Source organism: Rana temporaria, chromosome 10, assembly GCF_905171775.1.
Source record: "Rana temporaria chromosome 10, aRanTem1.1, whole genome shotgun sequence".
Lineage (NCBI taxonomy): Eukaryota > Metazoa > Chordata > Amphibia > Anura > Ranidae > Rana > Rana temporaria.
In genome coordinates, this window is record NC_053498.1 from 142987277 (window position 1) to 143131455 (window position 144179).

Sequence of the window (144179 nt, forward strand, 5' to 3'; positions counted from 1 at the left end):
CATCTTCACTGCAGCTCAGTAACATTGCCCTTGTACAGTATATGCAGTGAAGCATTGCTAAGCTGGTCGCTAGGATGCAGCAGGCCTCTAGCATTCTAGTAGCCAATGATGATGTGTGGCTGTGCATCACTGGTTGCTAGGATGCATGTTATTGGGTGGTGCAGCATCATTGGTTGTCCACGGGGGAATGTCTGCACCATAACAACTAATGATGCTGTAGGACTCAACCACATGCATCCTAGCAACCAATGATGCATAGCCACACAACGTCATTGGTTTCCAACAAGCTGGAGGCAGCCAGCGTCCTAGTAACCAGTTAGCAATGCTTCACTGCATATGCAGGGCAATGTTATTGAGCTGCAGTGAGCAACTGATGACATTTTGGCCTGGCCTCCAATATCCTATCAACCAATGATGACGTGTGTCTATGCATCATTGGTTGCTAGGATGCATGTGGTTAGGTGGTACAGCATCATTGGTTGTGCACAGGTGGATGCCTGCTCCATAATAACTATTAAAGCTGTATAACCCGACCACATGCATCCTTGCAACCAGTGATGCAAAGCCACATGTCATCATTGGTTGCTAGGATCCTGGAGGGCACCAGCATCCTAGTAACCAGCTTAGCAATGCCTCCAACGTCCTAGCAACCAATGACGATGTGTGGCTATGCATCATTGGTTGCTAGGATGCATGTCGTTGGGTGGTACAGCATCATTGGTTGTGCACAGGTGGATGTCTGCTCCATAACAACCAATGAAGCTGTAGGATCCAACCACATGCATTCTTGACACCAATGATGCAATGCCACATGACATCATTGGTTGCTAGGATGCTGGAGGCCACCAGCATCCTAGTAACCAGCCTAGCAATACCTCACTGCGTTCCTGAGCTGCAGTGAAGATGGAGTGTACATTATGCACACCCCAACCTCAGTGCCATCCTCCCCCCCCATCAATTACCACCCGAGACAGTTCCTTTAACTTGCCTTGTTGGTGGCATGCTCCTGTACAGACCCGGGGGATGGGGGTAAGCAATGCAAAGCCTGTACATTGCACCTACAATGCCCTGATCGCAGTTGCAATGCTCTGCAGACCTGAATGCAAAAATGTAATAAATTCACTTTTTTTTAACATTGTTGGGGCATTTTTGAATTATTTTCTAGAAGGCAGACCGAGCCTTTAACCCTTCTTCTTCATGTCTCAAACTTCACGTCTGTTGTTTTTTTTTCTTTCGACGCTCTGAGCATCTCATCCAAGCCTGCAACAGACTAATGTAGCAAAAAGAAGAAAAAAAGAAAGATTTTTTTTTTTTTTTTTTAGTTTTCTCTTCCTCAGTATGGCTGAGAGCGGCGGGGCTGTCAGGGCCTTTCAGCGGTGGTCTCCCTGGGATTCTGCTATGTTACAGACTTCACCATTGTGTGCCGGTGGCCGGCATCCACTCCTGTGCAAACCGCAAACCTGATACTCCGACCACACTCTAAAAAGAGGCTTTGTAACGGGGAGACTTATCAGACGACCGTCTTCTGTGTTATTTTTTTTTTTTTTATATATATATATTATTTTTATTATTATTATGGCGTGCCTCCCTTTTACATAGACGTTTTACGACTTTGATAGGAAATATATGGCCTGCGTCTGGAAGGAGGAAGGCACGTCCTGAAAACTTTCAAGAAAACCGACTTCTTCTGCTGCTTCCATCGTTAATGATGCACGAGCGGATTTTTCAGTAATAAAAGCTCATATGTATCGTTTTTTTAAACAACAGAGGGCGCCGCCATGCAGGCCCGAGCGCCCGCGTGGAAGAGGGTGGTACAGAGGGCTGAGACACACAGCAGATTTACAGCCTGCAATCACTGGGGGGGGGGGGGTCTTATAAATTTTCCTGAAAGCTAAACTGTCTGTGCTGCCCACAGCAAGCAGGTTTTATCTGTATGCACATCTCAGAAGCAGATTGGTTGCTGTCCGCGCAGAATCTGGGTGTAAAGAGAATCAGAAGTGGCAGGGCTTTGTCTTAACCACTTGCCGACCGTCGCATGTATATATATATACGTCGGCAGAACGGCACGGCTGAGCAAAGGGACGTAGCTGTACATATCTTTGAATTTGCAGCTGTGTGGGCGTGCGCGCCACCCGCTGCGTGCTCGGTAAGCGTGCCCGTGGACTCAGTGTCCGCCGGGTGCCCGCGATCGTCTCACAAGGCATTTCCCTGTTCTGCCTAGTGACAGGACAGTGATCTACTGCTCACTGTCATCTTGAGCAGTGATCAGTGTCGTGTCACTCGTAGCCACGCCCCCCACACCGTTAGAATCACTCCCTAGGGCACACTTAAAGCGGGGGTTCACCCAAAAAACAAGTATAGAACATTAGATTCAGTATACCTCAAACATGTACAGTATGCCGTTTTTTTGGGGGGGAGGGGAGGTGTACATACGGTATTATCTGTATTTTCCTCCCGGCTTCCGGGTACTCGCTCCCACGGGAGTGGGCGTTCCTGTGCAGTGCGGCAATGTCATCTGGGACTTCGCCAATATGATTGACGTGCCTGAGAAAAACTCCCAGCGGCGGATAAGGCGCGTCATGACTTTCCGAAAATAGCCGAACTGCGAGTCGGCTCTATACGGCGCCTGCGCACCGACTAGGAGCCGTGTAGCGCTGACTGCGCAGGTGCCGTATAGACCCGACTCGCAGTTCGGCTATTTTTGGAAAGTCATGACGCGCCTGATCCGCCGGTGGGAGTTTTTCTCAGGCATGTCAATCATATGGGCGAAGTCCCAGATGACATTGCGGCACTGCACAGGAACGCCCAGTCCCGCGGGAGTGAGTACCCGGAAGACGGGAGGGAAATACCGATAATACCGTATGTACCCCCCCAATAAATAAAAAGGCCATACTGTACATGTTTCAGGTATACTGAATCTAATGTTATATACTTGTTTTTTGGGTGAACCCCCGCTTTAACCACTTCCTCGCCCCCCTAGTGGTTAACCCCATTCCCTGCCAGTGTCATTTACACAGTAATCAGTGCATTTTTATAGCACTGATCGCTGTATAAATGTGTAGGGTCCCTAAATGGCGCCAAAAGTGTCCAATGTGTCCGCCATAATGTCGCAGCCGCGATAAAAAAAGCGAATAGCCGCCATTACTAGAAAAAAAAAAATCTTAATAAAAATGCCATAAAACTATCCCCTATTTTGTAGACGCTATAACTTTTGCGCAAACCAATCAATAAACGCTTATTGCGATTTTTTTTTAACGAAAAATATGTAGACTACGTATCAGCGTAAACTGAGGGAAAAAAACGTTTTTATATATATTTTTTGGGAGATATTTATTATAGCAAAAAGGAAAAAATATTGCTTTTTATTCAAAATTGTCGCTCTATTTTTGTTTATAGCGCAAAAAATAAAAACCGCAGAGGTAATCAAATACCACCAAAACAAAGCTCTATTTGTGGGGAAAAAAGGACGTCAATTTTGTTTGGGTGCCACGTCGCACGACCGCGCAATTGTTAGTTAAAGCGACGCAGTGCCGAATCGCAAAAAGTGGCCCCGGTCGTTGGGCAGCCAAATCCTCCGGGGGCTGAAGTGGTTTAAAGGTTAACTCCACTTTATACGCCACATACCTAAAGCTGAACTCCGGTCGCAAAAAAAACTTTCACTGAAATATACATTTCAAAAGCCAAAAAAGGAAATAAAACCACTTTGTGTGCGCCAAACCCAAGATGAAAAATGAAGTTCAATGATTCAGAGCATGCGTCAAATTGATTCCCTGCATGCGTAGGATTTGTGTGCGTCGGAATTGGCTACAGACGATCGGAATTTCCGACAAGAACTTTTGTTGTCGGAAAAATTGAGAAACAGCTCTCGAACACCTGTTGTCGGAAATTCCAACAGGAAATATCCGATGGAGCCTACACACAGTCAGATTTTCGGACAGCAAGCTCACATCGAACATTTGTTGTCGGAAATTCAGACCGCGTGTACTCGGCAACTGAGGGCCAGATTCAGAAAGACTTACGATGGGCGTATCTGTAGATACGCCGTCGTAAGTCCGAATCCACGCCGTCGCAACTTTAAGCGTATGCTCAAACTGAGATACGCTTAAATGTTGCTAAGATACGACTGGCGTAAGTCTCCTACGCAGTCGTATCTTAACTGCATATTTACGCTGGTCGCTAGGGGCGTGTACGCTGGTTTACGCCGAGAATATGTAAATCAGCTAGATACGCCTATTCACGAACGTACGCCCGGCTGTCGCAGTACAGATACGCCGTTTACGTTAGGCTTTTTCCGGCGTAAAGTTACCCCTGCTATATGATGCGCAGCCAATGTTAAGTATGGACGTCGGGCCAGCGTCAAATTTTCCGTCGATTACGTCGTTTGCGTAAGTCGTTCGCGAATAGGGCTGGACGTCATTTACGTTCACATCGAAAGCATTGGCTTTTTGCGGGTTAATTTGGAGCATGCGCACTGGAATACTTTCACGGACGGCGCATGCGCCGTTCGGAGAAAGCGTTATTTACGTGGGGTCACAACACATTTACATAAAACACGCCTACATCTTCCACAATTGAATTAGGCGGGCTTACTCCGGCCTATTTACGATACGCCGCCGCAACTTTGCTTGGTGAATATTGCACTTGCCTGTCAAAGTTGCGGAGGCGTAACGTAAATAGGATACGTTACGCCTGCACAAAGATACGTGGTGCCTACCTGAATCTACCTCAGAGTTTTTTTTTTTTGCTGTCGTAGTGAGTGACAGGTACACTTTAGGCCGCCCTCACCCTTTCCCACGATAGATAAAAAAGGAAGGTGTCAGAGACGGCACATTACATCTCCTGGTCACGGATGATGTTCACGTGGGGGAACATTCCTCCCATTGAACGCCACCACTTGCACCTGTGTTTTATTTATTCAGAGAGCGGGCGCTGTGACAATGGCGTTTCTACAGAGACGTGCGCTGGTGAAGATGTTACGCCGTCATGTGACCCGCTCAACAACTTTCTCTTGTTTGCAAGAATGTAAAGTATTTGTTTATTTCGTTCCACTTTCAGAAATCCAACACCACCACCACTCACAGCCTGACTTGTGCTACTCAGGAGAGGTAAAGTGGACCTGTCATCAGATGGGGTTGTCATGTTTTCAGGTTCATGCATGTGTCAGGCATTTATTACTAGCACTCCCCCCCCCCCCTGACAATGCCTTCTTCTGATTTTCTCTCCTGAAGGACGGCCCCCATCTTTGTTACGGCAACATCCAAGGTCAGATTCTACTCACAAGCAGACCGAGATGCCAGCTCAAAGACGCCACACCGTGTAAATCTTGGTGGCCATGCAGTTTTTGGTTTGTGTTCACCCAGAGGCGGCTCTTCAATTAGGCAAATTAGGCGGTCGCCTAAGGCCTCGCTCTCACAGGGGCCTCGCGGCTGCCTAACTTGCCCAATGCATTAACCCAGTTTTGAGGGACAGGGGACCTTAATGCTGCTTTGCTCAGGCCATGACTCAGGAGCGGGGGGCCGCCAGTGTCCCTAAAATCCAGTAAATATCGGTGACACCACGCCTTGTGACGTCAATGACCCTGCATGCCCTCAGTCAATGATGTCACAAAGGACGGGTTCACCGGGTGGCATCACACCGGGTGGCCTCCGCCCCTTAGTTATTAAGGAGCAGGATCTGGGGGCTGCCTTATTAAAGTGCACAGCTCTTGCTGTAATGTTCACCTTCAATCCAGAGCTTTCCCCTGCAGTATTTTTTTTTATGCAGTAATTGCAGAAAGATGTCCTCGGTCTGATGGGCAGAATCATTCAACCCACTTCTTTTGAGCCCAGGTCATCCCGGACGAGCCCCCAGCCTGTGACTGGAGCCCAGGTCATCCCGGACGAGCCCCCAGCCTGTGACTGGAGCCCAGGTCATCCCGGGAAGAGCCCCCAGCCTGTGACTGGAGCCCAGGTCATCCCGGACGAGCCCCCAGCCTGTGACTGGAGCCCAGGTCATCCCGGGAAGAGCCCCCAGCCTGTGAATGGAGCCCAGGTCATCCCGGGAAGAGCCCCCAGCCTGTGACTGGAGCCCAGGTCATCCCGGACGAGTCCCCAGGCTGTGACTGGAGCCCAGGTCATCCCGGACGAGCCCCCAGCCTGTGACTGGAGCCCAGGTCATCCCGGACGAGCCCCCAGCCTGTGACTGGAGCCCAGGTCATCCCGGACGAGTCCCCAGCCTGTGACTGGAGCCCAGGTCATCCCGGACGAGCCCCCAGCCTGTGACTGGAGCCCAGGTCATCCCGGATGAGCCCCCAGCCTGTGACTGAAGCCCAGGTCATCCCGGACGAGCCCCCAGCCTGTGACTGGAGCCCAGGTCATCCCGGACGAGCCCCCAGCCTGTGACTGGAGCCCAGGTCATCCCGGATGAGTCCCCAGCCTGTGACTGGAGCCCAGGTCATCCCGGACGAGCCCCCAGCCTGTGACTGGAGCCCAGGTCATCCCGGACAAGTCCCCAGCCTGTGACTGGAGCCCAGGTCATCCCGGACGAGCCCCCAGCCTGTGACTGGAGCCCAGGTCATCCCGGACGAGCCCCCAGCCTGTGACTGGAGCCCAGGTCATCCCGGACGAGCCCCCAGTCTGTGACTGGATAGTGAAAGGAGAAGCAGCACAGTGGTGAACACATCTCTCTGTCACTTTGTCAGCATGTGATCTGATTGGCTCCCTGTGCTGCTTCTTCCTTTGGCACTCCAGCCCTGCTGTGCAGGGACTTCAAAAGTCTGAAAACAGGTCACATTCAGATTCCTTACACTGTGTTTGCTAAAATATTAACACCAGCTCTTGCTGTAATGTTCACCTTCAATCCAGAGCTTTCCCCTGCAGTTGCTGTAAGATGTCCTCGGTCTGATGGGCAGAATCATTCAACCCACTTCTTCTGAGCCCAGGTCATCCCGGACGAGTCCCCAGCCTGTGACTGGAGCCCAGGTCATCCCGGACGAGCCCCCAGCCTGTGACTGGAGCCCAGGTCATCCCGGGAAGAGCCCCCAGCCTGTGACTGGAGCCCAGGTCATCCCGGACGAGCCCCCAGCCTGTGACTGGAGCCCAGGTCATCCCGGACAAGCCCCCAGTCTGTGACTGGAGCCCAGGTCATCCCGGACGAGCCCCCAGTCTGTGACTGGAGCCCAGGTCACCCCGGACGAGCCCCCAGTCTGTGACTGGATAGTGAAAGGAGAAGCAGCACAGTGGTGAACACATCTCTCTGTCACTTTGTCAGCATATGATCTGATTGGCTCCCTGTGCTGCTTCTTCCTTTGGCACTCCAGCCCTGCTGTATGGGCACTGCAATAGGTGGATACCAGGTCAAACGCGCTGCTTGTATTCAAAGGATGCATCTACTGATGTAATAATGAATACAGAGCTGTGTCTTTTATATGCGCCCGGAGTTGGCCTTTAAATGGTCAGCCTATCCCGGGTTGAGGAATTTTCCGCGGTGACACAATCCTGGCTCCCGGCTCCGTCTCCGGTGCCAATCTTATAAAAGGAATCCTATGGATTCGGAGCAGAAAGCAATCTAAATGAGGTTAATATAAAAGGTCAGCTGAGATTGTTATTTTCCAGTGACGGCTGACGCTGGGAAAACAAAGGAGAGCCGCCGGCGGCGGGGGGGTTCTGTACGACGCGCGCGGCTCCTATTCACGGCGAGTTTGCCCAGGTGTGAAGTGACATCACGCCGCACAACATCATTTGTGTACACAGCCCCCGTGTCGGAGGGGTCGTCCACTGGCGCTGGAAGCGCTCTGTCATCTCCGACGCTGCGCCTTCTCACCTGAGCAAACGTTCAGCTGGGGGGCAGCGTGTGAAAGGACAGACCTCCGGAGACATTTGACGTACCGCGCCGTTCTGACACTTCTTTACAATCACACATGCTTCACATTCCGAGGACCCAAACCCAACCGCGTAAAGATGGAGGCAATCTGATGGGAATTTTACTTCCCTGGTTCACCCCTCCCCCCCCCCCCCCACCAACATGATAATGACATTACTGTATATAACCCTATTGGTTTTTGTTATTGCCATCACTGGGTCTCTGTGCTTCTCTATGCTTTGTTAGGGGTGACTCAGCTCAGTAAGGTCAGATAGGACTGGTTGCCATGGGTTACTCTTTTCAGCAAGGTACTTTATGGCTGGTTGCCATAGGCTACTCAGCCGAGTAAGGTCAATTATGACTGGTTGCCATGGGTGAGTCAGCTCAGTAAGGTCAGATAGGACTGGTTGCCATGGGTTACTCTTTTCAGCAAGGTACTTTATGGCTGGTTGCCATAGGCTACTCAGCCGAGTAAGGTCAATTATGACTGGTTGCCATGGGTGAGTCAGCTCAGTAAGGTCAGATATGACTGGTTGCTATGGGTTACTCTTTTCAGCAAGGTCATTTATGACTGGTTGCCATGGGTTACTCAGCCCAGTAAGGTCAGATTTGGCTGATTGCAAAGCGTAACTCTGCTCAGTAAGGTCAGAATTGACTGGTTGCCATGGGTTACTCAACCCAGTAAGGTCAGATAGGACTGTTTTCCATGGGCTACTCAGCCCAGTAAGGTCAGACATGACTGGTTGCCATGGGTTACTCAGCATAGTAAGGTTAGCTATAGCTGGTTGCCATGGGTTACTCAGGTCAGTAAGATCAGCTATGACTGGTTGCCATGGGTAACTCAGTTCAGTAAGGTCAGATATGGCTGATTGCTAGGTGTGACTCAGCTCAGTAAGGTCAGTTATGACTGGTTGCCATGGGTGACTCAGCTCAGTAACATAAGTTATGATTGGTTGCTATGGGATGCTCAGGTTAGTAAGGTCAAGCATGACTGGTAGCCATGGGTTACTGGTAGCCTAGGTATGAGCTCATAGGCATGTGCAGCCTATTGCATTAGGGAGTGCGCCCCTCAACTCATGTGTGTGGGTATGTGTGTGTATATATACTCTATAGTCAGACACAAACACACACACTCTTGTAAAGAGTTTACATCTTATGGTAGAATTGGTCAGAGTGAGAGAGAGGGGGTGAGATAGAGAGAAGAGGTGAGAGAAAAATAAGGGGGGGTGAGAGAGAGAGAGGGGGGTAAGGGGGTGAGAGAGATGGAGGGTTGAAGGGAGGTAAAAGAGAGGGGTGAGAGAGAGGGAGGGTTGAGGGGAGGTAAGAGAGATGACAGGATGAGAGAGAGGGGAGGTAAGAGAGAGGGGGGCTTAGGGGGGTGAGAGAGAGGGAGGGTTGAGGGGAAGTAAGAGAGAGGGGGGTAAGGGGGGTGAGAGAGAGGGAGGGTTGAGGGGAGGTAAGAGAGATGGCAGGATGAGAGAGAGGGGAGGTAAGAGAGAGGGGGTAAGGAGGGTGAGAGAGGGGAAGGGTTGATGGGAGGTAAGAGACATGGGAGAGTGAGCGAGAGGGTGAGGAGAGGTAAGAGAGAGGGGGTTAAGGGGGGTGAGAGAGAGAGATGGTTGAGGGGAGGTAAGAGACATGGGAGAGTGAGGGGGTGAGAGAGAGAGGGTGAGGGGAGGGAAGAGAGAGGCGGGGTAAGGTGGGTGAGAGAGAGGAATGGTTGAGGGGAGGTAAGAGAGATGGGAGGGTGAGAGAGAGGGTGAGGGTAGGTAAGAGAGAGGGGGGCTAAGGGGGATGGGAGAGAGGGAGGGTTGAGGGGAGGTAAGAGAGATGGGAGGTTGAGAGAGAGGGTGAGGGAAGGTAAGAGAGAGGGGGCTAAGGGGGGTGGGAGAGAGGGAGGGTTGAGGGGAGGTAAGAGAGATGGGAGAGTGAGGGGGTGAGAGAGAGACTGATAGAGGGTGAGGGGAGGTAAGAGAGAGGGGAGAGTGAGGGGGGTGAGAGAGAGAGAATAATAGAGGGTGATGGGAGGTAAGAGAGAGGGGAGAGTGAGGGGTGAGAGAGAGGGATGGTTGAGGGGAGGTAAGAGAGGGGCGGGGTAAGGGGGGGTGAGAGAGAGGGATGGTTGAGGGGAGGTAAGAGAGATGGGAGGGTGAGAGAGAGGGTGAGGGGAGGTAAGAGAGAGGGGGGCTAAGGGGGGTGGGATAGAGGGAGGGTTGAGGGGAGGTAAGAGAGGTGGGAGGATGAGAGAGAGAGGAGGTAAGAGAGTGGGGGTAAGGAGGGTGAGAGAGGGGAAGGGTTGACGGGAGGTAAGAGATATAGGAGAGTGAGGAGGGTGAGAGAGAGAGAATGATAGAGGGTGAGGGGAGGTAAGAGAGATGGGAGAGTGAGGGGGTGAGAGAAAGATAGAGGGTGAGGGGAGGTAAGAGAGAGGGGAGAGTGAGGTGGGTGAGAGAGAGAATGATAGAGGGTGAGGGGGGGTAAGAGAGAGGGGAGAGTGAGGGGGGTGGGAGAGAGAGTATGATAGAGGGGGCGAGAGAAAGATAGAGGGTGAGGGGGGGTAAGAGAGAGGGGAGAGTGAGGGGGTGAGAGAGAGAGAGAGAGAATGATAGAGGGTGAGGGGAGGTAAGAGAGAGGGGAGAGTGAGGGGGGTGAGAGAGAGAGAATGATAGAGGGCGTGGGGAGGTAAGAGAAATGGGAGAGTGAGGGGGTGAGAGAAAGATAGAGGGTGAGGGGAGGTAAGAGAGAGGGGAGAGTGAGGGGGGTGAGAGAGAGAATAATAGAGAGTGAGGGGGGTAAGAGAGAGGGGAGAGTGAGGGGGTGAGAGAGATATGGATTACTCTGGGTGTGTAGTGTGTGACAGGGCACAGTGGGCCCCCCTTCCCTCGGGTCCCATTTGCCCTGCACAGTTCTGTACAGTCAGAAGCGTCCATTTTTTTTTCCTTTGGGATCGGCCGCCTTTAAACGTTGAATATGAAGGTACGATCTCACCCTCCCACAAGTCACATTAGTCTCCGTGTCTGAGAAGAGTGGTGTTCACTATATAATAAGGAGTGAATGGAACAGATCCCACAGCTAACATTACAATACTCTAATGAATGGTCTTACATTGGAAGGGATTAAAGGGGGTCACAGTACATTAAGGTCCCAGTGCTACCAAAAAAAAAAAAAACAACAAAAAAACTAAAAATAATAAAAAAATAACATGATATTAATAACAACATTTTAGCTCATGCAAATGGCTCAGACCGGGGGAGTTGCTCGGGTTTTTGTAATGCAATTCCCAAATGATTGTGATTCAATTATACTGAATGGAAACAAGTTTATTTCACACAATGGCGCAGGCACTTAGCGAATACACAAGCGCCAAGCAGGTGACTTATAGTCTAAATTTCACCGGTATACTTTTTTATTTTAATTCGGCTATTGAGCCGTTGTGTGATCTAATGGCGTCTTTTATCGCCGTATCTCAGGGGAGAAGAATTGTACCTTTTTTTGAACAAAATGCTGCACGCCGCCATAGTCAGCCCTGTCCTGCTTGTGAAGGGCAAGGGGTTGCTCGGGTCTGTATTTTACAGAAAGGTATAAGCGCTACTAACTACCACTAACTTTCTCCTTCCATTGCCCATCTGCTTCCATGGCACGTGCCCGTGCACGCCCCAGGTGTTGCCTAAAGTGTCGCAGCAATGTCCAATGGGCGTGGCTTACACCTAATGACTGGACCATCACATCCAATCAGGGCAGGACATCCCTTATCCTATCTTTAAAACTGTCACCTTATTAACCTATCAGAGACACTTCCTTCCTCTGCCCGCTTTTTTTGAACCTTGTGCAGCTTTTGGTTCGCTGCCAGAGCAATGCTTTGCTAGCAGAAAAACTAGCTATGCTTTCTAGCCTGTATCCACCATTTGATTCCTGTGTACCGTTTTCTGGCTTGTTCCTGGTTATCCATGTCTGCTGCCTGTCCTGACCTTCAGCTGGTACCTGGTTATCTAGGTCTGGTGCCCATCCTAACCTCTGGCTTGTTGTTGGTTATCTATGTCCATTGCCAATCCTGACCCTTGGCTTGTTCTTGGTTATCCATGTCTGCTGCCTGTCCTGACCTTCAGCTGGTACCTGGTTATCTGTGTCTGCTACCCGTTCTGACCTCTGACTTGTTGTTGGTTATCTATGTCCATTGCCAACCCTGACCCTTGGCTTGTTCTTGGTTATCCATGTCTGCACCCTTTCCTGACCTTCAGCTTGTACCTGGTTATCTATGTCTGCTGCCCGTTTTGACCTCTCACTTATTCATTATATAAGTCTGTTGGTCTGTTGCCTATCCTGACCTCTGGCTTGTTGTTAGATATCCTGTCCTGACCTCTGGCTTGTTGTTAGATATCCTGTCCTGACCTCTGGCTTGTTGTTATTGTTGTTGTTATCTATGTCCATTGCCTACCCTGACCTCTGGCTCGTTGTTAGTTATCTATGTCTGCTGCCAATCCTGACCCTTGGCTTGTTCTTATTTATCTGTGTCTGCTGGCTGTCCTGAACTTCAACGTGTACCTTGTCATCTATGTCTGCTGCCAATCCTGACCCTTGGCTTGTTCTTGGTTATCCATATCTGCACCCTTTCCTGACCTTCCACTTGTACCTGGTTATCTATGTCTGCTACCCGTTCTGACCTCTGGCTTGTTGTCGATTATCTAAGTCTGTTGCTTATCCTGACCTCTGGCTTGTTGTTAGTTATCCTGTCCTGACTTCTGGCTTGTTGTTGGTTATCTATGTCCATTGCCACTCCTGACCCTTGGCTTGTTCTTGGTTATCCATGTCTGCACTCTTTCCTGACCTTCAGCTTGTACCTGGTTTTCTATGGCTGCTGCCCGTTCTGATCTCTGGCTTGTTGATTATATAAGTCGGTTGCTTATCCTGACCTCTGGCTTGTTTTTAGTTATCCGGTCCTGACCTCTGGCTTGTTGTTGGTTATCTATGTCCAATCCATTGCCTATCCTGACCTCTGGCTTGTTGTTGGTTATCTATGTCCAATCCATTGCCTATCCTGATCTCTGGCTTGTTGTTGGTTATCTATGTCCAATCCATTGCCTATCCTGACCTCTGGCTTGTTGTTGGTTATCTATGTCCAATCCATTGCCTATCCTGATCTCTGGCTTGTTGTTGGTTATCTATGTCCAATCCATTGCCTATCCTGACCTCTGGCTTGTTGTTAGTTATTCATGTCTGCTGCCAATCCTGACCCTTGACTTGTTCTTCAGTATCCATGTCTGCTCGCTGTCCTGAACTTCAACTTTTACCTGGTCATCTATGTCTGCTGTCTGTCCTGACCTCTGGCTTGTTGTTGCTTATCTATGTCCATTGCCTGTGCTGACCTCTGGCTTGTTGTTAGTTATCTATGTCTCTTACCAATCCTGACCCATGGCTTGTTCTTGGCCTTCGGCTTGCACCTGGATATCTATATCTGCTGCCTGTCCTGACCTCTGGCTTGTTGTTGGTTATCTATGTCTTCTGCCAATCCAGAGAAGAAGAGAGGGGAGAGGACAAAGAGAGCAGAGGAGAGGGGAAAGGAGAGGAGAAGGAAGAGAGAGGAGAGGAGATGAGAGGATAGAGGAGAGGAGGGAGTGAGTGAGTGAGAAACTTATATAGCGCAACACATGCAAACTGAATCGCCTCTGGGCGCTTGGTATCCCTTCCCTGGGCCCTCAGAAGAGATGGGTCTTAATCTTTCTCCTGAAGGCCAGGTGGTTTATCTGCTTTCAGGAAGGAAAGGAGAAGAGAGAGGAGAGGAGAAGAGAGGATAGAGGAGAGGAGGAAGGAATGGAGAAGAGAGAGGAGACGATAGGGGAGGGGAGAGGAGAGAGAGAGGAGAGAGAGGGGAGGGGAGAGAGAGAGAGGAGCAAGAGGAGAGGAGAAAGAGGAGAGGAAAAGTGAGAGGAGAGGAGAAGAAGAGAGGATAGAGGAGAGGAGGGAGGAAAGGAGAAGAGAGAGGAGAAAGACGAGAGAGGAGAGAAGAAGAGAGGAGAGGAGAGAGAAGAGATGAGAGGAGAAGAGGAGAGGAGGGAGGAAATGAGAAGAGAGAGGAGAAGTGAGAGGAGAGGAGAGGGGAGGGGAGAGGAGAGAGAGAGGAGGGGAGAGAGAGCAGAGAGAGAGGAGAGGAGAGGAGAAGAGAGGAGAAGAGAGGATAGAGGAGAGGAGGGAGGAAAGGAGAAGAATGAGGAGAGGGAAGATAGAGGAAATGAGAAGAGAGAGGAGAAGTGAGAGGAGAGGATGGGGAGGGGAGAGGAGAGAGAGAGAGAGGAGAGAGAGGGGAGGGGAGAGGAGAGAGAGAGAGGAGCAAGAGGAGAGGAGACAGAGGAGAGGTGAAGAGAGAGGAGAGAAGAAGAGAGGATAGAGGAGAGAAGGAGGGAAAGGAGAAGAGAGAGGAGAAAGAAGAGAGAGAAGAGAAGAAGAGAGAGGAGAGGAAGGGAGAGGAGAAAGAAGAGATGAGAGGAGAAGAGGAGACGATAGAGGAGAGGAGAGGAGAAGAGAGGATAAAGGAGAGGAGGGAGGAAAGGAGAAGAGAGAGGGGAGGAGAGGATAGAGGAAAGGAGAAGAGAGAGGAGAAGTGAGAGGAGAGGATGGGGAGGGGAGAGGAGAGAGAGAGGAGAGAGAGGGACGGGAGAGGAGAGAGAGAGGAGCAAGTGGAGAAGAGAAAGAGGAGAGGTGAAGAGAGAGGAGAGAAGAAGAGAGGATAGAGGAGAGGAGGAGGGAAAGGAGAAGAGAGAGGAGAAAGAAGAGAGAGGAGAGAAGAAGAGAGAGGAGAGAAGAAGAGAGGAGAGGAGAAAGAAGAGATGAGAGGAGAAGAGGAGAGAGAGAGAGAAGAGGAGACGATAGAGGAGAGGAGAAGAGAGGATAGAGGAGAGGAGGGAGAAAAGGAGAAGAGAGAGGAGAAGTGAGAGGGGAGGGGAGAGGAGAGAGAGAGAGAGGAGAGAGAGAGGAGAGGAGAAGAGAGAGGAGAAGAGAGGAGAGAGAAGAGAGGAGAGGAGAAGGGAGGATAGAGGAGATGAGGGAGGAAAGGAGAAGAGAGAGGAGAAGTGAGAGGGGAGGAGAGAGAGAGGAGAGGAGAAGAGAGAGGAGAAGAGAGGAGAGAGAAGAGAGGAGAGGAGAAGGGAGGATAGAGGAGAGGAGGGAGGAAAGGAGAAGAGAGAGGAGAAGTGAGAGGGGAGGGGAGAGGAGAGAGAGAGAGGAGAGAGAGAGGAGAGGAGAAGAGAGAGGAGAAGAGAGGAGAGAGAAGAGAAGTGAGAGGAGAGGATGGGGAGGGGAGAGGAGAGAGAGAGGAGAGAGAGGGACGGGAGAGGAGAGAGAGAGGAGCAAGTGGAGAAGAGAAAGAGGAGAGGTGAAGAGAGAGGAGAGAAGAAGAGAGGATAGAGGAGAGGAGGAGGGAAAGGAGAAGAGAGAGGAGAAAGAAGAGAGAGGAGAGAAGAAGAGAGAGGAGAGAAGAAGAGAGGAGAGGAGAAAGAAGAGATGAGAGGAGAAGAGGAGAGAGAGAGAGAAGAGGAGACGAGAGAGGAGAGGAGAAGAGAGGATAGAGGAGAGGAGGGAGAAAAGGAGAAGAGAGAGGAGAAGTGAGAGGGGAGGGGAGAGGAGAGAGAGAGAGGAGAGAGAGAGGAGAGGAGAAGAGAGAGGAGAAGAGAGGAGAGAGAAGAGAGGAGAGGAGAAGGGAGGATAGAGGAGATGAGGGAGGAAAGGAGAAGAGAGAGGAGAAGTGAGAGGGGAGAGGAGAGAGAGAGGAGAGGAGAAGAGAGAGGAGAAGAGAGGAGAGAGAAGAGAGGAGAGGAGAAGGGAGGATAGAGGAGAGGAGGGAGGAAAGGAGAAGAGAGAGGAGAAGTGAGAGGGGAGGGGAGAGGAGAGAGAGAGAGGAGAGAGAGAGGAGAGGAGAAGAGAGAGGAGAAGAGAGGAGAGAGAAGAGAGGAGAGGAGAAGGGAGGATAGAGGAGAGGAGGGAGGAAAGGAGAAGAGAGAGAAGTGAGAGGGGAGGGGAGAGGAGAGAGAGAGAGAGGAGAGAGAGAGGAAAGGATAAGAGAGAGGAGAAGAGAGGAGAAGAGAGGAGAGGAGAAAGGAGAAGAGAGGAGAGGAGAAGTGAGGAGAGGAGAAACGAGAAGAGAGGGAGAGGAACTGTTTCCAACAGTAGATAAATAGTTCTAATGATATTATTATATGTTTATAATGGAAGAAGAAGAATGTATGGGGGGAAAGGAGGAAAAGTAAAAAAGCAATTAGATAAGAACAGGAAGAAAGACCACCTAATGTACCAAAGTTCCGTAAGGGTTAAAAACAGAAAGTGATAAGTAGAAAAACAAAGAGACTGCCTGGTAGATAAAAAAGAGACAAAAAAAAACTGAGGAAAGGGGAAATAACAGTAAAATGCACCTTTGAAAAAGAAATGACAAAACAGGAAATAAAACATAATCAGCAAATAAAGAAAAGGGTCTGCGGAGTCGGAGGAGGGGAAGGCCGGTGATTCTGAACAATACGTGACGTTTGCTTACTGTAAGCAGCCGGGTCTGAAGAGTCAGCTAAACATTTTTGCAGCGGTAACCCCGCGGGCCAGCCTCGGCTCGGTGTGAGACAGGACTGACCACCAGGGACCCCGGGTGATAAATGGCCAGTTTATAAGTCTGTCATGCCACTGACATCCCCGGGGACACGGGGGACTCTCTGAAAAGAACATATTACCAACCTGTGGCTACGGCCATGATCAATCACACTGATCAGATATGGCAACCGTGAAGCATGGCGAGGCCTGGCAGAGCTCACAGGCCAGCATGACAAATGAGAGGGCCAGAGGAAGGAAGTGAGCGAGAGAGATGCTGATGGCGGGTCAACCTAGGTAATGTAGAGGCACCGCAGTGTATAGCAGAGGGGTCCCGCGGGACGTGTCGCCGGCATAACCGGACTTTTAATGTTTTGCTGATTTTTACAGAAAGAAGCAGATTTATCTACCAACGTGGTGACGACTTCTGATGGGCAATTCTGAAATAGACGCTTTTTCAGCCAATCGCCTGTATAGTACCTGCATGCCCCAACGTTGTCAGTTGTAGCTGAGAGGATGTCTGGTCACCAATGACTGTATGGCCCTCACACAGAGCCGTCTTAATAGCATTATGGGCCCCTGGGCAAAGTAATGCTCTGGGGCCCCTACAATGATGACAGCGCAAGTAAACAGACATCATGTAGGTAGGAGGCAGACCCTCCCCTGTGTATCTATCACTCTCAGTGCCATCATGGGGGGGCCCCCAATTCCTCCAGAACCAGCTGCTTTGGGGAAAGTGCAGGGCCCCCCCCATGCAGCAGTGCCCAGGTGTGCCCTCTCATTAAGACAGCCCTGCCCTCACAGCCAACATAACCCCCTGGAGGCTGTTCCCCAGTTAATCTTGGTAGTACCGTATTTATCTGCGTATACCGCGCACTTTTTTGCCCTGAAAATCAGGGCAAAATCGTGGGTGCGCGATATACGCCGATACCCCCGCTTTCCCGCGCCGAGTTTGAATACTGCGCCGACATATACCGAGCTCAGTACACTCGCGTATCTTCGGGCAGTCTCGGCTCCTCTCGCACTGACGTCCTGGACGTACAGGACGTCAGCGCGAGAGTAGCCGAGCCTGCCCGACCATACACGAGTGTACTGCGCTCTGTATATGTCGGCGCAGTATTCAAACTTGGCGCGGGGGAGGAAGCGAGGATGCCGGACCCGGCGAAGAGGACACCCGAAGCCGCAGACGGACGCCGGACCCGACGAGGCCGCCGATGGACGCTGTGCAAGACACCAAAACTGTAAGTACAAAAAATATTTTTTCCACAGGAATTTCGGGGCAACTTTAGGGGTGCGCGCTATACGCGGGAGCGCGCTATACCCCAATAAATACGGTAATTTACAATGATACCCCTCTTACACACGATCGGATATTCCGACAACAAAACCGTGGATTTTTTCTGACAGTATGTTGGCTCAAACTTGTGAAACTCCAACCGTCAAGAACGCGGTGACGTACGAGACGTACGACGAGCCAAGATCAATGAAGTTCAATAGTCAGTTCGGCTCTTCTGCTTGATTCTGAGCATGCGTGTTTTTTTTTATGCGGCTGAATTGCATACAGACGATCGGAATTTCCGACAAGAACCTTTTTGTGCACCAGAGCAAGTATGATAACCCAATGCTTAGTCCAGGCATCAAGATGGCAGAGAAAGTTAGCCATCTTCAGACATACCGTATATACTCGAGTATAAGCCGACCCGAAAATAAGCCGAGGCACCTAATTTTACCACAAAAAAAACTGGGAAAACGTATTGACTCGAGTATAAGCCTAAGGTGTCCATCTGTATGCCTCACTGTGCCCCACTTTGCCTCACTGTGTCCATGTGCATGCCTCACTGTGTCCATGCCTCACTGTGCCCATGTGCATGCCTCACTGTGCCTAAGCCTCACTGTGTCCATGCCCATGCCTCACTGTGCCCATGTGCATGCCTCACTGTGCCCATGTGCATGCCTCACTGTGCCCAAGCCTCACTGTGTCCATGTCCATGCCTCACTGTGCCCATGACTAGACTTATGTTTAACATGGGAGTACGGTATATAGAAGGGGTGCCCGGCTTTTAAAAATCGGTGCTCCCCGACAGAAAACTTTTCACACTTGTAGGGGACCAGTGTGCCAAGTTTAGGGTCCAGGGGACCTACGGCCAGCCGGTAGCGGGTCCCCAACATTACCAGAGAAATTACCGTTTAACATGGGAGTCTATGGAAGGGGTGGCCGACTTTGAAAAATCGGTGCTCCCCGGCCGTAGGTCCCCCGGACAGCAAACTTTGCATACTTGTAGAGGAAGAGTGGGGCTACATGTGTGCCGGTACCGGGTCCCCAAAGTCCGGGAGATCAGGTGCAAAAAGGTGACTTGAGTATAAGCCGAGGGGGGCCTTTTCAGCACCAAAAAAATGCGCTGAAAAACTCGGCTTATACTCGAGTATATATGGTCAGGGCCGGACTTACCATTGGGCTTGACCCGGGCCCAAACGCGGCAACCCCCCACTCAACAATTTCGACAGGTCGATCGGCTGATCCAGCACCTCCACCCCCCCAACAACTATGATCGGTCGGCGGTAACAACCCAAACCCCCCCTGCTTCTCTGCTTCAGGGCGCCCCTTCGATTATTAAGCCAAGAAAGCCCCCACCACCCTAAGTCCCGCCCTGTATATGGTACATGGATGTATATGTCATCAAGCCTTCTTGAGAACCCTGAGTGGCTCTGCACCAAAGCAGTTATGACCGCCCAATGCTTGGTCCAGGCATCAAGATGGTGGGGTGAGGTCATCTTCCGATACTGATTTATATTTCATCAAGCTCAGGGCAGCCATAAGACATTTTTGGGCCCCTTACACATCTTTAGGCCCCCCAATGATAACCGGGGGGGGGGGGGTGCTGACAAAAAAGGGAAAATCTTATGTCATCTCTTCTCTCCTCTCTCCAGCCGCAAGCTGGTCGGGCCCCTGGGGACATTCAGGGCCCCTTACATGTGTAATGCCTGTACCCCCCTGATGGCGGCCCTGATCCAGCTTTATTGACAAGCCCAAGAGGCTGTGCACCGGAGCAGGTATGATAGCCGAATGCTTGTTCTAAGTATCAAGATGACAGAGTGAGGTAGCCATCTTCAGACACTGATTTACATTTCATCGAGTGTTATTGGCATTGATACACAGCGATGGCCACCTCCAGTACAAGGCACTGACAGACATCGTTATAATCGGGGGAGGGGGGGCAATTAAAACATAATGCTTTCATATATATAATTATGTCTTTGTTCCTTTTTTTATCCCATGTCAAGTGTAAGAAACACGTTAATTGATAATCTTTTGACACATCCTTGTCATCTCCAGAGGAAGTATTTGATATGAAATAAAAGAAATAAAAAAATCATCTTGGATATAACGGGTTCTTATGAAGCCGCGGTGACTTTCTATCGCGATCCGAGCCGTCGAGATGTGTCTATAAGATTAAAGGTCTTGAATATATAATGTGTGGTATATATTGGCCCGGATTCACAGACAGCGGCGCACATTTATGCCGCCGTAGCGTATATCCTTTACGCTACGCCGACGCAGCGCAGAGAGGCAAGCACTGAATTCACAAAGCACTTCCACCCAAATCTGCGCTGGGTTTCCTAGGCGTAAGCCGGCGTAGGTGGAAGTGGGCGTGAGCCATGCAAATGAGGCGTGACCCCATTCAAATGATGGGCTGAGCGCCAGACAGATACGTATAACGAACGGCGCATGCGCCGTCCCATGGACACATCCCAGTGCGCATTCTCAGAATCACATCGGAACTACTCCCTAAGATACGTCGGATCACTGCCTACGGCGTGAACATAACCTACGCCTAGTCATATTAACGTCCTACGTAAAATACGCCGGCTTGTGTTCCCTGGTGCAGCCCTTTGCATGGATGCTGCTGAGTTACACCTCCTTTATGGGGCATAACTTTACGCCGGACGTATGACTTTACGCGCACTGCGTCGGGGCGCACGTACGTTCGTGAATCGGCGTATCTCCCTCATTTGTATACGTGAATAGAAATTCAATGGGAGCGCCAAATGCGTCCAGCGTAAATATGCGCCCACTCTACGCCGGCGTAGGCAAGTTACATCGGTCGGATGAAGCCTATTTTCAGGCGTATCTTAGTCAGAGTCAGGCGCACAGATACGACGGCGCATATTTGTACTTACGCGGCGTATCTCGAGATACGTCGGCGCAAGTGCTTTGTGAATCCGGACCAATGTGAATATATAATATATAATGCGTGACGTGATTTCTATGAAAGAGCGATTCATATCAAATCCAGAGGAAGACAGAGACGTAACGTCGGGTATTTAAGGACTGCATAGGGTATTTTTTTATTGGGGTGAACGAACCCTTTAGGCAGGAGCCCCAACCTTATTGTAAGGACACGTCTTCATTGGCTCCTTTAACCCCTTGCTTACTGGGCACTTAAACCCCCCCTCCCGACCAGACCAATTTTCAGCTTTCAGCGCTGACGCACTTTGAATGACAATTGCGCGGTCATACAACACTGTACTCAAATGAAAATGTTATCACTTTTTTCACACAAATAGAGCTTTCTATTGGTGGTATTTAATCACTGCTGGGGTTTTTATTTTTTGCTAAACAAAACCCAGCGGGGACAGCAGATGACCTTTCCAGAAAAAGTAAGGCCCCGTACACACGAGAGGATCGATCCGCTGGAATTGATCCGCGGACCGGCTCCAGCGGATAGATCCCCTGGTGTGTACGATCCAGCGGATCTGTTTCCGCTTATTTTTTTTCCCCGGGGATGGATTTCCAGCGGATCAAAATTTCTTGACATGCTAAGAAATCGATCCGCTGGAATCCAGTCCAACGGATTGATCCGCTGGTCTGTACAGACTCACCGGATCAATCCGTCCGAATCCATCCCCCCGCATGCGTCGTAATGATTCGACGCATGCGTGGAATTCCTTATATGACAGCGTCGCGCATGTCGCCGCGTCATCATCGCGGTCGACGGCGCGACACGTCACCGCGGACGGAATTCCGCAGGGATTTTGATCTCATGGTTAGTACAACCATGAGATCAAAATCCGCCAGAGGATTTATCCGCGGAAACGGTCCGTGTGTACTAGGCCTAACACTTGCCTGGAGCCAAGCTTTAAAGCGGGAGTTCACCCAATTCGTTTTTTTTTTTCTATTTTCCCCTTAGATTCCTGCTCGTTTTGTCTAGGGGAATCGGCTATTTGTTTTAAAATATGATCCGTACTTACCCGTTTTCGAGATGCATCTTCTCCGTCGCTTCCGGGTATGGGTCTTCGGGAGCGGGCGTTCCTTCTTGATTGACAGTCTTCCGACGGTCGCATCCATCGCGTCACATGTAGCCTAAAGAAGCCGAACGTCGGTGCGGCTCTATACTGCGCCTGCGCACCGACGTTCGGCTTCTTTTGGAAAATCGTGACGCGATGGATGCGACCGTCGGAAGCCTCTCGGAAGACTGTCAATCAAGAAGGAACGCCCAGTCCCGCAGCCCATACCCGGAAGCGGCGGAGAAGATGCATCTCGTAAACGGTAAGTACGGATCATATTTTAAAACAAATAGCCGATTCCCCTAGATAAAACGAGCATGAAGCGAAGGGGAAAAGGTGTAAGCTATGGGTGAACCTCCGCTTTAAATATTAATATTTTAATTTTCAAAATAAGAAAATAAAAGAACTGTCCGGTCCGTGTGTTCCTTACACAAATCATAGGCCTGCATGGCGTAGTAATGGTTCCAAATACACATCTATGGATCCTGTCCTTACCCACAGTCCCCAGAGCACTGAAAAAAAATGTTTTGTCCACATCTTTTGACAGTTGACAAATACGGAGTGTAGCCATGGAAAGGGTAACATCTCCGTACCGGCAAATGATTCGCCGAGGGAATTGGCACAGATGGCCCTCAATGTTAAGTTGTAAGTGTTGAGGAGGTCTTGTCTCAAGGCGCTCTTTTGTCTCACGTTGTCAGTCGGCCTACGGAGCCGCCGCATCCATCATTTTATCATTACCAACATCTGTGTTGATTCTGGGCAAATTGCGAGGGCCTGTCCCGTGCCAGCGGCTAACAACTAACCTTCTCCACTCGACTGAACACGCAGACAACACAAATTTGTCTGCTGCAAGATGAATGACAAAGAAAAGAGACTTCAACAAGACATTTATGTATGGCTTCTGCAGGTTACAGAAGATCAGAACATGTCTTAGAATCGCGGCGAATCATATGAGTTGAGAGGTATCTTAATATAGTGCGGTCTTACCCCAAAGGGTCCCAATCAGTGGCGGCTGGTGCTCACAATTTTTTTTTTTGGGGGGGGGGGGGGGCGCAAACGTAAAAGAAAAAAAAAAGAAAGAAATTGCAGCCTCACTGTGCCCATCAAATGCAGCCACTGTGCCATACCATCAAATGCAGTCACTGTGCCATGCCATCAAACGCAGCCACTGTGGCATCAATTGTCACCACTGTCCCATTCCATCAAACGCAGCCACTGTGCCATCAATTGTCACCACTGTGCCATACCATCAAACGCAGTCACTGTGCCATGCCATCAAACGCAGCCACTGTGGCATCAATTGTCACCACTGTCCCATGCCATCAAACGCAGCCACTATGGCATCAATTGTCACCACTGTGCCATGCCATCAAACGCAGCCACTGTGACATCAATTGTCACCACTGTGCCATGCCATCAAACGCAGCCACTGTGCCATCAATTATCACCACTGTGCCATGCCATCAAACGCAGTCACTATGCCATCCCATCAAACGCAGTCCCTGTGCCATGCCATCAAACGCAGTCACTGTGCCAAGCCATCAAATGCAGTCACTGTGCCAAGCCATCAAATGCAGTCACTGTGCCATGCCAAACGCAGTCGCTGTGCCATGCCAAACGCAATCACTGTGCCATGCCATCAAACGCAGTCACTGTGCCATGCCATCAAACACAGCCACTGTGCCATCAATTGTCACCACTGTGCCATGCCATCAAACGCAGCCACTGTGCCCCTGTAAGGTTTTTCCAACAGAAAATCCATCCAAGGGTTTTCCGACGGAAAATCCATCCAAGGTTTTTCCGACGGAAAATCCATCCAAGGTTTTTCCGACGGAAAATCCGGTCATGTGTACGCGGCATTAGTTGACTAAAATAGTATTCATTTAGTCGACTAAAAATGTTTTAGTCGAATAAATTAACACTGAAGGAAAGGAAGGGAGTGGGGGGGGGGGGGAGTTGGTCCCACTGCAAAGGTATTTTTTTTGTTGTTGTTGTGCCTGGAATTGGGCTTTAAACCCTTACTATACGGTTGGCCACCGAAAAATTTCCTTACAAGAGTTCAGCTTTAAGACTGGAAGGGCTTTAAATCCTTACTATACGGTAGGCCACCGAAAAATTTCCTTACTAGAGTTCAGCTTTAAGATTAGAAGGGCTTTAAACCCTTACTATACAGTAGGCCACCACAAAATTTCCTTACAAGAGTTCAGCTTTAAGACTGGAAGGGCTTTAAACCCTTACTATACGGTAGGCCACCGAAAAATGTCCTTACTTGAGTTCAGCTTTAAGACTGGAAGAGCTTTAAACCCTTACTATATGGTAGGGCACCGAAAGATTTCCATACTAGAGTTGAGCTTTAAGACTGGAAGGGCTTTAAACCCTTACTATACGGTAGGCCACCAAAAAATGTCCTTACTAGAGTTCAGCTTTAAGATTAGAAGGGCTTTAAACCCTTAGGCCCCGTACACACGACCGAGTTTCTCGGCAGAATTCAGCCAGAAACTCGATCGGAGCCGTATTCTGCCGAGAAACCCGTTCGTGTGTACACTTTTGGCCGAGGAAACCGACGAGGATCTCGTCGGGCCAAATAGAGAACGTGTCCTCTATTTCCTCGTTAGTCAATGAGGAAACTTGGCTCGCCGAGATCCTCGGCGGCTTCACAAGGAACTCGACGAGCAAAACGATGTGTTTTGCTCGTCAAGTTTCTCGGACGTGTGAAGGAAAGGAAGGGATTGGGGGGAGGGGGTTGGTCCCACTGCAAAGGTATTTTTTTTGTTGTTGTTGTGCCTGGAATTGGGCTTTAAACCCTTACTATACGGTTGGCCACCAAAAAAATTCCTTACTAGAGTTCAGCTTTAAGACTGGAAGGGCTTTAAACCCTTACTATACGGTAGGGCACAGAAAAAATTCCTTACAAGAGTTCAGCTTTAAGACTGGAAGGGCTTTAAAACCTTACTATACGGTAGGCCACCGAAAAATGTCCTTACTAGAGTTTAGCTTTAGGACTGGAAGGGCTTTAAACCCTTACTATACGGTAGGCCACCAAAACATTTCCTTACTAGAGTTCAGCTTTAAAACTTGTAGGGCTTTAAACCCTTACTATACGGTAGGCCACCGAAAAATTTCCTTACTAGAGTTCAGCTTAAAGACTGGAAGGGCTTTAAATCCTTACTATACGGTAGGCCACCAAAAAATTTCCTTACCAGAGTTCAGCTTTAAGACTAGAAGAGCTTTAAACCCTTACTATACGGTAGGCCACCAAAAAATGTCCTTACAAGTTCAGCTTTAAGACTGGAAGGGCTTTAAATCCTTACTATACGGTAGGCCACCAAAAAATTTCCATACTAGAGTTCAGCTTTAAGACTGGAAGGGTTTTAAACCCTTACTATACGGTAGGCCACCAAAAAAATTCCTTACTAGAGTTCAGCTTTAAGACTGGAAGGGCTTTAAACCCTTAGTGTACGGTAGGCACCAAAAGATTTCCTTACTAGAGTTCAGCTTTAAGACTGGAAGGGTTTTAAACCCTTACTATACGGTAGGCTACCAAAAGATTTCCTTACTAGAGTTCAGCTTTTAGACTGGAAGGGTTTTAAACCCTTAGTATACGGTAGGCCACCAAAAGATTTCCTTACTAGAGTTCAGCTTTTAGACTGGAAGGGTTTTAAACCCTTACTATACGGTAGGCCACCGAAACATTTCCTTACCAGAGTTCAGCTTTAAGACTAGAAATATCCCAATTCCATTTTTACGCATTTTATGTACGTTCGGTAACAAACACGTTATGTTAAAAGTTACTCATGCAAATCCATACCAACATTTATACAAACTCCCCCCATGAAGCATCAAAATATTTGACTCCTCGGAAGGAGACCAAGGTCTTGAAATATTGATGTTTCTGTATTTTAGAAGGAACAAAAATGACTAATTGTCCCCGGTATACCAGAATAAAATAAAAATAAAAAATCAGTCCTATAGAATGGGGGGGGGGGGATGCTTTTAACAGGCCCCAAAGTTCCAGAATGTCAGCTAGATGTACTTTCCTCTCCATCCATTTCTCAGTCTGTAATAACCGTGCCGCCAAGATGGAAAGACCTCTCATCGTCAAGTCACCTCCATGGCGTTCCCTTTTCGCAAGGCAGGTGTTACTGTAATTAGCTATTGTTTGACTATCAAAAGTCTGAGCTGATTAAATCCACTAAGCACAAGTGCACTTTTTTTATTTCAAAGAATATTATGAACGACACGCTGAGCCCCTTTCAATGTGGACCTTCCTTCCGGAGACTGCGAGGAGAACCCATGCCAAGAGTAATCAAAACGTAAATCTGCATAAACCTTCGGGGTTTTTAATTCAAGCAGAGCCCTTTCATGGCAAATATGTTACTTTATGAGACGCGGTCGTAGGCAAGGCGAGAAAAATGTGACTTCTTAAGAAAAATGACTGGCATCTCTTTAGTGATTAACGCAAGATTAATGGAGGCCCCCACTGCTCGGTCTAAGTCCATTCTATCGCTAATTCATTTAGGTACCATTACAGATGCACTCGACAAAAAGCACCTGCTAGGAAGTCATGTTTTGGCAAGCAGCGATAGCCATTATGGTCAGACCCTAAATACATTTTTTATTAGTGAAGCCTCGGTAAGTGCGTTACTATTTGACAGCGCTTTCAGGTCCTTTGCGCTATTTAATGTATTCAATTAGTAAAAAAAAAAAAAAAACGGATGGCTTCTATTTTAATACAGCATTGTGCCCAATTTATCTATGATATATTTAAACTAAAGATTGGTTTCGAACCTACCACAAAAAAATAAAAAATAAATAAATAAAAAAAGACTAGGCGCGGTTTTATATAGGGTATTTAAAATGAATTTAAAATTTGTTATCCAATTTTTCTATTGTAGTCGCCACTTAGGGCTGGGTTCACACTATTGTGCTGCAGTAGCGCACATGCCTGACGGTGTGAAAAAGGCAACCTATCCATTCTAATGCCAAACACACAAAAAAAAAAATGTGACGTAATGTACTGCAAATAGCGCTATTGGTTTTCCATTTTTTTGTGGTGTGCTGCAATATAATATGCATTGGGGTTCCATTCAGAAAGAATACCGTGCATTGCGGTACTGCAGCGCAATACAAAGACTCAAAGTGGTATGAAAGGCAGAAGGTTTATCAGTTTTATGCTCAAATTTTTTTGGGGGGGCGCACACAAACTGAAAAAAAAAAAACATCAATTTCCGCCACTGTTCCCATTAAACGCAGCCACTGTGCCCATCAAACGCCGCCAGTTTGCCACCTCAAATGCAGTAAGCCCCCCCCCCCCCAAATGCAGACAGTTTCCCTTCAAATGCAGTCAGTCTGTCCCCAAATGCAGCCAGTTTCCCCTCAAATGCATCCAGTTTCCACCCAAATGCAGCCAGTTTCACCAAAAATACAGCCAGTTTGTCCCCAAATGCAGCCAGTTTCCCTCAAATGCAGCCAGTTTCCCCTCAAATGCAGCCAGTTTCCCCTCAAATGCAGCCAGTTTCCCCCCAAATGCAGCCAGTTTTTCCTCAAATTAAGCCAGTTTGTCCCAAAATTAAGCCAGTTTGTCCCCAAATGAAGCCAGTTTCCCCTCAAATGCAGCCAGTTTCCCCTCAAATGCAGCCAGTTTGTCCACAAATGCAGCCAGTTTGTCCACAAATTAAGCCAGTTTGTCCCAAAATGCAGCCAGTTTGTCCCCAAATTAAGCCAGTTTCCCCTCAAATGCAGCCAGTTTCCCCCCGAATGCAGCCAGTTTCCCCCCAAATGCAGCCAGTTTCCCCCCAGATGCAGCCAGTTTCCCCCCAGATGCAGCCAGTTTCCCCCCAAATGCAGCCAGTTTGCTCCCTTACATGCAGCCAGTTTCCCCTCAAATGTCTAAATGGACACACAGAGCTGCTTGCTGTGGGGGGCAGTCGGCAGGAGGGAGGGGCCCGAGTGCCGGCGAAGAACCAGAGAAGAGGAGGATCGGGGGCTGCCCTGTGCAAAATCATCACACAGAGCAGGTAAGCAAAACCCCCAAAAAAACAAGATTATAATATCACTTTATGCAGCCAGTTTGATCCATCAAATGCAGCCAGTGGGTCCCCTCAAATGCAGCCAGTTTCCCCCCAAATGCAGCCAGTTTCCCCCCAAATGCAGCCAGTTAGATCCATGAAATGCAGCCAGTTTCCCCCCAAATGCAGCCAGTTTCCCCCGAAATGCAGCCAGTTAGATCCATGAAATGCAGCCAGTTTCCCCCCAAATGCAGCCAGTTTCCCCCCAAATGCAGCCAGTTAGATCCATGAAATGCAGCCAGTTTCCCCCCAAATGCAGCCAGTTTGTCCCCAAATGCAGCCAGTTTGCCCCCAGTCCGGCACTTACCTTCCTCGGGTCAGCGCCGTCCTCCTCCAGGCTCCCTCCACTCCCTTAATGTCTTTTCCCACCCTCGATGTCACTTCAGCCAATCAGGTGACCAGTAACCAGACCTGATGCACCTGATTGGCTGAGAGGCGGGTCAGTGTTAGGGAAGTGATTCCCCTTCCTCAAATATAATAATTGAGGATTTTCTTTACAAGCAGTGGGGTAATTTCACTCACATATCTATTTATGTATTTTGTACGATAAAAGATTGGGAATTATAGTCAGCGCAAACCACAACTGGTTACATTACATCTATCCCACTCTAGGGTGGCATACATCTGATTGCAGCAGACTTAATTAACAGAGATCTATTTGTTTCCTCTGAGCCGGTAGCATTTCCTTTCACATTTAATAAGGTTTGTTTGGTCTAGGGAACATATAATGGATAGAGCTACCTACCTAAGTCTTAGTTTCCACCAGTGGTGGAGGGGCTTGCTTGGTCTAGGGAACATGTAATGGATAGAGCTACCTACCTAAGACTTAGTTTCCACTAGTGGTGGAGGGGCTTGCTTAGTCTAGGGAACATGTACAGTAATGGATCAAACTACCTAGCTAAAATGTATTTTCCACTGGTGGCGGAGGGGCTTGCTTGGTCTACAAAACATATAATAGATAGAGCTACCTACCTAAGACTTACCGTATTTATCAGCGTATGGCTGCAGAAGGACGCCGGACCGGACAAGGCCTCCGATGGATGGCGAGCAAGACACCGACGAGGGGCATCCAAACTGTAAGTATTTTTTTTTTTTTCCAGGAATTTTCCTTCTAGGTTGGGGGTGCGCGCTATACGCCAGGGCGCGTTATAGCAAGAAAAATGTGGTAGTTTCTACTAGTGGTGGAGGGGCTTACTTAGTCTAGGGAGCATTAAATTGTTAGAACTACTTAGCTAAAATGTATTTTCCATGGGTGGTGGAGGAGCTTGCTTGGTCTAGGGAACATATAATAAATAGAGCTACCTACCTAAGACTTTGTTTCCACTAGTGATGGAGGGGCTTGCTTGATCTAGTGAGCATGTAATGGATAGAAATATGCACCTAAGACTTAGTTTCCACTAGTGGCGGAGGTGTTTGCTTGATCTAGTGAGCATGTAATGGATAGAGCTACCTACCTAAGACTTATAGCTAGATTCAGGTAGTCGGGCGCATCTTTGAGGCGGCGCAGCGTATCGTATTTACGCTACGCCGCCGTAAGTCAGAGAGGCAAGTGCTGTATTCACAAAGCACTTGCCTCCTAAGTTAGGGCCGGCGTAAGCGCGCCTAATTCAAATGAGGATGAGGGGGCGTGTTTTATGTAAATGATTTGTGACCAGACGTGATTGACGTTTTTTACGAACGGCGCATGCGCCGTCCGTGTACATATCCCAGTGTGCATTGCTCCAAAGTACGCCGCAAGGACGTATTGGTTTAGACGTGAACGTAAATTACGTCCAGCCCCATTCACGGACGACTTACGCAAACGACGTAAAGTTTTCAAATTTCGACGCGGGAACCACAGCCATACTTAACATCGACTAGGCCAGCTATTTGTTCGACTAACTTTACGCCGGAAAAAGCCGTACGTAAACGACTTAGCTAAAATGTATTTTCCACGGGTGGCGGAGGGGCTTGCTTGGTGTAGGGAACATATAATGGATAGCGCTACCTACCTAAGACTTTGTTTCCACTAGTGGTGGAGGGGCTTGCTTGATCTAGTGAGCATGTAATGGATAAAGCTACCTACCTAAGACTTAGTTTGCACTAGTGGCAGAGGGGCTTGCTTGGTCTAGGGAGCATGTAATTGATAGAACTACCTATCTAAGACTTATTTTCCAATGGTGGCAGAGGGGCTTGCTTGGTCTAGGGAGCATGCAATGGATAGAGCTACCTACCTAGGACTTTGTTTCCACTAGTGGTGGAGGGGCTTGCTTATTCTAGGGAGCATGCAATGGATAGAGCTACCTACCTAAGACTTAGTTTTCACTAGAGGTGGAGGGGGTTGCTTATTCTATGCAATGGATAGAGCTACCTACCTAAGACTTAGTTTTCACTAGAGGTGAGGGGACTTGCTAAGTCTTGGGAGCATTAAATGGATAGAACTACTTAGCTAAAATGTATTTTCCACAGGTTGCGGAGGGGCTTGCTTGGTCTAGGGAGCATGCAATGGATAGAGCTACCAACTTAAGACTTATGCCGCGTACACACGATCGGAAATTCCGACAAGAAAACCGTGGATTTTTTTACGATAGAACTTTGGCTCAAACTCGTTGTTGCATACACACGGTCAACACAAAATTCCGACCGTCAAGAACGCGGTGACGTACAACACTACAACGAGCCGAGAAAAATAAAGTTCAATGATTCCGAGCATGCATGTTTTTTTTGAGCGTCGAAAGAACTTTTCTTGTCGGAAAAATTAAGAACTAGCTCTCAAATTTTTGCTGCCAGAAGTTCTGACAGAAAAAGTCCGATGGAGCCTACACACGGTCGGAATTTCCGACCAAAAACTCACATTGAGGGCCAGCATTAGTGTATTAACCCTTATATGCCGTTCCCATATGAATGTAGATCAAAGGTCTATAGTTTTACATTGCGAACGAATGGCCCATTGGTTTTTTATGAGGTTTAAAATTGTTTTGTCTGCACTCCAAGACTGTCCACATAAAAAAAATGCTCCCCTGGTGTCACAAGGACGGGAAGTCCCCCCCGATGGGGCCACAGGGACAGGAAGTCTTCCCGATGAGGTCACAAGGACAGGAAGTCCCCCCAATAGGGGCACAAGGAGACAAAGTCTTCCCGATTGGGTCACAAGGAGAGGAAGTCTTCCCAATGGGGTCACAAGGACAGGAATTCCCCTCAATGGGGTCACAAGGACAGGAAGTCTTCCCGATGGTGTCACAAGGACAGGAAGTCTTCCCGATGAAGTCACAAGGACAGGAAGTCCCCCCCAATGGGGTCACAAGGAGACAAAGTCTTCCCAATGGGGTCACAAGGACAGGAAGTCCCCTCAATGGGGTCACAAGGACAGGAAGTCTTCCCGATGGTGTCACAAGGACAGGAAGTCTTCCCGATGAAGTCACAAGGACAGGAAGTCCCCCCCAATGGGGTCACAAGGAGACAAAGTCTTCCCGATGGGGTCACAAGGAGAGGAAGTCTTCCCAATGGGGTCACAAGGACAGGAAGTCCACTCAATGGGGTCACAAGGTCAGGAAGTCCCCTCAATGGGGTCACAAGGTCAGGAAGTCTTCCCGATGGGGTCACAAGGAGAGGAAGTCTTCCCGATGGGGTCACAAGGAGAGGAAATCTTCCCAATGGTGTCACAAGGAGAGGAAGTCTCCCCAAATGGGGTCACAAGGACAGGAAGTCCCCCCATTGGGTTTCACAGACAGAAAAAATTCATCCGAGGCAACAACAACAACAACAAAATAAAAATTGGCTTTCAATGCAACAAAATAGATTTTTGTCGCTTCCAAGGATTTTGGATAATGAATCCAACACCTGCGTCTTTGATCCCATGCAACTTTTCATCTGTCTGTCTAAATAAAATAAAACATGCATCTGAAATCTTGTCTCAGTGAAGACCCGGAGTGTATTTGTTCCCTTTCCAAAAAAAAAAAAAAACAAGGAGAATGAGATGGTTTCATTCACGCCAGGCTCGCGCTCGAGCCTCCCGAAACCCCCGTCTGGCATTTTTCTCTAAAATGTATGTGTTAATTATCTTGTCATGCCTGTAATTTCTCCCTGTAGTCTATTAATTAGAGGGTCACACACTAGGACTGTGTTTACCCAATAGCTTGTCTTTTTTTTTTTTTTTTTTTTAATTATCGCATCTACTTAGCGACTGACAAAGGAAAAAAAAAAAAAATCACCCATTTGCATTCAGCGTGAAAGAAAATAGAAAACAGTATGGGAATCGTCGTGCTCACTGTACAATGGAATCTTCATACTGATCTATTGTGTTTTTAGGAATCAAGATCACCACGTTATGTTCTTTTTAGCAATTTTCGCTTTTCATATATATATATAAAAAATAAAAAATAAATTCTATTGTTTCCATTGACAAAGCTGTTTGTATCTCCTGATTCAACCCAGAAGGTCCCATTCACACCTGGGCAAGATGACGCTGCATTTTTAATTTTTTTTGGGGGGGCACTTTGGTGCGTTTTTGAACAGGCGCATTTTTGCATGTTTTGGAGCTAGGGTTGCACCGATACCACATTTTTAAGACAGAGTACCGATCCTTTTTTTTCCCCAAGTACTCGCCAATACTGGTTACTGATACTTTTTTTTATGTCATATGACAGTGGCACTAATATGCAGCACTGATGACATGTGGAGATTTAGCTGGATTCACGTAGGGTGGCGTATGTTTTAGCCGGCGTAGCGTATCGTATTTACGCTACGCCGCTGTAAGTTAGTGAGGCAAGTGCTGTATTCACAAAGGGGGTAATCCACAAAGATCCGGCGTAACGTAAATTTTCCCATTTAAGTTACACTGCCTTAAAATTTCTACCTAAGTGCCCGATCCACAAAGCACTTACCTAGAAATTTTTGGCTGTGTAACTTAAATTCCGCCGGCGCAAGGCGTTCCTCTTTTCATGGGGGCGATTCCCATTTAAATTAGGCGCGCTCCCGCGCCGGCCGTACTGCGCATGCTCGTGACGTCATTTTCCCGACGTGCATAGCGCGAAATTACGTTACGCCAAGCTTTGTGGATCGCGACGGGTCAATAAAGTTGCGTCGGGAAAAAAAAAAGATACGGAGAAAAAAAAAAATTCAAAACAAAAAAAAAATCGCGTCGCTGGACAGAAGGGTCTGCTTTTACATGGTGTAAACAGTTTACACTTTGTAAAAGCAGCCCTAATTTTGCGTTTGCAAACTAAAACTTACGGAGAAAAAACGAAGCTGAAAAGCTTCGTGGATCTCCGTAAGTGCTAATTTGCATACCCGAGGCGGCATTTCGACACGAAATGCCCCCAGCGGTGGATGCGGTACTGCATCCTAAGATCCGGCAGTGTAAGTCCCTTACACATGCCGGATCTTCTGCCTAACTATGAGAGACTGATTCTGTGGATCAGTTCCATAGTTAGAAACAGGGATACGACGGCGTAACAGCAGTTACGCCGGCGTATCCCTTTTGAGGATCTGGCCCAAAGCACTTGCGTCCTAAGTTATGACGGCGTAGCGTAAATGTGCCGGCCTAAGCGCGCCTAATTCTAATGAGGAACAGCGGGGCGTGTTTTATGTAAATGAATCGTGACCCGACGTGATTGACGTTTTTAACGAACGACGCATGCGCCCGTCCGTGGACATATCCCAGTGTGCATTGCTCCAAAGTACGCCGCAAGGACTTATTGGTTTTCGACGTGAACGTAAATTACGTCCGGCACAATTCACGGACGACTTCCACAAACGACGTAAAATTTTCAAAATTCAACGCGGGAGCGACGGCCATACTTAACATTGGCTAGGCCAGCTATTTGGTTGAATGACTTCACGCCTGAAAACGCCTTACGTAAACGGCGTATCTTTACTGCGACGGGCAAGCGTACGTTCGTGAATAGGCGTATCTCGCTGATTTACGCATTCTAGGCGTAAATCAGCGATCACGCCCCTAGCGGCCGGCCGAAATAAAAAGCTAAGATATGACGGCGCAGGCAGTCGTGTCTTAGCTAGGTTTAAGTGTATCTCAATTTGAGAATACACTTAAACATACGACGGCGCAGATTCAGAGTTACGACAGCGTATCTACTGATACGCCGGCGTAAACCTCTCTGAATCTGGCTAATTGTTTTTTCTTCTAATACCATTTTTTACCATTTTTTTTTAATTATTTTTTACTATTTTCTTGTTATTAATTTATTTATTTGTTTACACCGCTTTCTCTCTTTTTTTGGGGGGGGGGGGTGGACAGTGTCGATGTGTTTTTTAATTTTATTTTTTATTATTCTTACAATATAACCTTTTCAATATTCACTTATTACAATGTTTTTTTTATTTTTATATTCTTTTTTTTTTTTGCCCTGTTGGGAAGAGGGGTGGCTTAACAGACCCCTGACATCTCCCCTTTGAGACAGGGAAGGAGACTGAGTACACAGATTCCCCAGTCCCTTTCTCTGCAGCCTCAGCTGCACTGACGATGAGTGGAGAGGAGACAGCGGCTCCTCTCCATTCATAAACTGAAGCATTGTAAACACAGATTACGATGCTCAGATGAACAGTCAGTGATCATTTGGAAAAGGAAGGAGCTGGTAAATGACATATTTACCGGCTCCTTCCTCTGCTCTCCACCCTGATCACGGAGGAGGACCGGAGCACGGAGGGGAACCAAAGCACAGAGGGGGACCATAGCGTGGGTTTCGAAGGCGTACGCCGGCGTAGGTGGAAGTGGGTGTGACCCCATGCAAATGATGGGCCGAGCGCCAGACAGGTACGTATCACGAACTGCGCATGCGCCGTGACGTGGACGCACCCCCCTGTGCCTGCTCATAACCACGCCGGCACAACTTTCTAAGCTACGCCGGATCACTGCGTACGCCATGCACATAACGTACGCCCAGCCAGACACATGTCCAGCGCACAATACGCCGGCTTGTGTTCCCTGGGGGAGATCGCGCTAAATATGTACAAAAAATAAGTGAGATATAAAACACGTGAATGTTCAAATGGTAATGGTCATAAAGTGATCAGTCCGCCAGAAAGGCAAAATCCATATAAACAATCTCCCAAGTGTATACACCGAATCCACACGAGAAGAGTGCTTGAAAGGAAAGAACCTCCACCACAGTTATATAAAGCCTCTTACCGAATGGAGACGATCTCTAAATTATAAGAGATCAAAAACAGCCTGGTAAGAGACATGGATCGATGATACCCGATAGGAAGCCCAAATGCTGATAACCTGATCGCCTGTATCCTTGGTATGGGTGAGTGACTCCCGATATGCCATCCGAGGGTATGTAAAAATAGAAGGGGCTCACATAGTGTAAAACCTTAATTTATTCGGTATAAAACAAGTGGAATTGCACTTACAATTATCCAGAAATTATGGAGCATATAAAATCAAGCCGTCCAGCTTAAACACACAGCCCTTATCCGGGTAGAGAAAATGCGCGGTGACGTCAGAACGCCGCCTCCCTACGTTTCGTCACGACAGGACTTGGTCACGCACATTTGTGAATCGCTGTATTTCCCTATTTTGCATGTTTGAATGGCTAATCAATGGGAGCGGCACTATGCTCCCAGCCTAAATGTGCGCCCACTCTACGCCAGCGTAAGCAAGATACATCAGCGGGGTGTAGCCTGTTTTTAGGCGCATATTAGTTTGTGGGTCTGGCGCACAGATACGACGACGCACATTTGCACTTACGTCGGCGTAATTTGTTATACGTCGGCGTAAGTGCTTTGTGAATCTGGGCCAAACTGTCTACATTGGTGACAGGTACTCTTTAAAACCTACTTAAAAATCTTAAGGCGAGCTGCAGTGGCTCAACGCGATTGGCACTGCGCTGACAAGCCATTCACCTCTGCAGCTAGGGGTTCGGATCCTGGTCTCGGCTACATGTGAATTGAGTTTGGTGGTCTCAGCCCGGCTCCCGGTGGGTGTGCTATGCGAGGTAAGCCTGCGCTTAGTACGCCCACCCCCCTCCCACAAAAACCACCACACTTACACGCACTCGAAATTGGGTTAACATGCACGCACTTTGACCACGCGGTCTCTAAAAAGAGAGGCGAAGGACTAACGGGGCTGGTTGAGCGGGCTAGATCCTCTCACTCCCTTATAGGGAGTCCCTCTGCCCCGTTGGGCTTCAAAGCAGAGCAGGTAGGGCGGGCTGTGTGGGAGGACCCCCTCACACACCTGTCATTGCCACCCGGAGCATGGAGAAAGGTGGCAGATTGCCTCTGGGGGAGGCCTGCCTACTCCCAACTCCTGCAGTCCGGCTCCTCTCTCGAGTACACGCACAAAAATACACTTAAAAAAAAAAGATAAAAAAAAAAATCTGAAGGCCTCATAGGCAGCAAGTGCACTGACCCTATAGGATATAACACACGGATCCTTTCTCTGCAAAACCAGCAAACTTTTTGACAAATTTTAAGACGTAAAACAAAACAAGACCTTGGGCATCAAGTCTCGGGGAGTCTACGCCAACATGGAGGATAATTATCTAGAAGCCTCCGTGGAAGCGTGATTGATAAATGTTAAACAGAAGATTTCATCACCTTTTGTTTCTTCCCCAAAGGATTACCAGGGCCTGTTTAATAGTTCATTCGATCAGACGTCTCTTGTGTTTCTCAGCCCTCTCCGTGCCAAGCAGCGCTAACCGTCCCTTGGTCGTCTAAGTCCCCTTAATGAAGATTAAGATGTCAGTTCCCCAACGCTGTTTAAAATCCCAATTTTATTAACTTCTTAAGGGCGGCTGGAAAAACAGGGACATTCTTTAATAGGGAATTATACAAATCGAGAGAGAAAAAAAAAAAAACACAATTAGAAAGAATTATCAGGAAATGCGCTTTTGGAATAATAAAGAACTATATTATCTTCGCGTAATGAAAGTTATAAAGGTGCTAAGCAAGCACATTCCATCACAAGTTGTTTTTATTTTTTAATCTAGCAGTCACGGCCGTTCCTCGCTACTGCAAGAAATAAGGGTTTAAATCGCAATAGAGGCTGGATTTATAATAAAATAATGATACAAGATTAAAGGGGTTCATGGGAAACCCAGTCAATGGCCAGTTTGGGTCTTTCTAGGTCTTATGCCGCATACACACGATCGGATTGTCCGTTGGAAAAACCTAGGATGGTTTTTCCGACGGAATTCCGCTCAAGCTTGGCTTGCATACACACGGTCACACAAAAGTTCTCTGACCTTTCGACCGTCAAGAACGTGGTGACGTACAACACTACGAACGAGCCGAGAAAATGTATTTCCAATTGGAATTTTTTCCGTCTGAAAATTTGAAAACCAGCTCTCAATCTTTTGTTGGCGGAAATTCTGACAGCAAAAGTCAGATGGAGCCTACACACGGTCGGAATTTCCGACCACAAGCTCATATCGGACTTTTCTTGTTGGAATTTCCGACCATATGTCTGCTGAGGACAGGTTTTAGGAGCAACTGATGTTGAAGCCAATGTCAACGTCCCATTGGCCAATGTTTGGTTATACCACCTAATTGTATGTATGTTTCTGTTGTTCTTTCAGCTAGGGTTGTCCCGATACCGATACTAGTATCGGTATCGGGACCAATTCCGAGTATTTGCGGGAGTACTCGTACTCCCGCAAATACCCCCGATACCGAATTAGAATACTCCCCCGCCGCCGTTACGCCGCATCCCCGCTGCCGCCGACTGGTTAATACGCGCGGGGAACATTACAGCTTTCATTTGAATAGCTGTAGTGTTTCCCGCCGCGTATAGACACTCCCCCTTGCTCGGGTGAACTGTCCAATCCTGAGCAAGGGGGAGTGTCTATACGCAGCGCGGCGCGAATCATTACAGCTATTCAAATGAAAGCTGTAATGTTCCCCGCGTGTATTAACCAGTCGGCGGCAGCGGGATGCAGGTAAGGGGGACATGGCTGGATATGGGGGGAGACATGGCTGCATATGGGGGACATGGCTGGATATGGGGGGGAGACATGGCTGCATATGGGGGACATGGCTGGATATGGGGGGGAGACATGGCTGCATATGGGGGGACATGGCTGCATGGGGGGGGGACATGGCTGGATATGGGGGGAGACATGGCTGCATGTGAGGGGGAGACATGGCTGCATATGGGGGACATGGCTGGATATGGGGGGAGACATGGCTGCATATGGGGGGACATGGCTGCATGGGGGGGGACATGGCTGGATATGGGGGGGACATGGCTGCATATGGGGGGACATGGCTGATATGGGGGGAGACATGGCTGGATATGGGGGGAGACATGGCTGCATCTGTGGGGGGACATGGCTGCATCTGTGGGGGGACATGGCTGAATTTGTGGGGGGACATGGCTGCATTTGTGGGGGGACATGGCTGCATTTTGGGACACATTTAAAAAAAAGTATCAGTATTCGGTATCGGCGAGTACTTGAAAAAAAGTATCGGTACTTGTACTCAGTCCTAAAAAAGTGGTATCGGGACAACCCTACTTTCAGCTATAGTTTGGTTTGGGAACCAGTTTTTTTAGTTTGGCTATATTTGGACATATTTGGCATTATGTCATGTTGGGAAACCACATTTTTATACTGTATTGGCCTAAAAGAACTACAGTATATGGTACAAAAGCGTTGGCTTATTCCTACTGAAGCTCTTGAGTATACCTGTTATGGTCAAGGCTCAGGCTTGGAGACCAGTAGCTATAGCAGTAGAGAGGTGCCCACCAATAATCTGAAAAAGTACAGAAGCAAGTCACCCTGGGCAGGGCCGATCCTAGGGTCACAGGCGCCTGGGTGCAGGAATATTCCTGGCGCCCCCACATGGGCGTGGTCATTTTTACTAACTCCTCCCTTTTACAAATGTTTCTATGGCAATGACTCAACCACAGAGATGCTCCCCCACAAAGTCTTCATTACCCCTGGGATCCTTACATGATCTCTTAACAAAAAACAAAATACAGGAAGAGAAGCAGAGTACTTTTTTGGGACCTGGAGGGGGGCCTCTCTGATGGACACAGAGAGGGCTTCTGTTAGAGAGTCTGTTAGAAAGAGCCCCCAGACATACTACAGACATGATACAGGAGATGGTCAGAGACTGCAGACACGATACAGGAGATGGTCAGTGACCACAGACATAGTACAGAAGACGGTCAGAGACTGCAGACTTAGTACAGGAGACGGTCAGAGATTTCAGACATGATACAGGAGATTATCAGAGACTGCAGACACAGTACAGTAGATGATCAGAGACTGCAGACATAGTACAGGAGATGGTCAGAGACTACATACATAGTATAGGAGATGGTCAGAGACACATCAGTTCTAGACGGACACACACCTGCTCAGAACACTAGTTCTGGATGGACACAAACAAGGAGAGAAGGAGGGAGGGGAGAACTTTGCCACTTTGGCGCCCCCACCTCTGCAGGCGCCCGGGTGCAAAGCACCCTGTGCACCCTGCCTAGGATCGGCCCCGACCCTGGGGTTCTCCAAAGCTCCCAATGGTGGAGATGGGTTTAGCAGTGTGTTAGTACCAGGTTGCAGTCCTCAGGATCACCACACCAGGAGGTGAGCAAGCCAGGTTCCAGTAGTAGATATAGCAGGTAGGGATCAAGCAGAAGTACAGTCAGTAAACAAGCCAAAGGCCAGTACCAAGTGGTTGCAGCTTGGGATCAAGCAGAAGCATAGTCGAGGAACAAGCCAAAGGTTGGTAATGATTGAGTGGCAGCAAAGATGCAGAAGGCACCAAGGGTGACAATAGGGAGATTTTGGCTGGAGAAAGCACAATAATCTGGCAAATGGGAAGTGCAGAGGCAAGGCTTAAATAGAAAGTTCCTGGGAGGAATAGCCACTAGTACCAGTAATAATCTCATGCAAAATCCGTCAGCCTGGTTGTACCCAAGTTGATTGAACGTTCAACTTAGTAGATTCAACCTGCCCATACATTGTTCGAATCTCGACCGGGTCCTGCTGAAGCGGCCGATATTCGAACGGTCTATGGCCGGCCTTAGACCCTATGCCCTGGTGACTCCACAAAGGCTCACTACCATAGGAACCTGACATCCATGCCCTATCAACATTTAAAATAATAATAATTGAGCTGGAGGGCTGCCTTTAACTGTCCACTAATCAGCTGAATATTTGGCAGAAGACTTCTTTTGAAACAGGAACCCATTCTCTGAGAGAGGGAAGTCGTGGATTTTAAAGAATGAGATGATAATGTATCGCTCCCAAATTTAAGAAATCACCTTCTGAATGCAGCCAAGAGCCTGATCCCCAAATCCTGGAAAACTTCCAGGACCACCATCAGGAGCGGAATGGATACTGCAAGTTGATAGGATCCATCTGATGGAAGAGATTACTATCCTTAAACAGGCAGGCTGTGACACATACTACAAGACATGGGTGAGCTGGCTACATTATAAAACCCCCAACTCCTGCAAAGTCTTTACTGTAGAGAGCTGGAGACAATCCCAGAGCTTATTCTGCAGTAGAGAACGTTACTATATATTATTATTATATCTCAATCGCTGTAGTCATGAGAAGACCTAAGAATATACATCATAACTCCTCCTACCTTAAAAGCTATGAAGATGATTGGCTGCACGCAGCTTGTGTATTGCTGATGGAGGGGGGGATGTTTGGTGGGGCCTCCATGTCCATTTTGCTTGGGGCCCCCAAATTCCTTCAAACGGCCCTGGAGTACACTAATATATTTCTATTCAATAGAATTTAATGGTGTAATGCACTAGGTGTTTGCTCCTTCCCGTGTGTCTCTACAGTTTGTCGAAGAACCCCATGGGTGAGTTTGATGGGTGGTACTAAAAATTCCACAGCCACGGCATGTTTACAGCCCCATCTGGGTGTATTTTTAACAATTCTGGTGGGTGCAGAAGGTTAAAACCGCTCAGCCACTAATTTTTGCCACCTATCTAAATGAGACCTGTGACTGTAATAAGCTGTAATGGCATGTGGGCAAAGTGACAAGTGCTAAATTGAAATAAGAGGAACCCCAGATTCTGTAAGTGAAGCAGTGGGTGAGGCGGTTTGGGGGCTGCAGACTGTAACCATATTTCATGTTACACCTTAATAATGGGTATAACATAAATAGTGGTTATGAAAGATAGACTTCGTTTTTAGGAAGTGCAATTGGAATAAAGCTGAACGACCAAAAAAGATCTCTTTAACACTCACTAGTAGAATGAGCGGCTGTTTTTCATCATGGTGGCCATCATGGTGGACATTTGCTACAAAAAAGACTTGTGCAACCTATTGGTAGTGGATCATATACTGAACATATGAGATGGTATAATAAACAAACATGGCACCAATGGTCCTCATACCACTGCTTCTGGGGTTCAGCTCAGACCAGTGGTTCTCATCCTTATTGAGACCAGGACCCAGTACATTCTTCCAAAACATCCAATACGTATGGGGATGGAGGTTGTGGAGTGGGTTAGGCGACTCTGCAAGAGTCTGAGCTCTGCAGGAGATCTGTACGGCATAAGGTTTCTGGAGGGGTCTGGGAGGCTTAAAGGTAATATGGAGGGCTGGAGGCTATACAGCAGGCTGGGGTGGCTCTTGGGGAGGTTGGGAGGGGGCACTGTGGAGGCTGAGGGCTCTCAGGGGGCACTGTGGGACACTATAGAAGATTGGGTGGGTGGCAGTACAAGAGGTGGGAGACTAGGAGATCTACAGTCAACCCGGTAGAAGGGAGACCACGGCTTGACAGTGGACCATGGCCCAATGTTTGAGAACCACTGTTCTAGAACAAGAACAGCCATCATCAATAGTTTTGTGAAACCCTAGGAGTCTTTAGGGTTTGCTAGGGGTCCATTGAGCTGTGGTTAATTCATCTCTCTTTTGCAGGTGCCTGCATAGTTCTGGGGCCATGGCCCAGTGATATAGAACCACTGTTCTAGAACATCTTCAGCAGAGTTCTGTGAAACCCTAAGGGTCCTCCAGAATTTTCTATAGGTCTCTTGAGCTGTGGATGATAAATCTCTCTTTGGCAGGTGCCTACATTTTCCTGGGGCCATGGCCCAATGGTTGAGACCCACTGTTCTAGAACAGCTATCCTCAACAGGAATTCTGTGGAATCCTAAGAGTCATTCAGAGTTTTCTAGGATTCCTTTGAGCCGTGGTTAATTAATCTCTCTTTGGCAGGTGCCTGCATAGTTCTGGGGCCATGGCCCTGTGGTTGAGAACCATTGTTCTAGAACATCTTCAGCAAGAGTTCTGTGAAACCCTAGGAGTCCTCCAGAGTTTGCTATAGGTCTCTTAAGCTGTGGTTAATTAATCTCTCTTTGGCAGGTGCCTACATAGTTTTGGCGCCATGGCCCAGTGGTTGAGAATCACTTTTCTAGAATCGCCATCCTTAACATGAGTTTGGTGGAACCCTAGGAGTCCTCCAGAGTTTGCTAGAGGTCCCTTGAGCTGTGGTTTATTAATCTCCCTTTTTCAGGTGCCTCCATAGTTCTGGGGCCAACACCATTTGGCAAAGCCAACTAGCATGGCATCTTGACCTTTACTGTAAGGGTGGTTGAGAACCATTGTTCTAGAACATCTTCAGCAAGAGTTATGTGAAACCCTAGGAGTCCTCCAGAGTTTGCTATAGGTCTCTTAAGCTGTGGTTAATTAATCTCTCTTTGGCAGGTGCCTACGTAATTCTGGGGCCATAGCCCAGTGGTTGAGAATCACTTTTCTAGAATAGCCATCCGTTACATGAGTTCAGTGGAACCCTAGGAGTCCTCCAGAGTTTGCTAGAGGTCCCTTGAGCTGTGGTTAATTAATCTCCCTTTTTCGCGTGCCTCCATAGTTCTGGGGCCAACACCATTTGGCAAAGCCAACTAGCATGGCATATTGACCTTTACTGTAAGGGTGGCATTCTTCCAGTTCCCACTGACCTCCAATGGTTTTAGCAGGGGTTCCCCAAGACTTAAACGTTTTTCCAAGGGTTCTCCTAGGGTAAAATAGGTTGAGAAAGCTGTTCTAGACATATTATAGGTTTGATCGAGCGTGTTTATATTAGTACCCAACTACCCTTCTAAAAAAGATGTCCCTTTGGAGATCATAAAATCTTCACGGAACGCCGCGGCCTCGTCTTGAGAAATGAGGACATCTACCGGATTTAATGGCCCCCATTCTTTTCCATATTCATCTGCGATAAGCGCGCACAGAGAAAAGAGGATGATGAATGCCGCGAGTTCAATTACAGTTCAGTTCAATCTCCTTCTAAGAACGGACCTTTCTCCTGACATGATTATTAAACGTTTGCTTTGAAATTCAAGAATGAATTCAGCATTTTCCCTTTTGTTGACAGTTAAGAATGGCTCAATAGGGTTTTAATGCCGAGGATTACAGCCCCGGTGTCATGAATACTGTCTTCGTAAGGTGAAAGGGACTCTTCCAGCAGCTAAGCAAACAAAATAACAAGGTGCTGTTTAGATTTCTACGCTATACTTAAGGCTTAGGATACGTGTTGAAATCCCGAGAGCCGTGAATTTCCAGGCTCAATCTTTGCCCCGGCTCACCTCAAAGACGGGTCATCCTCGTGTCATAAACTTGGCTTAAAGAGAACCTCACACAAGAGCTGCTATCTATTTCTATTCATATCCTAAATGGATTTGCTGATAGTTACTGTAATATATAAAGGTCAAAGTCCCACCCCCCCCCCCCTTCAGCCACCACCACCACCAATGTTTACCGGTTTTTAAGTCAAAGAGAAAGCCATAAGGCTGTGTAAATATCGAGGCCTGAAAACTTTGCCTTCTCATCTGTTCTAAGCTATTCAAATCAACATAATTAATTGTCAGGGCTTATCAGTAAGAACTGTCTGGCAGTTAAAGGTGTTTCCACCCTAAGAGTGATTATATAGAAACCAGGACGTGTCAACAAGGCTGGGTGGTGAGCAGAGCAAAAAGTCTTCATTTCGTACAGATAGATGGGAGGTCTGGAGGATTTCTTTCTTGTGAAATGTCTCCCATGCTTTATCAGAGAAAATAAGTCAGAATGGGAAGGTGTTCTAAGTTTTTCGGGACGATCGGATTGGTTGTGGGATCTGTCCAATAACTTGCTGAGGACAGAGAACCTCTCCTGTAAGCAGGTTGTGTTCATACTGGTTCCGAGAGTGAGTGGCCGGCCCAGGCTATGCGGCAGATGAGGTTTAATGTTGATAAATGCAAAGTTATACACTTGGGGGTAGATCCACAAAGAAAGTATGTCGGAAATAGCTAATTTGCATACTCAACGCGGATTACGACGGGAACGCCACCTAGGGGACGTCGAAAAATTGCATCTAAGATCCGAAGGCGTACGAAGACGTACGCCTTTCGGATCTAACCCAGATGCCGTCGTATCTTGTTTTGAGGATTCAAAACAAAGATACGACGCGGGAAGTTTGAAATTATGCCGGCGTATCTATTGATACGCCGGCGTAATTTCAAAATTCGCCTGTCGGATCTAACCCAGATGCCGTCGTATCTTGTTTAGAGGATTCAAAACAAAGATACGACGCAGGAATTTTGAAATTACGCCGGCGTATCAATAGATGCAATTTTTCGACGTCCCCTAGGTGGTGTACCCGTCGTAATCCGCGTTGAGTATGCAAATTAGCTATTTCCGACGATCCACGAACGTACGAGCGGCCGTCGCATTCTTTTACGTTGTTTCCGTTCGTCTTTTTCCGGCGTATAGTTAAAGCTGCTATCTGGTGGCGTACTCAATGTTAAGTATGGCCGTCGTTCCCGCGTATAATTTTTAAAATTTTACGTCGTTTGCGTAAGTCGTCCGTGAATGGGGCTGGACGCCATTTACGTTCACGTCGAAAACAATGACGTCCTTGCGACGTCATTTGGAGTTTTGACGGACGGGGCATGCGCAGTTCGTTCGGCGCGGGGACGCGCTTCATTTAAATGAAACACGCCCCCTACTCGCCGCATTTGAATTCCGCGCCCTTACGCCGCGAGAGATACCCTACGCCGCCGATTAATAGATTGCATGAATCTATCTATTGTCGCCGCTACCGCCCCCTATTCAGGTGTCCGGCCCCCTGTTGAGCGCCGGCCATCTGAATAACAGCGGTGGTCGTGTTTTGGAAGTGCCTGATTAGAGCGAGATGCTCTAATAGGCTTCCCGATTAGAGCCTGTGGGCTGTGCGTTCCCTGGTAAAAACATGCTGTGTTAGGGAATCGCTTCCCTAACACTGATCCGCCTCTCAGCCAATCAGGTGCACCGGGTCTGGTTACCGGTCACCTGATTGGTTGAAGCGACATCGAGGACGGGAGAAGACATCAAGGGAGCAGAGGGAGCGTGGAGGAGGACGGCGCTGACCCGAGGAAGGTAAGTGATGGGCTGGGGGGAAACTGGCTGCATTTGGGGACAAACTGGCGGCATTTGGGGACAAACCCGGCGGCATTTGGGGACAAACCCGGCGGCATTTGGGGACAAACCCGGCGGCATTTGGGGGGAAACTGGCGGCATTTGGAAGAAACTGGCGGCATTTGGAAGAAACTGGCTGCATTTGGGGGGAAATTGGCGGCATTTGGGGGGGAAACTGGCGGCATTTGGAAGAAACTGGCGGCATTTGGGGGGAAATTGGTGGCATTTGGGGGGAAACTGGCGGCATTTGGAAGAAACTGGCTGCATTTGGGGGGAAATTGGCGGCATTTGGGGGGAAACTGGCGGCACTTGGAAGAAACTGGCTGCATTTGGGGGGAAATTGGCGGCATTTGGGGGGAAACTGGCGGCATTTGGAAGAAACTGGCGGCATTTGGGGGGAAATTGGTGGCATTTGGGGGGAAATTGGCGGCTTTTGGGGGGAAACTGGCTTCGTATTATACATCCGATATCTTTTCATTCGTCGGATATGCGCGCCTCTTTAAATGGACCTTAATAACTAACCTGTAATAAATATCTTTGTTATTTTTTTTTAATAAAGCTCATTGCCGGAGCTAATGAGGCTACTGAAGCATTCAGCGGCATAATGGAGAGGTTTGTGGTGAAGGGGATTTAAATTACCATTATTTTTGTCTAAGTATTACTTATCACAATGGAAATTTAAATACGCGACCACAAAACATTTAATGTTCTGGGTAATTCAGATTGACACGACTCACTCGGAGAAACGTGATGAAAATTGATACGGCTGAGCAAAAATAATTGGCTTTGCCCGGAACGAAATATGTTATTAAAAAATAAAAATTACTGGCGGAAGGTTAAACAAAAGTATGCAAAGCGCTCGGGGAAAAAAAAAGCGATGAAGAAAAACGCCACAAAGTATTCACAGAACACCTATTCATAGGGCGCCTGTGCTTTGATATTGGAATGTGTTCAGTCATGTGATCACTTCTGTAAGGATGGATCAGCCAATAAGAACTCAGATCCCCTGATTAGTAGAGATCACATGACCCAATGCCTAGGTTTCTTATCATCGGAGCTGCACAGAGGACACATTTTAACTGTAAAAAATTTTCAGCCTGTTATTTTTTATTTTTTTTATCCATTGGCGCTATATAAATCCTGTAAAATAATAATAATAATAATAATAATAATAATAATAATAATAATAATAATAATAATAATATATATATACACACACAAATATATATATATATATATATATATATATATATATATATATATATAAAATAAACAATAATAGACAATAAATTAATAATAAGTAATATATAAAAAATAATAAGAAGAACTATCTACACACACATATATATATATATATATATATATATATATATATATATAGAAAAATTAACGATAATACATTCTTAATAAATATATAGTGTCTATAGTTTTTTATTATTATTTTTTTATATATTACTTATTATTAATTTATTGTCTATTATTGTTTTATATATATATATATATATATATATATATATATATATATATATATATATATATATATATATATATATATAAATAACGTGGAAAAATAAAAAAAAACGTATATCTATATATATAATTTTTTTTTTCCACGTTATTTATATATATATATATACATATATATATATATACATATATATATATATATATATATATATATATACATATATATATATATATATATATATATATATATATATACATATATATATATATATATATATATATATATATATACATATATATATATATATACATATATATATATATTTATATATATATATATATATATATATATATATATATAATAAACAATAATAGACAATAAATTAATAATAAGTACTATATTAAAAAAATAATAATAAAAAACTATCGACACTATATATTTATTTATTTATTTCTAATCTGAATAGCTGGCAACTTGGATGCTCTCAAATAAAATTACTTTATTTGTTACATGGGTACACAGGTACAGGCTATATGCTATAGCTATATATATATATATATATATATATATATATATATATATATATATATATATATATATATATATATATATATAATACATTCTTAATAAATAATGTGGAAAAATAAAAACATGTATATATATATATATATATATATATATATATATATATATATATATTATTATATATCGAAATTAAGAATTAAAAAAATTATATTATTATTTTTCCATATTATTTATTACAAATGTATTATGTTAATTTTGTATATGTACATATATACGCTCAGATTAAATAATTATATCATTTTTATTATTATTTTTATATATTACTTATTACCAATGCATTATTTATTATTGTTTTATACATATATATAGATAAAGATATAGATCTATATATATATATATATATATATAGATCTATATCTATCTATCTATCTATCTATCTATCTATCTATCTATCTATCTATCTATCTATATTTATTATCAATTACTGATTTATTATTATATGATAATAACAACTCTATACTGTAAGTATATCTTCAAGTGGGAATCCTGAAGAAGCTACTTGGTACGAAATGTGTTGAGACTGAACGCTTGATTGTAAAACGGTGTAATGATGTCTTTTTAATTTTTTTTTTAAAAAGATGACACTCATTTTTTAAAGATTCTAAATGGTGGAGACATTGTCGGGGGTGGGTGTTATGATTTGAGAACCAATAAATACCTGGAAGTGTTACACTGACACTGACTGTGTTACACATCGGATGTTTCCTCCACTTTACATGAAGTGCTGTGTGAGAATACAACGTGTTTCCCTTTAGCACACCTTCCATATTCCGGGCACACGGGTGTAAAGGTCTGCCAGGTGTTGCTGGTTGCTCAGTAATTCCCAGCAGGACACCTTTCATCCCGGCTTATCTTATCTGCGGGACGTGTGTTGGTGCTCCTCAGGTAGGTGTTGTGATTACAGTAAAAGAGAGACAAACGCAAAGATAATCAAACTCACAGTAGCTGGAAAATCCTTCAATCAGTTCTGGAGCCCAATATAGACTCTCCGAGGTCCCAACTCAGCCAATCCCATCCCTTGTCTGACTTTCCAAATATTCAACACTGATTTATTGAAGCGGAACTACAAACCTTTCTTTGGCTCCAAAGGGTTAGGAGCTCTGTTGTGTTTTTATTGATACCCGTGTCCCTATTGTCTCTGCCCAAAAATGACAGAGAAGACAATATAAACTTAACAGAGGCTCTGAGTCACTGGGGCCCAACCTGCAGACTGAGGGCCCCATGTATGTGACAGTCATGTGTCACATTCTGTACTGACTATCATGTGTGGCCCTTTGGAGCCTCTACTTTATAAGCCAAAATCCAGCCCCCCCCCATCTCTTCCCCCTCTCTATCTCTCCCTCCTTATTTCTCTCTCTCTTCTCTCTTCCTCCCTCCTCTCTCCCCCTCTTCTTTCTTCCTTCCTCTTCCTCTCTTCTCTCCTCTCTCCCCCTCTCTACTCTCTTCCTCCCTCTCTTCCTCCCTCCTCTCTTTCTCCCTCCCTCTTCCCCTCTTTTCTCTCTCACTCCCTCCTCTCTTCCCCTCTCTTCTCTCACCACCCCCCCTCTCTTCTCTCTCCCCCTCTCTTCCTCACCCTCTCTTCTCTCTTCCTCCCTCCTCTCTCCCCCTATCTTCTCTCTTCCTCCCTCCTCTCTCTCCCTTACTCCCCCCCACTCTTCTCTCTTCCTCCCCCTCTTTTCTCATCCCCCCTCCTCTCTCCCCCTCTCTTCTCTCTTCCCCCTTCCCCTCTCTTCTCCCTTCCTCCCTCCTCTCTCCCCCTCTCTTCTCTCTTCCTCCCTTCCCCTCTCTTCCTCCCCCTCTCTTCTCTCTTCCTCCCTCCTCTCTTCCCCTCTCTTCTCTCACCACCCCCCTCTCTTCTCTCTCCCCCTCTCTTCCTCACCCTCTCTTCTCTCTTCCTCCCTCCTCTCTCCCCCTATCTTCTCTCTTCCTCCCTCCTCTCTCTCCCTTACTCCCCCCCACTCTTCTCTCTTCCTCCCCCTCTTTTCTCATCCCCCTCCTCTCTCCCCCTCTCTTCTCTCTTCCTCCCTCCTCTCTCCCCCTCTTCTTTCTTCCTTCCTCTTCCTCTCTTCTCTCCTCTCTCCCCCTCTCTACTCTCTTCCTCCCTCTCTTCCTCCCTCCTCTCTTTCTCCCTCCCTCTTCCCCTCTTTTCTCTCTCACTCCCTCCTCTCTTCCCCTCTCTTCTCTCACCACCCCCCTCTCTTCTCTCTCCCCCTCTCTTCCTCACCCTCTCTTCTCTCTTCCTCCCTCCTCTCTCCCCCTATCTTCTCTCTTCCTCCCTCCTCTCTCTCCCTTACTCCCCCCCACTCTTCTCTCTTCCTCCCCCTCTTTTCTCATCCCCCCTCCTCTCTCCCCCTCTCTTCTCTCTTCCCCCTCCTATCTCCCCCTCTCTTCTCCCTTCCTCCCTCCTCTCTCCCCCTCTCTTCTCTCTTCCTCCCTTCCCCTCTCTTCCTCCCCCTCTCTTCTCTCTTCCTCCCTCCTCTCTTCCCCTCTCTTCCTTCCCCTCTCTTCTCTCTTTCTCCCTCTTCACTTTTCTCTCTTCATCTCTCTTCTCTCTCCCTCAATTCCCTCTTCCTCCTTGCTCTCATTCCCATCTTCTTTCCTTCTCCTCCCCCCTCCTCTACCTCTCTTCCCTTCTCTCTCTCTCCCCCCCTCTCTTCTCTCCTCCCTCCTCTACCTCTGTTCCCTTCTCTCTCCCTCCCCCTCCCTTCTCTCCTCCTCCTTCCTCTCTCTCTGTTTATTTCTCTCTCTTCTTTCCTCTTTATCTCTCCCTACTCCCCCCCTCCTCTCTTCTCTCTTCCTCCTTTCTTTCTACCTTTTACTCTCTCTCTCCCCTACCTTGTGCCCTCTCTTCCCTTCTCTCCCTCTCCCTCTCTCCCCCCTTCTCTCTCTCTCTGGATACATATGTATATAGGGCTAGATTCAGATAGCCCGCCGTAACTTTGTGCGGGTGTAGCGTATCTCAACTGCTGAAGAAATCTGAGAAGATGATCCCACTGGACAGAATACCATTCAAGGTCATTAGTCAGTCCGGATACTTTGTTTTCTATTGCACCCCCTGATGGAGGAAGTATTTTTGGACCCCCGAAACGCATTGGCTGTTTCCTTTATTGTCCCATTGACCCTTACTGGGATAAAATTGTATCCAGACTATCAGCCGGCACAATTCCATTAAGATTTATATACTCAACTACCTGTAAAAACCCAATTGTGATAAATTCTGGTGCAAAAAAAACAAACCAAAGAAACTTTTTTGGTTGATTGGTGAAATACATCCCCCCCCCCCCACATTTATCCGGCGACATTAATAAATAGACTCGGAGTCCCGTCTCCTTCAAAATTAAATACCTAATTGGCTGCCAATCTAATCCCGCCACCCCCTCCTGTTTGTCTTTTATTCCAGCCGGGCCGGGCGCTCTAATTAAATAAATATTGCGCACACCTGAAAGCTCCGCGTTTTATTGAAGCGACCATCTGGCTTCCAGAACGCCCTGCAATTTTTTTTATTTATTGTTTTGTTTTTTTATAAATCCCGTCTCTAGTTTTTGTTTTTTTCCATCACCGTGAATTCTTCACACTCAGGACTAATCTCCATCTTCTTACCTGGACTAATATATATAATATATCCCGTGTACAGAGATAATGTTATGGTAACGAAATTGTCAGCGGTCAGAGCGTTATAATGAGGAAACAGCCAATTAGAATCCGGCGCTGACACCCCCCCCCCCTCCAGCCACAGTGAGGAAGACATTGATTTATTATAGGGGATCGAGGGGGATTTGTATTGTTAAGTATATATTGTATATAAAAGAGAGAAATGATGTTATTGATGTGTTCATGATTCGGTTTAAGAGAAGAGAGGGGGGAGGAAGGAAAAGAGAAGAGAAGAGAGGGGGGTATAGGAGGGAGGAAGAGAGAAGAGAGGGGGAGAGATGAGGAAGGAAGAGAGAAGAGGGGGAGGAAGGAAAAGAGAAGAGAGGGGGGTATAGGAGGGAGGAAGAGAGAAGAGAGAGAAGGAAGGAAGAGATAAGAGGGGGAGGGAGGAAGAGAGAAGAGAGGGGGATATAGGAGGGAGGAAGAGAGAAGAGGGGGAGGGAGGAAAAGAGAAGAGAGGGGGGTATAGGAGGGAGGAAGAGAGAAGAGAGGGGGAGAGAGAAGGAAGGAAGAGATAAGAGGGGGAGGGAGGAAGAGAGAAGAGATGGGGAGAGAGAAGGAAGGAAGAGATAAGAGGGGGAGGGAGGAAGAGAGAAGAGATGGGGAGAGAGAAGGAAGGAAGAGATAAGAGGGGGAGGGAGGAAGAGAGAAGAGATGGGGAGAGAGAAGGAAGGAAGAGATAAGATGGGGAGGGAGGAAGAGAGATGAGAGGGGGATATAGATGGGAGGAAGAGAGAAGAGAGGAGGATATAGGAGGGAGGAAGAGAGAAGAGAGGGGGGTATAGGAGGGAGGAAGAGAGAAGAGAGGAGGATATAGGAGGGAGGAAGAGAGAAGAGAGGGGGGTATAGGAGGGAGGAAGAGAGAAGAGAGGGGGAGAGAGAAGGAAGGAAGAGATAAGAGGGGGAGGGAGGAAGAGAGAAGAGATGGGGAGGAAGGAAGAGAGATGAGAGGGCGATATAGGAGGGAGGAAGAGAGAAGAGAGGAGGATATAGGAGGGAGGAAGAGAGAAGAGAGGGGATATAGGAGGGAGGAAGAGAGAAGAGAGGGGATATAGGAGGGAGGAAGAGAGAAGAGAGGGAGGGAGGAGGAGAGAGGAGGAAGGAAGAGAGAAGAGGGGGAGGAAGGAAGAGAGAAGAGAGGGGGATATAGGAGCGAGGAAGAGAGAACAGAGGGGGAGAGAGGAGGAAGGAAGAGAGAAGAGGGGGAGGAAGGAAGAGAGAAGAGGGGGAGGAAGGAAGAGAGAAGAGAGGGGGATATAGGAGGGAGGAAGAGAGGGAGGGAGGAAGAGAGAAGACAGGGGGAGAGAGAAGGAAGGAAGAGATAAGAGGGGAGGGAGGAAGAGAGGGGGCTATAGGAGGGAGGAAGAGAGAAGAGGGGGAGGGAGGAAGAGAGGGGAGAGAGGAGGAAGGAAGAGAGAAGAGGGGGAGGGAGGAAGAGAGAAGAGAGTGGGATATAGGAGGGAGAAAGAGAGAAGAGAGGGGGATATAGGAGGTAGGAAGAGAGAAAAGAGGGGGACAGAGGAGGGAGGAAAAGAGAAGAGGGGGAGGGAGGAAGAGAGAAGAGAGGGGGATATAGGAGGGAGGAAGAGAGAAGAGGGGGAGAGAGGAGAGAAGAGTGAGAGAAGGAAGGGAGGAAGAGAGAAGAGAGGAGGAGGAAGAAAGGGGAGAGATGAGGGAGGAAGAGAGAAGAGAGAGGGAGGGAGAAAAAGAGAGGAAAGGGAGAGAGAGAGGAGGGAGGTAGAGAGAGAGGAGGGAGGAAGAGAGAGGAGGGAGGGAGAGAGAGGAGGGAGGAAAAGAGTAGAAAGGGGGAGGAAGAAAGAAAGAAGAGAGGGGGAGGGAGGAGGGAGGGAGGAAGAGAGAAGAGAGGAGGAGAGGGGAGAGGGAGGGATGAAAAGAGAAGAGAGAGGAGGGAGGAAGAGAGAATGAGAGGAGGAGAAGGGAGAGAGGAAGAGAAAAGAGAGGGAGAGGGAGGAAGGAAAAGAGAAGAGAGAGGAGGGAGGAAGAGAGAAGAGAGGGATAGAGAGGAGGGAGGAAGAGAGGAGGGAGGAAGAGAGAAGAGAGGGAGAGAGAGGAGGGAGAAAGAGAGAAGAGAGGATGAAAAGGGAGAGAGGAACAGAGAAGAGAGGAAGAGAAAGAAGGGAGGAAGAGAGGAGGAGAAGGGAGAGAGGAAGAGACAAGAGGGGGAGGAAGAGAGAAGAGAGGGGGATAGAGGAGGGAGGAAGAGAGAAGAGGGGGAGGGAGGAAGAGAGAAGAGGGAAAGGGAGGGGGAGAGAAGAGTGTGAGAGAGGAGGGCGGAAGAGAGAAGAGGGGGGAGAGGGGGAGGAAGGAAAGTGAGCGAGAGGAGAGATTGGGGTGGGTCCGAGCCTTGGCTCTGTGTGTGAATGGACACGCAGAGTAGCGGCTCGTTAGCAAACCTGCCTGGGTGCCCCCATAACGAGCTGTTTTGCTGTGCGGGGAACTCAGCAGATGGGAGCGGCCAAGAGCGCTGGCTGGGGGACCCAAAAAGAGGAGGCTCAGGGTTGCTGACCACTAAAGCAGGTTTGTTATTTTATTGTAAAATAATATCACTTTAAGGGAGGAGCCACTGCTGTGATGACCCAGTGATGATGTTCTGTAAACACCGGACTTAGGAAAGATACAACGCTAAACCTGCAAAGGAGATTTCTCTAAAGAAGTGTGCAAAATATAAATATGGAAACATTTTTGAACTTTTTATTTATTTTTTTGTTCTGATTATAATAAATATGTAGCAAACCACTATAAAGTTTTTAAGTTACGCCAACTTTGTATTCCCCGCCCCCCCCACTTCATATGATGCTGGCACACACATGTCGGAATTTTGTCTTGTATCTGTGACCTGGCGGCCCGCGAGCCTCACCTCCACCGGTATGAAAGGAGCATTGTGTGTGACAGAGAAGTTAGTGGAGGAGAAATGAGTGTCCCAGGGGCGATTCTTCCCCCCCAGATCGCTGATGTTTTGTCTGCCTTCATGATTTAAGGTTTGTCAGGAGATGTCAGGGAGGCTAGAAGGCCAAGGACTTCCTGATGGCTGTAGATTTTCTTTCACACGACCTTCCTGCCGCTGATTCTGCTCTGACAGGGGCCGGCTGGCAGCAGATTCACACCGGTCTCCTGGGCATTGCGGCATGTTGGAAAAAGGGCCGCGGGCTCTTCTACCTTCTAATCATCTCTGTGATAAACTCCACAAGTGATTAGTCATTCAGACACATCAGTGGCTGCCATTCTTTATTTAACTCAGCCATTGCCGCCGCGGAGGGTGCGGAAACCCCCGCTGGACGCAAAGATGCCAGGTTGGGCAGGAAAAGCGGAAGCAAACATCGGATATTTCCGATAAAGGTTCTACATGAATTTTATTAGAGTTTTTAGTACAGGTACTTATATTGCGCCGTCAATTTACGCAGCGCTTTACATATATATAAGCGTGCGCACTGGGTGTGCCAGGTGTGCCTGGGCACACCTTAACCACTTCAATGCCGGGCACTTACACCCCCTTCCTGCCCAGGCCAATTTTCAGCTTTCTGCGCCGTCGCTGTTTAAATGACAATTGCACGGTCATGCCACGCTGTACCCAAACAGATTTTTTTTATCATTTTGTTCCCACAAATAGAACTTCCTTTTGGTGGCATTTGATCACCTCTGAAGGTTTTTATTTTTTGCTAAACACATAAAAAAAGACAGAAAATTAAAAAAAAATATATATATATTCTTTTGTTTCTGTTTATAAAATTTAGCAAATAAGTAAGTTTTCTCCTTCACTGACGGGCACTGATAAGGCGGCGCTGATGAGGTCGCACCAATGAGGTGGCACTGATGGGCACTGACAATAGGCCCTAATAGGCAGCCCTGATGGGCAATGCTAGGCAGAACTGATGGGTGGCCATGATATGCAGCACTGATGGGCATTGATAGGTGGCACTGATGGGCACTCATGGGTGGCACTGATGGGCATAGGCGACACTGATGGTCACTGAAAGGCTGCACTGATGGGTACTTATCGGTGGCACTGATAGGTGGCACTGCTGGGCACAGATGGGGACTGATAGACGGCACTGCTGGGCACTGATATGTGGCACTGATAGATGGCACTGGTAGGCATCCTTGGTAACACTGGCAGACATTGTGGATGGGCACTAATTGGCAGCTGCCTGGGCAATGATTGGCATTTTCATGGTGGTCCAGTGTGGGTGGCCATCCCTGGTGGTCCTGGAGACATCCTGGTGGTCCTGGGTGGGCATCCCCCCCCTTGTCGGGTGGGCATCCCCCCCCTTGTCAGGAGAGCACCTGATTGGCTCTCCTCTACCCGTGTCTGTCAGACGCGAGTGAGGAAAAGACGATCAACGGCTCTTCCTGTTTACATCGTGATCAGCCGTGATTGGACACAGCTGATCATGTGTTGGCTGGGACCCAACTGGGTCTGAAACTGTCTTGTATCATCGCATGGATTTTTTTTAAACTTTTATAAATAAAAAAAAATTCACATAATATTTTGTTGTAATTTTCCACCTTCAAAATCCCAAACCCTTAGGGCCAGATTCACAGAAGAAGTATGCCGGCGTATCTACTGATACGCCGGCGTACTTTCAAATTTCCCGCGTCGTATCTTTAGTTTGAATCCTCAAACCAATATACGACGGCATTTCGGTAAGATCTGACAGGAGTATGGCTTCGTACGCCTTCGGATCTTAGATGCAATACTTCGGCGTCCGCTGGGTGGCGTTCTCGTCGTATTCCGCGTCGGGTATGCAAATTAGCGATTTACGACGATCCACGAACATACGCGCGGCCGACGCATTCGTTTACGTCGTCTGTAGTCGGCTTTTTCCGGCGTATAGTTAAAGCTGGTATTTTGCGACGTATAGATAGACTTGCCATGTTAAGTATGGCCATCGTTCCGGCGTTGAAATTTGATTATTTATTTTTTTTGCATAAGTCGTCCGTTTATAGGGATGGACGTAACTCACGTCTAAGTAAAAAAAATGACGTCCTAGCGACGTCATTTAGCGCAATGCACAGCGGGAAATTTCGGAACGACGCATGCGCAGTTCATTCGGCGCGGGGACGCGCTTCATTTAAATGAAACCCACCCCCTAATCGCCGATTTGAATTCCGCCGCCAGAAATACACTACGCCGCCGTAACTTACGGAGCAAAATCTCTGAGGATTCGAAGGAACGGCAGGTAAGGTACGGCGGCGTAGCGTATCTCTGATACGCTGCGCGGATCCAATTTTATGTGGATCTACCCCTTACTCTTTTACTCTTACTACAAATTACAGCTAATGAAATATTAGTAAACTTTTAAAATGCATTTAAAAAATTTGGTATAAATGCACAATGGGCCTAAATGGTGTTTTTTTTTTTTTCTTTTTCCTAAACACACTTTAATTTAACAGGAATTCTGTTTAAAATGCTAAATGAATAAATGATCCTCTAAGTATTAAGTCAGCTTGCTTTGCAGACACACAAAATAACTGGAACGAGATAATAAAAATGCAAATAAAAATAATAATAATAATAATTTCAGCAGCGTTTTTCAATAAACGGACATATTTATACAGATTAACACCTTTTCAGTTACATTCCAATTTTTTATTTTGTCTAATTTTTTAGTCTCATTTTTTTTAGCCAACAAAAAACAAAAGTAGATGCAAACAGCTTGCCTTGCAGACACACAAAATAACTGGAACGAGATAATAAAAATGCAAATAAAAATAATAATAATAATTTCAGCAGCGTTTTTCAATAAACGGCCATATTTATACAGATTAACACCTTTTCAGTTACATTCCAATTTTTTTTTTGTCTAATTTTTTTTTTTTTTTGCCAAAAAAAAAGTAGATGCAAACTTCTTAATAGTACTTAGTTGCCATGGAAGCCTAAGCTGACCTCAGTATTATTGTCCTCGAGAGGGAACTGACTCTACTATATGTTCATTCAGTGGATTAATGGACTGCTGGTTCTTTTATAAGTGGCTGTCTAACAACCAAAATAGACTCATGTTGTAAAACTGACTTCTCAGTAGCTGAACAGGCAGCGTTCTGTGGCAGACTCAGCGAAGCAAACTCACTTCTACAATCACACGTTACAAAAAAAAAAAAAAAAATAATAATAATAAAAAAAAAAATGTAAAAAAATAATAATGATAATAATAAAAAAAATGTAAAAAAAATAAATAAATTTACTTTCATTTATATATATATATTTTTTACAATTTCCAGGAAATGTTTCTGGTATGAACAATAGATACTTGAAAAATGAATTTGGCCTGAGGTTTGTCTGCCCCTAATGGCTTGCTTTGTTAAATTGCCCGTATCTGAATGCTGCGGGTTGAGCGGGTAATTGTTGCACAATGGATGCTGAGCCTCTTCATTGCAGAATTATGGTGAGCCGTCACCGGCCTGACAGATAGTCACAGATAATGCTACATGATCTCTAGACAATATTTTTATTTTATTTTTTTTGGAGGCTTCTTTTTTATTTTTTTTAATAACCTTTAAAAAAAAAAAAAATGTTCAAAAGCACTCAGCATTGCATGACCCCACATAATTCCCTACGCAAATACTGACTTTCTAGAGCAGGTTTGATTATTTATTTATTTTTTGCGTTTGCATTTTTTAATTATTTTTGAAAAAAAAGTAGTAGTTTAAAAGCACCCTGTGCTTTATAAGTACCACAGGACCCTACATAATCCCCTCTGAAAATATCGACTTTTCGGGAGCCTGTATTTGCATAGAAACAGATGATCTGTAGACCAGGTTTTATTTTTTTGGACTTTGAACTTGAGTCCAATCCCGATCCAGCAATGTGCACAAGAGCAGCGTCTCTCTTGGCTCTGTCTCTCCTCATTGGACAGAGCGGAAACATCACGTGGGTACAATTAAGCTCAGATGGGCGGGGCGAAATGCGTCAAGGGGAATGGCCTTTGGTGGAGTCTCATAGGCTGAAGCTGTCTTGATGTCTTTACTACTGTATAGTGACTGCTGAAATCCCCTGCTGCCTTCTGAAATCCCCCCTCCCAGTACAAATCTTTGCCCCTCCTTTCCCCCCAGCACAAATGCCCTCCCCCCCAAAAAAACACCCATTCTAGCACAAATCCTCTCCCCTAAACCAAATTCCCCATCTAGCACAAACCCCCCCCCCCCCCACCAATCATCCCTGCTAGCACAACCCCCGCCCAATAAAATCACTCCTTCTAGCACAAATCCTCTACCCCTAAAATTTCCCCTCCAAGTACACATCCTCTCCCCCCCCACTCCAAATCCCCCCTCCCAGCACAAATCCCCCCCATCTCCCCTCCTAGCACGAATCCTCTCCCAAAAACAATTTCCCCTTCTAGCACAAAAACCCCCAATCACCCCTCCTAGCACAAATCCTCTTCCCCCATCCTCTCTCCCAACACAGATCCCCCTAAATCAGCACACTTTGCACATCCCACAAATATTTCGTACCCTCTGCCACCCCCAAATGTCCCCTTCCAATACAAATACCCTCCACCCAAACAAATTTTACCCCCTGTAGCCCCCAAATTCCCCCTTCCAATACAAATACCCTCCCCCCAAACAATTCTTACCCCCTGCCAACCCCAAATGCCCCCTTCCAATACAAATACCCTCCCCCCAAACAATTCTTACCCCCTGTTGCCCCCAAATTCCCCCTTCCAATACAAATACCCTCCCCCAAACAATAATTACCCCCTGTAGCCACCGAATTCCCCCTTCCAATATAAATACCCTTCCCCCAAACAATTCTTTCCCCCTGCCAACCCCAAATTCCCCCTTCCAATACAAATACCCTCCCCCCAATCTCCTTATGGCACTCTCCCCTCCTCATATGATACCACAGTGCTCCTCCTGCCCACCCCTTGTCCCAGCCCCCATGCGCATGGTCACATTGGTTAGTAGTCACCATTTTTGGCATCCCTTTCTGCCCGTCTCCCCCCTAGATAGGAAGTCAGGGGCAGATCCACAGAGCTAGTAGATCAGTAGATACGCCGGCGTACTTTCAAATTTCCCGCGTTGTATCTTTGTTTTGAATCCTCAAACCAAGATACGACGGCATCTGGGTTAGATCCGACAGGCGTACGTCTTCGTACACCTTCGGATCTAAGATGCAAGTCTTCAGCGTTCGCTGGGTGGCGTTCCCGTCGTTTTCCGCGTCGAGTATGCAAATTAGCTATTTCCGACGATCCACGAACGTACGAGCGGCCGTCGCATTTTTTTACATCGTTTCCGTTCGTCTTTTTCCGGCGTATAATTAAAGCTGCTATACCGAGGCGTACTCAATATTAAGTATGGCCGTCGTTCCCGTGTACAATTTTGAATTTTTTACGTCGTTTGCGTAAGTGGTCCGTGAATGGGGCTGGACGCAGGCTGGTCCACGTCAAAACCAATGACGTCCATGCGACGTTCAGCGCGGGGACGCGCTTCATTTAAATGAAACACGCCCCCCTACTCGCCGTTTTGAATTGCGCGCCGTTACACCGCTTGAGATACACTACGCCGCCGTAACTTACGGCGCAAAATGTTTGAGGATTCGAACCAAAGCCGGGAAAGTTACGGCGGCGTAGCGTATCTCGCATACGCTACGCGGGCGCAGATCTCTGTGGATCTGCCCCTCATACTCTAGGCTACCACCATTGGGCTGTATCTCCTGATACTCCGTCGTATCTGTTGTTCTATCTATGCGGCTGATTCATAGAACCAGTTACGCATAGATATCCATAAGATCCGACAGGTGTAATTGTTTTACACTGTCAGATCTTAAGATGCAATACCGCGGCCGCCGCTGGGGGGAGTTTGCGTCGTAAACCAGCATCGGGTATGCAAATTAGGAGTTCCACAACGGTTTTTCGCGTTCGCTATGTCTCCACTAGTCTAGTTTCCCGTCGCAAAGTTAGTCGTCGTTTTGGGTGCCCTAACTTTACACAGCAAACGTATTGCTGTCTAAAGTATGGCCGTCATTCCCGCGTCGAAATTTAAAAATGAACGTCGTTTGCGGAATACGGAATTACGCTACGCGCGTCGCCGTTCGGAAAAAATGACGTCACTTCGCGCAAAGCACGGCGGGAGTTAGGAAAACGGAGCATGCGCGGTAGGTCCGGCGGGGGAGCGCGCCTAATTTAAATGGCACACGCCCATTTGAATTGGCCGCCTTGCGCCGGCGTAGGTTTTCATCGCAAGTGCTCGGTGAATCAGGCACTTGCGATGAAAACTTGCGGCGGTGTAACGTATCTACGATACGTTACGCCGCCGCTCACCTACGTGAATCTGGCCCATTGTTTGCGCAACAATAATAAGAGAAGGGCCGGCCACATGGAACTGTAAAAAGGCATTTCATTTCCAAGGCCAGATAATTTCCAATGAATAACCATTTGGAAAAGAAAATAAACCATTTTTTTTTTTCTGATTTCAGTCTCGGGAGTGACAGGTCTCTCCGTCCCCCAATGGCCCCCGGGGGCCGCGCGGCTCAATAATTGCCGTACAAAAGACAGCAAACAGGGCCCCGGTCTTCTCCAGCCAACTTCCTGGCTCCCTCATTGAAGTCTACGTCGCTCCGTCTTATTCCGGGTCATAATTCATCAGTCTCACCGTTCCCACAGGATCCAGGAGACCCCGCGGGCGGCCACCACCGCGTCCCACCTTACCAGAGGCCATATTCCTGATGGCCTTTATATAAATAGGAAATTGCGCCGGCCCCCGGTCCTGGAGGGCTGACTCCTCTCGCCTATCATATCCAAATAATCATTTCACAAATTATCATAATTATCAATCAATCATCTCTTAGAGAAACAATGTAATAGTGAGGTATCAGATGTCTGCTACGACCTTAAGTATTACATATCTCATTTTAAATGACAGGAGATTAATAGTTTCGGTAATGCAGATTTGAATGGAACACAACGCCATTATCTTGTTGCTGATACAACCAGAACAGGCACAGCATTAAAATGACATTTTCTAACCTCACATGTAGCCGAGAGAATTATCTGTAATTGATGAGAAGTGCCACGGCGCGCTAATGGGGAAATAAGTCAACGTTTTTAGTTATGCAAGAACCGCTGCTATAAAAAAAAAAAAAAATGAAAAGAAATAAAAAAAGATCGAGAAATTATAATAATGCATAAAAAAAAAAAACTGACACCAAACTTTTTTACTTTGTTGTCTATGTTGTTTTTTTTTTTATATTTTATGAGAAAATTAGGGCAAATTAAAATTATTTTAGAAAAATGATTAGAAAAAGTATAAGATATGTGTTGATTTAAAAAAAAATTAAATAAAAATTTCTTAAAAATAAAGTAATAAAAAATATAGATAAATAAATAATTAAATATCCTTATTATTATTTATCTATATTTTTTATTATTTTATGTTATTTTCATTATTTATACATTTTTATTTCATATTTCAACTCTATATATATATATATTTAAATCAATGCATTGATTAAATAAAAAATGAAATAGAAATATATTAAAAATTAAATAAAGTATTAAAAAATATTGATAAACCAATAATTATATTATTATTATTATTATTTATTTATCTATATTTTTTATTACTTTTTTTATTTTTATATATATATATATATATATATATATATATATATATATATATATATATATATATATATATATATATATATATAAATAAATAAACATAACTCTATATATATATCTATCTATATATCTATATATAGATATTTTAGAAAAATTATTAGAAAAAGTATAATTTATGCATTGATTTAAAATATATATATATATATATATATTTTTTTTTTTTTAAATCAATGCATAAATTATACTTTTTCTAATAATTTAAAAAAAAATATTTTAATTTACACTAATATTCTCATAAAAAAAAATTAACATAGACAACAAGGTAAAAAAGTTTGGTGTCAGTTTTTTTTAATGCATTTAAAACATTTCTCAATCTTTTTTTATTTCTTTTCATCTTTTTTAATATAAATATATATTTTACATTTTAGATTATTTTCAATCTTTATAATATGAATTGGTAAATATTTATATTTACTAACAATTTTTTGCTAGAGTTTGTTCCTATTTCCGTTATTTTTATTATATTTCTATATTATTTATCTGCAATTTGTAAAAAACTGAAAATGTTTAAATAAAAATTTATAAATTATAAATTATATATATATAGATATATATATTTATAGAGAGAGAGAGAGATATTGTATATATATATATATATATATATATATATATATATATATATATATATATATATATATATATATATATGTATATATATATATATATATATATATATATATATATATATATATATATGTATATATATATATATATATATATATATATATATATATATATAGATAGATAGATAGATAGATAGATAGATAGATAGATAGATAGATATAGATAGATAGATAGATAGATAGATATAGATTTATATCTATATCTATCATCTATCTATCTATCTATCTATCTATCTATATATATATATATATATATATATATATATATACATATATATATATATATATATATATATATATATATATATATATATATATATATATATATATATATATATATATATATATATATATATATATATATATATATATATATATATATATACAATATCTCTCTCTCTCTCTATAAATATATATATCTATATATATATAATTTATAATTTATAAATTTTTATTTAAACATTTTCAGTTTTTTACAAATTGCAGATAAATAATATAGAAATATAATAAAAATAACGGAAATAGGAACAAACTCTAGCAAAAAATTGTTAGTAAATATAAATATTTACCAATTCATATTATAAAGATTGAAAATAATCTAAAATGTAAAATAAATAAATATAAGGATCACGTTTTTAGACTAAAGTGATAACAAAAAAATGATAGCATGTATGTAGTGGCGGTTGCATTGATTGAAGGTTTTGTTTTTTTTAAGCTGTGACTTTTGTTTGTTTTGCCCTCTTGATACCAGAGAAGAAAATAGGACATGAAGGAATAAAAAGAAAACAAAATCCCTTTTCCACTTCCTATCACAGAAGATTTAATGCTGCTGATTACATCTATTTGTTGTTGAGGGATAAATTCTTTTTTTTTTTTTATCTGGTATGTTGAAAAATAATTGTGGAGCTGTTGCCCGCGTCTATCCTATTGGATTTTGATAAGAAGGCTATTCAGCTCTCATAATGTCTTCTATCCATTTTCAGCCAGCTTTTAACATGTCTCTTTATTTGTCCCTAAAGCCTCTTCAGCGATGCCTTTTCATTACAAGTCTCTCAGCTGGCTCTCCAGAGAGACTGGGCCCGACAAGAGTGATAGATAGATAGATAACTCTATAGATTATTTCGCACAGATGTTTTCTCTCCACCAGCCCCTAGGCTATTCCTTCCAAGTAAACAGAGACGAAATAGAGGCTCTGCTCAAGAGAGAACTCTCCGAGGACCGGTGACACCAAAGCCGGGGCCCTTTTTAAAAAAAAAAAGGCTTTTGGATGACTATAGCTCCATTCTTCCACTCCGGCCTTGGAATAAAAACATTTGTTCAAACTGGTTTTTAAGGGGGGGATGTGAAAGACACCAGTGTTAGCATCAGGATGGGTAGATAATAACATCCATCACTAATAACTCAAAGGAAAAAAAATAAAATAAAGGGTAATCAATCACTTATGTATCAAATGCCTTCTGTGTACCAAAAAACTCTACTGAATGCTTCTTATCGAGGTGGCCTCTTAAAACTCTACCAATCTTATATTACGCATAGAGATATCAAATGTGACATTTCATTATTTGAAGGGTCAACCCAACCGGAACTGCTGCCCCGTCAACTGCCTGACCTACAAAACTGCCCCCCCCCCCCCTGCTTCTGAGTGTTCAGCAGTTACAAGAGCAGTGACTGCCCACTTGGGCCACATTCACACAGCTGGGCATCTTTGGTCTTTTTTTATTGTTTTAGTGCTTGTCCAGGCGTTTCTGCATTTGCGTATGTTTTAGGCTTAAAGCGGAGGTTCCGCCTAAAAATTGTCCAGGCGTTTCTTATCGAGGTGGCCTCTTAAAACTCTACCAATCTTATATTACGCATAGAGATATCAAATGTGACATTTCATTATTTGAAGGGTCAACCCAACCAGAACTGTTGCCCCGTCAACTGCCTGACCTCCAAAACTGCCCCCCCTGCTTCTGAGTGTTCAGCAGTTAAAAGAGCAGAGACTGCCCACTTGGGCCACATTCACACAGCTGGGCATCTTTGGTCTTTTTTTATTGGTTTAGTGCTTGTCCAGGCGTTTCTGCATTTGCGTATGTTTTAGGCTTAAAGCGGAGGTTCCGCCTAAAAATAAAAAAAATTAAAAGCTAGCAGCTACAAATACTGCAGCTGATGGGGCAGATCCACATACATCTGCGCCGGGCGCAGCGTATCTAAGATACGCTACGCCGCAGTAACTTATCTTTTTTATTTTGAATCCACAAAGAATCCGCGCCGTAAGTTACCGCGGCGTAGTGTATCTCTCGCGGCGTAAGGGCGCGGAATTCAAATGGCTGTGATGGGGGCGTGTTTTATATTAATACGTCGTGACCCGACGTAAACAACGTTTTTTTTTTAACTGCGCATGCGCCGTCCCTGGGGGTATCCCAGTGCGCATGCTCGAAATTAAACTGGAACCAGCCAATGCTTACGACGGCGACGTCATTTTACGCAAATTCCTATTCGCGACCGACTTACGCAAACAACGCAAAAAAATCTAAATTGTACGCGGGAAGGACGGCCATACTTAACATTGAGTACGCCTCATAATAGCAGCTTTAACTATACGCCGGAAAAAGCCGAACGGAAACGACGTAAAAAAATGGGCCGGCCGGACGTACGTTCGTGGATCGCCGTAAATAGCTAATTTGCATACTCGACGCGGATTTCGACAGAAACGCCACCTAGCGGCCGCCGAAAAATTGCATCTAAGATCCGACAGGGTATGAAGACATACGCCTGTCGGATCTAGCCGAGATGCCGTCGTATCTTGTTTTGAGGATTCAAAACAAAGATACGACGCAGGAATTTTGAAATTATGCCCGCGTATTAATAGATACGCCGGCGTAATTTCTTTGTGGATCTGCCCAGATGACTTTTAATAATTGGACACTTACCTGTCCAGGGCGCCCGCCATGTCGCCAGCCAAAGCCGATCAATCGCTCCGCTCTTGGCTGCCCCCGCCGCCATCCTCTGTGAGGGAATCAGAAAGTGAAGCCCTGCGGCTTCACTTCCCGGTTCCCTACTGCGCATGCGCGAGTCGAGCTGCGTGTCCTCACTGGTTCCTGCTGTCTTCTGGGACCTGTGTGTTTCCCAGAAGACAGCGGGGAGGACAGTGTAGGCGTCGGACATGACGTAGGTCACCGTGATCACTGCAGTGATCTATGCTAGGAAGTGGGAGCAAATACCTGTATTCAACAGGTATCTGCTCCCCCCTCCCCCCTGAAAGGTGCCAAATGTGACACCGGATGGGGGGGGGATTCCAAAAAGTGGAAGTTCCATTTTTGGGTGGAACTCCACTTTAAGTTTTCTAGCTGAAAGCAAGAAAAGCGTGCTTATAGGACCTTATTTTAGTCCCAGTGGCGTCATCTACGGGTCTTTGCGCTTCTTTACTCAATGCAGGCAGATCATGGCTGGTGGGAGGGGCCAGCAGGGGGCAGTATAAAGGTTCCTGAAACCATCACAGCAACTTGCCTAAGTACTTGTGCATCGTGGAGTCGGTGTGGTGAATCAAATAGTAGTTTGATGATCTTAAGTCCTTTACGTATTTTGGGGGCTTAATGGATGTCCATTCAACCAATTGTATGGTCTGCCCCCAAGGCTAATGTTTGGGCTCTACGATTCACCACATCAATTGATTTCTGCTCAATACACTGGGTCCTGAAGAAGCTGTATTCTGGCGAAAGACGTTGACCTCTACAATTGGAAGTGTATAAACTACAATGTTTCGATTATGCTATTTATTTACATGGGATTTTGCCTTTGATGCCTCTGTTCCTGCCCCCCGAGGCTAATGTTTGGGCTCTACGTTTCACCACATCAATTGATTTCTGCTCAATATACTGGGTCTCGCCATGTGCCCTCCAGTTCTCTGGGAGGTGTTTTGCCTTTGATGTCCCTGTGCCTGCCCCCGAGGCTAATGTTTGGGCTCTACGATTCACCACATCAATTGATTTCTGCTCAATATACTGGGTCCTGAAGAAGCTGTATTCTAGAGAAAAACGTTGACCTCTACAATTCGAAGTGTATAAACTACAGTGTTTCTATTATGCTACTTATTTACATGGGATTTTGCTTTTGATGACCCTGTGCCTGCCCTCGATGCTAATGTTTGGGCTCTATGATCCACCACATCGATTGATTTCTGTTCAAAATACTTGGTCCTGAAGAAGCCATATTGTGGCGAAACACGTTGACCTCTACAACTGGAAGTGTATAAGCTACAGTATTTAGACTATGCTACTTACTTATATGGAATTGTATATTTACAAGACAGGTTCATTGAGACAGTTTTATAATATAAGGCCCTAACTATAGTTCAGGTCACGAGGGGGCAATTTGTTGTCACTTGTTGTTTTTTTGTTTTTGTATCTGTATATTTATTATTTACATGCTTTTAACAAGTACAAATACATTTTTTACTTTTTATAATTTTTTGTCATCTCCTATGCTGAGCCAATAAAGTTGAGTATTGTTATTTGTAGGACCAGGGCTTCCCTGTACACCAAAGGTCAAAGGGGCAGATTCACATAGATTTGGAATGGCGCAGCGTATCAGAGATACGCTACGCCACCGTATCTTACCTGGCTCTAAGTCGAATCCCGGAAGATTTTGCGCCGTAAGTTACGGAGGCGTAGTGTATCTCTCTGCGCGTAATTCAAATTGGCGAGTAGGGGGCGTGATTCATTTAAATGAAGCGCGTCCCCGCACCGATTGAACTTCACATGCTCCGTTTTTAAATTTCCCGCCGTGCTTTGCGCAAAATGACGTCGCAACTACGTCATTTTTTGAACTTAGACGTGACTTACGTCCATCCCTATTCACGGACGACTTACGCAAAAAAAAAAAAATTTCAAATTTCGACGCGGGAACGACGGCCATACTTAACATGGAAAGTCTATCTATACGCCGCAAAATAGCAGCTTTAACTATACGCCGGAAAAAGCCGACTAGAGACGACGTAAGAGAATGCGACGGCCGCGCGTACGTTCGTGGATCGTCGGAAATAGCTAATTTGCATACCCGATGAGGAAAACGACGCAAACTCCACCCAGCGGACGCCGAAGTATTGCATCTACGATCCGAAGGCGTATGAAGCCGTAGGCCTGTCGGATCGAACCCAGATGCCGTCGTATCTTGGTTTGAGGATTCAAACTAAAGATACGACACGGCAAATTTGAAAGTACGCCGGCGTATCAGTAGACACGCCGGCGTACTCTCTCTCTGGATCTGCCCCTTAGTCTCTATTTTTATTGCCCTGATGTAGCCCTGATGTAGGATGTAGGCAGTGGGCCGGCTCTTGGGAGGAGTTATGCAAATCCTAGACTTCCTGTCCCAGTGACAACGGCTTTACTAGACAGAAGGGGGTTCTAGCCTTCCTCTACTCTACTAAAGAGAAATATCTGGCCATTGAAGTGTTCTCCTGTTATCAGCAGGACAGGAAGTGAGGGGAAAGTTCTCTAATGGATCTCCGGCAGCAATAAAAATTCCACTTGAATGCCTAAAGAGGTGCCAAGGGTGCAGCTTATCTTATTTAAACACTGAGACTGTTTGGGTTGTGATAAGGAAGACAGATCCCCAGTTTCTTAAAGCTGATCTTCACTGCATCTGAGCACCACAAACCAACAACGCTATTTAACTATTTTTTAATAGTTCAAGCAAACTCCCCCATCCACCCATTTCTCCATGCTTTATTTTGCTGAGAAATCACTTTGAACCTTTGAAGCTCGGCAAATCTCGGGAACAACGTCTTTGCAAGGTTTCCTGAGGCCAGCCGAAGTGTCTTCGGGCCTTTTCGGACGTTTTCCGAGGCTCTCCGGCGCCCCCCCGACTCTGGCCGCATGCGGTATTGCATGCCATTGAAGTCAATGCAGATAAAAATTATTTTCGTTTCCATTGACTTCTATGGGGAAACTGGGTTTGATATGCGAGTACTTTGGATTACGAGCATACTCCTGGAACGGATTATGCTCGTAATCCGAGGTTCCACTGTACTTTCCTATCTATTTACTAATGTTAACAGCATGAGAATTAAAATAATCAATGTTGATTGAGGGAGTAAAGTTCCTTCTGAAGGTTCTGAGAACGATTGGTTTTCATGTGACCACTGTGATTGGCTATCAAAGTGATCACATGATCGGGAGCCGGTCCCGCCGGCTACCAATTGTTTATTTGGACCAAAAGCTGAGGCCTTCTTTGCTGAGAAGCTGAGCCGGGTGCCGTTCCAGGCATGTGGGTGGATCCTGACCAAATGGTCGCAATCTTTCCCAAGCCTGGACCAGCTCTGTGACATCAGCCGACAGCAGACTTCAGCCCGCTGTCAGCTGAAAACAAGTCACAGGAGTGCAGAATGAACTGCACTCTTGTGATTCCCCAAGAGAAGTACAGATAGATCCAAATCCAGAGAGACAGATACAGAAAGTAGTACAGATTAGGGGACGTCAGTTTTGACGAAACGCGTTAAACTCTGGGGACCGGAGTTATTCATCTTATATGAGGTCTAAAAACCCCTGCTTGTATGACTCATTGCCATATGGCACTTGGGTCCACACTCTCTGGTAAACGTATACCCACTATCTATGGTGGTGGATATTGGCGCGTTGGTAGTTGTCACCATTTATGGATGACCACTTATGAAAATTCTTTGATGCATGGGTGGCCCCTTGTGGACACGTCATTCTAGATTTTGCAACACAGAGGGCCAGATTCACAAAAGAGATACGACGGCGTATCTCCTGATACGCCGTCGTATCTCTGTGATCCGCCCGTCGTATCTATGCGGCTAACGTTCATAGAATCAGTTACGCATAGATAGCCCTAAGATCCGACAGGTGTAATTGACTTACACCATCGGATCTTAGGATGCAATTCTAGGCCGGCCGCTAGGTGGCGATTCCATTGCGGTCGGCGTAGAATATGCAAATGACTAGTTACGGCGATTCACGAACAAACGCTTTACCAGTCGCTCTAAATTGACATAGTTTCCGTCGAGATACGCCGCGTAAAACTAAGGCTGCCCTCTAGGTGGCCTAGCCAATGTTAAGTATGGCCGTCGTCCCCGCGTCAAAATTTTAAAATTCACGTTGTTTACGTAAGTCGTCCGTGAATGGCGGTGGACGCCATTTACGTTAACGTCGAAACCAATGACGTCCTTGCGGCGTCATTTAGCGCAATGCACGTCGGGTAATTTGACGGACGGAGCATGCGCAGTATGTTCGGCGCTGGAACGCGCCTAATTTAAATGGTGCCCGCCCCATTTGAATTAGGCGGGCTTGCGCCGAGCGGATTTACGTTACACCGCCGCAAGTTTACAGGTAAGTGCTTTGTGAATCAGGCACTTACGCTGCAAACTTGCGGCGGTGTAACGTAAATGTAATACGTTACGCCGCCGCAGCGTAGGGCAATTCTACGTGAATCTGGCCCTAAGTCTTTGGGGCTGAATATTTATCATTATTTACTACTTTTCTGGTTTTATGTGTCATATTTCACTATATGGACTATTTCAGCGCAGCACTTTTCTTGTTTGATCCATTACACAATATTTGTCGATTGTGGTGCTAGCAGCTCTTCTGTAGGTTATATATATATCTTAAGATTTATATTGCGCCAACAGTTTGCACAGCGCTTTACAACGTGAGGGCAGACAGTACAGGAGGAATCTATGGGCCAGATTCATAAAGAATTGCCCTGGCGCAGCGTATCAGAGATACGCTACGCCGCCGTATCTTACCTGGCAGAATTTCGAATCCAGGAAGATTTTGCGCCGTATGTTACGGCGGCGTAGTGTATTTCTCGGCGCGTATTTCAAATTAGGCGGGTAGGGGGTGTGATTCATTTAAATGAAGCGCATCCCCGCGCCGATTGAAATGCGCATGCTCCGTTTGGAGATTTCCCGCCGTTCTTTGCACGAAATGACGTCGCACCGACGTAATTTTTGTAACGTAGACGTGAGTTACGTCCTTTCCTATTCACGGACGACTTACGCAAAAAAAAAAAAATTCAAAATTCGACGCGGGAACGAGGGCCATACTTTAACATGGCAGGTCTATCTATACGCCATGAAATAGCAGCTTTAACTATACGCCGGGAAAAGCCGACTAGCGACGACGTAAGAGAATGCGACGGCCGCGCGTACCTTCGTGGATCGCCGGAAGAAGCTAATTAGCATACCCGACGTGGAAAAGGATGCAAACTCCACCCAACGGGCGCCAAAGTATTGCACCTACGATCCGAAGGCGTACAAAGCCGTACGCCTGTCGGATCGAAGCCAGAAGCCGTCGTATCTTGGTTTGAGGATTCAAACTAAAGATACGACGCGGCAAATTTGAAAGTACGCCGGAGTATCAGTAGATACGCCGGCGTATTTCCACTGTGAATCTGGCTCTATCTATCTGTCTGTCTATCTATCTATCTATCTATCTATCTATCTATCTATCTATCTATCTATCTATCGGCAAATATATTTCAGAAGGTGGCATTCCGTCTTCGGTGGCCTACAAAGACAGAATTTTCCTGCAAAGGTTCCGGTCGCGCACCCAAGCTGTTCATTTCCTTCCAGCGAGGCTGATGCAGTTGTTCCATAAGCGTACTTGAACTATTTACCTTACCGCCCTGACTTCTATGACCTTTGGCTATTAAAACGTCCAACCCGACCCCTAGATAAATTTATGACCTCATAAAGCCATGCCATCATTATGCAGCAGAATTTAAGTGGATGACAAATTTTCCATCAGAACATGATGTTGGATGGAGTGGTCAATGTACGCTATCCAACCATGTCATGGAAGCACGTTCCTCAGTTTAGTCAGTTACTGTACTGAGGGTATAGAGAAGCTTTTCCCAACCAAGGTTCCATTGAAAGTCTGGGGTTCCTCCAGAGGTTGCTAGGGATTCCCTGATCAATGAGCAGCTTCTGCCTCTCAGATGAGTAACTACTAATACCAATGATCTTTTTAGCTATCTGTACGGGGGAATGCTTCCTATCAGGGCTGATCCTAGGCAGGGTGCATAGGGTGCTTTGCACCCAGGCGCCTGCAGAGGTGGGGGCGCCGAAGTGGCAGAGTTCTCCCCTCCCTCCTTCTCTCCTTTTTTGTGTCCATCCAGAACTAGTGTTCTGAGCATAGGTGTGTGTCCGTCCAAAACTGATGTGTCTCTGACCGTCTCCTGTACCGTTGTCTGCAGTCTCTGACCATCTCCTGTACTATGTCTGAGGTCTCTGACCGTCTCCTGTACAATGTCTGAGGTCTCTGACCGTCTCCTGTATCATGTCTGTAGTATGTCTGGGGGCTCTTTCTAACAGACTCTAACAGAAGCCCTCTCTGTGTCCATGCCTCACTGTGCCTCACTGTGTCCATGCCTCACTGTGCCTCACTGTGTCCATGCCTCACTGTGTCCATGACTAGAGTTACATTTAACATGGGAGTATATAGAAGGGGTGCCCGGGTTTGAAAAATCGGTGCTCCCCGGCCTTAGGTTCCCCAGACAGCAAACGTTATAGAGGAGAACTGGGGCTTCATGTGTGCCAAGTTTCGGTCCAGGGGACCTACGGCCGGCCGGCACCGGGTCCCCAAAGTTACCCGAGAAATTTCCGTTTAACATGGGAGTCTATGAAAGGGGTGCCCGACTTTGAAAAATCGGTGCTCCTCAGCTATAGGTCCCCCAGACAACAAACTTTGCACACTTGTAGAGGAAGAGTGGGGTCCATGGGACCTACGGCCGGCCGGTACCGGGTCCCCAAAGTCCGGGAGATCAGGCGCAAAAAGGTGACTCGAGTATAAGCCGAGGGGGGGCATTTTCAGCACCAAAAAAATGTGCTGAAAAACTCGGCTTATACTCGAGTATATACGGTACCTCATAAGTCGTGAAAGGCTTGTTGGTATTTAACCGGGAAGATGCAGCTGCTCCTGGTTTCAAAACAGTTATTCCAAGCACAGCAAACAGAAATGATCAATAGGACTCAGGAAGTGTATGGCTTAGTTCTTACGAAGAACCTCGGTATCCATGTTTTCATGTGTAATAAAATGGAGAAAAATCTTGCATAGCGTGATACCGTTTTATAAAACGTTTATTGTAAAGTTTAGTTAAAACACTCACATTTTGAGTAGTAAGAAAAGACTAGTCAAAGTACTGGAACAGGTGCGATGTTTGTTGATGTGGTCCACCCGACACGTTTCGTCTAACAAGTCATCATCTGGGGTATGGACCACCACCACAGACACGACGCTTATAAAGAAATAATGACCCCCAAATTGAATTACCGGAAGTGAATGCCAAACTCACGTCACTTCCGTGTTCCGCTACAGAAACTAAATTCTGTTGTGCAACAGGATACTGCTCCGCATAGGGCTAACAAGGCCAAGTAGCTTGTAACCATTTGAAAAGGGATCAGTGTATATAACGCGCGTGAATCTCTGTCTGCTGTTCAGATAGGAAGCAGCCGGCAGGGCCGGCCTTTGGGGTGTGCGAGCTGTGCGACTGCACAGGGCGCCATGGGCAACAGGGGCACCGTGCGGCCATCGCAGCTCGCAAAATGTGAGTCGCAGCAGGGCCGGGCGGTCGGCGCTACCACTAGGCAGATTAGGAAGGCAGCCTCCTAGGGTGCACTGCCACCTAAGGGCTCCGCTGACTCTTGCCTCACCTCTTCCTCCGCATTCTCACTCCCCAGGCTCCCGGCAGAGGATAGAGGGGCCCCGGACAGCCTCTTTGTGTATGTTTAGGTGACCAGGGGGCAAGGGGTGAAGATGGGGGGGTGCCACAGGATTAGCTCGCACAGGGCACCTGAATACCTAAGGCCGGCCCTGGCAGCCGGTGGTTACGGACGTATCATCCAAGACTCGTTTTTAACAAGACATTCGGATGTCGTCATTTCCGCCGCGGCTCCACGGCTGAACACACGCATTATTCCCAGCGACCATGACACTAATGTACTGTGAGCTCTGAATACGGTAATTATTAGCAGGGGCCCAAAAAAAGTATTTCAAGGGTTCCTCCAGGTTATAGAGTTTGAAAAAAAGGTGATGTAGAGGTTAAGGATTATTTGGTGGGACGCCATGATCTTTGGAAAACCACAATTGGTTAATTGAATCGAAAAATTGTACACATGATAAGAACAGCGCGGCTGATCAAGCCCAAGAGCTGTGCATCCCCTTCGAAGCAACGCCATGGCCGGACAATAAAGTTCTGCGGGACTGCCACCTCCTTGACGTGTCCAATGGCACAAAAAAAAAGGTCCCACCAAGCCTGCAGACAGCCAAGAGTGAGTTATGACGAGGCGTTCGGTGAAAAGTTCAACTCTATACACACTGGCCGTTTTGCAAAGGTCAGAACGTGGTCACATACTGTTCTTCTTGTAGAAGTGCAGTTACAGATACAAATTCACTGTAATTATCGCATTAAACTCAAGAAAGGATGAACTGCGCTTTTTTTTTTTTTTTGTGCCAAAGCAGATGCGGCTTATGCAGACTTATAGAAATAAAAAAAAAGGCAAATAAAATTACTATACAATATATACACCACCATACTCTTTATTGATGTATTATTATTTGATTTGATTATTTATTATATTATTATTATTTATTTGTATTATTATTGTTATTGTGTATAGTATAGTTTATTTTAACTTCCAATGCAACAAACTTAAAATATAAATAAATATTATACAAAGTAGCAGACTTATAGAATTAAAAAAAAAAGGCAAATAAAATTACGATATAATATATACACCACCATACTCTTTATTTATGTATTATTATTTTATTTGATTATATATTATATTATTATTATTATTTATTTTTATTATCATCATCATTATTGTGTATAGTTTATTTTAACTTCCAATACAACAAACTTAGGGGCAGATCAACAGAGAGAGTACGCCGGCGTACTTTCAAATTTCCCACGTTATATGTTTGTTTTGAATCCTCAAAACAAGATACGACGGCATCTGGGTTAGATCCGACAGGCATAACTCTTCGTACGCCTTCGGATCTAAGATGCAATTTTCGGCGTCCGCTGGGTGGCGTTCCCGTCGTAATCTGCGTCGAGTATGCAAATGAGCTATTTCCGACGATCCACTAACGTACGAGCGGCCGTCGCATTCTCTTATGTCGTCTCTAGTCGGCTTTTTCCGGCGTATAGTTAAAGCTTCTGTTTCGTGGCGTATAGTTAAACCTGCTATGTTAAGTATGGCCGTCGTTCCCGCATTTAATTTAAATTTTTTTTTTCGTTTGCGTAAGTCGTCCGTGAATCGGGATGGACGTAATTTACGTCCAAGTCAAAACAATGACGTCCTTGCGACGTCATTTAACGCAATGCACGGCGGGAAATTTAGGGACGGCGCATGCGCAGTTCGTTCGGCACGGGGAGGCGCTTCATTTAAATGAAACACGCCCCGTACCCGCCCAATTCGAATTCGGCGCCCTTACACCGCGAGAGATACACTATGCGGTCGTAACATACGGCGCAAATTCTTTCTGGATTCGAACCAAAGAGAAGTAAGTTACGGCGGCGTAGCGTATCTCAGATACGGTGCGCCAGGGCAGATCTTTGTGGATCTGCCCCTGAAAATGTAAATAAATATTATGCAAAGTAGCAGACTTATAGAAATAAAAAAAAAAGGGCAAATAAAATTACTATATAATATATACACCACCATACTCTTTATTTATGTATTATTATTTTATTTGATTATTTATTATATTATTATTATTTATTTTTATTATCATCATCATTATTGTGTATAGTTTATTTTAACTTCCAATACAACAAACCTAAAATATAAATAAATATTAAGTAGCAAACTTATAGAAATAAAATGAACAAAGGCAAATAAAATTACTATATAATATATACACCACCATACTCTTTATTTATGTATTATTATTATTATTTGATTATTTATTATATTATTATTATTATTATTATTTATTTTTATTATTATTGTTGTGTGTAGTTTATTTTAACTTCCAATACAACAGATGAAAAAAATATAAATAAATAAATAAAATATTCAAAGCATTAAATAAAATAAAATAAAAATTAATAATAATAATAATAAAAAAAAAATAATAATAATAATAATAATAATAATAATAATATAATAAATAATCAAATCAAATAATAATAATAAAAATACATAAATAAAGTGTATGGTGGTGTATATATTATATAGTAATTTTATTTACTTTTTTTTATTATTTCTATAAGTCTGCTACTTTGCATAATATTTATTTATATTTTAAGTTTGTTGTATTGGAAGTTAAAATAAACTATACACAATAATGATGATAATAAAAATAAATAATCATAATAATATAATAAATAATCAAATAAAATAATCAAATAAAATAATAATACATAAATAAAGAGTATGGTGGTGTATATATTATATAGTAATTTATTTGCCTTTTTTATTTTATTTCTATAAATCTTCTACTTTGCATATATATATATATATATATATATATATATATATATATATATATATATATATATATATATATATATATATATGTATAAATAAATAAATAAATCCATGAAGTGAAAAAAAAAAATGCTCAAAAAAAAGAAATAATATATTTTTTTTTTACTGAAAGCCAAACCGTTTGAATTAAAATTACGAGGAGGAAAAAAAAAAGTATAACAAAATAACCTTCAACCCTGTAGTTTACATAAGTTTACTTAAAGAAATAAACAAAACCCGGTGCACGTTGCAGGACATCTTTCTCTACTCATTTAATGCATAATGATTTACTATTGGGATCCAAATGTACTTGGAAGATGGTGCCGCCCCTTCTCACTAACACAACGGCCCTGCCAAGTGATGTCATTTCAATGCTATTTACATTGACGGAACGCGCGGCCAAAATAATTTCCCATTAAGACAGACTGAGGGATTTATATCATAACAAGGGCCGAGAGCGCTAACCATCATCGTCATTCATAATCTAATTATTCTGGTACTTATCACGGAGGCGGAGGGCCAGGACAAATTTCTGCTTGCCTCGGTTAAGCTCCAATCACAAATCAGATTTCGCCAAGTCTAAACCTGGCCATACATCAGTAGATTTTTTTTTTTTTGAACGAACGTCAGTACGAACGTTCAGACAAAATTTCCCATATTTACATTAGGTGACGTGATGAACTTCGTTCCAGAGGACCGCAACATTCGTTTTTGGAGTGAATGGACTTTTCCGAATAACAACCACGTGCAGCCACGTGTCCTATTCTTCGCCGTTTTCTGACCCTACCAACCATCAGAAAATCATAAGAACTTTCTAAAAGCTAAAAATGTCAATTACAATTTTTCTAGCGTATGGTAAGCTAAAACTTAGCCCAAAAAAAAAATGGTAGAATTTGGTTTGAAAATCGGCGTATTCGAAGAGTTTGTTCGGTTTTTCGAGTGGCTAGTGCAGGGGTCTCCAAACTTTTTAAACAAAGGGCCGGTTTATTGTCCTTTAGGGCCAGATTCACAAAAGAGATACGACGGCGTATCTCCTGATACGCCGTCGTATCTCTGTGATCCGCCCATCCTAACTATGCGGCTGATTCATAGAATCAGTTACGCATAGATAGCCCTAAAATCCGACAGGTGTAATTGACTTACACCGTCGGATCTTAGGATGCAATTCTAGGCCGGCCGCTAGGTGGCGAGGCCATTGCGGTCGGCGTAGAACATGCAAATGACTAGTTACGGCGATTCACGAACGTCCGCGATGCCCGTCGATCTAAATTTACGTTGTTTCCGTCGAGATAGGCGTCGTAAAATTAGGGTTGCCTCCTAGTTGTTCTAAGCAATGTTAAGTATGGCCGTCATTCCCGCGTCAAAATTTAAAACATCACGTCGTTTGCGTAAGTCGTCCGTGAATGGCGCTGGACGCCATTTCCGTTAACGTCTAAACAAATGACGTCCGTGCGACGTCATTTAGCGCAATGCACGTCGGGTAATTTTCCCGACGGAGCATGCGCAGTACGTTCGGCGCGGGAACGCGCCTAATTTAAATGGTGCCCGCCCCATTAGAATTAGGCGGGCTTGCGCCGAGCGGATTTACGTTACACCGCCGCAAGTTTACAGGTAAGAACTTTGTGAATCAGGCACTTACGCTGTAAACCTGTGGCGGTGTAACGTAAATGGCATACGTTACGCTGCCGCGGAGCAACGTAAATGTACCTGAATCTGGCCCTTAGACTTTAGGAGGGCCGGATTGTGGCCAGCAGGGGCAAAAAATGTCGGCATCATTGAGAATATGGCCTCAGGATTGGTGGTCAATAGGAGTGGTAGTGCCCCTATTAATAGGAGGAATAGTATCCCCATCATTGGTATCAGTGGAAGAAAGAGTGCCCCATTGTTGCTGTCAGTTGGAGGAATAGTGCCTCACATTAGTGGAAGGAATAGTGCCCCAAGGGCCGGATATAAGCTAGCAAAGGGCCACATTTGGCCCTCGGGCCGCAGTTTGGAGACCCCCTGGGCTAGTGTAATCAGATCGACAATAGTTTTGACGAGGAAAACGGAAGGAGAAGGATTCAAGATTTTTCTCGTTTTTCTAGCTTGATCAATGGAAATTCCAATTTACTTCCCTCCGTCTTGAACTCAAATGTTACAATTTTCAACATAGTCAGGGCAAATCCAACAAGAATTTTTCAGACTTTCATACCAATTTTGTATATTCACTGACGGTATTATGGAAAGTCCTGAATCCTGTTCCTGAGATTGCTGTCATTGGCTCTCACAGCGCTCACGTGATCCGGAACCGGTTATCTCCTGATCACATATATATATGTACAGTGGAACCTCGGATTGCAAGTAACATGATTAACGAGCGTTTTGTAATACAAGCGCTGTATTTAAAAAAATTGTGACTCGGGTTTGCGAGTGTTGTCTCGCAAAACGAGCATGATTCAGGCCAAACCGGTGTGCAGTACCGCTTTTGGCCTGAGGTGTCGGGGGGACTCCGGAGCCGAGCAGCCGTGCTGTACTCGGAAAGGCCCGAGTACAGCCAGGGCTAGACTGGGACAAAAATTTGGCCCTGAACTTCATCCAGACTGGCCCACTTTGACAGGTCTCTCCTATGGCGGCCGGACAACTCCCGCCCCCCCCCGGCCACCCAAGCCGCCTCTCCCGCTTCACTAGCCACTAGCCGTTCTACTTTATTAGAGTAGAACGGCTGGTACTGGTACTCTTATAGGCAGTACCAGTGGGGAAGCTAGACATTATTTCACCGGGGGCAAAGAATCAGTTCGGTGGCCCCCCTTATGGGACAAGATTTGGCAGAAGTGAGAATCTCCCAGGCCATAGCTGTTGAGTCAGCTGTCTGTCCCCTCCCCCATGCTCCTCTGTCATCCCCCCTGCTCCTCTGGTCCTCCCCCTGCTTCTCTGTTCCCCCCCAGGTGAGCGTTGCGGGGAGGGAGAGGAGGTGAGCACTGCGGGAAGGGAGAGACAGAGGAGCGGAGGGGGTCGGCAGTCCCCTGTCACTGAAGCCGGTCCACTGAGCCATCGGCCCACCGGGAAACTCCCTGTAGTCCCAATGGCCAGTCCATCCCTGAGTACAGCACGGCTGACCTCGTCAAATCTCGGGTAGTAAAGTCTTTCCGAAGGTTTGCCGAGGTCAGCCGAAGTTTCCTCTGGTCTTTTTGTCCGTTTCCTAGGCTCTCCGGAGCCCCCCGCCTCTGGACACATGCGGTATTGCATCCCATTGAAGTCAATGCGGAACTAATTATTTTTGTTTCCATTGACTTCAATGATGAAACTCGCTTTGATATGCAAGTACTTTGGATTACGAGCATTCTCCTGGAACGGATTATACTCGTAATCCGAGGTTCCACTGTACATCACAGGATGCCTAATTTCTTTGCTGCACATAGTGAGGGACTTGAGGGGCAAAGGGCCCTTCAGTGAACTCTCTATGGCTAGTTGATGACATCTTGGCCACTTAGGGGTTTGGTTGGTTTGACTGCAGACTACCACTTCAGTTTATATATAATTATTAAATAAAAATGCACTGAAGACCAGATTTTTCTTGAGTTCAGTGACTTTGGCAGAAGATTTACACATTGAATGAACATTCCGATCTCATGACCAACTACGTTTGAAGGAGGAACTGGCATGGTCATGCCAACCAATTGTATTATCCCCTATATGTTTCGAGTACACCACCAGATCATTAATGTAATCTGATTGGCTGCTATGGTATGGTCAAAAAAAAACAGAAGCACATCGTAAGTCAAAAGGTTCTCAATTCGGGACATTATTGGCACCAACCACAACATGGGCACCACTAGGACCTGACCCCAGGGTGGCCATAAAACAACAAAGAATGGTCCACAAAGATGTCCTCCTCTACTATGTATAGACAGCAGGTCCACATCGAGGCAGTCCGAACAAACCAAAAAAGTCAAACTGTTACATTGTTAACCAGGTAAAGCTTGGGTATTGGAAAATAAACCGTTCACTTCCTACCTTTCGAAGACAGCCACCTTGTGATGTCACTTCAGACTCCGCCAGGATTTGCTAAGGGAAAAAATAGAAAAGAAAATAATTATTCACGCGGCAATCAGTAAAGGTCTATGAAATAAAGCCAAAGTTTAATTGAAGCCAAAGTACAGGAATAGGGCAAAATCTACCCTTGCTGTGCCCCCCACCCCCACCACTGCAAGGGTTAAATGCCCCTTTAGTCTAGGGGTACAGGCAGGGCTGGACTGGGACAGAAATTTGGCCCTGGACTTCATCCAGACTGGCCCACTTTGACAGGTCTCTCCTATGGCGGCCGGACAACTCCCGCACCCCCCAGCCACCCAAGCCCCCTCTCCCCCTCCACTAGCCACTAGCCGTTCTACTTTATTAGAGAAGAATGGCTGGTACTGGTACTCTTATAGGCAGTACCAGTGGGGAAGCTAGACATTATTTCACCCGGGGCAAAGAATCAGTTTGGTCCCCCCCCTTATGGGATAAGATTAGGCAGAAGTGAGAAACCCCCAGGCCATAGCTGTTGAGTCAGCTGTCTGTCCCCTCCCCCATGCCCCTCTGGTCCTCCCCCTGCTTCTTTGTTCCCCCCAGGTGAGCACTGCAGGGAGGGAGAGGAGGTGAATGCTGCAGGAAGGGAGAGACAGAGGAGCGGAGGGGGGCGGCGGTGCACTGTCACTGAAGCCGGCCAACTGTGGTCCCAATGGCCAGTCCATCCTTGGGTACAGGGCTAAGGTGTATAACCATATTCCTGGCTCTGGCAGGCTTCCTTAATATACAAGACCAGTCTCCAACAGCGTTCTCTCTTTCTCTCTAAGCAGCTTCAGGCCACGGTTGCGATGCCAGGTACTAGCTCTGCCAGGGGCGGACTGACAACTCATGGGGCCCCCCGGGCAATAGAAGATTATGGGGCCCCCGGGCTTACAGATGGCCACCAAGCCATGAGGCAGTGCAGAGGCCGGGCAGCTAAAATCTCGGGATTTTCACATCAAAAGCATGTCGGTTTTGGGCATATCAGGGACAGATGTAAAAAAAACACAGATTTTTACATACTGTCCCCTCACTGTTTTACTGAGCCTGGCAACCCTGATGGGACCGCCTAGTGGTATGGGGCCCTCGGGCAGTGCCCGGGAGTCCCAATGGTCAGTCCTCCCCTGAGCTCTGCACTGTGTGTGATGATGCCTAGGGACTGCCCTTAGATTGGAGCTTGAGGACAGAGGTAGAGTAGGATGACCACGTGTCCCGGATTGCCCGGGACAGTCCCACATTTTGCAGGTCTGTCCCGGGCACCCTTATTCCAGGACAATACAGTGTCCCTGAATGAAACTGACACAGCCACCCCCCCCCACCCCCGGGCCAATCTGATGCCCCCAAAAAAGGCCGCCACATCACCGCTTTCCTCACCGACAGTACTTGTCCTGGCCGGGAATGCCTGGAGGAGCACGAAAAACCCGCCCCCCTGCTTGTGATTGGAGAAATCATAAATCCCGCCTCTTGTGTCCAATCACTGTGCTGTGATTTGTTACAGCACAAGCTGATTTTTGGGAAAGGGGGTGTCCCTGAATGGTAGTTTGGAAATGTGGTCATCTGGCCCTTGGGGCACTATTGCATCCACTGACCTCAACGATGGGGCATAATTTCTCTTACTGACCCCACAAAGGGGCAAAGTTGTTCCCAATTACCCCATCAATGGGGCACAGTTTCTCTCACCAACAAGGCACAATTCTTTCCACTGACACCTACGATGGGGCACAATTCCTTCCACTAAAACCAATGATGGGGCACTATTCCTCCCAATGACACCAGCAATGGGGCACTATATCTTTCAATGGCTGGTGCCATTTTGAGGCGCTATTCCTCCCACTGACCCCATTGATGGGGTACAATTCCTTCTACTAACACCAATTATGGGCCTATTCCTCCCACTCACTTCAACGATGGTACGCTATATCTCCCACTGACACCAATGATGAGGTACTTTTCCTCCCAATGACACCAATTGTGGGGCGCTATTCCTCCCACTCACCCCAACGATGGGGCACTTTTCCTCCCACTGACACCCATGATGGGGCACTTTTCCTCCCAATGACACCAAATATGGGGCACTATTCCACCCACTCACCCCAACGAAGGGCTGCTATTTCTCACACTGACACCAATGATGAGGTACTTTTCCTCCCAATGACACCAATTATGGGGTGCTATTCCTCCCACTGACCCCAATGATGGGGCACTTTTCCTCCCAATGACACCAAATATGGGGTGCTATTCCTCCCACTTACCCCAACGATCTGGTGCTATTCCTCCCACTGCCCCCCAATGCTGGGGCACTTTTCCTCCCAATGACACCAATTATGGGATGATATTCCTACCACCGACCCCAACGATGGGGCGCTATTCCTCCCACTGACACCCATGATGGGGCACTTTTCCTCCCAGTGACACCAATTATGGGGCGCTATTCCTCCCATTGACCCCAACAACGGGGAGCTATTCCTCCCACTGACCCCCAACGATGGGGCGCTATTCCTCCCACTGACCCCCAATGATGGGGCGCTATTCCTTCCATTGACCCCAATAAAGGGGAGCTATTCCTCCCACTGATCCCCAACGATGGGGCGCTATTCCTTCCATTGACCCCAATAAAGGGGAGCTATTCCTCCCACTGACCCCCAACGATGGGGTGCTATTCCTCCCACTGACCCCCAACGATGGGGCGCTATTCCTCCCACTGACCCCCAATGATGGGGCGCTATTCCTCCCACTAATACCAATGATGGGGCGCTATTCCTCCCACTGACCCCATTGATGGGGTACAATTCCTTCTACTAACACCAATGATGAGGCACTATTTCTCTGAATGCCACACCAATTATGGGGCTATTCCTCCCACTGACACCAATGATGAGGTACTTTTCCTTCCATTGAACCCAACAAAGGGGCGCTACTCCTCCCACTGACCCCCAATGATGGGGTGCTATTCCTCCCATTATCCCAACAACGGGGGGCTATGGGGGGTCAACTACCAATGAAACCATAGATAATATCTGATGAAAATTTAACAGATTGATGCATATACTCCTGAAGAAGCTGTAGAAATATTCGGCGAAACATGTCGAGTGTGAAAAATATGTATCTGTTAAATGTATCAGTTTTGCGAGACTTAATTAAAATAAATGATGATTTTAGAATATATTTGTGTCTATTTGCACCTTTAAAGTCCCTATTTTCTCGTATTCCCTCTGTATTTAATATTGGGATGTGTCCGGGACTTCATAGTCGTAAGATCAGCGCTTCTCCTTTCATGTAGGTGACAGGTTCTCTTTCATGATCCTGAGGGTGACATCAGGAATATATTTCACGTCTCCGTCCATCGATAGGATTTGACCCTCATCCTAATCATTGATTAGCCAATTCATGATTTATTATCCTTTTAACAGAACGCATTGATTGGGCCGATGTATTTTAAACACACCTCGTCAATACATTTTAATCAGAATCCAATATCGGCGACTTGAGACCTAATGGAAGATTAGAGACGGGCAAATGGCTTGGTTTAGCCGCTTCAACTTGTTAGCAATAATAAATTGTCATGTGTTTGGATTGTGGAATTTCTGATTGGTTGCCATTATATTCGGGGTTACCGGGGAATATATTAATATTAAAGATTGACTACACTAATAGTTCTCAGTTAGAATAAAGTAAATTAAAGGAGATCCAATGTACCGTATATTCTCGAGTATAAGCCGACCCGTATACAAGCCGAGGCACCTAATTTTACCACAAAAACTGGGAAAACTATTGACTCGAGTATAAGCCTAGGGTGGGAAATGCAGCAGCTACTGTAAGTGGAAAAGAGGATCAACAATGCCCATCTGCAGCCTCACTGTGTCCATCTGCAGCCTCACTGTGTTCATCTGCAGCCTCACTGTGCCCATCTGCAGCCTCACTGTGCCCATCTGCAGCCTCACTGTGTCCATCTGCAGCCTCACTGTGCCCATCTGCAGCCTCACTGTGCCCATCTGCAGCCTCACTGTGTCCATCTGCAGCCTCACTGTGCCCATTTGCAGCCTCACTGTGCCCATCTGTAGCCTCACTGTGCCCATCTGCAGCCTCACTGTGCCCATTTGCAGCCTCACTGTGCCCATCTGCAGCCTCACTGTGTTCATCTGCAGCCTCACTGTGCCCATCTGCAGCCTCACTGTGCCCATCTGCAGCCTCACTGTGTCCATCTGCAGCCTCACTGTGCCCATCTGCAGCCTCACTGTGCCCATCTGCAGCCTCACTGTGTCCATCTGCAGCCTCACTGTGCCCATTTGCAGACTCACTGTGCCCATCTGTAGCCTCACTGTGCCCATCTGCAGCCTCACTGTGCCCATTTGCAGCCTCACTGTGCCCATTTGCAGCTTTACTGTGTCCATCTGCAGCCTCATTGTGCCCATCTTCAGCCTCTAGACATGCTTCTGATGAAGCGGCGAAATCCGCGAAACTAGTCAAGATGATTGTCATGACTCTCAACCCACTGTTCTTCTCCCCCCTCTTGGGGATTATTATACTGGTGTTGTGTTGGTCGTTAATTTTTTTAATTTTCACTCCCTGTTGTGTCTCTGCTGATGTTGTAATCAATAAAAATGTTTTTTATATATTTTTATATCTGTGTTTGTACACTTTATATCAATATTATCAGTACCGCGATAGTCCAACAATGGCCCCACATCCCCCCTTTTTCGGATCTCTGGTCTAGGGACCTTAGAGACAATTTTCCTATATCTTCAGCCTCACTGTGCCCATTTGCAGGCTCAATGTGCCCATTTGCAGCCTCACTGTGCCCATTTTCAGCCTCAATGTGTCCATCTGCAGCCTCACTGTGCCCATTTGCAGCCTCACTGTGCCCATTTGCAGCTTTACTGTGTCCATCTGCAGCCTCACTGCGCCCATTTGCAGCTTCACTGTGCCCATCTGCAGCCTCACTGTGCCCATTTGCAGCCTCACTGTGTCCATCTGCAGCCTCACTGTGCCCATCTTCAGCCTCAATGTGCCCACCTGTATCATCAGTGCCCATCTGCAGCCTCACTGTGCCCATTTGCAGCCTCACTGTGCCCATCTGCAGCCTCAATGTGCCCATCTGTATTATCAGTGCCCATCTGCAGCCTCACTGGGAATCATTAAACTTTATTTTATCTTGGCTCGTTGTAGTGTTGTACGCCACCGCGTTCTTGGCGATCGGAAATTTCCGACAACATTTGTGTGACCGCGTGTACGCAAGACAAGTTTGAGCCAACATTCCTCCGGAAAAAAAAAATCCACGGTTTTGTTGTCGGAATGTCCGATCGCGTGTACGCGGCATGAGACAGATAAGTGTTTAACACGCGGTCGGAAATTCCACCAGCAAAAGTCCGATCGGTTGGAAATTCCGACCGTGTGTAGGCTCCATTGGACCTTTGCTGTCGCAATTTCCGCCAGAAAAAGATTGAGAGCAGGTTCTCTTTTTCTCCGACGGAAAAAAATTCTGATCGGAAATTCCGATAGCAATTCCGACGCGCAAAATTCCAACGCATGCTCGGAAATAATTCGACGCATGCTCGGAAGCATTGAACTTAATTTTCTTGGCTCGTCGTGGTTTTGTACGTCACCGGTCGAAAGTTCAGAGAACTTTTGTGTGACCGTGTGTATGCACAGAGGCGGCTCTAGGATTTGTGAGGCCTTAGGCAAAACTTGACACGGGGCCCCACTCACACCCATGATGGGAAAAATAATTCAAGGACAAGAGCCTCTTCCACACAACCCTGGCCGGTGGTTGTGGGGAGGTTTGTGAGCAATGGCTTTTTGGAATCTGGAAGCCCCCTTTAACAAGGCAGCACCCATATATTGCTCTTTAATAACTAAGGGGCACCCCTTGTGACGTCATTGACTGAGGGCATGCTGGGTCAATGACGTCACAAGGGGTGGTGTCACCGATATTTACTGGTTGTTAAGGACGCTGGCGGCCCCCGCTCCTGAGTCAGCGCTGCCTGAGCACATCAGCGTTAAGGTCCCCTGTCCCTCAAAACTGGGGTAATGCATTGGGTAAGTTAGGCGGAAACAAGGCCCCTGTGAGTGTGAGGCCTTAGGCGACCGCCATGCTTGAGCGGAATTCCATCGGAAAAAACATCCAAGGTATTTCCGACAGGAAAATCCGATCGTGTGTACGGGGCATTAGAGAGTTTTTAGCACATTTGAGTTCACAATTGGCGGGCTGGAAGGAGGTTGTTTCTCTTGGTGTCCTCCGAGAAGACTGGAAGGGCGGCGGAGAAGACGTGCGAGGTGATTGGACGGTATCGCCATGCGGCTCTCATAAAACAACAGTTTATAAGTGAGCATTCTTGGTCTGAGCTTGATTATATTCCCAGAGACAGATCAGAAGGCTTCTATGTAAATGGTAATGTTATCCCTCTCTTCTACCCGGGCGAGATAAACTGTCACTGAGGAGAAGGGCCGGGAGATTGGAGGTTTTGATGTGCACTTAACGCCGCGTCGCATTTTTCGGAACGCAAGTGAAAAAAAATAAACTCGCCGGGCCGGCTCTCCATTTCCAACCCACTGAGAAAGCTTTTACACTGTTTATATGATGTTAACACACGTTTCTAAACACTTCCCAACGTATACATTGTTTGTGAACGTCATGTGGTTTGACTTAGGATCCGGTGCGGATCGACATTCCAGCTTTCTTCCATTGGCTCGGATCTCCGGAAGACCCCGGAATACGTCGGAATACGTTGTCTCTAAGGCAGGCTTTCTCTACTTACCCCAGAGGAGCCCTTAAGATAAATTCCTTGGGGGAAAATGCCCCTTACATTGGTGTTCATTGGGAAAATGCCCCTCACATTTGTGGTCAGTGGACAGAATGCCCCTTACATTGGCGGTCATTGGGAAAATGCCCCTTATGCCCTGTGCACATGAGCGGATATCCCATCGGAACGCATTCCTGAACTCTGTACGTAGCTCACTCCTGAACTCTACACTCTGTACATAGCGCACTCCTGAACTCTACACTCTGTATGTAGCATAATCCTGAACTCTACACTCTGTACGGAGCGCACTCCTGAACTCTACACTCTGTATGAAGCATAATCTGGAACTCTGCACTTTGTACGTAACACACTCTTGAATTCTACACTCTGTACGTACCATAGTCCTGAACTCTACATTCTGTACGTAGAATAATCCTGAACTCTACATTCTGTACGTAGCATAATCCTGAACTCTGCACTCTGGATGAAGCACACCCCAGATCCAACCAGCCCTTTGATCGCAACCATGCTAATGATGCGGCCCGCAGTCAAATTGAGTTTGACACCCCTGCTCTAAAGTCTGAAAATGTAACGCCAAAGGGGGGCTTCACTGCTTTTGTCCAAGCTGTTGGTCGGCTGCACCCACTAACAAAGGTTAACTCCAGGCAGGTTAAAAAAAAAAAACATACATTACCACAGCTCTGTCTTCACAAATAAATATTTATGATTATTTTTACATATGCAAGCTGTATAAGTATTCACTTAGTTTCAGCTTCTTACAATCCCCTGTACAGCAGAGCTCAGATGAGGACACAAGAAGCAGCACAAGGGCCCAGATTCTCAAAAGAGATAAGACGGCACATCTCCAGATACGCCGTCGTATCTCTGCCTAGCGCCGTCGTATCTCTCAGAGTATCTATGCGACTGATTCTTAGAGTCAGTTACGCATAGATATCCCTTAGATCCGACAGGCCTAAGTTTCTTACGCCGTCGGATCTTAACTGCAATTTTTTTTTTGCCCGCTAGGTGGCGCTTCCGTCGATTTCCCCGTCGAGTATGCAAATTAGCTAGATACGCGAATTCCCGAACGTACGCGCGGCCGACGCAGTAAAGTTACAACGTTTACGTTAGGCTTTATTCCGGTGTAAAGTTGCCCCTGGGTCTATGAGGCGCAGTCAATGTTAAGTATGGCCGTCGTTCCCGCGTCGTTTGCGTAAGTCGTCCGTGAATGGGGCTGGACGTAAATTACGTCCACATCAAAACCAATGACGTCCTTGCGACGTCATTTAGAGCGATGCACGCCAGGATATTTTAGGGACGGCGCATGTGCAGTTCGTTCAGCGCGGGGACGCGCTTCATTTAAATGAAACACGCCCCCTACCCGCCGAATTTGAATTCCACCCGGGTGGAATTATTTTTCCCATCATGGTCCATCTACGTGAATCTGCCCCAAGGAGTCTATCTGTGAAGATGTGCTAATGGTGGAACATGCTGAGAGGTGGAGAGAGCAGGTTGACAGAGTTGAGCTCATCCGTCTGCTTCTTCTCCTTTCACTGTACAGTCAATAGACGGGGGCTGGGGGGGAGGAGATCAGCTTCAGGCATGGGCCCCCTGGAGCAGAGAACCGGGGGGGGGGGGGGGGGGGGGCTGCTGTGAATTGAGAAGCGGGAGGGGGCCTTTACAAAAAAAAGAAGAAATAAAAAAAAATTACAAAAAAGGGGGGTTGCCATCCGGGACCTCTGGGCCCTTTAATAATAATAATTAAAAAAAAGAAACCTCTGGGCCCTTTAATAAAAAAATATATATATATATAAAAAATAAAAAATAAGCATTTATAACAAATAAAAAAAGGGGGGGGGTGGCCAAAAAATAAACATTTATAAAAAAAAAGGAGGGGGGGTTGCCATCCATGGCCCTGGGGACCTCTGTGCCCTTTAATAAAAAACATATATATATATATATATATATATATATATATATAAAAAAAAGAAAAGAAAAGAAATAAAATAATATAAAAATTTTTTTTTTTTTTTTATAAAAAAAGGGGGGTTGCCATCCGGGGCCCTGGGGACCTCTGGACCCTTTAATAATAATAATAATAATAATAATAATAATAAATATATAAACATATATGTATATATATATATATATATATATATATATATATATATATATATATTTATTTATATATATATATATATATATATATATATATATATATATATATATATATATATTAATTAAATAAAAAAATATATAAAAAAATATTTATTTTATAAAAAAAAGGGGGGTTGTCACTAGGGGCCCTGGGGAATAAAATAAATAAATAATAAATAATAAAAATAAAATAAAAATATATTAAAAAAATGTTTTTTTTTTAATAAAAAAATAAATAAAAAAAGGGGAGTTTCCATATGGGGCCCTTTTTTTTAAGGGGTTTGCCATCCGGGCCCCTGGGGACCTCCGGTCCCCTTACAGGTGTACTGCATGTACCCCCCTGATGGCGGCCCTGGTGGTCACTATGCAGAGGGGTAACTATACAATACAAATCATTCCTGGAGTTCAACGCTTCTATCTGCCTAGAGTTCAGCATTGACATCACTGGCAGGTGTGTTAGGCGGGCGCCATGGAAGAAATGGTTATTTTTCAGCTAAACCTCTCTTTGCACGAGATAATCTTTTAATCGCCTGATAAATCCTCCCAGCCTCACCATCACAAGGAGAGGAATAGAAACAATGTATGCCATTGCCAAGATGGAGGACCTGGCCTCCTCCTTCAGCAAATATTAATCCTGCACTTGAATGGAACCTATCTTACGAAGATTGTCCGCCAACTCCATGAACAACACGGGGGTGGGGGTGAGGTAGAAGAACGCTGGCTTTATTCTAAAGTACGTGCACGTCGAGCCACTACATATACGGCTTGAGGGAAAATGAAAAAAAAATGCTACTTGCTTGGCTGTGTTTACCTTCAACACCTTCAGAGTTGCTAACTTGGGTGTGTGGGGTGGCCATAGACAATGAATGGTATAGATTGTGAGTGTGGATTGGACCCTATGTTGTGGGGTTTGGATGGTCTATCCATGTTGGGCCTGTCTTTAGTCCTAGGCTGCTCAGCTCAACGTTCAGCAAGTGTTGGATGTGGGTAGCCATAGACGATGTGGATTGGACCCTACGTTCTGGGGTTTGGATGGTCACTTCATACTGGGCCTCCTTGGTCCTAGGCCACTCAACGCTCACCAAGTGTTAACCTTGGGTGTGGGTAGCCATAGACAATGTGTATGTGGATTGGACCCTACGTTGAGGGGTTTGGATGGTCACTTCATACTGGGCCTGTCTTTGGTCCTAGGCCACTCAACGCTCAGCAAGTGTTAATCTTGGGTGTGGGTAGCCATAGACAATGTGTTTGTGGATTGGACCCTACGTTGAGGGGTTTGGATGGTCACTTCATACTGGGCCTGTCTTTGGTCCTAGGCCACTCAACGCTCAGCAAGTGTTAACCTTGGATGTGGGTAGCCATAGACAATGTGTATGTGGATTGGACCCTACGTTGAGGGGTTTGGATGGTCACTTCATACTGGGCCTCTTTGGTCCTAGGCCACTCAACGCTCACCAAGTGTTAACCTTGGGTGTGGGTAGCCATAGACAATGTGTATGTGGATTGGACCCTACGTTGAGGGGTTTGGATGGTCACTTCATACTGGGCCTGTCTTTGGTCCTAGGCCACTCAACGCTCAGCAAGTGTTAATCTTGGGTGTGGGTAGCCATAGACAATGTGTTTGTGGATTGGACCCTACGTTGAGGGGTTTGGATGGTCACTTCATACTGGGCCTGTCTTTGGTCCTAGGCCACTCAACGCTCAGCAAGTGTTAACCTTGGATGTGGGTAGCCATAGACAATGTGTATGTGGATTGGACCCTACGTTGAGGGGTTTGGATGGTCACTTCATACTGGGCCTCTTTGGTCCTAGGCCACTCAACGCTCACCAAGTGTTAACCTTGGGTGTGGGTAGCCATAGACAATGTGTATGTGAATTGGACACTACATTGAGGGGTTTGGATGGTCACTTCATACTGGGCCTGTCTTTAGTCCTAGGCCACTCAACGCTCACCAAGTGTTAACCTTGGGTGTGGGTAGCCATAGACAATGTGAATGTGGATTGGACCCTATGTTGAGGTGTTTGGATGGTCACTTCATACTGGGCCTGTCTTTGGTCCTAGACCACTTAACGCTCAGCAACTGTTAATCTTGGGTGTGGGTAGCCATAGACAATGTGTATGTGGATTGGACCCTACGTTGAGGGGTTTGGATGGCCTATCGTAGACTTGTCTTTAGTCCTAGGCTGCTCAGCTCAACGTTCAGCAAGTGTTAACCTTGGGTGTGGGTAGCCATGGACAATGTGTATGTGGATTGGACCCTGCGTTGAAGGGTTTTGGGTGGTCACTTCATACTGGGCCTGTCTTTGGTCCTAGGCCACTCAACGCTCAGCAACTGTTAATCTTGGTTGTGGCCATAGACAACGATTTAGATTGTGGCTATGGATTGGACCCAATGGTTTCTAGGGGAGTCCTTGAGCTGTGCTTGACCTCCTATCTTTTGGTGCCTCCATTGTTCCAGGTCCAGTGCCACCGAGCAGAACCATTGGTAAGACCAATGAGCTGTCTGTGGTATTCTGACCACCACTGCAAGAATTTAATGCTTCCTACTGACCACCAATGTAAGGGGCATTCTCCCCACTGGCCACCAATAAATTTCGCTTTGCAGGGATTTTCCGAGACTGGAAAAGTATTTCAAGTGTTCCTCTGGGGTAAAAAAAAGACTGAGAAAGGATGGTATAGATCCTGTCTATGAATTGGAGCTGGGAGTTCAGATGGTCATTCCATATTGGGTCTTCCTTTTGGTTCTTGGTCACTCAATTCTTGAAGAGATTAATCTGGTATCTGACCATATTAGGTCAACGGTGTCATCAGCATCTCCCCTGTGCAGCGGTTACCTACAGTAATATGACCAAGTATGGCCTAATATGTTGGGGGTGACATCATTGACCTAATATGATCCAATATGGCCTAATATGTTGGTGGTGACATCACTGACCTAATATGGCCCAATATGACCTAATATGTTGGGGGTGACATCGCTGACCTAATATGGCACAAAATGGCCTAATATGTTGGGGGTGACATCATTGACCTAATATGGCCCAATATGGTCTAATATGTTGGGGGTGACATCATTGACCTAATATGGCCCAATATGGTCTAATATGTCTAATATGGCCCAATATGGTCTAATATGGTCACTGACCTAATATGGCCCAATATGACCTAATATGTTGGGGTGACATCATTGACCTAATATGGTCCAATACGGCCTAATATGTAGGGGGTGACATTTTTGGCCTAATCTGGCCCAATATGACCTAACATGTTGAGGGAGACATCACTAGCATATTATAGCCCAATATGGCCTAATATGTTGGGTAGTGACATCATTGACCTAATATGGCCCAATATGGCCTAAAATGCTGGGGGTGACATCACTGACCTAATATGGCCCAATATGGCCCAATATGTTGGTGGTGATATAATTGACCTAATATGGCCCAATATGGCCTAAAATGTTGGGGGTGACATTATTGGCCTAATCTGGCCCAATATGGCCTAATAAATTGGGGTGACATTATTGGCCTAATCTGGCCCAATATGGATTAACATGTTGAGGGAGACATCACTAGCATATTATAGCCCAAGTTGGCCTAATATGTTGGGTAGTGACATCATTGACCTAATCTGGCTCAATATAACCTAAAATGTTGGGGGTGACATTATTGACCCAATCTGGACTAAAATGTTGGGGGTGACATTATTGACCCAATCTGGCCCAATCTGGCCTAAAATGTTGGGGGTGACATTATTGACCCAATCTGGCCCAATATGGCCTAAAATGTTGGGGGTGACATTTTTGACCCAATCTGGCTCAATATGGCCTATAATGTTGGGGGTGACATCATTGACTTAATGTGGCCCAATATGGCCTAATAAGTTGGGGGTGACATTATTGGCCTAATCTGGCCCAAAATGGATTAACATGTTGAGGGAGACATCACTAGCACATTAAAGGCCAAGTTGGCCTAATATGTTGGGTAGTAAGATCATTGACCTAATCTGGCCCAATATGGCCTAAAATGCTGGGGGTGACAATTTTGACCCAATCTGGCCCAATATGGCCCAATATGTTGGGGGTGACATCATTGACCCAATATGACCATGCTTGAACAATGTCCTTAACCAAATACTACCGGTTTGGCCCGAACCTTAGCTCACCCTTATTTGGAAGGCACACCAGCCCCTATATATGTGTATTTGGCTGTTTGCCCAGAGTTCAGCGTGAAGGAACCAGCACCGATGGGGTGGTACTGCAGCGTCTCACTGGGCACAACGCCCGCTCAGTCATTTAATATCACGCTGGACATTTTTCCTCCCCACAAGCCAGTATTGGGTTTCCCATTAATATGTAGGAATGGTGACATCCTTCTCCAGAACCCCCTACCACCCCCGTGACCCTTCTTCCCGCATGCAACTGATGCCCAGCAAGTCGTCGCCTTTCTCGCAGAAAAGGACTTTCTCCCGTTCCCATTCAGTCCTCGGAGATCTCAATTCCGCCTTTTCTCCTCCACCTCTGATACTTACAGCCGTTCTTATTGTTGTCGGAGACAAAATACAGCGCGATCGGCTCTGGGAGGCCTCGGATCGAGTTCCCCCGCTTCCTCTTTTATCTCTTCGGATAATTATCATATTCTTTGTGTGATTGGGCTGCGTGTCAGAGGTACAGATGGTAGAGATTCCACCGATAACACTCCGCGCTCAATACCGTACAGTGTGGCCAACGGGAGGTGAAGAACTGCGCAACCAATCACATCTTCTAAAGAAGTTTGGACTTTTAAAGTAAACTTTATTTCAGTTTTGTTGGGTTCAAAATTGAGAAAATCCAACTATTCCAAATGTTATTAAAGTTTCTAAGTAAGTAACATTTAAAATATAACTAAAGGCCTCAATCCCCCCTTTACATCCTAGCCCCCCTTTACATTACAGCCCCCACCTTTACAATGGTGTCCTCAGTCCCCCCTTCACATTACAGACCCCCCAACCTTTATATCAGTGTCCTCAGTCCCCCCTTTACATCCTAGCCCCCCTTTACATTACAGCCCCCCACCTTTACAATGGTGTCCTCAGCCCCCCCTTCACATTACAGACCCCCCAACCTTTATATAAGTGTCCTCAGTCCCCCCTTTACATCACAGCCCTCCCTTCACATTACAGCCCCCCCCCAACCTTTATATCAGTGTCCTCAGTCCCACCTATACATCACATCCCTCCCTTTACATTACAGCCCCCCACCTTTACAATGGTGTCCTCAGTCCCCCCTTCACATTTTGGCCCCCCAACTTTATATAAGTGTCCTCAGTCCCCCCTTTACATCACAGGCCCACCTTCACATTACAGCCCCCCCACCTTTACAATGGTGTCCTCAGTCCCCCCTTCACATTTTGGCCCCCCAACTTTATATAAGTGTCCTCAGTCCCCCCTTTACATCACAGGCCCACCTTCACATTACAGCCCCCCCCCAACCTTTATATCAGTGTCCTCAGTCCCACCTATACATCACAGCCCTCCCTTCACATTACAGCCCCCCACCTTTACAATGATGTCCTCAGTCCCCCCCTCACATTTTGCCCCCCCCACCTTTACATCAGTGTCCTCAATCCCCCCTTTACATTACAGCCCCCCCCCCTTCACATTACTGTGAAATATTTATAGCACTGATTGCAGTATAAATGTGAATGGTGCCAAAAATGTGTCAAAAGTGTCCGATGTGTCCGCCATAATGTCGCAGTCCCAATAAAAATCGCAGATCGCCGCCATTACTAGTAAAAAAAAAATAATAAAAAATAATAGTAATTCTGTCCCCTATTTTGTAGGCGCTATAACTTTTGCGCAAACCAGACGCTTATTGCGATTTTTTTTTTCTTACCAAAAATATGTAGAAGAATACGTATCGGCCTAGACTGAGAAAAAAATAATGTTTTTTTAAAAAGAATTGGGCTATTTATTATAGCAACAAGTAAAAAATATTGCATTTTTTTTTTCAAAATCTACGCTCTTTTTTGTTTATAGCGCAAAAAATAAAAACCGCAGAGGTGATCAAATACCACCAAAATAAAGCTCTATTTGTGGGGGAAAAAAGGACGTCAATTTTGTTTGGGAGCCACGTCGCGCGACCGCGCAATTGTCTGTTAAAGCGACGCACTGCCGGAAGCTGAAATTTCACCTGGGCAGGAGGGGGGTATATGTGCCCAGTAAGCAAGTGGTTAAAGGACACGAAGACCTACAATGTATCAACATTTGTGATAATGTATTTCATGGTAAGAATGACCTGAAAGATCTCATAGCCTGAAATAGATAAAAGTGGAGCTTCTCTGCTGCGGCCCGGAGGGGCTTTCCAACTGTTCTTTCTCCGGCAGCAAGGCTGTCAGAGAGTGTCAGAGAGTGACGGCTCTCTCTCCGGGAGTAATTGGCAAGACAATAAAGATCAAAGAGAGACATTCATAATGGGGTACATTGTCCTATCTGTCGTGGAGTGGACATGTCGGGTCACTAAGCTGTCTGTCACTTGTGTGGAGGACATCTGAAAATCACCTCCACAAATTCACACAATGAAACATTTCCGCCCCTCGCCATTTATCCCACATCCAATTCATTCCGCCGCTTTCTTCTTCTTCTTTTTTTTTCTTACTTCTTTTTTTTAATGAGCCTCCTTGCTTCTAATATCCTGCTCTGCTGCTTAACACTGATTCTCCTAAATGAAACGGAAATGAAGGAAAGATGTTGGAGCGGCCTGTAACGTGAAGCTCGTATTTTCCAATCTAAAACTGAGGAACATAAAAAAAAAAAAAAAATCGGGGCCAGAAGTCAATGTGACAGGCTGCATGGGGGGGGGAAAGGCCAGGAGCTGCTGTCACAAGGCCGGACATTATGGGGTCAAATAGAGTTAATGGAGTGCGGGGAGGCTCTGGTCTCGTGTGATGGGCTCTTCGGCTCTTCAAGGAGGTTATGAGGATCAACTTGTTCCTGAATCTGCGCCCTTAATTACCCAATCAATTTTATTTATTTTTTAGATTGAGAGAGACTTTTCTGGGGTCTTTTGGCAGGGGCGTTTCTAGGGTCCTAATGGACGGAGGGGGACCTCTGCCGAAGGGCTGGTAGGATACCATGATGACCATTTTGGATAAAAAAAATTACTGGAAAAAAAATGAAATAGTCTAAAATTTTATGACTAAATAAATAATACATGAATTGAAAAGTAGATAAATGATACAATGTTCCAAAACTGTAAAAGGGCTCGTTTACACTTGCTTCAAAATCTGGCATTGGACATGCACTCAGAATGCCAACCAAAGCTCCTGTCATAGGTGTGCGCAAAGGGTGTGCCAGGTGTGCCCAGGCACACACAAATCGCTCTGTGCAGCACAGGAATGGATTGGCCATTGGGACTACCAGGAGTTTCCCGGTGGGCCCATGGCTCAGTGGGCCGGCTTCAGTGACAGCGGACCGCCCCCCCTCCGCTCCTCTGTCTCTCCCTCCCCGCAGCGCTCACCTCCTCTCCCTCACCTGGGGGGGAACAGAGAAGCAGGGGGAGGACCAGAGGAGCAGGGGATATGACAGAGGAGCATGGGGGAGGGGACAGGGTGTGCCAGGTGTGCCCAGGCACACACCAATCACTCTGTGCAGCACAGGGATGGACTGGCCATTGGGACTACCAGGAGTTTCCCGGTGGGTCGATGACTCAGTAGTCGGCATCAGTGACAGCGGACCGCCCCCCTCCACTCCTCTGTCTCTCCAATCGCTCTGTGCAGCACAGGGATGGACTGGCCATTGGGACTACCAGGAGTTTCCCGGTGGGCCGATGGCTCAGTGGGCCGGCTTCAGTGACAGCGGACCGCCCCCCTCGGCTCCTCTGTCTCTCCCTCCCTGCAGCACTCACCTCCTCTTCCTCCCCACAGCACTCACCTGGGGGGAACAGAGAAGCAGGGGGAGGACCAGAGGAGCAGGGGATATGACAGAGGAGCATGGGGAAGGGGACAGACAGCTGACTCAACAGCTATGGCCTGGGAGTTTCTCACTTCTGCCTAATCTTGTCCCATGGGGGGGGGGGGGCACCGAACTGATTCTTTTCCCCGGGTGAAATAATGTCTAGCTTCCCCACTGGTACTGCCTTTAAGAGTACCAGTACCAGCCGTTCTACTCTAATAAAGTAGAACGGCTAGTGGCTAGTGAAGGGGGAGAGGGGGCTTGGGTGGCCGGAGGGGCGGGAGTTGTCCGGCCGCCATGTGAGAGACCTGTCAAAGTGGGCCAGTCTGGATGAAGTCCATGCGTGCCCCATTGCATGATAAACGGAGGAAAAGGAGTCCTTGACCCTTTTTCATAACGGTGCCTCAGAACCGTATGTTGCCGTGGCACCACGTGTTTTAGGCGCGCAAGAAAACGTGCACGTTAGCAGATGCGTGAGGGCGTTGTTAGGAATTAATGGCCATGCCACACATGCGTGTCAAGAAAGCCTATGATTTTGCGCGCCTTCCTGACTCGAACGGAAATCCTGACCACGACTCTCCGGACTGGTCTGCAGATACGTTGACGTCTCGTTCTAAGTCTTCCTACCCGATGAAGGTCTGTCGGCTCCCCACATGCCTTGTATTAAAGCAGCTAAAAAACTTCTAAACTTTGAGAGTTCAGCGTGTGAAGGAGCTAAACATGAATATATATATACAAGAAGTCAGGCATATACTAATGGAAAACAACCGTAATTACTTCCATGAAACTAAAAGATCTGACATGCCAAGAAAAATAAAAGATAGCCGAGATTAAAATGTCACCACACAAAGGCTCCCGGACAACATTGTTGAAAGTAAAATCTCCTTATCATTCCCATTGACTCGCGGGCGAGAAGACTTGACATGCGTGTATTCCATTGAAATTCACTTGTGTGAGAGATTACTATCATTAAAGGAGACTAGTAGGAAGGACCCCGGGAACCGGCGTCTACTCAACCCAAGACAGCTCTGCAGACACGCCGGCCGGGCCTGTAAGGGGCCATGGGGACCATTGGGCCCCTTACAGGTGTAATGCAAAAAATAAATAAATAATAATAAAAAAACAAAACAGGAGGGGGGGGGGGGGGCAGGCGGGTCTGTAAGGGACCCCTGGGGACCATCGGGCCCCTTAAAGGTGTAATGCAAAAAGAAACGGGAGGGGGGCCGGCCGGGCCTGTAAGGGGCCATGGGGACCATTGGGCTCCTTACAGGCGTAATGCAAAAAATAAATAAATAATAATAAAAAAACAAAACAGGAGGGGGGCCATACGGGCCTGTAAGGGACCCCTGGGGACCATCGGGCCCCTTACAGGTGTAATGCAAAAAGAAACGGGAGGGGGGCCTGACCGGGCCTGTAAGGGCCATGGGGACCATTGGGCCCCTTACAGGTGTAATGCAAACAATAAATAAATAATAAAAAACAAAAAAAGGGAGGAGGGCCAGCCGGGCCCCTGGGGACCATCAGGCCCCTTACAGGTGTAATGCCTGTGCCCCCCTGATGGCGGCCCTGATAGTGGGCTGTTCCCTCTCTCCTGCACCCGTCAATCAACAATAGATGGATTTATGCATTGCTGCCGCCCACTATTCAGGTGTCTGGCCCCTTGTAGAGCGCCGGCCATCTGAATTACAGAGGTGGGGGTGTTTTGGAAGTGCCTGATTAGAGCCACAGGCTCTAATAGGCTTCCTGATTAGAGCCTGTGGGCTGTAATTGGCTTCCAAATCGTTAAACAGAGGGCGCACTGCTGTGCGTTCCCTGTTTAAACAGTGCTGTGTTAGGGAATCGCTTCCCTAACACTAACCAGCCTCTCAGCCAATCAGGTGCACCGAGTCTGAAATCCTATACCACCTGGTTTGGATTTCGGTCGCAGAGAGTCGGCGTTCCTCATCCGCCGCCATTTTTCCACAGCCTTACCATATCAGGAAAAAAAAAGCAAAACAAAAAAAAACACCTGCCTTTGAAGTGTCTTTTTTTTTTTTTTTTTCACAATGCAAAGCAGATCTTTGGCTGGAGACCCGCGATCGATAGACTCGTCCAATGTCTCCAGAAATATTTTCTGGGGATGGTCGATTATATGATTTAATAACCTGTCCTTATTGTATTTCATTAAACAAGCCATTATCTCTGCGCTGTTCTTTCCACGCCGTGCCTACTGATAATGGAGCGGTTCCCATTAAATATTTGCTCTTTATTAGGTGCCCTGCGATGGGATCTGATAGGAGAGGACATTAAACAGTGACACCATCAAAGCCCTGCCAGAGTCCATCCTGTCTTAGCTAATAATCAATCTATTTATTTTATTGCTATAAAAACAGAGGACATCATTCACAGGATGAGGCGTCCTCATTGCACCGCTCTTCTTCTTCCCTCTTCTTCTTCTTCCTCTTCTTCTTCTTCTTCTTCTTCTTCTTCTTCCTCTTCTTCTTCTTCTTCTTCTTCTTCCCTCTTCTTCTTCCCTCTTCTTCTTCCCTGTTCTTCTTCTTCTTCTTCTTCCTCTTCTTCTTCTTCTCTCTTCGTCTTCTCTCTTTTTCTTCCCTCTTCTTCTTCCCTCTTCTTCTTCCCTCTTCTTCCCTCTTCTTCTTCTTCCCTCTTCTTCTTCTTCTTCCCTCTTCTTCTTCCCTCTTGTTAGTCTTCCCTCTTCTTCTTCCCTCTTCTTCTTCCCTCTTCTTCTTTTTCTCCTTCTTCATCTTCTTCTTTATCTTCTTCTTCCCTCTTCTTCTTCTTCCCTCGTCTTCTTCCCTCTTCCTCTTCCCTCTCTTCCCTCTTCTTCTTCTTTTTCTCCTTCTTCATCTTCTTCTTCTTCATCTTCTTCTTCCCTCTTCTTCTTCCCTCTTCTTCTTCCCTCTTCTTCTTCCATCTTCCTCTTCCCTCTTCTTCTTCCCTCTTCCTCTTCCCTCTTCCTCTTCCCTCTTCCTCTTCTTCTTCCCTCTTCTTCTTCCCTCTTCTTCTTCCCTCTTCTTCTTCTTCCATCTTCTTCTTCCCTCTTCTTCTTCTACCCTCTTCTTCCCTCTTCTTGTTCCCTTTTCCTCCCTCTTCTTCTTCCCTCTTCTTCTTCCCTCTTCTTCCTTCCCTCTTCTTCTTCCCTCTTCTTCCCTTTTCATCCCTCTTCTTCTTCCCTCTTCTTCTTCCCTCTTCTTCTTCCCTTTTCCTCCCTCTTCTTCTTCCCTCTTCTTCTTCCCTCTTCTTCTCCCCTCTTCTTCTTCTTCTTCTCCCCTCTTCTTCTTCCCTCTTCTTCTTCCCTCTTCTTCTTCCCTCTTCTTTTTCCCTCTTCTTCTTCTTCTCCCCTCTTCTTCTTCTCCCCTCTTCTTCTCCCCTCTTCTTCTTCTCCCCTCTTCTTCTTCCCTCTTCTTCTCCCCTCTTCTTCTTCTCCCCTCTTCTTCTTCCCTCTTCTTCTTCCCTCTTCTTCTCCCCTCTTCTTCTTCTCCCCTCTTCTTCTCCCCTCTTCTTCTTCCCTCTTCTTCTCCCCTCTTCTTCTTCTTCTTCTCCCCTCTTCTTCTCCCCTCTTCTTCTTCCCTCTTCTTCTTCCCTCTTCTTCTTCCCTTTTCTTCCCTCCTCTTCTTTCCTCTTCTTCTTCCCTCTTCTTCTTCCCTCTTCTACTTCACTCTTCTTCTTCCCTCTTCCCTCTTCTTCTTCCCTCTTCTTCTTCCTTCTTCTTCCCTCTTCTTCTTCAGATATGATAACACCGTGGTCTGAGGCCCCGTACACACGGCCGAGAAACTCGACGAGCAAAACACATCGTTTTGCTCGTCGAGTTTCTTGTGAAGCCGCTGAGGATCTCGGCGAGCCAACTTTTCCCATTGACTAACGAGGAAATAGAGAACATGTTCTCTTTTTGGCCCGACGAGATTCTCGTCGGTTTCCTCGGCCGAAAGTGTACACACGGCCGGGTTTTCTCGGCAGAATACGGCTCCGATCAAGTTTCTGGCTGAATTCTGCCGAGAAACTCGGTCGTGTGTACCGGGCCTCAGGATTCACAGGGACCAATGATAGGACAGATCCGAGATGTGAACACGCAGTCCTCGATTCACCTTCCCATCACCTGATATGCCACATTAACTCTCTGCACTTAACCACTTCAGCCCCGGAGGATTTGGCTGCCAAATGACCAGAGCATTTTTTTTTTTGCGATTCAGCACTGCGTCGCTTTAACTAACAATTGCGCGGGTGTGCGACGTGGCTCCCAAACAAAAATTGCCGTCCTTTTTTCCCCACAAATAGAGCTTTCTTTTGGTGGTATTTGATCACCTCTGCGGTCTTTATTTTTTGCGCTATAAACAAAAAAAGAGCGACAATTTTGAAAAAAAAAAGGCAATATTTTTTACTTTTTGCTATAATAAATATCCCCCCAAAAATCCTCAGTTTAGGCCGATACGTATTCTTCTACATATTTTTGGTAAAAAAAAATCGCAATAAGCGTTTATCGGTTGGTTTGCGCAAAAGTTATAGCGTAGTTTTATGGCATTTTTATTAATATTTTTTTTTTACTAGTAGTGGCGGCGATCAGCGATTTTTATCGTACATTGTGGGCTGGCAGTCCGGAAGAGGTTCAAGTATGGGAATCTACAACATGTATAAGCCCCGATGAAGTGTCTGAACCCCCGAAACGCGTTGGGTGTTGGCTTTTCCCTACGTCTTGCTGTGCGCAAACACTAAAATTAAAATATTTCTCTTAGATCTTTGGTTGGTGGTGCCATATTTTTTCGTGGCCTGCTCCCTCCCGCCACCCCCCAACACCAGGACCCAGGAAAGGCTAGTGGCGCCTCGGTGCACAATGCCCCTTTGAGAAGCCAAGCTAGACTGTAAATAAAAGATAGACCTGCTACATTGGCTGTATCATTCCGAGAGATATGAGTGGCGTTGCTGCCATGCACAAGGATCTTTGAAGGTTTCTGACACCGACAGGCTGGGAGGATCATCTAATCTACCTGTTTTTTTGGCAGCCGAGTATCAGCAACCCCAGATAACTGTGCAAGCGCCCGAGTTAGTATTGACCTAATTTCCAGATACAGAGAAAGGATTTATTATCGTATAAAGAGGTTAATGTTGTTTGACCCCGGATGTCAATATCTCAAATGCTGCCTTCAAAAAAAAAAATGGAGCAAAAGTCCCGGGAGGCCCGAGGGATACAAGAGACTCATCATCTTTATGGAGGCCGGAAAACAATATTGTCTCATAGCGAGATTAGTTCAGTTACAGCGCAGCCGTCATCGGCGCGGCCATTTATACCGAGAAGGAAATGTATCTTTCTAGGAAATGTTTTTGTATATACCGGTAACAGAGAACTCCGGGGAGACAATAAAAGACACAATGTAATGCAGCTCTGTACTCATTACTTTTATTATTTCAAATACAAGAACATTAATGTGACCTGATATCAGCCCCTGTATGGCTTTAACAAATGCCCCTAACCAGTGGCGGTCCGTCCATAGAGGGCGCTGGAGCGCTGCCCCCTCTGGCTCCGCACCGCCACTGAAAATAACATACATTCATGCATTGTGTGAATGTATGTTATTGTTGCCAGCTGCCCGCTGGTCTATTCAAGGTGGCCGGACATTGAGCGCCGACCACCTGAATAACGGCAGCTGGTTGGCTGTGCGGAAGTGCCTATCAGAGCCAGCGGCTCCGAGTACAGCCCTCGTCCTCCCGGATGTCTTATCCAGGGAACGTACGGGGTGCGTTTCTTTGGATAAGACTGACGGCCGCCTCAGCCAATTAGGTTCGCTAATTCTGGTTATCGGTAACCTGATTGGCTGAAGCGTCACCAAGGCGGGAGAAGAAAACATCGAGGGATGTCGAAGGATTAAGGTAAGTGCATTTTACAGGGCACAGCGGCAACAATGGGCACAGAGGCGACAAAGGGCACAGTGGCATCAATGGGCACAGTAGTGACAATGGGCACAGTGGCAACAATTAAAGGGCACAGTGACATGTACAGTGGCAACAATTGGCACAGTAGTGACAATGGGCACAGTGGCATCAATGGGCACAGTAGTGACAATGGGCACAGTGGCGACAATTGGCCCAGTGGCGACAATTGAGGGGCATAGTGGTGACAATTGGCACAGTGGCGACAATTGAGGGGCACAGTGGCTGCGTTTGATGGCATGGCACAGTGGTGACAATTGATGGCACAGTGGCTGCATATGATGGCATGGCACAGTGACTGCATTTGATGGCATGGCACAGTGGCTGCGTTTGATGGCATGGCACAATGGCTGCGTTTGATGACATGGCACAGTGACTGCGTTTGATGGCATGGCACAGTGGTGCGAATTGATGGCATAGTGACTGCATTTGATGGCATAGCACAGTGGTGACAATTGATGCCACAGTGGCTGCATTTGATGGGCACAGTGAGGCTGCAATTTTTTTCTTTTTTTTTTTTTTTTACGTTTGCGCCCCCCCAAAAATGTTGAGCACCAGCCGCCACTGGGGCACAGTGGGGACAATTGGCACAGCGGCGACCATTAAAGGGCACAGTGGCTGCGTTTAATGGCATGGCACAGTGGTGACAATGTATGGCACAGTGGTGACAATGTATGGCACAGTGGCTGCGTTTAATGGCATGGCACAGTGGTGACAATGTATGGCACAATGTATGGCACAGTGGCTGCGTTTAATGGCATGGCACAGTGGTGCGAATTGATGGCACAGTGGCTGCATTTGATGGCATGGCACAGTGGTGCAAATTGATGGCACAGTGGCTGCATTTGATGGTATGGCACAGTGGTGCAAATTGATGGCACAGTGGCTGCGTTTGATGGCATGTAACAGTGGCTGCGTTTGGGCACAGTGAGACTGCAATTTTTTTTTCCTTTGCGCCCCCCCAGCCGCCACTGCCCAAAAGCCTTTTTATATGGCATAAGCAAACTTCCGTAGTCCTGCAGGAGAAAACTGAAGCAGGAACGCTAAATGTGCCTGGAGTTGGTTTTTAACAAACCCCTCCAGAACTACATTTCCCAAGAGCCCTTGGATATGGCATAGGTGGTGTTCTTTAGTCCACCAGGGGAGAACTCAGACAGGCACTCTGAATTTGCCCAAAGATGGGCTTTAATAAACACCCCCAGAACTACATCTCCCAAACACCTGTGCATAAGGCAAAGGTGAATTTCTGTAGTCTAGCAGGGGAGAACTGACAGGAGCTGTGAGAGAAACCCACATAACAAGTGTGCATTGGTGCATGGGCATACCAGGACATGCACAAGAAAGGGCATGCACTGGTGCATGCGTGAGCGCACACGTGCGCGCATTGGCGCCTGTGCGCCTATTTAAACCAGGCAATGACATACACACTTTGCTGAGGGGTCTTTCAGCTTGTTTCCTGTTACCAGACCTGTTCCCGTTCCTTGTGTTTGACCCGGCTTCATCTGTACCTGTCTTGGATCTCCGCCTGCCTACTTGTGACCTTGGCTCGTGTTGACCCTGCTCCTGCCTTATGTTCCTGTACCTCGCTGCCCGACTGTGTACCAGACCCAGCCTGTATCCTGACTTAGTCTCTGCCTCACGTCTCGGTACCTCCTCTGCTCGGCTGTTGATGACCCCCTGGCCTCTGTTGCGGCTACACCTCCGCCTGCTGTTCCAGCAAAACAGAGTTCCTGTCTTCAGTACCTGCCCAGTGATCTCCAGCCATCAGGTCTCTGCCAAGGCCCAGCCAGAGCCATCTACTACATCGGCCCTCGTGCCACTGTGTGTCCCTCACTCCCTGTCATCTCTACCAGGGGCGTTGGACAGGAGGTGCAAGAGAAGCCTCCTCTACTGCTCGATCTCCACCAGGTACATGACAGGCACTCTGAGTTTGCCCAGAGAGGGGCTTTAACAAACGTCCCTAGAAGTACACCTCCCAAGCATGGGCGTCCGCTGAAATTTTTTCAGAGGGGGACACTTCGGGGGTTAAAAGCGTCCCGCTAGTGGCCGAATAGTGCAGCTAAAACGATGGTAAAGCGCCGCTTTTTAGTGGCGCTTTACCAATAATGCGGTCAGCTGGTAGTGTGAAATAGCTCTTGAGATAATTCAGCTTCACTCCATGCCCATATATATAGCCTAGAGAATGTACAGACCCCCCTTCAGCACAGACCCCTCCATTCAGCACAGACCCCTACATTCAGCACAGATGGACCCCCCCTTTAGCACAGAGCCCCCCATTCCGCACAGGCCCCTCCATTCAGCACAGACCTCCCTTCAGCACAGACGGACCCCCCTCCCCCCATCCCATTCAGAAGAAGATTTTCACCGCTCCAGGTGAGCCCTATAGACAATCAGGGACGGTCGGATTACCAAGGTGCTGGCAATGCACGTAGCAATAGCAATAGGAGGAAGGAGATGGACAGCCGCACTCCCCCATCCCATTCAGTACCTCAGGTCAGCCATCAGCTGAGGCACAGCAGGTTCCCTCCCCCTGTGTACACATAAACACTGGAGGGGGAGGCGGCTTCACTCTGCTCGCTGTGCCTGTGTGACATCCGGGCCGAGACCGCTCAGACTCTTCAACACCTTCTCGATTTTCCAGGGGGGGTCAGTTGCCCCCCCTTGCCCTATGGAGCGGATGCCCATGCTCCCAAGAGTCCTTGCATATGGCATAGGATGAGTTTTTTAGTCCAGCAGGGGAGAACTCAGGTAGGTGCTCCGAATTTGCGCAGGGTTTTAACGAGCGGTCACGTCGCCTTGTGTTGTGTGCTTTAAATCTGCTCAGGCAAAGGCGGATCCATTGACTTATTACCGAGGATCCATCAAACAAAATGAAGCGGACTTGAAACGTTGTGTTCCTTACCCCCACTCGCTTGATTATGATTGATCTCGGGATTCAGTTCCTCAGAAGGACCCAAGAAATCATGGCAGTGTCTTCAACTCACCTTTGGCATCAAAGAGCAGACTCTAATAGGCTACATTTGATCCAGATGCCAATAGGCCGTAAATTAGAGCCAAGCTTTGTAGCGCTCTACCGAGCCGGGTTGTACGGTGGGGTCAGGAGTCTGCGGTCTTGTGACGATGTCATACGGTAATCGGGTCACCGGGTGAGATGAACACTGCGGCTGCATGTCAACCGTGAATCACGGAGCATGATTATAATATAAAACATATTGTTTTTTTCCTCTTTCTTTTAGACTCAGTGAATATCAAAATTCACTGAATAGATATTATTATAATAGAATAGAATATTTCAAAATAATAAAATAAAAAACGGGCGGGGGGCCAGCCAGGCCTATAAGGGGCCCTGATGACCATCGGGCCCCTTAGAAGTGTAATGCAAAAAAAACAAAAAAAAAAAACTGGAGGGGGGCCATCCGGGCCCCTTACAGGTGTAATGCAAAAAATAAAAAATATATTTATAAAAAAAAAAACGGGAGGGGGGCCAGCCAGGCCTATAAGGGGCCCTGGGGACCATCCTGCCCCTTACAGGTGTAATGCAAAAAATATATTTTTTTTTAAAATAAAATTAAAAATAAAAAAACGGGAGGGGGCCAACCAGGCCTATAAGGGGCCCTGGGGACCATCGGGCCCCTTAGAGGTGTAATGCAAAATAAAAAACTGGAGGGGGGCAAGCTAGGCCCCTGGGACCATCGGGCCCCTTACAGGTGTAATGCAAAAAATAAAAAATATATAAATAAAATAAAAAAACGGGTGGGGGGCCAACCAGGCCCCTGGGGACCATTGTGCCCCTTACAGGTGTAATGCAAAAATATATATTTTTTTTAAATAAAAAAAAAAAAAAAAAAACGGGAGGGGGGGCCAGCCAGGCCTATAAGGGGCCGTGGTGACCATCGACCCCTTACAGGTGTAAGGCAAAACAATTAAAAACTGGAGGGGGGCCAGTCGGGCCCCTGGGGACCATCGTGCCCCTTACAGGTGTAATGCAAAAAATATATATATTTTTAAATAAAAAAATAAATAAAAAAACAGGAGGGGACCAGCCAGGCCTATAAGGGGCCCTGGGGACCATCGGGCCCCTTAGAGGTGTAAGGCAAAACAATTATAAACTGGAGGGGGGCCAGCCGGGCCCCTGGGGACCATCGCCCCCCTTACAAGTGTAATGCAAAAAATAAAAAATATATTTATAAAAAAAAACGGAAGTGGGGCCAGCCGGGCCCCTGGGGACCATCGTGCCCCTTACAGGTGTAATGCAAAAAATAAAAAATATATTTATAAAAAAAAAACGGAAGTGGGGCCAGCCGGGCCCCTGCGGGACCATCGTGCCCCTTACAGGTGTAATGCAAAAAATATATATATTTTTTTTAATAAAAAAAAAAAAAAAGGGAGGGGGGCCAGCCAGGCCTATAAGGGGCCGTGGTGACCATCGCGCCACTTAGAGGTGTAATGCAAAAAAATAAAAAACTAGAGGGGGGCCAGCTGGGCCCCTGGGGACCATCGGGCCCCTTACAGGTGTAATGCAAAAAATAAAAAAATATATAAATAAATAAAAACGGGAGGGGGGGCAGCCAGGCTCCTGGGGACCATCCTGCCCCTTACAGGTGTAATGCCTGTACCCCCCTTGCATGTAGGCAAGAAGTGACTGCAAAAAGGCTGCAAAAGACCAATAGCACTAAGACAAAAAGTTCAAACATAAGTTTTCCCTATGCAGAACCAAGGAAAAGATTTTGTCCAGGGTTCTTCTTTAAAGCCCATCCCTCTTCATGCCCTTCCTTTGGACTGAGCTGCGCTGTCAGTTACTTATTTACAAAGACACATGGGTGAATAGACACCCCGCGTATGACCATTAATCAATATTTGATCCCAGCTCCTTCCAGAGAAAAGTCAGCTGCACCCTTTCTTTGAATAAGCCTCCGACACCTGGCCACACTATGGAGGACTGAAGGGGAAATAGCTGCTGAGCGGGATCAAAGCCTTCACACGCTTACAGCTCCACCAATGTTGTTTTAACTTGTTTAGTGGGATAATATAGCACATAATACGGCACGCAGGAATTTCACATCAGTATGCCAGCAAGTGGCTCCACGGGCGCGTTTCGAGAATGCCTCAAAAGTTTGCATTAACATTTGCAAAGTGACTACCCTGGGACCACGCTACACATCTATGCCAGGCGGCTCTTTAATTAGGCAGTCGCCTAAGGCCTCACACTCACAGGGGCCTCACGGCGGCCTAACTTACCCAATGCATTAGCCCAGTTTTAAGGGGCCGGGGACCTGAACGCTGATGTTCTCAGGCAGCATTAAGAGCCCTGACTCAACCCTAACAACCACTGAATATCGGTGACACCACCCCTTGTGACGTCAATGACCCAGCATGCCCTCAGTCAATGACGTCACAAGGGGGCGGGTTCAGCAGGTGACATCACCGGGTGGACCCCGCCCCTTAGTTATAAAAGAGCAGGATCTGGGGGCCACGTTGTTAAAGGGGGCTTCCAGATTCCGATATGCCCCCTGTCCGCAGACCCCCACAACCAACGGCCAGGGTTGTGTGGAAGAGGCTCTTGTCCTTGAATTATTTTTCCCATCATGGGCGTGAGTGAGGCCCCATGTCAAGTTTTGCCTAAGGCCTCACAAAGCCTAGAGCCGCCTCTAAAGCCAGGCCTTTTGGGAACTTTTTTTTTTTTTTATCTTTGGAGAAGTGTGTCCATCTTTACGGTTACGGAGGGCTGTCCGTGTACTACAGACTACTATGGGGGATATCAGGCATAGGAGGACACAGGTCACAGGCCCGACCTTCTTATCTTTTTCTTTCTGATATTTTTAGCGGATTTATCTATGTTCTTTTGGGTGGTGCGATTTCAAGGCCAGTTGATTCTGTTACACCTGGATCAACACTCCATTATACTGCCTCAAACACAACCCCTTCTCTGCCTTGAGAAAGCCTTTGGGCGAAATGTGCTGGGACTTTTTACAAATTTACATCAGTTTTTTTTTATTTGGATAATTCTCAACATCTTCCATGCTACAGTAAGTAGGGGGCATTGGTTCTCTACCACTCGTTGACTGGGAGGTGTTTGACTCAGCACATAAATAAATAAATAAATATATATATATATATATATATATATATATATATATATATATATATATATACAGGGCTTTTTTTCAGCGGGAACGCGGGGGAACGCAGTTCCGGCACCTCCAGCACTGAATGTATGTAATGGCAAGGGGTTCAGGGTCTATTGATGCTAGCTGCTGGAAGGGGTCTATTTTTGTGGGGCGGCTGGGGGGTCTATTGTTGCTAAGGAGGTCTATTGTTGCTGGTGGGAAATCCACTGTTGCTGAGGGTGGGTCTATTGTGTTGCTGGGAGGGATCTAATGATGCTGGCTGCAGAGAAATCCATTGTTGCTGCTGGTGGTCCATTGTTGCTGGTTGCTGAAGAGTCTAGTGGTGCTGGCTGCAGGGTGATCTGTTATTGTTGCTGTTTTTTTTTATTTATTGCTGGGGGAGGGAGTATTTTGTTGTGGGTGGTTCATTGTTGCTATCAACAACAAATTCCATACAAATTACATAGTACCACAATTATTACTTGGCTCTGTATTCTGTAAAATGGGCAGTAGGGGGGTGGAACCAAGGGACGGTGAAGGAGGTGGGTAGGGGGTGGAACCATGGAATGGTACAGGAGGTTGGTAGGGGTGGAACCAAGGGATGGTGCAGGAGGTAGGTAGGGGGTGGAACCAAGGAATGGTGCAGGAGTTAGGTAGGGGGTGGAACCAAGGGATGATGAAGGAGGTGGGTAGGGGGTGGAACCAAGGGATGGTGCAGGAAGTAGGTAGGGGTGGAACCAAGGAATGGTGCAGGAGTTAGGTAGGGGGTGGAACCAAGGGACGATGAAGGAGGTGGGTAGGGGGTGGGTGGAAACGAGGGATGGTGCAGGAGGTAGGTAGGGGGTGGAACCAAGGGATGGTGCAGGAGGTAGGTAGGGGGTGGAACCAAGGGACAGTGCAGGAGGTGGGTAAGGGGTGACTTGGAAAGGGAGAGTTCCTGCACGTATTGTCTGAGAAAAAAAGCCCTGTATATATATATATATATATATATATATATATATATATATATATATATATATATATATATATATATATATATAGAGCTGTGAAGGGTTGTCTTGGGGTAATGTTTGAATATTCACATATGTAGCCATATCTTCTTATGGTCTGTGCGATTTCCAAGCTAGATGGTTTTGTTACACCTGGATAAAAACTCCATTATACTGCCTCAAACACAAACCCTTCTCTCCCCTGAGAAAGTCTTTGTGCGAAACACGTTGGGATTTTTCCTAATCTACAGCAGTTTTTCTTGGGTTACCTTCAACATCTCCTAAACTACAGTAATAAGAGGCATGGATTCTCCATTGCTCTGTAGCTGGGGGGGGGTGTTTGACTCAGCACATAAGGATATATATATATATAACTGTAATGGGTTATATTGAGGTTATGTTTGAATATTCATATATGTAGCCATATGTTCTTATGAGCGGTGCGATTTCCAGGCCAGTTGGTTCTGTTTTGCCTGTATCAACACTCTTTTTTTTCACAAGAAAAATGTTTATTCAAATTCATGCATATACACAGTTAGTCAAAGAGAAAGTATTATACAGATTGTCACAAAATAGATGTTCTGCTGATATGAACAGGCGAGAGGTGTTGAAAGACTAATCTATACCAATACAGTGAGATACTGGTTCGGAAGCAATAAATCTCAGCAAGGTTACTTAAGGAGATCGAGGGGGAGGGGTGGAGGGAGGAGCAGGAGGAGTGAAGAACGGGGGGGGGGGACCTAATCTAAGCACTTGGATACCCCTAAAATAGATAGCGAATGGCTTTCAGGAGATCATAACAGTGGGCCATTATCATCATTGTCACCCGTGAACTCTGTGCCCCAAGCATCTATCCATCCCGACCATATCTTGTCAAATTTAGTAGGGCAGTTTCGATTAGCAAAGGTGACCTTGGACAGTGGCAACACCAAGTTCAATACCGAGCGCCAGGAGGATACCGTGGGAGGTGCAGTGGAGGAAAAGTAGCGTAACTGAGGAATAATTTAGTGTATGTGCCCCGTACCCCAGGGTTAAAGACATTCAGCAGCATTGATTTAGGGTTAGTTCCCAGATCCAGGGAGGTAATCTGGTCGAGGGCGTCAACCACACCCGACCAATAGTCTCCGAGGCGGGGGCAGGACCGGACCATGTGGAAAAAGGAGGCAGCCCTAAGGTCACATCTATGACAGGCCACCGGGGTGTTAGGATTTATCTGTATCAACACTCTTACTGCCTCTTACACACCCCCTTCTCTTCCCTGAAGAAGCCTTCAGGACGAAACTCATTGGATTTTTTTTTTCAGCCATGTGATTCGAAGAACTAACATCTATGCAGGCTTCCTGACACCAAGAAGGGGACTATATAACCAGAAAATGTTCCACATCTTCCACACCTGCCTTGGATTCTTAAACAATCAACATCTACACATTCCATGGTGATTGGATTAGGGCACAGGTGTCAAACACAAGGCCTGGGGGCCGAATCTGGCCCTTCAGGCCATTTCACCTGGCCCTCGCCCCTCTTTTGCAGCTATGACAACCTCCTTGTTCCTGCCCTTCTCTGTGCAGCTGCAGAGAGGCTAATTTTTGCCCCCCCTCCCCATAACAACAGTTGGCAGCAGAGAGGAGGCCAGAACTCTTTCAACTGATCCTGTGCCTCCTACAGATCTATCCACAGCACCCCCTGGTCTCCTTCCTCTCCTAGTCTCACCATTCAGCTGGCTCCAACCCCCCGCCCCTCTGGTCCTCCTCTGGACCCTGCACTGTTTGCCCCCCAGCTTCTTCCCAGCAGCAGCATAAGGTAAGAGGGGTGAACTGTGATTTAAGAGAGGGTGGGGGACTCTTTTTTTTTTCAAATTTTTTTATTTATGACAGAGGAAACGGCCCACATGGACCACGGTACAAACATAGCAAGAAATCACATCTCGTAACTGAAACAATCACTTAGGAAGGCTCCTGAGAGCGTAAGGGGACGGTTAAGCCCCCAGCACGCCCTACAGGTAGACCGCGGACCCACGGGACCTATCCTCCCCTTTTTCCGTTTACAACCAAAGATGTTAGCAATAAGAAGTGAGAGAGTAAGGGACCAGTGGATAGATATCCTGGTGTTAGCGGGGGAGTGGGGGGGGTGGTCAGCACGGGGAGAGGGGGAGGCAGAGAGGGGAGGGGGTGGAGAAGACAACCCACGGACATGGGTTAACACGTAGCGATTACAGGAGGCCGCTGACTCTGAAAGAGTGCGGCTAAGGATTAGTTTGGAGCAGTTGTGGTAGGGTGTGGGGCGGGCGGGTCAAAACCCGGTTCCCCCCGTAGTAGTTGCCCTTCGTTGGAGTACTTAAAGAGATTCCAGTGTTGCCAGGTCGTTTTATACTGTTCTTGCCTGTTTTGGCTGGTTAAGATCAAGTCCTCTAGTCTGCTTACCTTGTCTACCCGTCTAATCCACTCAGCTATGGTTGGCTGGGTCGCGGTCTTCCATAAAATTGGAATACAGGACTTCGCTGCATCCAGCAAGTGGCGCACAACTGAAGGGTGGGGGACTCTTGACTTCTTATGGTAGGGTGGCTCTTAACATCTGATGTAAGGTGGTGCTCAACTGGCCCTTTCAGGACAACCATAATGCCCATGCGGCCCACGATGAATTTGAGTTTGACACCCCTGGATTAGGGTGTTTTATTGTGTGGGTACAAATGCTGGAGTATACTCCTGGCACTCGCTGGAATGCAAGAAGTGATTTGGATAAGCTATGAAATGTGTTCAACATTACAGAACAAGTCCAGTTGAATGTAACAAATTACTACTAGCTTCATCATAACTTGAAACAAACACGGACGTTGCCTTCTGACTTTCTCCTTTGTTGCATAGTGTTTGCCAAACAACAGGTGCACTTGGTAAGGTGCCTAATCACCGGGCAGGCTTACTGTATCTTACTCCGGGCCTGTAGTGTTTGCCAGCGTCCTGGTGTAGATGGATTACATCATTCTGATAGGGATGAAGGAAGTGAAGGCATTGCTGTAACGTGGCAAGGTCATTGCATGAAGATGTGATGGAGAGAGATGAATGGCTCCATTAGGGATATCTCAAGCTTCAGGGAGATAGGGAAGAGATTAAGAAAAACCAACAAAAGGAGAAAACTATGAAGGAGACTGATAGATAAGGGTTACCTCCCTTTCAATAGACTAAGTTATCCTGTAGAACTTTTAGTCCCACCAGCCAATTCGCCTACGACTGGAAATCTGTGTCTTTTATGGTCGGCTGGAAGAACTTTGTTAAGGTACAACCAGGCCTGGGGCATATCGGGCATATGCCCGGTGGGCCGCGGCGGCTAGGGGGCCGCATTTCACGTCTTCCCCCTGTGTAACATGCAGGGGGTCAAGAACTTTTAGGGGGGTGTTTGTGTAACAAACTGTGGTGGGCTGTGTAATGTAAAAGGGGTCCAGAGGTGCAGGGTGCTGTGTAATGTAAAGGGGTCCAGAGGTGCAGGGTGCTGTGTATTGTCAAGGGGTGCAGGGTGCTGTGTAATGTAAAGGGGTCCAGAGGTGCAGGGTGCTGTGTAATGTAAAGTGGTCCAGGGTGCTGTGTAATGTAAAGGGCTGCTCAGTCTAAAATGCCCGGGCCTATTTTTTGTCCCAGTCCGGGCCTGGGTACAACAAACTAAACCTCAAATGATGAATACCAAGAAAAAACACCTGATGTTCAAGTTGAACTTACGTTCGCCTCAAACATCGGTTCATCCCTATAGCTCAGGGGTCTCCAAACTGTGGCCCGAGGGCCGGTTGTGGCCCTTTGCTAGCCTTTATCCGGCCCTTGGGGCAATTTTGCTCCCAATGATATGAGGCACTATTCCTCCCAATGACACCAACAATGGGGCTCTCTTTCGTCCACTAATAGCAATGATGGGGCACTATTCCTCCTCCTACTGCCCACCAACACTGGGGCCATGTTGATTCTCACTGATGCTTGGCCCTGGGGCATTTTCTACCCCCATTGGTCAGAATCCGACCCCCCTGAAGTCTCAAAGACAGTAAACTGGCCCTTTGCTTGAATAGTATGGAGACCCCTGCTATACTGTAGCTTATTAATCCACCAGTGATCTGGCTGAATATCGATGTCAATTGTTGGTAGTTGGTTATAAATAAATAACAATATGATTATTCGCATTAAACTGACCTCTTGTATTTGCGTATTTCTGATTTTTTTTTCATTTTTTTTAAATGGTAGACAATGGGCTAGATTCATGTAGATGCGCCCAGTATTACGGCGGCGCAGCGTATCGTATTTACGCTGCGCCGCCGTAAGTTTAAGAGGCAAGTGCTGTATTCACAAAGCACTTGCCTCCTAACTTACGGCGGCGTAGCGTAAATGGGGCCAGCGTAAGCGCGCGTCATTCAAATGATGATGAGGGGGGTGTGTTTTATTTAAATTAAGGTTGACCCTGCGCCGTTCGTGAAAGAATTCCAGTGCGCATGCTCGAAATTCCTACGCAAATCATCATTGCTTTCGACGTGAACGTAAATTACGTCCAGCCCTATTCGCGAACGACTTACGCAAACTATGTAAAAAATTCAAAAATCGAAGCGGGAACGACGTCCATACTTAACATTGTGTGCGCCTCATAGAAGCAGGAGCAACGTTACGCCGAAAAAACCTTACGCAAACGACGTAAAAAACTACGTACGTTTGTGAATCGGCGTAACTAGGTAATTTGCATACGAAAACGATGGAAGCGCCACCTAGCGGCCAGCGTGAGAATGCACCCTAAGATACGACAGCGTAAGAGACTTACGCCAGTCGGATCTTAGGCTAATGTCGGCGTATCTTGCTTTCTGAATACAGAAAGAAGTAACGCCGGTGCAGCTTAGAATTTACGCGGCGTATCTATGGATACGCCGGCGTAAATCAATGCTGAATCTAGCCCATTGCCTTTAAATTTGGCATTTCTGTCCATCTAGGAGCGGGAACATCATTTACTGTAGGCCATAGTTGAGTTTTCCATATTGTGTAATTATGTTAGCACCCTGGAAGAACCTTGCTGGAATTTGGACGGCAGCTCTTTTCATCCAACGCCAAGAAGAATACAGAGCTTAGAGTCTCTCGCTGGCCGTCGAGCGTTCTGTAACATTAGCGAGCGCCGGCTTCTCTCTCTCTCTCTCCTTCCCGTACCTGGCTGCCCGCTCTGAGACTCGCTGCCAGTGCCACTCCGCATCACATTCAATTTACGCTGCCAACCTCCAGAAGACTTCAGCCCCTCGAAAAATGTTATTTTTCCTTCCGCAGCAAACAGCTCGGAGAAAAAAAACAAATAAGGACACGGAGGCGAATAAAAGGCTCGCTCTGCGAAGCCAATTACATATAAAAAAAAAAAAGCCGATTTTGGGTGCAGCCAAAATTCCATCGATAGGAGCACGGAAGGGAATAAATAGATTTATTATATCAAATCAAAGACATCCTGGACGCGCTAGAAAAATTGGACATTCCTATCAACGTATCTTTGCAATTAACATATTTTTACAAGTCGAAAAATAAATGCGTTTTTCAACGGACAAATTCAATAACATGATTTTTCTGTGAAATTCTGTCCCACCTTTCACCTTAATCTGTTTTTCTTTCTGCGGTTGTCTTGTTATTCTGTATTATCTGAAGCCTTACCAGTCTGGCTTTTTCCACTTTTTTTATTTTTTTCCTGTATGCCTGTTTGACTTAATCCTCCTGTTTATTTTCTTACAGCTGAATATTTTGCTTTGAGCTCACTGTAATGCGATTGTAATTGTTATAATATTTAGTCTTCTTGGACCTCTGTTGATTTATAGGGAACACTCCACCATTCAGAAGATCACTTTACCATTCACAATACCCTTCCCCTGAGGAACCGGCAGTCTTACGGGTCATCCACACGAGTAACCAGATGCGGTAAAACCAGGCGGTTAAGCCCCCCCCCCTTCCTACTGTCCACCTGAACATAGGCATGCACAGGCCCGTCACTACAGGACAGGCAAAACAAACAATTGCTTGGGGCCCCAAGCTGGCCTGGGGCCCCCAACTTCCCCTTCCCAGGATGAAGCCGAGCTCCTCTTCCTTCCACCGCTTAGACACTGCCCTGACGGGTCAGTATTTGGCGCATTATAAATCCATTAAATCAATCAATCAATCAATCACCTGGAGTCCTGTCAGTCCGGCCGGGTACCGTGCGTGGTGCAGGATATTCAGTTTCCTGTTCCTGGCCGGACTGACAGGAAGTGCACTATCTGATAGGGGACTGGGGAAGAGGAGCTCGGCCACGCTACAGTGGCAGCCTACAGGGAAGAAGGGGAGGTAAGAACAGATTTTTTTTTAAGTATATCGCTAACGTAGGCTTTGCATGCAAGGGGGGGTGCTTGGGGGCCCCCATTTTGTTTGGGGCCCCCATTTTGTTTGGGGCCCCCAAATTCCTTAAAATGGCCCTGGGCATGCAGCTACATCCGTGCAAATTTCTGCAGCCATTTTTATTCGCTTGAATTCTTTTACCCATTATGGGCATGTGGGGCCCCCGTGTATAAGTTTTGCTTAAAGCGGAGGTTCACCCTAAAACAATTATATACCATTCCATCCAGCATACTGCCGACATGTACAGTATGCTGTTTTTTTTTTCGCTGTACATGCCGTTTAATCGTTCTTTTTCTTTTCAGACTCCCGCGGGGAATAGGCGTTCCTATAAAGAGGCGTAGATGATTGACGTGCGGCTAAGGAGCGTCACAAAAATAGCCGAAGTGGGACTCGGCTATATACGGCGCCTGCGCAGTCAGCTCCTAGTCTGTGCGCAGGCGCCGTATAGAGCCGAGTCCCAGTCCGGCTATTTTCGGAAAGCGTGACGCGCCATAGCCGCACGTCAATCATCTACGCCTCTTCATAGGAACGCCTATTCCCCGCGGGAGTCTGAAAAGAAAAAGAACGATTAAACGGTATGTACAGCGGAAAAAAAAAACAGCATACTGTACATGTCGGCATTATGCTGGATGGAATGGTATATAATTGTTTTAGGGTGAACCTCCGCTTTAAAGGGGTTGTAAAGGTTTGTTTTTTATTTTATAAATAGGATCCTAGTGCATTGTTGGTTCACTTACCTTTTTCTTCAATTTCCCTGTTTTTTTTTCTTTTTCTTCATTTCTCACTTTCCGCTCCTCCTCAGTAAGCTTGCCCCCATCATCCGAGCCATTCTGGCTGGGGGTTAGTCAGCGTGCTCGCCCCCTCCCTTGGGACTACATCCCTGCGGGGCGAGCGCGCTGACTAACCCCCAGCCAGAACGGAACCTATTTAGAAAATTAAAAAATGATCCTTTACAACCCCCTTTAAGGCCTCACAAAGCCTAGAGCCGTCTCTGCAAACATGACACATGCATGTCTTTGGCCCATGCCACAACTTCCCCTCAACCACTTTGCAATGCACGCAATGGAAGTGCGGTGGTGTGGCATTTACAGGGGTTAAGTCAGGTGGTGAGCTGGCAACATATCACCTTCTCGACACCTGTCAGATGCTTCTGAAAAGAGATCAACCAAGGGGCGGCAAGGGATGCTTAACCCTTAGCACGGTGATAAGGTTGCAGTTCTGGAGTCAGTTTCCACCGGGATATCTGGCTGCTGTTTCGATGTATCTTCTCTATTTGCTCAGATTTAAAGTGACCTTGAATGTAACGATGAGCTAAGGATAAGCGTCCCCTGCAGTCGCACGTAACAAAGGGGTTGGGATGCTGGTGAAATGGTTGACCTAATATGGCCACATGGTCATATTTGGTCAACCATTTGGATGACTAATGGTCATATTTGGTCAACAACGTTGTCCAAACATGGCCATGTGGTCATATTAAGTCAATGATGTCACCAGCATCCCCGACCCTTTGTGAGGTGTGGCTGTGGGGCTGGGATCTCCATGGCCACAGCAGACTTGGTTGGAGGCCTGCTATCATGTGACTTAGTTCGGCCAAAATTGTAGCTTATCCCTACTTATCAGCACAGGGTTACTTCTAGGCAAAGTCATATCTGCTAAAATATACTTAGCTTTCCAGTGGCCTATGTCTTGAAATGCCACCACTTTGATGATGCTACGGGGAAAGTCTTTTGCTGCCCAAACCAGCAAGCTGGCATTCAGATGCTAGCGAATGAGGTTCTGTAGTTTTATGTCCAATGAAGGATCAAGCCCATTTCCATAGGTGTCAGCTGCACCTGGTCATTTTGCCCCTAAACCAGCTGAGGAATTACCAGTATAAAATGGCCTTAAACTGAGCTTGTCAGCATAGGGCCACTTGTAGCCAAAACCATACCTGCGAAAGCAAGGGGGTATACTATATATATAAGCCTCGAGTCAGCGCTGTGTTAACTAGTCGGCAACCGTGGCGAGTGTACTGCGCATGCGCTAGCACGTCCACGAGAACGTCTTTCTTGGTGTGTGATGGGGGATTATCTTGCTTTGAACGAAGGTTGCGCTCGCGCATGTGCAATACAATCGGCAATGGCCACCGTCTACAGTTAACACAGCGGGAGAAGGCGGGAGACGTTGATACAAGTTTGTAAAACATGGAACAACATGGAACAAGGTTCGTGAGGCTGCAGATAGGCACAGTGAGGATGAAAATGGGCACAGTAAGGGCGCAAATGGGCACAGTAAGGGCTGCAAATGGGCACAGTGAGGATGCAAATGGGCACAGTAAGGGCGCAAATGGGCACAGTAAGGACTGCAAATGGGCACAGGGAGGATGCAAATGGGTACTGTAAGAGCACAAATGGGCACAGTAAGGGCTGCAAATGGGCACATTGAGGATGCAAATGGGCACAGTAAGGGCGCAAATGGACACAGTAAGGGCTGCAAATGGGCACATTGAGGATGCAAATGGGCACAGTAAGGGCGCAAATGGGCACAGTAAGAGCGTAAATGGGAACAGTGAGGATGCAAATGGGCACAGCAAGGCTGCAAATGGGCATTGTTGACCCTCTTTCCCCTTAAAGTAAAGTAGCTGCTGCATTTCCCACCCTAGGCTTATACTCGAGTCAATAAGATTTCCCAGTTTTTTTGTGGTAAAATTAGGTGCCTCGGCTTATAGTCCAGTTGGCTTATACTCGAGTATATACGGTATATAGCCACTCCGTTGTATCCTACTTTCAACAATTCTAAGGGCCAACTCTTTGGACACCAGGTCTGATAAACCTAAAAGCCTTTGCCACTGGATTTGTTTGCCAATAAAACCTACCATAAAGACTTTGGGAGGAAACCAGTGTACCCGGGGTATACCAGCACAAACACAAAACTCCATTTTGACAGTAGGCAAAGTTAGATAAAACTTTGAAACACACAGGTGTGGGGAAAGACTTACCAAAAAGGAAATGTACTTTCCTGGTTCATCTCTATGACTAACTCTACATATACTTCAAACAACTAAAGCTATTTCGATGGATACTCCAAGGTTCATTCACAAGGTAGCTTTTAACACTTGGAGGACTCTAGCACAGAAGTTTTCTGGCTTTCACAACCAATGCCATGGCCATTACCAGTTCAATATTTCAAACATCTTGGTTGGTTATCCATGAAATAAGATAAATTAGAAATCTAGCAGTTAGCATGAGGACCTCTAGAAGGGGAACCCAAGTATGGATGATTTCATCCCTGGGGTCCTCAGGAGAAATAAAAAAGCTAGTTTCCACTTCAACGTGCCATCATTCACCCAAACCTATGTGATTCTTTAAATCTATTTAGATTTTCTTTTGACCACAATTTAAATGTCATAGGAACAATCGACAGGACCACCCATCAAGAAGCACAATATATTTGTAGGATAAGAATATGAGAGCTGCTGTTGCTGACCTATTTTTTAAAGTGCAGGCGCAATGGCTTATCCTCGCTTCATTACTTGGTGAGTCACGGATCCAGAACTCAGAAATGCTAAAAGGTTCAGATATGACTTTTTCCAAGAAAAGTCAGATAGACAATCCAAATAGTTCCTAATGCATTGTGGGGGTCCAAAAATACCCTGTTCATCAAGGCTTGAGATTGATAACAATGTGAATAGACTAGACGTAAACTGGGCCAATAGCGATTTGAGCCGGTGTTGCGTTGCTGGGGAATCGTTAAGTATTAACATTGATACCCAATCTGATATTGGTTCTTTGATGCCTCCTAAGACCGGCAACCTATATATTACAGGTACTGGATTATGTATTATTTTAATATAAATGTAATTGTTTCATTTGTTAATAAATGGCCAACCGGACAACTTTTCTCCAGATCGGTGTCATTCGTCATTTGTCAAAAGCACATTTTCCGGAGGTTCAGGTTAATTACATATTAGAGGTATACATCTGGGGTACCCTAGCCAAGTCCTCAAAGCAAGTCAGTTCCCCAATTTGTTTCTTTTTAGCCCTTACGAAGGGGGAACCTTATGACCCTAGAAATGTCTATATATCATCTTTGTTATCTTTGGACTTCAATGAGGAAATAGAAACATTTGGACTCCTATATTTTTAATGCAGAGTTCTTATTCTTTTTGCACTTTCCTGTTCTCTTTTAGTTGTACTTTGTATTAAATGTATTTGCAGTTTTGGAACAGTAATCATAGGGTGACCCATCTAAGGTATGGCGTCTTTTATGGGATCCCAGTTAATGGTGGAAGTGGTATCTGTGTTGTAGTGTGTTTGTCCCCGAGTCGGTGTTGCGTTGCTCGGGATCGTTAAGTATTAACATTGATACCCATTCTGAATTTGGTTCTTTGATGCCTCCCAAGACTGGCAACCTATATATTATGGGTACTGGATTATGTATTATTTCTGTTTTAAGAAAATTTTTAATTGGCCAACTGGCCAGTGGCCAAATTTTCTCCAGATCCGTGTCATTTGTCCATAGCGTATATTTCAGGAGGTTCAGGGGAATTATGTATTAGAGGGATACATCTGGGGTACCCTAGTCAAGTCCTTATAGCAAGTGGCAACCTATATATTACGGGTACTGGATTATGTATTATTTCTATTTTAAGAAAAATGAAATAGAAATTTGGAGTCCTTTTTGCACTTTCCTTTTCCCTTTTAGTTGTACCTTGTATTAAATTTATTAGCATTTTTTGAACAGTAATCATAGGGTGACCCCTCTAAGGTATGGCATCTTCTATGGGATCCCAGTTAATGGTGGAAGTGGTGTTTGTCCCTGAGTCGGTGTTGCGTTGCTGGGGATCATTAAGTATTAACATTGATACCAATTCTGAATTTGGTTATTTGATGCCTCCCAAGACCGGCAACCTATATATTACGGGTACTGGATTATTAATTATTTCTGTTTTAAGAAAATGTTAATTTGTTCATTTGTTAATAAATGGCCAACCGGCCAAATTTTCTCTGGATCGGTGTCATTCGTCATTTGTCCATAGCATATGTTCGGGAGGTTCAGGGTATTTACATATTAGAGGTATACATTTGGGGTACCCTAGCCAAGTCCTTATAGCAAAACAGCTCCCCTATTTATTTCTCTTTAGCCCTTTACGAAGGGGGAACCTTATGACCCTCGAAATGTCTCTATATCATTTTTGTTATCTTTGGGCTTCAGTGATGAAACAGAAACATTTGGATTCCGAAAATTTTGATGTAGAGTTCTTATTCTTTGTGCACTTTCCTGTTTCCTTTTTAGTTGTAAGTTGTATTAAATTTATTTGCATTTTTGGAACAGTAATCATAGGGTGACCCATCTAAGGTATGGCGTCTTCTATGGGATCCCAGTTAATGGTGGAAGTGGTATCTGTGTTGTCCCCGAGTCGGTGTTGCGTTGCTGGGGATCGTTAAGTATTAACATTGGTACCCATTCTGAATTTGGTTCTTTGATGCTTCCCAAGACCGGCAACCTATATATTATAGGTACTGGATTATGTATTATTTCTGTCTTAAGATAAATGTTTATTGGTTAATTTTTTATAAATGACCAACCGGCCAAATTTTCTCCAGATCGGTGTCATTCGTCATTTGTCCATATCATATGTTCGGGAGGTTCAGGGTAATCACGTATAAGGCCTCGTACACACGACCGAACTTGTTTGCTGAAACTGGTCCACGGACCAGTTTCCGCGGACATGTTCGGTCGTCTGTACGGCCGACCGGACCAGATTCCCGGCCGACCGGACAGGTTTCCAGCGGACAAATGTTTCTTAGCATGCTAAGAAACATGTCCGCTGGAAGCCTGTCCTTCGGACATGTTCGGTCGTCTGTATGACTCACCGGACATGTCCGCTCGGCCGAAAGCATTGACCTTCCAGGGTCGCACACGTCGCCGCGTCATCGTCGCGGCCACGGCGCGGCCACGTCACCGCGAATCCTGTCCGTGGGAAATTTGGTCTGATGGTGTACAGCCATCAGACCAAATGATCCCAGCGGGCATGTCCGATGAAAACGGTCCGCGGACCGTTTTCATCGGACAGGTCCTGTCGTGTGTACGAGGCCTTAGAGGTATACATCTGGGATACCCTAGCCAAGTCCCTATAGCAAGACAGCTCCCCTAATTTTTTCTTTTTAGCCCTTACGAAGGGGGAACCTTATGACCCTCAAAATATCTCTACAGTATATCATCTTTGTTATCTTTGGACTTCAATGATGAAATAGAAACATTTGGACTCCTATAATTTTGATGCAGAGTTCTTATTCTTTTTGCACTTTGTATTAAATGAATGCATTGTACACACGATCAGGCTTTTGCCCGGCCAAATCACATCGGAAATTCCGACGGAATTCCATCGAAGTAAAATAGAACATCTTTATCGAAACTCCGATGGAATTCATCAGATGAAAAAACTCAGATGGGGCTACACACGATCGGACTATCCGATGGAAAAAGTCAGTCGTACCGTTTTCCATCGGAAATTCCGATCGTGTGTACAAGGAATTAGTCATTGTAAAATCACCCTGCAGAAAGCATTTTCTTTCTTTGCATCGAAAATTACAGTATGCATGCAATAGTCAGATCACATCCATTCCGTCGGTTTACTGCAAAACAAAATCCGAGGTCACGTGGTGGCACAACGTATTTTTTTGAAGTGAATAGGCTTGACAGGATGATAAAAGAGAAAAAATAAAGTCTTCCCGAGTTTTATCCTGCCAAACGTTCATGTTTTTTTTTTTTTTTTCTTCCGCAATTGGGTATAATGTGCCTTTTTTTTTCACGGCGTTCCTTTATTATTCCTTCAGCCTTTCGACTGGCGCATTCTGACATGTGATGTTTAGCCTCCACAGGTGCGTATTCAATAAGGCCGGGACCCGCGGCAAACGTAGCATTACCGATACTTATGTGGGGTCAAGACTGGAGAGTTCGAAAGCCTTTTCAGCCAGTCTGGAGTCCCAGAAATCACACCAGATATCTCATCAACATTCTATTCCGAGCATAAAAGAAAACACAGCCAATTAACGGTGACAAGGAAAATTAAGCTTGGTGCGAATTGACATTGTCCCCCTCGCTTCGTATCCAGTGCCAAGAAGCCATAAACAAATTTGTCGCTGGATCATTGTCTGCTGCGATATGACATTAAAAGTAAAATGAGATGCACTCACTTTAATATGGAGCTATTTACTTCCTGCCGACTTCATACAATACGCTCCTATTATGATTTTGATTGCTGTCCCCCCCCACCCCTTCCTCCCATCACCGCACAATCCAAAAGGCTCCTTCCTTTCAGCTTTTAATTGTGTTCCACGGCACATTCTATATTCATCGATGCCCCCTTGCTGTCCCGGAGACTGCAAGATAAACCATCCGTATTGCAATAAATGTCTCACTAAGGCTATTGATGCTTTCATGGGGAAATTGATTATCTATTTGAAGGGCAGCCGTGCGCCTGATGGAAGGGCGTCTAAGGGGTTTAAACACCGCACAGCGGCAAAGGGTGAGCTCCATGGTGGAGTCTCTATAAAATCTGATTTTCCTTTTTCTCAAAGTGGCAAGCTATGAATATCATGAACGGGAAACAATGAAATCTAATGCACTATGTCCTTTTTTTTTTTTTAACCCTTCTCCTTGGTGTAGAGCATGAAGGATGGAGCAGATTTACGAAATGAGGAAAGTGAAGATTTTAGTAGAGAGAAAGGGCAGGTTGGCGAATTATGGATGCTACAACATTTTTCTATGAATGCAAGGACTGTTGGGCAAAGTTCCACCCAAAAATGGAACTTCCACTTTTTGGAACCCTCCACCCTCGGGTGTCACATTTGGCACTTTTCAGGTGGGAGGGGGGAGCAGATACCTGTGTAATACAGGAATTTGCTCCCACTTCCTGGCATAGATCACAGCGGTAATCGCAGTGACTTACGCCACTTCCACCGCCTATTCTGTCCTCCCCCCACTGTCTTCTGGGAAACACAGAACTCGACTCGCGCATGTACAGTAGGGAAATGGGAAGTTAAGCCACAATGCTTCACTTCCTGATTTCCTCACCGAGGATGGCGGCGGGGGCAGCCGAGAGCCGAGCGATTGATCGGCTTCGGCTGCCGACATCACGGGCAACCTGGACAGGTAAGTGTCCATTTATTAAAAGTCAGCAGCTGCAGAATTTGTAGCTGCTGGCTTTTAATATTTTTTTTTTTTAGGCAGAACTCCGCTTTAAACCAGCTTTTTTCAACCTTTTCAACACAGAAGAGCCTTTGAAATAACATTCCAGGCCCATGGAACCCCTGCTAAAAGTGACTTTATCTACAACTCATGATACATCATTAGTGTGATGGTCATTGGGAAGAATGCTCCTTCCACTTGTGGTCATTGGGAAGAATTATCCCCTTACAGATAGCTAAAAAGATCAATGGTGTCAGTGGGAACTTATCTGAGAGGCAGAACTTGCTCATTACTCAAGGAACCCCTAGCAACCTTTGGAGGAACACTGGTTAAGAAACAATGCTTTAAAAGTATTAACATTGTTGGGTAAATAACCAAGCAGATGCTGGGTAGCCAACACCTAAACTATATTACGAAAAGTATTGGAACGCCTGCCTTTACAAGCAAATGAACTTTAATGGCATCCCAGTCTTAGGGCCAGATCCACGAAGCAGTTACGCTGGCGTATCTATTGATACGCCACGTAACTGCTAGGTTGCTCCGGCGTATCTTTGTTTTGTATCCACAAAACAAGATACGCCTGAAGCTGGGCTAGATCCGACTGGCGTACGTCTTAGTACGGCGTCGGATCTAAGGTGCATATTTACGCTGGCCGCTAGGTGGCGCTTCAGTCGATTTCCGCGTCGAGTATGCAAATTAGCTAGATACGCGAATCCACAAACTTATGTCCGGCCGGTGCATTTTTTTACGTTGTTTCCAGAAGGCTTTTTCCGGCGTAAAGTTACCCCTGCTATATGAGGCGCAGCCAATGTTAAGTATGGACGTCGTTACTGCGTTGAATTTTGAAAATTTTACGTTGTTTGCGTAAGTCGTTCACGAATAGGGCTTTGCGTAGAATTACTTGGCTTGTTGTGGGTTCATTTGGAGCATGCGCACTGGGATACCCCCATGGACGGCGCATGCCCCGTTAAAAAAAAAAGTCATTTACGTCGGGTCAAGACGTATTAGCATAAAACACGCCCCTATCTCATCCATTTGAAATGCGCGCCCTTACGCCGGCAGATTTACGATACGCCGCCGTAACTTTAGAGGCAAGTGCTTTGTGAATACAGCACTTGCCTCTCAAAGTTGCGGCGGCGTAGCGTTACTACGATACGCTACGCCTGCCGAAAATTACGATGCGCTACGTGGATCTGGCCCTTAGTCCGTAGGGTTCAATATTGAGTTGGCCCCACCCTTTGCAGCTATAACAGCTTCACCTCTTCTGGGAAGGCCGTCCACAAGGTTTAGGAGTGTGTCTATTTGTCCATTTCATCCATTCATTCCCAAGGGTGTTCATTAGGGTTGAGGTCGGGGCTTTGTGTAGGCCACTCCAGTTCCTCCACACCAAACTGGTCAAACCATGACATTATAGAGTTGGCTTTGTACACAGGGGACAGTCATACCAGAACAGAAAAGGGTCTTCTCCAAACAGTTTGGTCAGAAAGTTGGTCACACAAATAGCTACAAGCTTTTGGGTGCCCAGAACATATGTATCAACAAGTATAGCATCACCACAAATACAATTATGACATCACCACTCTTCAGATATGACATACTGACAAAATAACATTATAATTCATCAATTAATTCCCAAAGATGTTCAGTAGGGTTGAGGTTGGGGCTTTGTGTAGGCCACACCACCACACCAAACGGGTCAAACCATGACTTTATGGAGAAGCTGGATGAGAAAACCTGTCTAGTTCCAATGCATCCCAAAGGCGTTCAGTAGGTTTGAGGTCAGGGCTCTGTGAAGGACACTTGAGTTCCTTCACCCCAAAATGGTCAAACCATGACTTTAGGGAGAAGCTGAATGAGAAAACCTGGCTCATTACAATTCATCACAAAGGCAATCAGTAAGTTTGAGGTCAGGGCTCTTTTTGAAGAACACTTGAGTTCCTCCACACCCAATGGGTCAAACCATGACTTTATGGAGAAGCTGGATGAGAAAACCTGTCTCGTTCCAATTCATTCCAAAGGCGTTCAGTAGGTTTGAGGTCAGGGCTCTGTGCAGGACACCTGAGTTCCTCCACACCAAACTGGTCAAACCATGTCTTTGTGGAGTTGGTTTTGTACACAGGGGGCATAGTGATCCTGGAACAGAAAAGGGTCTTCCCCAAACTGTTTGGTCACAAGGTTGGAAGCACAAGGAACTGGAGGTTTACAAGGGTATGATGTAGAATTAAAATAGAACAAAACCTTTTTTTGTTTTCGTTTTGGATAGGACAAGGAAAGAATATAACCCCCCTCAGATTTTTTTCCACCATCTGTGTCCCATTGCAGGGATTTTCCTTCACTTCCTGTCCCATATCCAAACAGGAAGTCCCTGCAAATCAAGGAGATCCCTTGGGGATCCAAAGCTCACCATAACTAGTGTCCCCATTGGAAGATTTCCCCTCTATTGCTTTTCACCAAAAATTTGGGATTTTCTTTTATGTTTACATTTACTTTCATAATGGTAAAACAGACAAATAGAGAGGGTGAATCTCCGTAAAGGAGGAAACAGGAAGCGGGAAAAAAAAACTGACAGGGGTTCTAATCCCTCTCCACTCTGTCCAAAGATAAAAAAAAACGTGCCTTTAGTTATACTTTAATAATATCCTTCACTGTTAACACCTGAACTCAATTGTTTGGAGGGGTGTCCACGTGCTATGACCTATATAGTGCATCCATGGCATTCATACAGGTGGACGGTTTCTACCAGGTGACTATGGCATTGTTCCTCAAAAATCTAATATCCGATTGGCTACTCTTGCTTTATTTTGAAATGAACTTTAAATTGAGGACATGAATCTTGATTTCGCATTTGTGTGGCATAAGCACGAAGGATGAACTTCGTCTCATCCCTGGCGCTTTGTTAGCTCAAGATAAGGCGAATTACCATGTCAGCACTGTTCTCACCTATCTTCCCTTGTAAAGATGGCAATTTTATTAGCCCTGGGCCTGTAAAATTTATCCTGCCCAATAATCTAATTAAATCACATCAATATTAATATCTCCTGAGCAAGAAAAACAGGAATTGGTGACCAATTTATTGTAAAATGCAAACACGACGGTTGACAGAGCATGACGACGTTTACCATGATTAAGAAGACAGAAAGACAATACAACGTGCATAAAAGAGAAGTGAAATTGGGAGATCAAAAATCTCATATACTGTATATTGCAGTTCACCCGTCTTTAGATGTGGTGACTTTATTAGTTCTTTTTTTGTCTTTTTTTTAATCTGGTAAACCTGCCAGTATCACACTTCTTAGGGTGACAACGCTCTTTGTATATAGGGAGGATCACCAGAACTTTTTTTCCCAAAGAATAGGTGCAGGAACTTAATCTAATCCACAGTTCAAAGCTATCCACAGTGCAGAGTCCCTCAACACAGCACAGACCCCCCCCCCACAGTGCAGAGCCCCTCAACACAGCACAGACCCCCCCCACAGTGCAGAGCCCCTCAACACATCACAGAGCCCCCCACAGTGCAGAGCATCTCAACAAAGCACAGAGCCCCCCCACCCACAGTGCAGAGCCCCTCAACACAGCACAGAGCCCCCCACAGTGCAGAGTCCCTCAACACAGCACAGAACCCCCCAAAGTGCAAAGCCACTCAACACAGCACATAGCCCCCCCCCCACAGTGCAGAGCCCCTCAACACAGCACAGAGCCCCCCACAGTGCAGAGCATCTCAACACAGCACAGAGCACCCCCACAGTGCAAAGCCACTCAACACAGCACAGAGCCCCCCCCCCCCCACAGTTCAGAGCACCTCAGCACAGCACAGAGCACCCCCACAGTGCAGAGCCCCTCAACACAGCACAGACCCCCCAAAGTGCAGAGCCACTCAACACAGCACAGAGCCCCCCCCCCCCACAGTGCAGAGCCCCTCAACACAGTACAAATCCACCCCCCCCCCCACAGTGCAGAGACCCTCAACACAGCACAGAGCACCACCCCCACAGTACAGAGATACTACACACAGAACAAAGCCCCCCCACAGGCCAGAGCCCCCACACTGTACAAATCCCCCCACAGGCCAGAGCACCCACACAGGGATGTAGTCCCAAGGGAGGGGGCGAGCACACTGACTAACCCCCAGCCAGTATGACAGCATCTCCCCTTAGGGATGTAGTCCCAAGGGAGGGGGCGAGCATGCGTCGTTGACTAACCCCCAGCCAGAACGGCTCGAATGATGGGGACAAGCTTACTGAGGAGGAACAGGAAGTGAGGAATTCAGATAAAGAAAAAAAAACATTTAGAAGGGAAATGGAAGGAAAAGGTAAGTGAACCAACAATGCACTAGCTTAAAGAGGCGGGTGAACAAAAAAACCCACAAATTCTGACAAACTTCAAGCATTACTTATGCAAGAATGGGCGGCCATCAGTCAGGATGTGGCCCAGAAGTTGATTGACAGCATGCCGGGGAGAATTGCAGAGGTCTCGAAAAAAGAAGGCTCAACACTGTAAATATGGACCCTATAGCAGCAGACTTTGTGAAAAATGTATATTTGTGTCATTCTCAAAACTTTTGGCCATGGCTGTATACACTTGGAACTCCAATAAATTGCATTTTAGAGTTTTTAGAGACTTCCCCCGACTTGTTCATTCCAGACTTGTTCATCCCCTTATTTGGAGTAGGCAGTAGACTTTACTGGGGGCTGGGTTAGTCACGCCTCATGACCTTTGACCTCTGGGAATCCACCTTCTGACCTTTGACCTCTAGGGAGGTCCCTGTTCCTGAGTCCTAGCCTTATTCTTCAAGGGAAAACCCTAACCCCAACCCTAACCCCTAAACCTAATCCCTAACCCCTAACCTTAACCCCTAACTCTAATCCCTAACACAAACCCCTAACCCTAACCTCTAACCCTAACCCCTAATCCCTAACACCCAACTCTAACCCCTAACCCTAACCCCTAACCGTAACCCTAACACCCAACTCTAACCCCTAACCTCTAACCCTAACCCCTAACCCAAACCCCTAACCCTAACCCCTAACTCTAACCCCTAACCTCTAACCCTAACCCCTAACCCTAACTCTTTAACGCTAACCCCAACCCTAAACCCTAAACGATAACCCTAAACCCTAACTCTAAACCCTAAACCTAACCCTAATCCTAAACCCTAAACCCTAACTCTTTAGCCCTAGCCCTAACCGCTTACATTAACCCTAAAAAATAGCGAAAGAAAGAAAAAGATATTGAAATGTGGAATACAATTGATAAAAGCCATTATAATTTCCTTTTAGGAGGGTGAAAGATGTTTCCTGAGACCTTGGTCTAACCCCTAATCCCTAACCCTAACCCCTAACCCATTTCAGAGGTTCACCCATGTGGTGTGCTTGCATTTCATGTGATTGAGCTATAAAACGGCATTGATGTTGGCCAGGGGGCAGAAGGATATGGTGTTGGATGAATTGTATTAATTCACAAAAAAAAAAAAAAAGATTGGAATCCAAAACGAATTTTTCTTTTGGGTTATATAGTAAATAATACTTATTATTTCCCATTACTTATTTTTCATGCAGTAGAACATCTCCTGTAAACAAGGGATTATTTACTCAGAGAGACATCCGATGATCTGGACGGTCAGGCTCCCGCATTTTTAGTCTGTGGTAATCCAACGAAGGCTTCATAAAAAAAATGGCACCCGGCCACGAGGCCTTGGCTCCCACTGGCAGAACGAGCCGGGACTCACTTGATAATGAGGAGAGAACTGGCTTGGCAGAAGAAGCGAGATGAGCCGGAGCTGAGCGGCTCTGAGAAAAGTGGTACGGACGGGTACTTTACAGGCCCAAGCCAAAATTTGACAACATTGCGAGGTGATCTAACCTTGGACGCCGTCCCGGAGAGAGAGCGGGCCCCTTCTGTCTCAGTTTATGTTATACGATTTATATTTCGTTCCACAATACGTAAAGTAAACTAATCTATGTCGCAGACAAAAACATGCAGCGGAGTTAAGTGAAGATTTCGAACCAAGGGGAAATTATTATTATTATTTTTGGGGGGGAATTGACAGGAACGTAAGCGATAGAAGTCTGGTGCATTAAGATAAAGCGACATAGATCTTCCAAAGTAATTAGAAGAGTTAATGGATTTTAAAGTGGAGGGAACGTGTTTTGCTCTTTTTTTTTTTCTTGGCCTCGAAATTGATGGAAAAAAAACCTCATCTCTGGTTTAGCAATAACGGTTTTTACAGCGACTCTCGGGAAGAACGCTCTCTTGATATCTGGGAAGCAAAACAGTTTTTAAAGTAGAACTGAAGTCAAAACCTTTTTTTTTTCATGTTGGATAGAGTAAGGGATGGTTATAACCAATGTCAATGTCTTTGTTGTTGTCCCATCGGGGAGACTTCCCTTCACTTCCTGTCCCATAGCCAAAACAGGAAATGAGAGGAAATCCCTCCAAAATGAGGGAATCCCTGGTAGTCACCAGAACTAGCATCCCCATTGGAAGATTTCCTCCTCTATTTCTGTTCTAAAAACCTTAAAACCCATTGGCTCTTTTATATTATCGATCCTTTTGGACTCGATTACCATTTGTGAGACATCTTTGCTACCTTTTACAGATCTGGATCTTTCTGAAGACCCCCTCCCACCCTTCTGGTCACTTAGGGTGGTGAAGGTGAAACACGTTGGCTCTCTTAGATTGTTGATTATTCAATAAAATATCTTTCTGGACTCTTTCACGATTTAGGTGTCACCTTTTGGTCACTTAGTGAAGGTCCACTTTAAGCCCTGATGAAGGGGAACAGTGTGAACTTCTGAAATGCGTTGATCTTTTAATAAATTATACTTCTGAACTCTATTACTCTAATACTATTTGTGTGTCACCTTTACTACATTATACAGACGTGGACCTCCTCCTCCCTCCCTGGTCACTTAGGAGAGTGAAGGTCCACTTTAAGCCCTGATGAAGGGGAGCAGTGTGAACCTTTGAAACGTGTTGGCTCTTTTATACTGTTGATCATACAGTAAGATATCCTTCTCGACACTATTGCCTCGTACACACGACCGGGATTCCGGACGGGAAAAGATCCGTCGGAAATCCCAGGAAAAAAAGAAAAGTTTTAAAAGTATTTTTCTTTCAGTGCTTACCATTTACAGGTATAATGAACTATTGAACATTTGTATTCTTTTTAGGAAAATGCCGTAATTATAGAAAGCAATACAATAAGAAAGAAGGAAAGAAAGAAAGAACGAAAGAAAGAAAGAAAGAAAGAAAGAAAGAAAGAAAGAAAGAAAGAAAGAAAGAAAGAAAGAAAGAAAGAAAAACAAAGAGAGAAATAAATAAAGAGAGAGAAAGAAAGAAAGAAAGAAAGAAAGAAAGAAAGAAAGAAAGAAAGAAAGAAAGAAAGAAAGAAAGAAAGAAAGAAAAAGAAAGAGAGAGAGAGAAAGAACTATTGAGAGAGCGAGAGAGAGAGAGAAAGAAAGAAAAAGAGAAAGAAAGAAAGAAAGAAAGAAAGAAAGAAAGAAAGAAAGAAAGAAAGAAAGAAAGAAAGAAAGAAAGAAAAATGTTTCAACCTTTCCTAAAACAAAAAAAAGTATTTTTTTTCCAGTGCTTATCATACAGGTATAATGAACTATTGAACATTTGTATTCTTTTTAGGAAAGTGCCGTAATTATAGAAAGCAATGCAATAAGAAAGAAGGAAAGAAAGAGAGAAAGGAAGAAAGAAAGAAAGAAAGAAAGAAAGAAAGAAAGAAAGAAAGAAAGAAAGAAAGAAAGAAAGAAAGAAAGAAAAAGAGAAAGGAAGAAAGAAAGAAAGAAAGAAAGAAAGAAAGAAAGAAAGAAAAAGAAAGAGAGAGAGAGAGAGAGAGAGAGAGAGAGAGAGAAAGAACTATAGAGAGGGCGAGAGAGAGAAAGAAAGAAAAAGAGAAAGAAAGAAAGAGAGAGAAAGAAAGAAAGAAAGAAAGAAAGAAAAAGAAAGAGAGAGAGAGAGAGAAAGAACTATAGAGAGGGCGAGAGAGAGAGAAAGAACTATAGAGAGAGAGAGAGAGAGAAAGAAAGAAAAAGAGAAAGAAAGAAAGAAAGAAAAAGAGAAAGAAAGAAAGAAAGAAAGAGAGAAATAAATAAAGAAAGAGAGAGAAAGAAAGAAAAAGAAAGAGAGAGAGAGAAAGAACTATAGAGAGGGCGAGAGAGAGAGAAAGAACTATAGAGAGGGCGAGAGAGAGAAAGAAAGAAAAAGAGAAAGAAAGAAAGAAAGAAAGAAAGAAAGAAAGAAAGAAAGAAAGAGAGAAATAAAGAAAGAAAGAGAGAGAAAGAAAGAAAAAGAAAGAGAGAGAGAGAAAGAACTATAGAGAGAGCGAGAGAGAGAGAGAAAGAAAGAAAGAAAGAAAGAAAGAAAGAAAGAAAGAAAGAAAGAAAGAAAAAGAGAAAGAAAGAAAGAAAGAAAGAAAGAAAGAAAGAAAGAAAGAAAGAAAGAAAGAAAAATGTTTCAACCTTTCCTAAAACAAAAAAAAGTATTTTTTTCAGTGCTTATCATACAGATATAATGAACTATTGAACATTTGTATTCTTTTTAGGAACGTGCCGTAATTATAGAAAGCAATGCAATAAGAAAGAAGGAAAGAAAGAGAGAAAGGAAGAAAGAAAGAACGAAAGAAAGACAGAGAGAGAGAGAGAGAAATAAAGAAAGAACTAGAGAGAGAGCGAGAGAGAGAAAGTATTTTTTTCAGTGCTTATCATTTACAGGTATAATGAACTACTGCACATTTGTATTTTCTTTTTAGGAAAGAAAAGAAGGAAAGAAAGAAAGAAAGAAAGAAAGAAAGAAAGAAAGAAAGAAAGAAAGAAAGAAAGAAAGAAAGAAAAGAAAGAAAGAAAGAAAGAAAGAAAGAAAGAAAGAAAGAAAGAAAGAAACTTTTCACCCTTTCCTAAAAAAAACAAAAAAAAAAATGTATATATATATATATAAAAAAAATGTCTTGAGTCCACATGATTTATAATGAATTATTGCACGTTTCTTTTCTTTTTAGGTAAATAATTATTAGAATGGCACAATTTGTGTAATTCTACAATACAGTCCACGGCGGACTTATAAACGTCTCACGTCGATCGCCATTTGCCTGACGCTGATGCATTAGGCCTGCTGACTCTACATAATATCTGCATGGACATAGTGGCCCTTGGTGGACGGCTCAGGGCCGATACAATGTAACACACTCAGTTCAACACTGCGAACCCCAAACCCAACTTTGATTGGTCGGGGATCACCTGATCACCTGAGACGGATCACCTGATACGATGTAACGCAGTCGCTTCAACGCTGCAAACCCCAAAGTGAACTTTCCTCGCTCGGGTTGGATTGAATCAGCACTTTCTTTAGGTATTCAGAGTCTAAAGATCGCGTTTTGTATGCGGCTCTATTTTTATCCGGCAGATTTATTGCTTTTTATGGATACAAATGGTGGTTTTAGTGCCGGGATTGCAGACAGGGCCTGACAATAATAATAATAATACTATTGTAATGGGAAGTGAAACATTAGATGTCTTTTACTGTATCAGGATTCAGTGTTAACAGCTTCAGGTCCGTCCTATACAAGTTTTACTGCTACAGGGCGGCACCTGTGCGCCGGATCACGTGTATATATTGTATGTGATCCGAAAAAAAAACGCAGAGGTGATCAAATATCACCAAAAGAAAGCTCAATTTGCGGGGGGAAAAAGGACATCAGTTTTATTTGGGTACATCGTCGTACGACCGCGCAATTGTCAGTTAAAGTAACGCAGTACCATATCGCAAAAAATGGCCTGGTCAGGAAGGGGGGTAAATCTTCCTTATCAGTGCACTTCAGTGATGTCTCATCAGTGCCCATCAGTGCAACCTCATCAGCTCCCGTCAGTGCCCATAAGTGCAGCCTCATCAGCTCCCATCAGTGCAGCCTCATCAGCGCTTATCAGTGAAGGAGAAAAATTACTTATTTACAACATTTTATAACAGAATCTAAGAAAGACTTTAAAAAAAAAAAATTGGGTCTTTTTTTTGCATAAAATAAAAACCAGCAGTTAATAAATTCCACCAAAAGAAATCTTTATCCGTCTCAAAATAAATGATAAAAATGTCATTTGGGTTCAGTGTTGTGTGGCGGCGCGATTGTCCTTCAAAGTGTGAGAGCGCTGAAAGCTGAACATTGGCCTGGGCAGGAAGGGGGGTGAAAGTGCCCGGTAGGCAAGGGGTTAAACAACAGAAGATCACTGATAGGTCCATGAATGATGTGCTGGAAAAAGAAATCTTTAATAGTGGAGGAGGACACCGAGCAGAAGGATGGACGCCGAGCAGAAGGATGGACGCCGGGATCTGGGATGTCAATGATTACACCAAACCGCAGACAGACACAAGCAGGCCCCTGTCTGCAGGGAATATTTACTGGACACCGGGATGTCATAAGACGATCGTTTTATCATCCCGATCCCGGGACTTATAGACAAATCAGGACAATGATTAACCCGGAGAGAATGACAAAGATGAGACATTAAGGGAAGGAGAGGAGATTTGTACCGGGGGGGGGGGTTGGGGAGTAGCATCCTGTCCTTTGCTATAGGTGAGCCTTGTATTGTGTTAGCAGAAAAATTGTCATTTAGCCCCTCCCCCCTTCAGTCTTGCACAGTTGTAGCGGCTCCTCTCCTGGACTGAAACGGCTTCCTCTGATTTCACTGCACACTGTGAGCTTTACACCACGTACATCAGAAGCTGCAGCACGTCAGAGAGAGCCCCGCCTAATTTCCTGGCTGGAGGACATCCAGCATCATCTATGACCCCATACAAAGACATTAAGGCTTTAGTAGTCCTCCCCAGCCTGACTATCCCTGGCCCGCCCCCTTTCTTGGCACACTTCAAAAAGCATGAAAAATTGGGCAAAACACGTAACGCCAAAAGCACCCAAAAAAAGGCACTTGAGCTACTTTGACATGTTTGTAGCACAAATGGAAGCCCATGAAAATGAATGGGCTTCCCTAACGCTGCAAAAAAAAAAAACGCTTAAAAAAAGTGTAAAGGGGGGCTTAAAAAACCACGGAAAAATAGGCAATGTGCTTGAGATGCCACTATTTCTTAATGACAGCCCCAAACACGGGTTGCAGTCGCTTCGCACACGACAAAATGAGTGAAAACATGGCGAAACACATAACCCCAAACGCAAAGGATATCCTGACTATCTCCGCATGTGCAGAATTTCCCAACCATCTCTGCATGTGTGGGATTTCCCAACCTTTTCTGCTTGTGTGGAATCTCCTGACCATCTCTGCACATGCAGAATTTGTGGACAGTCTTTGCAGGTTCAGGATTTCCTGACCAACTTTGCACATGCAGAATTTTCTGACTCTCTCTGCACGTGCAGAATGTCCCAACCAACTCTGCACGTGCAGGATTTCCTAACTATCTCTGTATGTGCAGAATGTCCCAACCAACTCTGCACGTGCAGAATTTCATATTCATCTCTGCACGTGCAGGATTTCCTGACCATCTCTGCACATGCAGATTTTCCCAACCACATCTGTATATGCAGGATTTCCCGACATCTCTGCACGTGCAGAATTTTCCAACCATCTTTGAACGTAAAGGATTTCCCAACATTTTTTGCATGTGCGGGATTTCCTGACCATCTTTGCACGTGCAGGATTTCCCGACCATCTTTGCACGTGCAAAATTCCCAACCATCTCTGTATGTGCAGGATTTCCGACCATCTTTCCATGTGCAGTATTTCCCGACCACCTTTGTATGCTCAGGATCTCCTAACCATCTCTGCACGTGCAGGATTTCCTTAACCTCTCTGCACGTGTGGGATTTCCCACCAGTCTTAGCATGTGCGGGATCTCCTGACCATCTCTCCACGTGCAAAATTTCCCAACCATCTCTGTATGTGTGGGATTTTCTGACCATCTTTGCATGTGCAGAATTTACCGATCATCTTTGCATGCTCAGGATCTCCTGACCATCTCTGCACGTGCAGGATTTCCTAAACCTCTTTGCATGTGTGGGATTTCCTGACTATCTCTGTAAGTGCGGGATTTCCTAAACCTCTTTGCATGTGTGGGATCTCCTAACCATCTCTACACGTGCAGAGTTTCCCAACCATTTCTGCATGTGTGGGATTACCCAACTATCTTTGCACGTGCAGGATTTTCTGACCATCTCTGCTCATGCTTTTCCCAGCAGGCGTGGGTGGATAACAAGAGCCCATCCAACATTTTGGCAGGTAAATGAGCCCCAGTGTAGGGCATTTCATCCCGGTATTTAGCTGTCTGACTGGCACTGCCTTGTTAAGGTCTTTTCTCCTCCGCGGGGGAGACAAGTAAGAACGTGATGGCGATGCGGCTGGCAGGGTGGACAATGTATGTCTTGTGAGAGTAATTTAGCAGTGTGGCCAGTCAATCTGCTTTCTGGGCCGGCTGCCCTGGCCCCCTTTAGTCTCCCTCCTCTCGCAGTATGAAGCTTTTCTATTCAATGACTTGACACTCTGCAGATTGAGACGTCGGGCCGGCCCAACTGCGGCAAATTAGAAAATTTCTCTTTGGTTAATTGGAGTAAAAATATTTATATCTGTAGCCTGGACGGTCCTGTTACAGTATATCTGAATATTTATTTACGGCGCTCATAGACGGACAATACTTTGCTCAATGGTGTGCATTAGAAAGGGCATTCCAGGCTGTTCCTAAGTGTGCCTAAACCTGCTCCCACCCCCTTCTAAATCCTGTTATAAATACCCTGTGAAAGAAAGATTCTTATACGTACCTATTCTTAAGGCGCTTCAATCTGGTCATGTGATCTCCCAAGCGGCTGGCTTCAGGGGAGAGGAGAGATCGCCAACAATGGCTGAAATGCCTGGGTGGTGACGTCACCCATAGGCTTACTATTGGGCATCCTTTGTCGGCTGTCCCTCCTCTACACTGAAGCTGCCCCTTTGACCGGACTGGAGCACCTTGTGAATAGGTAGGTATAGCCCCCTTATCCTAAACAGGGGCTACCGTGCCAAATTAGTTTTTGGCTGGGATGTAGTTGGCTCAGACTGATTATAACGATTTTCACCTGGTTAATTGGCTTGTGATTACTCACTGCCCCAGTAGATGTCACTGGTATCTCTGGTCATAGTATGAGATTTCACAAACAAAACTAAGTTATGAATTTTTATATATTTTTTTATTTTCTTCAGCCAGTCCAGTAGGAGATTTATGCCCCTGGTGCATGCAGGGGGAGGATATAAATACTTGGGACAGGCCATGTGCTTTCTCTCTTCCCCTGGACTGAGCCCTAGGGAGTAGGGTGACCACATTTCCAAACTACCATTCAGGGACACCCCCCTTCCCAAAAATCAGCTTGTGCAGGATTTATGATGTATCCAATCACAAGCAGGGGGCAGGGACTGTGCTCCTCCAGGCATTCCCGGCCAGGACAAGTACTGTCAGTGAGTAAAGTGGTGATGTGGCAGCCTTTTTTGGAGGCATTAGTTTGACTTCAGGGGTGGCTGTGTCAGTTTCATTCCGGGACACTGTATCGTCCTGGAATGAAGGTGCCCGGGACAGACCTGCAATCCGGGACACGTGGTCACCCTACTAGGGAGGTGCTGCTGGATGGAGCTCTGCTGTTAGGCCCAATAGCCTGTTTTCGGGCCTAACGTGTGCTGAAAAGGTCCTGAAACTGTCCAGCCTGGTCTGGAGGAAGATAGGCCAAGAAGGAGACCCAGGGGAGGACCCTTGCTGGGGAAAACCAGGAAGAAGGCTGGTGTTTTTTTAGAGGGGCCTGGTGACTCCCTTGGAGGATGCACTGAAATCTGGGAATGTGCTTACAGTGTTGTCAGGTCGGCTTAAAGGTTCTGATATCATGAAGCTTGACATTGATCTGGATATGGAGAGTCTATCAGTGATCTGCTATGGTATCTTCGACACCCTTACCCTCACCTCCTTATCTATTCTGCAATAAAACTTTAAAAAGACAAAAGTGTCCAGCGCCCAATATCCTTTCTCGGCCCCCTATTTAAGCCATGGATTTAGCCACTGGTGAAATGCTAGCCTGCCCCTGCCTCTGGAGGCGCTATTCTGCCTTTGGTGTGTCAGAGGGGTGGTACATAAGCAGAGTTAAGAAAAGCCTGGAATTCTACTTTCACTTTTCATTTACTTTAGCAGAGAGCAAGAAATGCTCAGGATTTCCAAACCATCTCTGCACGTGCCGAATTTTCCGACCATCTTTGCACGTGTGGGATTTTTTTTAAACCAAGACGTCAAAAAGGAGAAAAGATTGCGCTAAAGTGAAAAAATATTGAATAGTAAAAACACATGAATGTTCAGAATGATAAAAATCATATAGATAAGTCCGCCAAAAGGCAAATTCTGTGTAAACAGTCTCCCAAGTGTATACAGCAAATCCACACGAGAAAGTGCTTGAAAGGAAAGAACCTCCACCACAGTCAAATAAAGCCTCTTACCGAATGGAGATGATCTCAAAATTATAAGAGATCAAAAACAGCCTGGTAAGAGATATGGATCGATGGTATCCGATATGAAACCCAGATGATGGAAACCTCGTAACTCGTATCCTTGGAATGGATAGAAAGACTCCCGATATGCTATCCGAGGGTATGTAAGAATAAAAGGGGCTCACATAGTGTAAAACCTTAATTTATTCATTAAAATAAGTGAAAATGCACTTACAATTTGTTCAAGTATGCAGAGCATATAAAAGCGGGCCAGCTTAGGAACACACAGCCCGTATCCGGGTAGAGAAAATGCGCGGTGACGTCAGAACGCCGCCTCCCTACGTTTCGTCACAACAGGACTTGGTCATCCCGTGACCAAGTCCTCTACCCGGATACGGGCTGTGTGTTCCTAAGCTGGCCGGCTTTTATATGCTCTGCATACTTGAACAAATTGTAAGTGCATTTTCACTTATTTTAATGAATAAATTAAGGTTTTACACTATGTGAGCCCCTTTTATTCTTACATACCCTCGGATGGCATATCGGGAGTCTTTCTATCCATACCAAGGATAAGAGTTACGAGGTTTCCATCATCTGGGTTTCATATCGGATACCATCGATCCATATCTCTTACCAGGCTGTTTTCGATCTCTTATAATTTTGAGATCATCTCCATTCGGTAAGAGGCTATATTTGACTGTGGTGGAGGTTCTTTTCTTTCAAGCACTTTCTCGTGTGGATTTGCTGTATACACTTGGGAGACTGTTTACACAGAATTTGCCTTTTGGCGGACTTATCTATATGATTTTTATCATTCTGAACATTCATGTGTTTTTGCTATTCAATATTTTTTCACTTTAGCGCGATCTTTTCTCCTGTTTTGCATTTTGTTTGTGTGGTATAACACTTTTTTGATTGCTGCTTTTCTTACATTTAAATAAGCGCAATTTTTTTTCCTTACTATTTAGTCAATTAAAATGTTTTAGTCGAATAAATTAACACTGTAGGAAAGGAAGGGAAATCCGGTCGTGTGTACGGGGCATTATTCTTTTTTTTTACGTCAATGGCTTGTGCTTGGGCTTTAAAGAGGCCATTTAGGCCGTGCGCTCCAACCGGTTGCTCATCATTACGACCCGTAGAACGTGCCTCCGTCGTACTTTACACGATAGCCATTAGCAGACACTTGCTTTCCTATTGTTAAGAAACTCCTGACCATTGCCGGAAACCCTTGGTTTGGCTCTTTGCCGGTGATTTACGGGCACTTAAAAAACTGGTTAAGTTGCCTTATGCAGATGGGTTGTAGAATGCGGGCCGGGGGAATGAAAAGGTTATCAGCCATATTGGATTTATCAGTAATTGTATCGGGCTGGAAGTAACAATATGAGCCCTCGCTACGTTTCTGAGGCCTCCTTGTCTCTCCGGAGAAAGGAACTGACAGCCGTAGCAAATAATTCTCAACTGATTTTTCTTCTGTCCCTTTTCTTGATGTCTTTATGTGAATATGAAGCCGCCGTGAAAGGATTTGGGTGACCCCAGCCGGAGAGGAAGAAAAAAAAAAGAAGAAGTGTTTAGAAGAAGGGACCTTGGGCTCCCTACAGAGTCATAGCCATCTTCTTCTACAACCCACATCTTGGCTTCAACACAGCCTTCTGAAAGAAAGGACGCTTCTTCAATCTCATGGTCACAATAGGGTTTTGTCACAATAGGACGGGAGAAAAAAAAAAACCCAAAGGAAGGAGGAAAAAGGGGGGGGGGCTCATGCAAAACGAAAAAATGATTTATTGCACTGGTGTCCTCAGTGCCACTGGCACTTGGCTACCGTCCCAGAGCCCGACAGTGGTGGGCAAAGGTGGGAGAAGAAGAGAAAAGTTTTTCTTCTCTAAACCGGCATCTTCGACACTTTGTGAAAAAAAGGGGGGGACGTCATGGCGATTTCATAGGAGAATAGATTAAAACTACAGCAAGGCTTTTGTAAGGAAGTTTTGATTGATCAATTAATGGATGGGAAGAGCAAACATGGAGAAAAAAAAGAGACGTCTGAATCTTTGTCTTTCAACTTCCAGCCAAGGCTTGAAGATACCAGCGAACGTGAAAGGTTGGAGTTCAGGCAGAGGCGGCTCTCTAATTAGGCAAAGAAGGCGGTCGCCTAAGGCCTCGTACACACGGCCGAGAAACTCGACGAGCAAAACACATTGTTTTGCTCGTCGAGTTTCTTGTGAAGCCGCCGAGGATCTCGGCGGGCCAACTTTCCCCATTGAGGAACGAGGAAATAGAGAACATGTTCTCTATTTGGCCCGACGAGATTCTCATCGGTTTCCTCGGCCGAAAGTGTACACACGGCCGGGTTTCTCGGCAGAATACAGCTCCGATCGAGTTTCTGGCTGAATTCTGCCGAGAAACTCGGTCGTGTGTACCGGGCCTAAGGCCTCGCGGCTGCCTAATTTGCCTGATGTACGTGATAGAATGGAATGGAATGTCCCCGGTCAGTGTCCCCAAGCTGGCAGGGTGAGCGAGCCGGACTGGTAAAGGATCGCCGTCTTTCGTAGACAAATTGTAGAGGTGGAGGCGGAGCTGCCGGACGCTGCTGAATCCGCCAGTTGGTAGGGGCGGACAGGGCCGAGGGGGGGGGGGGGGATGGAGGTCTCTGATGCCTCGTAAAAATGGCGTTATTTTTTTATAGCTTGAATTATTTTTCCCATCATGGGTGTGAGTGGGGCCTCATGTCTAAGTTTTGCCTAAGGCCTCACAAAGCCTAGAGCCGCCTCTGAGTTCAGGGAGCTGAAGACAATCTCTGCTACGCCGATGTAAAGCAACAGGTACACTTTAACCACTTCCCTGACAACATGGGCGTCCGCAGAACTTTTTTCACAATAGGGGGGGGGGGGGGGGGGGGGATCATTTTAAGGTCATCCATGCTCTGACCCTTTTTTGATGAAGTCATTATCATATTATCACGGTCAGAGACTGCAGAGGTAGTACAGGAGATGGTCAGAGACTTCAGAAATAATACAGGAGACGGTCAGAGACTGCAGACATAATAGGGGAGATGGTTAGAGACTGCAGGCATAGTACAGGAGATGGTCAGAGACTGCAGGCATAGTACAGGAGATGGTCAGAGACTGCAGACATAATACAGGAGATGGTCAGAGACTGCAGACATATTACAGGAGATGATCAGAGACTGCAGATATACTACAGGAGACGGTCAGAGACTGCAGACATAATACAGGAGATGGTCCGAGACTGCAGACATAGTACAGGAGATGATCAGAGACTGCAGAAATAATACAGGAGACGGTCAGAGACTGCAGACATAAGACAGGAGATGGTCAGAGACTGCAAACATAGTACAGGAGATGGTCGGAGATTGCAGACATAATAGAGGAGATGGTTAGAGACTGCAGGCATAGTACAGGAGATGGTCAGATACTGCAAACATAGTACAGGAGATGGTCAGAGACTGCAGACATAATAGAGGAGATGGTTAGAGACTGCAGGCATAGTACAGGAGATGATCAGAGACTGCAGATATACTACAGGATACAGTCAGCGACTGTGGACATGGTACAGGAGACGGTCAGAGACTGCATACATGGCACAAGAGATGATCAGAGACAGCACACATGGCCCAAGAGACTGTCAGAAACTGTATACATGGCTCAAGAGACTTTAGGAGACTGCATACATGTGGGGGGTGAGAGAGAGAGAGAGAGAGAGAGAGAGACAGATGGGGGTCAGAGAGAGAGAGACCCCTAGCCCTATCTATAGTCCCTCCCTCTAGTTCCCCTATGTCCCAGTGTTGTGTGCAATGCACCGTATGGTACCTTGCATGCCAGTAGGATGTTCATGATGGCCAGCAGCTGGCAAGACCTGTGTTCCTTCCATCGGATCTATGATCTGCTGTGATTGGTCACAGTGATCACATGATACCTGCAGTGGGCTGGCACACTATGTCCGGTAGACACAGCCGGTGACAGATCGCAACGCAGCGTGGCCCTTGGGGTGAGGCACGTACCAGGAGGACATCATATGAAGTCCACCCGGACAACCAAGGTCCCACGGCTGGGCAAGACCTTTGTCGTTCAGGCTGGACATCGTATGATCAATGATTACATAGTACAGATGGGCTGTGATTGGCCCTGTATGTACCACTCGATCACTTTGTCCAATCACAGCTATCACAGTGGTTCATGCCCCGTCTCCCTCCTGCATAAAACCACCATGCCAGGTGTTAAAAGTGGCACTTCCAGGTATAGTGGAGCATGTGACTTATTAAAATAAAAATAAAAAAATAAATAAAAAATAAAAAACATGAATAGAGTTGCAAATCGTAATTTTTTTTTCTTTAAATATATTTTTTTTTACAACGTCCCTATTGATTTGTGATCGCTCTCAGCGCTTCTTACTATAAACCGAATTTTAATCTGGTTCTTAAAAAAAAAAAAAAAATGTTGGGCCAGATTCACAAAAGAGATACGACGGCGTATCTCCTGATACGCCGTCGTATCTCTGAGATCCGTCCGTCGTAACTATGCGCCTGATTCATAGAATCAGTTACGCATAGATCTCCCAAAGATCCGACAGGTGTAAGTGACTTACACCGTCGGATCTTAGGCTGCAATTCTAGGCCGGCCGCTAGGTGGCGATTCCATTGCGGTCGGCGTAGAATATGCAAATGACTAGTTACGCCGATTCACGAACGTACGCTTTGCCCGTTGCTGTAAATTTACGTCGTTTCCGTAGAGATACGCGGCGTAAAACTAAACCTGCCCTCTAGGTGGTCTAGCCAATGTTAAGTATGGCCGTCGTTCCCGCGTCGAAATTTGAAATTTCACGTCGTTTGCGTAAGTCGTCCGTGAATGGTCCGCTGGACGCCATTTACGTTAACGTCGAAACCAATGACGTCCTTGCGACGTCATTTAGCTTAATGCACGTCGGGAAATTTTAGGGACGGAGCATGCGCAGTACGTTCGGCGCGGGAACGCGCCTAATTTAAATGTCCCTGCCCCATTTGAATTAGGCGGGGCTTGCGCCGGGCGGATTTACGATACGACGCCACAACTTTAACAGGCAAGTGCTTTGTGAATCAAGCACTTGCCCGTAAAACTTGCGGGCGGTGTAACGTAAATGGGATACGTTACGCCGCGGCTAAGTTATGCGGGAATACGTGAATCTGGCCCGTTGTGTTTGCTCGGTGCCCTCGTCATGACACGACTCCCGAATATAATATCCAAATACTTCTGAAAATGATGTTTTCCTACCGGAAGGTTTTGGCTCTGTGGGGCTCGCTAACAGCCAAGGACATGTAAGGCTGTTTTCAGGATGGAAAAGGAACGCTCTCCCCGAAATAATACGCCGCCCCCCCCCCCCCCGTCAGACACATGTATGTATCTTCTATCTTCCCGAAGTTTCCCATTGGAAGTATGCCGAGTATGTAATGTGAAAGCGACAGGCGAATTCATCAGCGCCATGAATCTACATGGGAGCCGAGACGGTCTGCTTTGATAATAAGGGCGAGATGACAGCAGCAATTTAAAATCACCTGACCCGGCGTGTCCCCTATAGGTCGCTTTAAATAGATATCTTGGGGTATTTAACCGCTTCAACACCGGGCACTTTTACCATCTTCCTGCCCAGGCCGATTTTCAGCTTTCAAGGGCTGGCCGCACTTTGAATGACAGTTTTCACAGTCATGCAAATCTGTACCCAAATGACATTATTATAATTTTTTGCACAAATAGATCTTTCTTTTGGTGGTATTTAATAATTTTTTTGCTAAATAAACAAAAAAAGTCAGAGGCCCGCCC